This window comes from Lutra lutra, chromosome 10 (assembly GCF_902655055.1).
Source record: "Lutra lutra chromosome 10, mLutLut1.2, whole genome shotgun sequence".
In the NCBI taxonomy this organism is placed as follows: Eukaryota; Metazoa; Chordata; class Mammalia; order Carnivora; family Mustelidae; genus Lutra; species Lutra lutra.
In genome coordinates, this window is record NC_062287.1 from 104,569,132 (window position 1) to 104,696,559 (window position 127,428).

A 127,428-nucleotide genomic window follows, 5' to 3' on the forward strand; every position below is an offset into this window, starting at 1 on the left:
GACTTAGGGCTGTCAGGGTCCCCATGCTCCGGGCCCCTGAAAGCCAGCGGGCTCCTGCTGCCCTCGGCCGACTCACCACTCATTCGTGCTTTCATTCACTTAATCTACACGGGATGTCGATTCTGCACCAACTGCCAGTGGCATCCCAGCTTCTGCTTACATACCTCCCGTGGGGCAGAGCTCATTACCTCCATGCTCCTTATCCATAGTCAACAACTCCATTTGCTTGAGTAGAACTTCTCCCCCTGGCTGGGCCCCAGGGATGAACTGTGGGAATTCTGAAATTGGGTGTCTGTCTGGGTGTGTGTCTTCCCAGGAAAGTGGCAGTTAATGCTTACAAGGCTGGGCTCAGACTCCAGACAGCTTCAGCTCTACCCCCCTGCCAGCTGTGAACTTCTATAACCTTGAACCCGTCACTGAACCTCTCAGCATCCTACCAGTAAGACATGCAGAGTGGGGAGCCCTTACTCACAGGGTTGCTGAGATGAGACTTAATTCCCGTCACACACTTGCTTTTATACCTGTCAGCCATTATCACGCGCATAGGTGTCTATGCCTTACTGGCCCTGATCTGCCTCTTGGTCCCAGGGGCTGGCCTGGGTGGGAGGAGTTTTGTTCCACCTGCCCCAGGGGAGGTGAACAGCGCCCGGATGAGTGTCCTATCTCCCACGCGCCATTTGCCAGCCCTCCTAGGTCTGGAAACCAAACAAAACCATTTAGAAATACACTTTCTTTCTTTCTTACTTTTTTAAGATATTATTTATTTATTTGTCAGAAAAAGAGAGAGATTGAGAGAGAGAGCACAAGCAGGGGAAGTGGCGGGCTGAGGGAGAAGCAGGCTCCCCGCTGAGCAAGGAGCCTGATGCCGGATTCGATCCCATGACCCCAGGATCATGACCTGAGGCAGACGCTTAACCACCCAGGAGTCCCGAAATTCACTTTCCTTAGTGGATAAGGAGGATCCAGAGCCAGAATGGACTACCTGCTTTTTCATTTTTTTTATTGTAAATCATAACCAATATGTAAATAAGTTTCAAGGATAAATACGTGATTTAACACATTATCATGAAACACTTAAGTGACCCCACGCAGGCCAAGAAATGGAACACGCCAGCCCCCAGAAGTGTCTCACAGGTCTCCATCCAAGAGAACTTTCACCCCTACTATCCCAAGATGCTCAGGCCCAGCAAGACAGACAACAGTGGGCCTCAGACCCTCTGAGCAGAGGAGTGAAAGACGCCAGCTCTGCCTTCCGCTTCTCTGCACTCTAGGCAAGCTGCTGAACCTCCCTGAGCCTCAGTTTGCCAGCTATAAATCTGTAAAATGGTTCCATGTAGTCCTGGATCTATCTCCTGGGGGAGATCTCATGCCGGCATATGGGTACCTGGCCCTGCACGGGCAAGTGCTTGGCCCCTCAAGACAATTACTTTTACTAATTTGGGTGGGGACAGCCATCGGGGGGAGATTTCTAGGAGGGCTCTTCTCCCCCAAACTCCAAATCTGCAAATGAGATAGAAACCCAAGAGGTAAGGTTGAGAAGACCCTTCGTTTCATGGGTTTTTCCAAACTGTGTACCTTTGATTCCCAGGGTTTCCATAGGAATGTCTCCACTCTGATGCCCAGGCAACTCCGCTGTTCCCCATTTTCTATAATGGCATCGCACGCATGTAAGAGGTTATAAAGATAATTTGTCCCTAGACAATTAAACTACTGATGTAAAAGTACAAGTTGCAATGCAAGAAAAGAAACCTAACTAGTTTGTTGGGGTTTTTTTACGATTTTATTTATTTATTTGACAGAGAGAAAGAGTACACAAGCAAGGGAGCAGCAGAGGGAGAGGGAGAAGCAGGTTCTCCACTGAGCAGGGAGCTGGATGCAGGACCTGAACCCAGGACCCTGGGATCATGACGAAGCTAAAGGCAGACACTTAACCAACTGACCCACCCAGCTGCCCTTATTTTTTAATTAAAAGCAGGCTGCAGGGGAGCCTGGGTGGCTCAGTGGGTTAAGCCTCTGCCTTCGGCTCAGGTCATGATCTCAGGTTCCTGGGGTCGAGCCCCACATTGGGCTCTCTGCTCAGCAGGGAGCCTGCTTCCCCCTCTCTCTCTCTGCCTGCCTCTCTGCCTCCTTGTGATCTCTCTGTCAAATAAATAAAATCTTTAATAAATAAATAAAAACAGTCTGCAAAACAGTATGTTTTGGACCATCTGGCCCCATTTTTATAAAAAATAAATATATTTATTTGCAACATTAATGCTGGATAGTTCTGGGCGGGGTTGAGTCACTTTAAAGGTTTTATTTGCCTATTAAGTCATCTACAAGGGACATATATCATTTGTAGACTCGGGCCCAAAAAATGTTATTATAAATTTAATTTCAAAACCCGTGCCCATCCCTAGAGCAATTCCACAGGTCTGGGACTGGGGAGTGGAAGTGTGTAGTGGGTGTTGTGGGAAGATTGTGTGTGTGCCTGGGGCAAGGCCCTGATTGAAAGCCCCTAGGGGACCAGCCGGCCCAACGCCTATCACACCAGCTCGATAACACTTATCGTGCTTAAATGACCCATTTCAGTCTTGCCAGGATTGGGCTCCTTAGATCTCATTCCATTGTTTGACTTGATATGTTCACGGAACATTTCTGAACACCTGTACCCTTGGCAGGGCGTGCCCTGCCTTGGGGATGCCGTTCCCAGAACTCCTCAAAGCCAAGTGCCAGGCGTGGCTAATGGCAAAGTACACAATGTTGTCTAATCTTTCTTCCATGCCAGTCTGGCACGATGAGATTACCTGGCGTCCCCCCCTGGCAGCCACAGAGTGGGTCTGGCTGGCCATCAGACTTGTTCATGGAGGATATGTGTTCCTGGAGTCGGGGGTCCACTTTCCCTCCCAGGAGCTCCCGTGGGGACCGGCCAGAGTGGCTTCCCTGAGTGTCCCTGGGGTGGAGGCTGTGTCCGTCATGGAACGTCCACCTGATGCTCTAACCTATGGGCGGGAGCCAGGTGGGTGTGTTTGGGCACCAAGCCTGGCCCAGGGCAACGGTTTCCCAGGATCAGAGCCTCCCGTGACATGGGTTCTTGTCCCTAAAGTGTCACTATTCAGTTTTATGAACCTGTGTTGACCACAACGTCCTGGACTCTAGGAATCATGAAGGGAAGACAATAATTCTTAAAATTATGTATCTTGGAGCGCTGAGAAAAGCCTGGAGGGCCACGGAAACACAAGCCTTATTGTACAGATGGAGGTCCAGACGTCAGCTCCCTTCTTGTCTTATCGTTCACATTTCCTGGGCCAAAAACTGCCTTGCAGGGCTCTGGAGAGACCCCGAGTGGGCACAAGCAGAGGCGGCTACGTGTCTGGGGAGTTTTCAAGGGGGGTTCTATGGTACTAGTTTCTATGGCTGGTGACAAATTAACACAAATTTAGCAACTAGAAACAACTCACGTTCATTATCTCACGGTTTCTGTGGGTCAAGCATCCAGGCTCTGTAACTGGTCCTCTGTTTCAGTGCCTCCCACAAAGCTGTGGTCAGGGTGTCAGCCAGGGACGTGGTCTCGTCTGGGGTTCACCAGGAGGAGGGTCCGCTTCCCGGCTCCCACGGTTGTTGGCAGGATTTAGCTCCTTGTGGGTTGTCAGACTGGGGGCCTCAGTTCCTTGCTGGCCACTGGCTGGAGACCAGCCCCCATTCTTCACTGTTTGGGGCTCTCCATGGGGCACTTTGTCGCATCACAGTGAGCGAGAGAGAACATCTAGACAAAGAGCCTACTGGCAAGACAGAGGGGACGACCCCACATAACGTAATCACAGAAGTGACATCCCATGTGCTGTCATATCCTAAGTCACAGGCCCCGCACATGTTCAGGGAGGTGCGGGGAGTACAAGGGTCAAGGATACCAGAGGGCAAAGATAGTTGGGGGTCATCATAGACTTTGCCATAAGTAGAAAATTGGTACCACCAGATATTTCAGCCTCCTTCAGGGTGTTAAGATCTCTAATATGGGAAGATTTAGTTACTTTCACCAATCCAAGAGCTTCCCATTAGTGCGATCCAAAGACCTGTCCAGGCGGGAAGGAAAGAGCTCCCCCCGACACGCACCACCACGCTCTCTTGACTTGACCACAAACCCCTTGAAGTCTTGGCGTATTTCCGTTTTGCTCACGGATGTACCTCCAGCTGCTGAAATTACATGCTTACCAGCACGGAACAGGTGCACAATAAAAACGTACTGAACGAATATGTAAATGACTCGTTCATGTTTCTGCGAGAGGAGCCTTCCTTCTGCTTCCCAAACATATTTCTCCTCGGTCCGAAGTTCCCTGGTGGGTCCGACAGACAAGCTGTGCCTCCAAAGAGATCCCCGTCGTCTTCAGATTCTAAACCCTGCAACACTTTAGTATGGCCCAAGGAGCCTGGACACTATCAGTCCCTCCCAAGAGAACCTTACCCACCCCACACTCACCCCCAGGATGAGGTGAGAGAGCCCGCTGGCCAATCTGTCATTCTTTGGTTCTGCATCTCCTTTAATGGTATTACAACATCTTATCGTGAAATGAATCCTATGTGTCCCCTCCAGGGCACCCCCACAAGCAGAACCTAGCTCCCAGTTTCCCTCCGCCCCCTCCCTCCTGGGGCTGCCACTGGCTGAATGGGTCCCCGGTGTGAAGTCAAGTGCATTGTATCTACTGCTCTAGAGGGAAACGTACCTTGCCAAGTGTACGACCTAGAGAGAGAGCATTTCCATCTCCCCAAAGTCAACCTCTTCCCCTGGCCTCTCACCTGTGTTCTGTCCCCATTATTCTGCCTTTTCCAGAAGATGGTGTACGTAGAATCTTACACAGGTAGCGTCTTGAGTCTGGCCTCCTTCACTCAGCGTGATGCGTGAGACTCAGCCAACACCTCGTTTCTGTCTGCTGCTGAGCGCTCATCCGTCAGGTGGCTCCCCACCATTTCCTGATCCAGGGGATGGCGGAAGGACTTCCAAATTGTTTCCAGTTTTTGACAATTATGACAAAAAGCTGTTCTAAACATCTGTGCACAGGTCGTTGTGGGGACATATGGTTCTCATCTCTTTTCAGTAAATACCCAAGAGGGGGACGGCTAGGTCAGATGGTAAGTGCACACTTACTTTATACGACCCTGCTAAGCCTTTTTGCAGAGGGGCCGGACCTCTCGCATGCCCACCTGCCGTGGCGGTCCCGCTCCCCACCAGCACTTGGGAAGGGACCGTTGCTTCCATTTCAGTCCCTGCAAGTGCATGGCAGGTTGGGGCGCCGTCGCATGGGCGCCCGTGGCATGGGTGGTGCTGCCGTCGGTTAGGCGTCCAACTCTTGGTTTTGGTTCAGGTCATGATCACAGGGTCGTAGAATCGAGCCTAGAGTCGGGCTCCCCGCTTCGCATGGAAAATGCTTGAGATTCTCTCCCTCTCCCTCTGCTCCTCTCGCCCATGCTCTCTCTCTCTCTCTCTCTCTCTAAAATACATAAATCTTTAAAAAAAAAAAAAAGTGTGTGTGGTTTGTTAGCACTCCATGTTTAATCCTCACAACGATCCCAAGAAAGTGGTGGGACTCTTACCCCCATTTAACAGATGAGGAAACTGAGTCTCAGAGAGACCAGATCCCTAACCCCGGGTCTTACAGACATTCAGAGGCTGGGCTAGGATTCCAGCCCCAGACCCGGGATCCAGAACCCTTCGTACGATTCCTCCATGGCCTGGAGTAAGCTCCAGTCTGGGAACTGAGGCAGAAGAAGGCGTGGGGAGCCACAGAGAGAGGCCTGGGCTCAAGCTCCCTCAGGCAAGTGGCACGACTGCTCTGCACCTCGGTCTCCTCATCCGTCAAATGGGGATCATAGCGCTACTCACCATAGTGAACCCGGAGTGAGAGGCAGTGAATCTGAGCTCTCCTGTCTCCGCTACCTGCCGAGGGAGAGGAACACACGGATGATGCTGTTCCAGGTAAATTAGCAGAGTGGCTAATTCTAGAATCACGGCCCCACTCAGAGTCACAATTCCAAGCTGCTCTTAGCTCTAAGCCCAGCTTGCCTGGGATTAATCAAAACACAGTGCTGGGGGCGCCTAATGGCTCAGTGGATTAAAGCCTCTGCCTTCGGGTCAGGTCATGGTTCTGGGGTCCTGGGGTCCTGGGATCGAGCCCCTCATCGGTCTCTCTGCTCAGTGGGGAGCCTGCTTCCTCCTCTCTCTCTCTCTGCCTGCCTCTCCGCCTACTTGTGATCTCTCTCTCTCTCTCTCTGTAAAATAAATAAATTTTTAAAAATATTAAAAAAAAAAAAACCACAATGCTGAACACACCGAAGCCATTGCAGGAAACGAAAGACAAAACACGCATAATGATCTTCGTGGTTCACTCCCCCCAATCCTGAGGCTTCCCGGACTCTCCCTGCTACCACCCACCCACATTTCCCTTCATCTCCAAGTTGATAAGTAGGCACAAAAGACTCGGCCCTTCTTCTTCTTTTTTTTTTTTTTTTAATTACGATGCATAGTTTCGGATACACATAACAGATTACACAGGGTATAAAGAATGATGAGCACCCAGGTACCCACCCCCCAGGATAAGACCCCAGTTACCTTTGAAGTCCGGATGAGCAGCGCCCCACACACGCCCCGCCCCACACACGCCCCGCACCCACTCCCTCCCGCCCCGTGGCTGCTTTGAGCCAGGGTTTCGGCTGGTGCTCCCAGAACTTAGCAAAGCCTCTGTAGGACCATCAGCTCCACCATAGAAGGGCTGAGATCAGCCCACAGATCAGAGTGAGAAAGGCTAGGGGCAGGGGGAGAAAAGAGAGAGGAGAGGAAGTGGGTACCAAAACACTTGAAGGTGGAAAATACAGCACAAGGATCCATATTTGGGGTCCAAAGATGTCTTACCCGGGAAATGTGCGAAGCGAATGTGCTATGTACTCACTACCCCTGGTCCCAACCTTGAATCATACTCCCCACCCCTCCACACTCACCCTGAGGCACAGCACGAAATTTGGAGCTTTCACAGAATCTGTGTCTCCTGATCCTGGAAAAACCAGGGATGGCCCAGGGAATCGGATCTCCAAACAAGATCCACAGACAGGGCTTGCTACTACTGGCTGGTGCCCTCCCTCCTGCCTATCTCTGTCCCCCACAACTGCTGAATCAAAGCTGTCACTCTATTTTGTCCACTGATGAAGCCCCACAAGGTAGAGAATCTTACAGGTTGATAAGCACCCTCTTCCAAGAAGAGGATCCTCCTTTTTTTTTTTTTTTAAGAGGATCCTCTTCTAAGTCATTCACATGCTAGTATGAATTTGCCCAGATAGCTTTGGGCAAATCCACTGTAGCTGATGTGGCCATGTTTTAAGCATGGAGCCCCTGGGAGAGTCAGACCCTCATGGGGTCTCCAAGGTGGAGGCTTCCAGAAACCTGAGAGGGCGAGAGAAGAGCAGTAGGGAGAGAAGGGGTGCGAAACGAGAAAGGCACAGATTTCAATGACAAACGCAGCCAGGTTCAAGTTTGCTTCCTCCAGCAAAGGAAGGCAGTATTCTCCCACTCGCTCCAGCCTCTCCCCTTCCTCTGTGCCACATTCACCCCTTCCCGAGAGTCAGCTCAACTGCCCTGAGAAACCTTAGGCGAGTTTGACACCCAACAATCCCTCAGGAGGACATTGCTGTGTGAAAATGTGTCCTGAGTCCCGAACCACCGACCTAAGAATGAGCTTTGGGGTAGCAGCTACAGGAACATGGACCATCACTGTTTGGGGGGACTGTTCTCACAGGGGTATCCCCCAGGGGCAGATCAGAGTACAACAAGCCCCCTTGACATCTGTTCAGTATTAAGTGAACTTTAGACCAATTTTGTGAAAACGTGCAACTTGTCAAGTCTTAATGAATTCCATTATTTAAGGAATAAGCCGTGACTCCATAGCTTGATCCATCCCCACTGTGGGGGACGGTCACAGTGGAAATCTACTCGATTGGAAACTTCCCGAACGGAGCTGAGGGGCGGGGACAATCTTATCAGGAACTTTTCTGTTTGGGGCTAGGAAAATGGGTGACATTTGGAGGCTGATAAGGCTCAGCCCCAAGCCCTTGGGCCGTATATAAGGAGCAGCTCCTGTCTGCTGCGGTACACTTTCCAGCCTTCGACCCTTCTCTGGAGATCGGGAGCCGAGAAGAACCATGAAGTGGCTGCTGCTGATCACTTTGGTGGCACTCTCTGAGTGCACCATCATCAAGTGAGTCTGGGGGACACATAGCCCCAGGACCAGCTTCCCGGAGCTGTTTCCTTCTGCTGCCTCTCATGTTCCTTTCTGTTGCCCTCAGGTTTTTCTTCCTGCTTCCCTCATCCAACTTGTCTCTCCTCCACTTCCTCCGGCCTCCCTTCTTGTCTCCCTCTGCCCTTTTGGGGAGGCAGCACAGCCGACATAGGTCTTGAGTCCTGCCCGGGCTGGGTTCCCAGCTCCAGGACCAGGCCGGTTGACTCTGGGTACCCGCTCAACCTCTTTGCATTAGTGTGCCAAAAAGAGAAGCGTCTCCCACCTCAGCTTCTCCCTCCTTGTTCCTCTCTTGGGCCAGCTTCCTTTACCTCCCAAGGCTTCCATGGCACCCCACGAGCAGACTCCTCGCCTGACTACTCTGCCTCCTCCAACCCACCCGTTTGCTCACACTCTGCTGCAGGGTTCCCCTGGTCAAAAAGAAGTCCTTGAGAAAGACCCTGTTGGACCATGGGCTCCTAGGGGACTTCCTGAAGAACCACAGCCCCAACCCAGCCAGCAAGTACTTCCCCCCGGAGGACCCCGTGATGGCCACACAGCCCCTGGAGAACTTCATGGACGTGAGTGCCCAGGCTGGCCCCGGAGGAGAAAGGGGCTCCCAGGGGTCTTGGATGGTGGGCCAGGGCTCCCAGGCAGGATCTCAGAGGCACAGGGCATGCAGGAAAACTCACAGTCAGAGCTGCTGCTCTCCCTGGTTCTGTCATTCACTCATCCAGTGTTTATGCCCTCGTGCCACTCAGTCTAGGAGAGAGAGGTTAGCAGAGACCCTCGGAAACCCTGAACGGTGCCACCAGGCCAAGAGTGAACAGTAAATGTCTCATGCTCGGAGGGTGTGGCCGGGGCAAACATTGACGGAAGAGCCAGGCTTTCCAGGGGACAAGAGAGCTTCCCAGGGGGTGACTGCTTGTGCCAGACCCCGTGACACTGGGGAACAGAGTGCATTTGAGGAAAGGAGGCCGGTGTTCATGGAGAGCAGAGAACAAGGGAAGGAGGCACAGCGAGGCCTGAGGAGTCGGTGGGTGGAGCTTAGTCAGAGTCTCCTGTAATTGCCACAGAATTGTCTTTTTTTTTTTTTTTGAGAGAGAGATTTTATTTATTTATTTGACATACAGAGAGAGATCACAAGTAGGCAGAGAGGCAGGCAGGGAGAGAGGGGGAAGCAGGCCCCCCACTGAGCAGAGAGCCCAATGCGGGGCTTGATCCCAGGACCCCGAGATCATGACCTGAGCCGAAGGCAGAGGCTTTAACCCACTGAGCCACCCAGGCACCCGCCACAGAATTGTCTTAACCAGGAGGGTTGACATGACCAGACTGGAGCTTGAGGAAGATTACTGTGACTCCCCAGTTTGGGACCACATGGCCACACCCTGCCCTTTGGTAGATATTACGCGTCCCTACTGTGAATGTCCCTACTGTGAATGGCCTACGTGTCCCTACGGTGAATGGCCCTGGGCCAAGGGTAGGAGACCAGGCTGCCTGTCGTTCGGAGCTTTGCCTGTGAAATCTGCCAGCCCCGGCCCCGAGCTCAGCTCTCAGGCCCGTGAGCCGCCTGACCTGGGGCAAGTCATTTACGTTCTCCACCTGCTCGTCTGCAAAACGGAACCACTAAAATCTACCATCGTGGTGTCGTCGCAAGTAATGGAGGCAATAATGCTTTTCAGAGTGCTTAACACAGGGCCTGGACCTTCGTAAGGGCTCGGTAAAGTCGGCTCACCTGTTCACTTAACAAATTCGTATGGAGCACCTACTGTGTGCACGGAGCTAAGGAAGTGGTGGAGAAGAAGTGACGTTCCCGGAGCTTATAGTCTAGAGGGAAATACAAGTTAGAGACAAATAAATGTAAGATAATTTCAGAGAATGACAAGGGTCACAAATTAAAAATCGAGTAAGGGGGAGAAGAAAGACGGAGGGGGGCAAATACAGATAAAGGAGTCAGGGAGGGCCTCTTGGCAGAGGGGACATTTCACTGGAGCTCTGAATGAGTGATGAGTAGGAGCCAGCCAAGGAAAGATCCAGAGTAAACATCTTCCTCACACAAGAAATAGCTAGTGCACAGGCCCTAGGAGGGGAAGGAACTTGTCATCATCCAAGAGTCACAAGACCAGTGGGGCTGGAACAGAGTTGGCGAGGGAGAAAGGACTGCCACTGAGAATCACAATCCTGACTGTGTCCTTTTGTGCCCTTTCTTGAGCCTGCCACCCACACCTAGATTAAGGAATCTGACATCTCCAGGGGTCCCCTTCGTTAGGTGACTCGTTGATCTCCCCATCGACAATTTACTGGAGAAGCATTTCAGCGTATACTCTGATGGGTGCTGTCAGGTCCCACCCCTTTCCAAGAACGCGCATTCTCTAGGAAAATGAGACTAAGATATACAAGACACGAGCTGAAGAGGGGACAGTTGATTATCATTGGGTGTTCATGGTGCTTAGAAGAGAACAGTAAGAGGATAACAGGGGAGCAACCAAGGAAGACTTCCAGGAGGAGGGGAGACCAGGCTGGGCCTTGAAGAATGGATGCATTGGGCAGGGAGAGAAGGGCTAAGAGAACAGCGAAGGGAAAGTCTGGAAGGTGGGTGGAGGCGCCAACCCAGACACAGTCCGCAGGGACTCTGGGCCATGGGGTCCCGGCGAACAGTGTGCTCAGTGAACTGTGCCACCCCACCCCGTCCTGATAGATGGAGTACTTCGGCACCATCGGCATCGGCACCCCCCCTCAGGAGTTCACTGTGATCTTTGACACCGGCTCCTCCAACCTCTGGGTGCCCTCCGTCTACTGCTCCAGTCCTGCGTGCTGTGAGTTCATGGCCCCTCCCCACCTGGGCTTCCCGGCACCAACCCGTCGGGGAGCCCAGGACACCCAGGGCTGCAAATAGGTCCATTTTCAAGCTGGGGGGTGGGGGGGTGGGTGTCAATCAGGGATTCACGCCACAGGCATTAACTGAGCACCTATTATGTGCCAAGCACTGGGCTTAGGTGCCCAAAGATTGAGGGGTGAATCACATATGGTCTCTGCCCTCGGGGACGTCAGCCCACTGGCGAGAGAAGCGTGAAGGTGCTTAGCACCATGGGTGGCCATGAGGCTGCTCTGCTCAGGGGAGCAATCAGGAAGACTTCCAGGAGGAGGGGAGACCAGGGTGTCCTTGGGGACCTCCCATCCGGGACAGGGTCCCGACTGGCCCAACTAGACAGAAGCGGAAACTGGGATTCTTAGGCTCTAAAGTTCAGGGGAGAGGTTACTTTTCTCCTCCAAAGCCCACCCAGAAACAAGGCACCCACTCTAGGAAGACCCTCTCAGCCCATGACTCTTGTTCTGCTTTTTGAGTTTGACGTAATTACTTCTCGCTCTGGCAGCCAACCACAAGCGCTTCAACCCTCAGAAGTCCTCCACCTACGAGGGCACCAGCCAGACAGTCTCCATCGCCTACGGCACCGGCAGCATGACAGGCATCCTGGGCTACGACACCGTCCAGGTGAGCACCTGACAGCTGGCCACCCACCCAACCCTGAAGCCATCTTCCCAGGACCCTGGGGAGCACAGTGCACCACCCCCAGAGCAAGCTTATTCAAGCAATGTGGGTCTCAGTGACCACAAAAGTAACCTGAGAAGGATGCAGGAAGCGAACATGGCAAAGATGTCACTGACATTTCTAGGTGTGGTGGTGGGTTAAGGCCAGGAGCCATTAGCCAACCTCCGCACCCACAAGTTGAATGCTAGGCAGGGGACAGGAGCAGACGGCAAAAAGGCTCAGTTCTCCTTCAGCACATCCTCCCCCCTTTCCATACCCCCTTCTGCAGCCCTCCCCACCCCCCCAGGAGAACTCCACAAGCCCCTCCACCCCACCCCCCGTGGGGTGATGCTGGGGTCAGGGGCTCTGACTCGCCCGAGGTCTGCTTTGCATCCAGTCATCAGAAACACACACACACACATTGTGACCATCTGCTCAGCCCCAAATTCTCACTCTCTGTCTCCAACCGAGGCCATCTGGAGATCAGTAACAAGCATTCCTGGAGCCAGTCCTTCCCCCTTCCTTCCAGCCCACTGCCCGGGGAGCAGAGTCCTACTCGAAATGAAGCGGGGATGCTCTGGGCCCACGGCTGGCGCCCCACTGTGCTCCATCAACACGTGCTGATGGAGAGCATCTTGGTTTCCCCCAATTCAGGTTGGAGGCATCTCAGACACCAACCAGATCTTTGGTCTGAGCGAGACTGAGCCCGGCTCCTTCCTGTACTACGCTCCCTTCGACGGCATCCTGGGTCTGGCCTATCCCCAGATTTCATCTTCCGGGGCTACCCCCGTCTTCGACAACATGTGGAACCAGGGGCTGGTTTCCCAGGACCTCTTCTCCGTCTACCTAAGCAGGTAAGTTGGGCGGGGCCGGGGTGGGGGGGGTTGGTCACAGCCACGTGGCCCAGCCCGGCTGTCCAGGGCTGGGTGGGGTGGGCGGGGTCTCAGCCCGCAAGGGATTTGAAAGGTCAAGGTCCGAGTCTCAAGAGGTAAATCTTGGAGACGAAGGTGTCAAATCCCTCCCTGACCAACCTCCTTCCTTCATCTTGTTTTACCAGCGTGACTTTTGTTGCCTTGACTTACACGATCAAATGTCGTTAGCCATTTGCTCCCAGCACCAGTCCCCTCGCGGCTGGCCCCCAGGAGTGGATTAAGTGAATCCACTTAAAATGGGGGCCAAAATTCCAGAGCAAAAAATGAGAATAGGACTTAATGTTTTGAACAAGGGAATTTTAACTGACGAAAGCAAGTTTCTTCTGTTAGTCAACAAAATCCACGTTCCGGTTATGACTATGAATTAATTGGAAGAATGAGTAAAGAATAAGCCAAGGGCTGGTTTCGCTGAGCAAAGGTTTATGCAAGATTATCAGAGGGTGTCATCAGTTTCCTCGAGACACTCAGCCCTCCTCCGACACATCCTGCTCTCTCCAAGCGCTTTGCTGCGCTCGATGTTCTCCCGGAGTGGCTAACTGTTCTGCCGTCACCTCATTGGGTCGCACTGTACAGGTGGATGTTTGCCGGGAGGTGGGGCGGGGTTAGCCGAGTGGGGCCCGTTGTATCCGTGGCCAGTTCTTCCCTGGTTAATTTCCTATCTTCACCCACCTTTACTTCCCTGCCTGACCTGAAACTGCAGAGATTTAGAAAGCAAATGTCCCAGGAACCAGGACTCCTGGAATTTACAACAGGAGCAGCCATTCCTCCGTGTCTGCCCTTGGCCACTTAATATTCCAGTCGGCTCATACACAGAACCTGTCTTTATGGCTACTTCGGTATTTATCTTATTTCTCCGACCGATCGGGGCCTTCTCCATCACAATCACTCTGGACATTTGAGACCAGAGAATTCTTTACAGCTGGGGCGCTGTCCTGTGCATCATGGGATGGTTAGCAGCTTCCCTGGCCTGTCTATTAGCTTTCAGTAGCACCCCCTTACCCCTTCCGAATCACGACAATCAAAAAACATCCCAGGTGCTGGCAAATTGGAAACCACCCCTGGCTGAGAGCCAGGGAACTACATGATCCGGTCCTGACAAGCAGCCACTGTCACGTATTTGCTTCTCTTGAGGTCCCTGCAGCAAGGAGAGCGAACATGGGGTAGAAACCACACGCCTTGGAACCAGAAGGACCTAGGCACTCGGTGGCTCCGTGGCCGTGTGACCTTGGGGGAGTTGCCTCATGTCTTCGAGCCTCACCGTAAAGTGGAAATGAAAATTTCCACTGTGTCTGTCATACACTTGGCACAGCTCCTGGCGCTGGCAAGAGCCCCATCAAGAATAGCTCTTGGGATGCTCAGAGTAGATATTCGGGTAAATGAATGAATGAATGAGTTTCTGTCTCTCACCCCCACTTTCCATAGCAATGACCAGAGTGGCAGCGTGGTGATGTTTGGTGGCATTGATTCTTCTTACTTCACTGGAAACCTGAACTGGGTGCCCGTTTCTGTCGAGGGTTACTGGCAGATCTCCGTGGACAGGTGAGAGCTCTGTGGATGGCCTACACCCTGCCGTGGGCCCTGGGTCTCCTTTCCATAAGGACCTGTAGTTAACTAAGCTTTCTAGAATCCCCCTCGAACAGCCAGCACAGGGAAATGTACCCCAGGGGAGAACGTATTGGCCAAGCCAGAGAGACCCCAAGAAAGGTATCTCACTGGAACAGGAAAGCCACTTTCCTTCTGGTCAAACAGGCAGGACAATCCCCCAGCATACGCATCCACACACCCCAGCACCCGGGGCATGGAACTATCCCATGTCCCTCCCACCCTAGGGTGAAGGGGCTGACTGGTTTCAAGGCATTCCTTTCCACTCTCCCCTTGGGAACCTGCCCCTCCCCCAAGCAGCCTCGTTCCCCAGCTGTCTGTCACCCAGCTGGCCTGCTAGGGTGACCAGCCAGCCGCCCAGGTTGGCCCAGGAATGAGCTGTTTCCGGGGACACCAGACTCGAGGTACAAAAACCAGGATGGACTCGAACAAACTGGCACATACTGGTCACCTTGTGTCTGCCCCAGCCCATCACGTCTTCTGCCTCCTGCTGCTGCTCAGTATCTCCATCAGTCCCTGCCTGTGCTGTCCTCCTCCAGCTCTGCTCCTTCTTGGAAGCCTTCTCTGACACCACCACCCTGTCCCCTGGCCGTGTGTCCTGCTCCTCCTGCTCTAGCACCATCATAACCCATCTTCCCAGACCATGCACTCGCCGCAGCCTGGAACCATGCGGCTGTCCGGTTGTGCATCTCCCGTGCCTAGCACAGAGCAGGCGTTCCGTCGATATTTGTGGAGTAACTGAATGTGTGAAAGCATGAGAGTAGCTGGAATTTTATGTATCAGCCCATGGATGGAAGAGGGCCCCTCTGGGGCTACCTGATTCCTCCTGGGGGAGATACATGCCCCGGGGGCTCAGGAGATGCTTACTTGTGTCTCATCCTCAGTATCACCATGAACGGACAGGCCATCGCTTGCAGTCAGGGCTGCCAGGCCATTGTTGACACAGGCACCTCTCTGCTGACTGGCCCAAGCAATGCCATTGCCAACATCCAGAGTACCATCGGAGCCAGCCAGGACTCATATGGCCAGGTGAATCCAGCTGCCCTGTTCTAGACCCGAGCGGTGGGTGGGCCATGTAGGAGAAATCAAAGTCTTCCTAACCGTCCCTCTCTCCAGATGGTGATCAGCTGCTCAGCCATCAACAACCTGCCCGACATTGTCTTCACCATCAACGGCATCCAGTACCCTCTGCCTCCCAGTGCCTACATCCTGCAGGTAAGGGGGCTTGGGGCCAGTCACCTACGCGCGCCTGCAGCAAACGTGGCCATGCGCCCCTCACCCCCCACCACCCCAGCCTTTGCACAAGGGAAAGTGATCTTCCACAGGCTGAAGCTGACATCTGCTCTGGACAGCCTCCAGAGAAAAAGAAGATGCTTAAAATAAGTGCATGAATGAAAATGGGGGGATGCGCCTCCCCCCAAGGGGAAAAGGGAGGAAAAGGCTGGTGTCAGGAAGAGAGGATTTCCAGTCGGACACCTGAGTCCAAGCTCTGGGTCTCAGTGACCGGCTCATGATTCCGAGCCAGTTGCAACCTGTCCTGGCTCTCAGTGTCCTGGTCTAGAAGCTAAAGATGTCAGCTTTCCCCACCCCCAGGGTGTGGGTGGGGTGATCGAGTGGGATTGAACACATCGAAGATACAGAGGGCTGAGCAAATGGAAACCCTACCTTCTGTGGGGTCAGGGTTTGTGATGCTCCTACTATCTCTACCAAGTAACAAATCTTTCCTTGGTGGAGATGAGCCACAGGACTACGCCGCCCGGACTATTGGAATGCCAGGTGGAAAACCAATTCTGCCCCAAGGGTCGATGTCATTCAGCAAGAAGTATTGATGGCTAGGCTGTCCCCACCCCCAACAGGGATGCTGATTAATTAGGAGGGGGTGTGGTCTAAGCAGTGGGAGGGTGTGGCCTAAAGTTCCCCAGGCGGTTCTAATGTACAGCCAAGGTAGTGGCCCCAGTGTCCCCTAGGACTCACAGCTGATGTGCTTTGCCACCGGACGGGGTCAGAATGAGAAAAGGTTGTGTCACCAGGGCTTCCAAAATCCTTCACGGCAGCTGACTTCTCCCCAAACCTCTTAGCTCTGATGCTGATGTCAGGGTCTGTGTGTCTGCCAGAAACACTGGATCATGTCTAGTAATCCCTGGAAACCAACAGCAGAGCCAGCAGCTTATACAGGCAGACCCCTGGCCAAGAAGAGCCAGGTCCCCGGACATCAGCCAGGAAATTCCTCCCTTGCGCTTGCCATGCGGCTGCCTCCATGCCCTGTCACCGGGGAGCCTGTGCCCCGTCTCCAGCTCTCTTCTCATTTCCTCCAGAACCAGCAGGGCTGTGTCAGCGGCTTCCAAGGCATGAACCTCCCCACCGCCTCCGGAGAGCTCTGGATCCTGGGTGACGTCTTCATCCGCCAATACTTCGCGGTCTTCGACAGGGCCAACAACCAGGTCGGCCTGGCTCCCGTGGCCTGAGCCCGCGTCTCTCCTGCCGCGTCTCAGGAAGATCTAGCCTTAGTCGCCCACTCTAGATGTATATAATTCTCCTGACTGTGCTTCCTAGGCGCCTGTGGAGGTGGAATCCTGGCCCCCTTCCCTGTCATACCAATAACGTAGAATAAAAACCCATCCTCCTGAAAAACGTGCTCTGTGTTTCTTCCCACACCACCAGGATCAGAACACTGGGGCAAAGGGACAAGACGACGACGTCCACTTGGACGACACCAGACAGGGCTACACATCCCGTCTGGAGCCGGGGAGATGATGGGCCCTCAGCACGCCGGGCTGGGGCCAGGAGAGAAAGACGGGCACCAGAAATCCCAGGCCCATTGCCTCCTCGGAAATGGGGCACCTAGGTTCTCCGTGAGGGAGTCAACTTCTTATTTCTCCCAAAGGCGGTAGGAGATAGTGAGAAAAGGGAAGAGATCAGGAGGAGGAAGCCTTCCACTGATGGGGATATTCCTAAGCAGGCCAGGCAGGGGGAGGAGGGGTGACCAAGGGTGACACTCTCACATCTACCAGGCTGCTCTCTGGGATGAGTTGATTGATCCAGACGAACACTGGAAAACCCCTCCAGGCTCTGGGTGCGGGACACTGAACTGATCCAATGGTTTTCCAGTTCCCAGGGTTGGTGGGGGGAGGATGGGGTGGGGGTTGGGCAGAGTTTGGGAGAAGGCAGTGGGCAGGCCAGTCAGCAAATACACCCTCACTGGCAAACAGAAAAAATGGAGAAGCATTCCTCCCAGTGGGTTTGGTAGCAAAACGCCCAGGAAAAAACAAAGTAGCATTCTAGGCCCTGCTTGGAGGTACAGAAGGCTGGTTTCCCAAAGGCTCCCAGGAAGTCATCTGTTTGACCTTGACCCAGCTCACCTGAGGCCAGTGCCTCTCTTGCTAGCAAGCCTTTTGCAGTCCTGCCCTCCTCGGCTGGACTGTTGGGAAAACTCCCACAGCTGGAGACCCGGATTCCAGGCTGAGGGCTGGTGCTGGGCCTCCCTGCGGGAAGGGAGTGACTTTGGGGTGCCCAGACAGGGACGGCTTGGGAAACTCTCTTGTCACATCCTCCTCCAGTGTGTTGTTTGTCACTCACACAAATATAAGCTGCTGGGCTCTAGGGTGCCCCGGGTCTCCCCAATGTCACGGACCCCTTCCCCAGCCCATTTTCCAGAACTGAACAATCTATTTGAAACAGAAAACCTGATCACATCTCTTCCCTGCCTAAAACCTTTAATTCATGCCTTGCACTTGCACTTGGAATAAGACAATACATCGTCCAGCCTCTTCACGCTCTGGTCCCGGAGTACCTTCCCTGCCTCACCTTAACCCCCTCCCCCTGAGTCCCCACCACACTGACCTTCTGCCACCTCCACAAATACCCAAACTCCTTCCCTACCTCTGGGCTCTGTACACACGGTGCCCTTTGCCGGGGGCTGCTGCTCCCTTTCTCTTGACCAGCAACCACCGAGGCTCCTGCTGACCCCAGCTTACACGCACCTCCCTGCCAAGGCTTCCCTGACCACCATCTCACAGACCCCAGCCTTCCTATCTGTTGCGGCACTCGGGGTGCAGAAAAGCACTGCATTTCTGCCAGTGCTTGCTTTAGACCCATGAGGGCCGGCACAGCTGAAGCCATGGCGTCAAGAGCAGGGCCTGGCACATCGCAGGTGCTCAATCAACACTTGCAGACTGAGTGATGAATTCAAGATGACCTTGAAAGAAAACGACAAGAAAACAAGACAACAGACCTGTCGACAAGAAAACGACCTTCTTTCACCGGGGGCACGCTTCAGACAGCATATGGGTCGGCTCCCACCCCCACTCAGTCCTATCTGGTCCTGAGACAGACAGGTGGACTTCTCAGGTTTCTGGGGAGGAATTTCACACCATCTGGGCCCCTTTGCAGTGTTTGTGTTTCTGGCATTTCCCGAGTACCTCCCACGAGCCAGGCAGCGTACTAGGCTCTGGGGCTACGGGCCCGTCTTCCTGGACCCTTCCTGCTCTGCTCCTGGGACCCCGCAGCTGCACCTCAGCCCATCCCTCCTACCCCTCTTCCGTTTCCTCGCCCTGGGATTCCTGCATCCAGAGAGAATCTAAAAAGACTCCCCTTTAAACAGACCGTTTGCACTGGGAAACCCAGAGCTGACATGTCTGATCAGACTCTTTCTGCTTTGCCCCCCGTCCCCACACCCCAAGATAAGATAGATTCACATTCCTGTTCTATCTTCTCAGGCTTCCCTCCCGTCATCTTTCTCTGTTCCCTGCAGACCTCAGGGATCTAAGCACAGCTCGATCCATCCCTCCCCTTCACACTTACCCAGGAGTATATTTTCATCTCCTGGGTCTCCGCTCCACTCGTCTGTGGAACCCACACGCCCCCTCCCCCGGACGCGGGGGTCTCACGCCGAGCCGATGAGAGCAGAAACAGGTACAGCCCCTAAGGAGTGCTGTTCAGCAATATCTATCAAAATGAGAAATGTGGAGATCTTCTGGCCCAGTAACTTCCCTTTTGGGAATTTAGCTTTAAGACATACACTTGCACACGTGCAGAATGATGTAAGTACAAGGTTATTCTTGGTAGCATCTTTTGCAAAAGCAAGATTGGAAATGACCCAAATGTCCTCCCACCGGGGGAGAGGGGGCAGTTCAGCAGACTATAATGCATGCAAGGAGCTGCTGAGCTGGTGTAAAAAGGTTAGAAATGAGTGTGCTCCCCAGGTGCTGGGGAAAGCTTGAGAAATCATGAGGTGAAACACACACACACACTAACAGGTGACAACCGGGCCTAGACCATGCTATCTTTGGGTTACAGAGAAAGAAAATAAGATTTTCTTCCACTTACATACAGGAACTGAGAAAGGACACCCAGAATCAGAAACGGTAAAAGGAGGAAGAGGGGAGCTGAGTAGATGTGGGATGGTGGAGATATCACCCTGGACACAATTTTATACATTTTTATATCTGATGATGTGAACATATTACACATTCAAAATAAGGGAGGACGCCTGGGGGGCTCAGTCGGGTAAGCCTCTGACTTGGTTTTGGTTCAGGTAGTGATCTCAGGGTCGTGAGATTGAGCCCTACGTCAGGCTCTGCACTCAGTGGGAGTCGGCCTAAGGTTCTCTCTCTCTCTCCCTCTGTCCCCTCACCCACTCTCACCCTCTCTCTTAAAAAAAAAAAAAAAAAACCCACACACAAAAATACAAAACACAGGGCACTTGGGTGGTTCAGTCACTTAAGCATCTGCCCTCATCTCAGGTCATGGTCTCAGGGTCCTGGGATGGAGCTCTGCATTTGGGCTCCCTGCTCCTTAGGGAGCCTGCTTCTCCCCCTCCCTCTGCCTGCCACTCCCCGTGCTTGTCCACTCCCTCTCTGTCTCTGTCAAAGAAATAAGTCTTAAAAAACTATTTTTTTAAACTATTCTTTTTTTAAAAAAAGATTTCTTTTTTTGACAGAGAGAGACATAGCGAGAGAGGGAACAGAAGCAGGAGGAGTGGGAGAGAGGGAAGCAGACTCATTGCTGAGTGGGGGGCCCGATGAGGGGCTCGATCCCAGGACCCTGGGATCTTGACCTGAGCCGACGACAGACACTTAATGACTGAGCCACCCAGGCACCCCCAAAAAACAAATATTTTTTAAAAAGCTAAAGGAAGGTATTCTTAAACCTCCGAGTTATCTTAAATTTTTTTTAAAGATTTTATTTATTTATTTGACAGACAGATCACAAGCAGGCAGAGAGAGAGGGGGAAGCAGGCTCCCTGCTGAGCAGAGAGCCCAATACGGGGCTCAATCCCAGGACCCTGAGATCATGACCTGAGCCGAAGGCAGAGGCTTAACCCACTGAGCCACCCAGGCACCCCTGTTAAATTTTTTTTAAAGATTTTACTTATTTATTTGCTAGAGGGAGTGCACACACACAAGCAGGGAGCCCGCCATGGGGCTCAGTTGCAAGACCCTGGGATCACGACCTGAGCTGAAGGCAGACCCTTAACCGACTGAGCGACCCAGGTGCCCCTGAGTTATCCTCATTTGAAGCCTACTATGGTTTATCCTGGAATCTGTGGATCTGAAAACCTCCAATATCGGGTCTCTCGAACTGGGTCTGATCATTTGGCTCCTTGGGAATCCATAGGTCCGGTGAAACTGACACCAAGGACCAGCTTCGGGCATCCTCTCTTCCGCACCTTCTACTGCTTCTCTGAAGATTCCCCAGTGTGGAATCCAGGCAAGGGACACTGAAGGGGGGGGTTCCCCAAAACCAAACACCACCCCATGGCCACCCCACAGAGTTTTGGAGTCCAAGAATTCAGACCAGCTCCTCCCATTCATTAAAAGCAGCCCTCACCCCTCCGGGGTCTTGAAGGCAATCCTCGGGGCTGCTGGAGCCGGCCAGCCCCAGACAGGGGCCCGAGCATCCTGAGGCTTCTCTCGGGCAGAACATGCTCTTACCAAGTTAGATCCCACTAGGGCCTCCCAATGTGTCATGTCAACACTACCTGAAGGGGGACAGTTCTGAACCCCCCAGGGGTCCTGGGAAGGGACTGTGCTGACCACCGTGTGAGGCAGTGAGAATCCTGGCCAGCCCAGAGGCCCTCTGCAGGCAGGTCCCTCACCTCTCCCCCGAGAGCCTGCGTGTGGTCAGTGGGAAGGAGGCAGTCTGCATCCTTGTCCCCAGCCAGCTAGACAGGCTGGAGAACCAACAGCCCGGGAGCCAGAGAGGGACGGAAGGAGGACAATGCTGAGGTGTGTGCCAGTCTCCCAGAAGGTCTGCAGAAGGACCAGGTGCCCATAACCTACAGCTGTGACCTGCTCTGTAACGCACCGTGGTTGGTTTTCTTCCATCTGTCTCATTGCCCCCTCCCTCGCCGTGCCCCCTGGATCACTCCCTGCCACGTCAATGACTCTCCCCCAAATATTTCTCTCGAGGTCTGCTCTTGGTGGGGAGCCCAAACCGAAGTAGGATAATCACAGCCCCCTGCACAAACTGTCCCTGAAACCCCACCAGAAGAATCCAAGCAGGTGTGGTGCGAAGGGACAAAAGCCTGCGGGGAGTCAGAGAAGCAGGGCTCTCCTCCCAGCTCAGATGTCACAATCCAAGTGACCTCAGGACACGTCTCTGGGCCTCTGCAGTCCTCACTGTAAATGGGGAGAGGGAGTCCAGAGAAGCGTTTTTGTTTTGTTTCGTTTTGTTTTGTAGGCTTGGACCACCTTGGGAAAAATGTTTACAGCTATCCTCCTGCCCTTTGTTTGCTTTTTCCGAACATTCATAAACACGATTAACTTGGGCTCTACGGAGGGGGAGACCGGTATTAAAACCCAAACTGCGCACTTTATGGACTAGTGATGAGAAAACTGACACTCTCAGCCACTACCACAGTGACAGCTGGACTGTTGGAGAAGTGGTAATGTGGAGACAGCCAGCGTGCTGCACGTTCACCCTGAAATCAGATCCCGGGGGGCATCACGACGTGCGCCGGCGGCCCCGGGGTGCAAGGACAAACCACGGAGAGGTATGGAGCCATTAGCACATGCCACGGTCACCGCTCCGTGTCACATTATTCAGAGGAAGGAGTCGGACCTAAGGTCCCTGGGTGGGTCACAGCTGACCAGAGCATCCCAGACTTCACTCCGCACCCCATGCCTCAGGTCTTACTGGACAAGAAGGTCTCTCTCAAGCCTTGGGTTTCCACGCTCCAAACTAGAAATTCATTATTCCTGCCACCGCGCGGGGATTAGGACCTCACTGCCACACTAGGGTCTGGGTCGGTGCCCCAGATGGCCTTGCAGCCAGCGCCCCCACAGAAGCTCCACCCTGGGACGTGCGCTGAACAGCCGGGCAGGGAAGAGCTGCGGGGTAGGGGGATGCGATGCCCCGCAAATGTGGGTAGGGTCTGTGCCCTGGGGCTTGCAGAATAAAGGGATTTCGGTGACAGCAGAGCTCCCTGCCCTCCATCTCCATCCCACCCCCATTAATGACAGCACTGTCCTCTTTCCATCTGTCGTGTGAACTGGGTTCCACTGCCCAGACCCCCCTTCAAGACTGGATATTTATTCCCCCAGCTGCTGGGAAGGCTGTTGGCTAAGAGCTCTCGGCCATCAGCCTTCTTAGGAAGGGCCTGGGCTGAAGGGAGCCCTGCCAAGGTCACGCCCCTTGCCTGGGGCAGCCCAGTTCGTATTACTGGTCAACACCGGGCACAGAGCCCTGGCTCCTGGCGCCAACTCAGGACAACTCTGAAGGGCCACCCTAGCCTCAGAGGGGGCTGGCTGAGGCTTAGGACTTCTCCCTCGCTGCTGCCCTCCCCGCCTCCCACCTGCCTGCAGGTGCCCCTGCTGAGGGTACCCTGGGCAACCGTGCACTCCCAGTCCATCTCCGCGAGGCTCCCCCCCAGGGAACCCAACCCACGGAGCCTCCTCCTCCATCCTTTCCCTTTTCACTGGAGGAGCCCCCCAGTGTCAAAGGCAGCAGGTGCTTCCACAAGAAACCACCCCACGCCACCCCAGTTGGGTGCTGGTTTTTCTCCTGAGCTGGAGGGTTGAGGTGGGGTGCTGGTTTAGCACCCATGGGCTTGGAGTGACGTTTCCCCACCTTTCCAAAGGCGAGAAGTGAGTGAGCAGGGCAGTGTGGGGGAGACTGAGACAGGCTTTAATCAGGAAACCTCAGGGAGGGACACGGGACAGCTGGTGGCCCAGTCCCAGGGGAATCCAGGGCCTTCGCTGACTCCTCTCCTCCAAAGCGGGGAGCTCAGCAACACCAGCCGTCCTCAAAAGACAGGCCGGCAGTGCTGTCCAAGGAGAGTACCGATTGCTGTTCTCACAGGACGTTCCAAATGCTTCTTGGGGACGAGATTGCGAGGGGTCCTGGGGACTTCCCATCCCTCCAGGAGCCGGAGGTCAGAAGTGAGCGTCCGGGGTCAGTGGCCTCATTCGCCCCAGGGCCTCCCTGCCAGCTCCCAGGGCCACTGGCCCTTTTCTCTGTCCAGCGTCTCCCAGGCAGGGCCCCGACCTGGAGGCCTGCTTACCCGGTGGACTCGTCCTCCCGTGAGGTCCCTGCAGCGGGCCACTGGGGGCTGGAGCTGGCTGTGGTTGTAAGGACCGCAGAGAGTCTGGAGGCGATGGGAGAGGGTCTGCGAGGCCTGAGGAGGGTGGCGGGGGTCTCTGAGGGGCTGGGGGCCGTCGTGGAATGGGCTGAAGCTTCAGTCAGGAGAACGGCCGGTGAAGAAGACCTTCTGGCCCCTGTCTGGACCTCAGAGGTGGAGGCGGATGGTTCTGGAGTAACAGGAGGAGGCCCAGGAGCCCCGGGAGAGGCTGGAGGTAGAGTGGAGGCTCCTGGAGGGATCGAAGGCCCTGGTGAGGGCCGGGAGGCCACAGGCTCCCCTGGGAATGTACCCTCAGGCCCCAAAGGGGGTGAGGGCGAGGCCCGGGCTCCTGAGGGGCTCGTGGGTAAAGTCTGCACATTAGACAGGTTCGTTCTGAGGAGGAGCTGGAGGACATGGGGCACTGGCTTCTGAGGCAACACCGCCGGGGGGCCTGGACAGGAGCTACAGTTCACCGGGGCCTCGGCATCTCCACGGGGACTCCGAGCTGCTTTGCTGACCTCCGCAGACTTCCTCTCTGGGGCATCTAGGGAGAGGTGGAGGAAACAAGATGCCCTGGGGTTCCCCCAGACGGCCACGGCAGGGATAGAGACCTCTCATGGCTGCTGAGGACCAGTGGCCCCTGCCTCCAGAGCGAGACCAAGAGGGAACCAGGAGCAGAGGGAGGCAGTCCGCCCAACTCACTCTACCAGGCGTTGGCTGTGTGACCTTGTAGGAGGTGCATAACTCCACTGGGCTTCCATGTTCCCATCTATAGAATGGGCATCCTAACGACTTACAGGGCCACTCTGAAGACTCAATGAATGGTGCGTGGGAAATCCCAGCCCACACCCTGCAGTTAACCCGGACTTCGGCTGACTACCATGTGCCAGGGCGGGAGGCTCACTGATCGTAATAAACGTTCCATTGCATGCAAGCTGCTGAGAGTAGGAGAGGTTCTCCCACCTTTGCTCACTTGTGCGGGGAACCTTAAACTGCTCTAAAAAAACCAAGTCTGTTGAAAAATTTTTTTTTAAATCTCAGCCTGGAGCCTGGAATATCATAACAGCTTGATATGCGGGAGGAGAAAAAGCAAAGGAAGAGGATGGGCAAAGAGAACACAGTGGGGAAGAACCACAAGAAGGAGGAGTGTTGGAGAAAGGTACAATCAGGAGGAGACAGATGTGGTCGAACCCAGAAAACCGGGAATGATTATATTTTAAAAATCACCCGGAGGACGGTCCCCAACTCTGAACATGCCTGAAGGCCCTGGCTTGTACACGGAGTGTGTGAATGGAACGGTACGTGATTTATAGTCATGAAAACTGTGGCTTTTGTTAATTGCCGCAAGGAAACCATTCACATTCTACCGCCACAAAAAGTGGTTTCTCCTTATATGGAGCGCTTGTTAGGAAGAGGTGCGAGGCAAACGCAGCCAAAGCAGTGTGTTCCAGGAGAAGGGGCCCAGTGCTGCGCCTCACCTCCCTATGCCTCTGTTTCCCCATCTGGAGGCAGCAGAGCACGGGGGAAGGAATCAGGGAGACCTGGGCTTGAGCCCAGCGCCACCAATAGAGAGCAGTTTTAAGACAGAAACCTAACTTCTCTGGGTCTCCGTTTGCCCATCTGCAAAATGGAGATATAACCACAGCAGCCACATTCCTGGGAGCAAATAAAGGAGGTTACACAGGTCACATGCTCTGGACGCGGCCCAGCTTCTTTGTGAACGCTTAGCCTCCGGACAGCAGGCGGAATAACCATCAGCTTGCCGAGAAGCGTGTGGCGGTTTCAGGAAGCAAAATCTACAAATCAAGGGTTCTCAGCAACAGGGCCGGAGGGGCTCAGGAGGCTTCCAGCCCCCACCAGTCCTGAGGGCTGCGCTTCTCCAGCCACAGACCCCAAAAGTGACCCTAAATAGAGAGGATCCTCTTCAAAAGGCCAAAGGAGTTAAGCAGGTATTTTATCCAAGAGGAAATCCAGGCCACAAAAACAGTAGAAAAACTCACTGTCTTCCTGGAAACTTAAAAAACATAAAGCAGGGTGTGCCTGGGTGGCTCAGGTGGTTAAGCCGTCTGCCTTCGGCTCAGGTTATGATCCCAAGGTCCTGGGATCGAGTCCCGCATCAGGCTCCCTGCTCAGCAGGGAGTCTGCTTCTCCCTCTACCCCTCCTCCTGCCTGTGCTCTCTCTCTCTCAAATAAATAAATAAAATCTTTTTTTAAAAAGAAGCATAAAGGGGCACCTGGGTGGCTCAGTGGGTTAAGGCCTCTGCCTTCGGCTCAGGTCATGATCCCAGGTTCCTGGGATCGAGCCCTGCATTGGGCTCTCTGCTTGGCAAGGAGCCTGCCTCCCCCCACCCCTCTGCCTACCTCTCTGCCTACTTGTGATTTCTGTCTGTCAAATAAATAAACAAAATCTTTAAAAGAAAAAAAAGAAGCATAAAATAGCCACATTTAAGGTACTCTATGGACATGTTAAATCAGAAAAATTCAAGACACACAGTGCAGAGCTTGTGGGAGTATGGGGAACCAGCTACATCATGATGAGTTTCCTGTTTCTCGAGGACCCCATCAGGTGAGGACGCCTGTCTGGTGACACGCTGTCCTGCCCCAGGAGGCCCCACAGGGCTCTCAATGCCCCACCACCCAGTACTCCACCTGCTAACCACAGGGCCCAACCATGTGTCCTCGCCACATGCTGGCTGTGTGACCTCGGGCAAAACACATTCCCTCTCTGAGCCTGGGCTTTGCACATCCAGCCCTTTACAAGTTCTAGATTTCTGGGAAGAAGAGCAAAGTGCAGGAAGACAGTGGAGAAGCTTCAGGACCCAGAGGTCCGCTTACCTGGGCAGGAGGAACAGCAGTCTCCGGGGGGCCCAGAGGGTTCAGAGCAGGCCCGTGGGCAGGGGACCCTCTCACAGCTCACCTCTCCCAGCTGGGGAAGCACAAGGACACACATGAGGAAGCCCAGATCATCATCCCTCCCGGAACAGTGCCCCCACGGAAGAGTACCCTCTTCCACCCACAGAAATATCCTGGGATGGAGGTTTTAAGGAACCCAAAAGAGGGAGGGCACCATCGAATCCAAAGGTATTCTGGCTGTTATTTAAAGTTGGGAAGCGGGAGGAAGATGGGCTTCTGTGCACTAAGGGGACTCAGCGTTTTGCAAAGGGACAAAGGCAAGCAGCAGTCCCCAGGCCCAGCTTACCTGGCATGTGCACTGGGTACAGGGCTCATCGTCCAAGGTGAACACCTGGCCATTCACCACCTTCCTTCCCTCGTAGTTACAGTCTGCAGGGGCAGAGGAGACCGGGCCGTGAGAGCCGAGGCCTCCCAGGCACCTCGGGCGTGGGGCGGTGGCTCCCCCACTCACCTCTGCACACCGGGCAGCACTCCCCGTCAGGGTGGAAAGGGTAGGTACAGGCGATGGGACAGTCCACGGGGGAGCAGGCCACAGAGCCCAGCTGCGCGACACAGAAAACACACGAGGCCCTTTGTTCTGGGCCACCGCCAGGACCCTCTGGGAGGACAGCCACAGAGCCATCAAGCGCCCACTGGAGCCCCCATGGTGCGGGGACAGGTTCCTTCACTCAGAATCTGTCTTCCTGACAGAGGGCAAGCCCCACAAGGGAGCTCATCTGGCACCAGGCCCCAGCTGAACAAACCCATGAATTACCCAGGAAGGGTGAGCACCAAAAACCAAGGAGAGAGAAGGACCTAGAAGCCTGGAGCTCCACAAAGCCCATGAATGAACAGGGCCACTCGGAGGCCGAGATGTTCGCCCTGAGGTCCTCTGATCCCACGGACCCTGTCCCTTTCCACGCTGCATCTTCACCCACTGCCAGCAAAGGGGCTCCCCCTGCATCAAACGTTTCCTGCAGCACAAGCAGCAAGGCCGGCCCCCCCACCCCACCCCCAGCCGTTTTCCCAATCTGAATCTTACGAACAGTCCCACATGCTTTTTCAGACTGAGAGGCAGTCTGGCTTAGAGGCCAAGTGCGCCTCCCCGAGCAGAGATTCAGAACACCAGGATTGGACTCCTGGCACTTCCGCCGACTAGCAGGACTGGCTGTAGGCTCTTGAGGGAAGGATGACTTCATCTCTCTGTGCCTCATTTTTCTGACCCACAGATGGAGGACATGGTGGCTCCTACCTCATAGGATTCTCCCCAAGATTAACTGAGCTCATGCAGGGAAACGGCCGAGAGCCAGACCGGCCCACAGCAAGAGCACCATAATGGGAGTCTATTAAAGATGGTGGCTCAGCCCTGGGCTTGAGACCCTCCCCTGAGCCCTCAGGGAACACTCCCACATTACACTATAAGGGGCCCCCAAGATGCCCGCTGGCAGAGGACTTTCATGAGGCAAGCTTAAAAAGATTTCTCTGGCCCTTGGTAAAGATTGATCCTGGGGGGACACCTGGGTGGCTCAGTTGGTTAAGCAGCTGCCTTCAGCTCAGGTCATGATCCCAGCGTCCTGGGATTGAGTCCCACGTCGGGCCCCTTGCTCAGCGGGGAGTCTGCTTCTCCCTCTGCCTCTGCCTGCCATTCTGTCTGCCTGTGCTCGCTCTCACTCTCGCTCTCTCTCTGACAAATAAATAAATAAAATCTTAAAAAAAAAAAAAAAAAAAAAAAAGATTGACCGTGGGTAGGGCTAGAGGGAGTCAACTTTCACCGTGACCTAGAATGACCTTCCCTGTGCGGGGCTCTGGATGGGCGTCCAAGGTTCTGGAACTGGTGTGAGCCTGTGGGGAGGTTCCATAGACAGGGGTCAGGGCCGGGTGGGCCGTACCAGGCAGATGCAGCTCAGACACGGGTCCAGCACGGACGGGAAGGTCTGGTTGTTGTAGAAGATTCTGCCTGTGTAGGTACAGCCTGCCAGAGAGAGCATGGGGGTGAGTGCTCACTGGGTAGGGGGCTGGTGACCAGGCTCCTGCCAAGGGCGAAGGTCTGAGAGTCTTCTGAGTAACAAAGGTCAGGCCAATTGCCTCCCCAGGCAGTCATCCCCAGGGTTTGGGGAAGGGACAAAACACAGGTCTGGATTGGGTGTTTTTGTTTTCTTTGCACTGGGTTTAGCAGAGGAGTCAGAGTGTCTCCACCTCCAAGGAAGGGAGCATTTCTTGGGCAGGATCAGGCCAGAGGGACTGGCCCAGGCACTACAGCCATCCTCTCTGCTCTTCCCCCAGCAACCCACTCACCCAGTCCCCACCTTCCAGAACATTCCCCCACATCTCTCCCCTCAGCTTCCCCAAGCCCGCTGAGGTCTGATCTGAATGCTGCCACCTTGAGGACATTTATCACATCCTGGGAAGAATGAAAGCAGGTGATAAGACATCAGGGGAATGTTCTAGAACATCAGTATGTTATTTCTTAGATACAGGTACATGTTACAAACCTGCGGCCTACAGAAACAGAGATACTTCATTGAAAGAGATCAGAAAAACAAAACCATGAGGCTAAAAGTGATAAGGGGCCCTTTTTAGTTGTTTTTATTTTTGCTGTATGTACTTCAATAAAATGTTACTTTTGAAATCATGGAAAAGGGGAACATTGGTATAAAAAAATAAAGCAGGGGCACCTGGGTGGCTCAGTCGATTCAGTGTCTGCCTTCAGCTCAGGAAATGATCCCAGGGTCCCAGGATTGAGTCCTGCATTGGGCTCCCTGCTCTGCGGGGAGCCTGCTTCTCCCTCTCTCTCTCCGCCTGCCTCTCTGCCTACTTGTGATCTCTCTCTCTATATCTGTCTGTCAAATAAATAAATAAATAAATAAAATCTTTAAAAAAAGAAAGAAAGAAAGTGTTTTAAAAAAATAAAGTGGCATTGTTAAGTTCTCTCACTGTTCCCTAATTGTTTCACTCATATGGTTCCTTGGTCACCCCCACCCACCCAGGATGGAAGCTCGGAGAATGTCTGTATCTGCTTCCAGCACCCAGATAGGGCTGGCCTTGGGCAGACAGATTTAGGTCTCTGAAGTCCGGCTTCCTCATCTGTATGGTGGGCTTGCCCTGTGGGACATCCCCCATGGGGCTGTGGGGATGAAGCCTGTGGGGCCCAAACTTTGCATGGAGGAGCCTGGTGCAGGGTGAGGCCAGATATGTGCGGAGAAGGGGGCAGTGTCAGGGATCTCTGCCAAGGGGAGCAGGGGATGCTGTGCTGCACACACCCCGCCCCCCGCCAGCAGGAAATTACCTGCGGAACAGTCCGGGCAGCACTGTCCTGGGATCCGAATTGGGTGAGGGCAAGAGTCCACACAGTCCGTCCTCTTACAGCTCACTGAACCATCTGCCTGAAGGAGGAAGAACTTCACCCAGACCCTACCTGTAACCCCGGCCCCACCTCCCTGTCGCTCTCCAGCCTCCCAGCATGCCCACCTCCACCCCCAAGAAAGGGCCGTGTTGCACACTGGCCGAGGCTTGGCCCAAAGGGTACCATGATGCTGCTGGGGGGGTCGCAGGTCCCCCACAAAGAGGGCCGGCTACTGGGGAAAGGGGGTGTGAGCCTCCTTATGTACTGAGAGAGCAGGTCAGAGCGGGGCTCTGGTCTCCGAGGCTTCCTGTCCCTCTCTAGTGGCAGCCAGAGCTCAACACCAGCCCATCCAAGTTCTTCTCTCAGCTTTTCCCTGGACCCCTCGCTCACCCCAAACCTATGGAGTACAATAAAATCCTATTTTTATAGAAAACTATTCCACCGGAAATGTCTATGTCAGAAGACAAAAGCACCACATATGGTTTCCTTTTTTTTTTTTTTTTTTTTTGTCTCTAAGACTCTGTTGATGAAGCCTTTGTGTTGCTTTCTCATACTATGAGGGCCCTGGTCAGTCATAAAGGGGAGAGGGAGCAGATGTGCCCTCCTCCCAACTGTAATTCCGATGAAACGTTGCCAAGTTTTGCAAGGGTCTCGGGTTTTTTCACAAACCGTGCATCGGAGACCCGTGAAGCCTGTGCCTCTCACATGCCAATGGCCAGACGAGTCACCCCGGGGGATTAAAATGCAGATTCTGAGTGCAGAGGTCTGAGCAGCCTGGAGAGTCTGTGTGTCCAGCAGACACCCCCCGGGGGCACGGCCCTTGTTTTGAGAGATAAAGCTCTAAGATCCGAGGGACTAAAAGCTCTTCTAAAGCAGAAAGGAAAGCCAGCAAGTGCTTAAACAGCGAGCGGAAACCAGGCTGTTCCTTGGTAAGCAGCTGTTTGCCTCTGGGCCCATCGACTCTAAGACCCGTCTCCTGACCCGCTTCCGCCAAGCTGAGGTCGCAGCTTTAGGTCTGTGAAGGAATCTCCACAGTTTCACAGGGAAGACCTGAACCGTGGAGCCTCGGGCCACCCTACTCCTTCGGTTATCCGTCCCCAGGGAAATCCTGCTCCTGGGACCCTGACTGCTCCCGGACCAGCGGCTCACACCCCATTCTGTACAAACGGGACCTGCCGGCATAGGAGCGGGACAGCTTCAGGAGCGACAGGGAGGACCCGGTCAGGGCCAAGGGGTTCTGCTCAGGGCGAGGCAGGGACAGCCAGGGGTTGGGGGAGCAGCTGAAGGCGTGCAGGTTGCCATTCACCTGGCAGATGCATAACTCACAGGGGTCACCCGGAGACCAGATCTGTCCAATCGGAAACTCAACCCCGTTGTCATCGAGAGAGCAGCCTGGCCAGGGGACAATGAGGGAGAAAGCGCGGTGGGGCACAAGGGCTGAGGAGGGTCCCTAATGCCTGCCCAACCTACAGGGCGACCCCCACCCAAGGACAGACGCTGGGCTTGCTCATGCCACACAGATGGTCCCGCAGAGTGTCCATTCCGCCCCCTGCTGGGCCCAGGGGCTGCCTACAGCTGCCGACCCAGCAGGGGGCTGGGGGCGGGGGTGCTCCCTCCAAACACGCGCCTGTTCCGCACAGACCGGCCCATGCAAACAGATGCCAACTTCCGAACCCATAAGTGCGCACACTCACACACGGGCCCGTCACACAAACACGCACACTCCGAGACAAACACGCAGATGGCACTCCCACACACACAGGCACACTCACACATAGACACGCTTCCCAAAACACACACACACGCACACGCACACACACGATCTCCTCAGGGGCCACGCAGCCTGCCTCTTGGAGGGCATCCAGGCCCCATGTCGGGCAGAATGCCAGCAAGTAGGGCCGAGGGGCCGCACCTGTCATGGGTGTGGGCTCCCGGCAGGTAAAACAGCATTGTCCAGGGCCCAGCCACCACTCCTCTCGGGGGCAGTCCAGTTCTGGACATGGTGTGAAGGAACATTCCACTTCCCCATTCTGGAAGAGAACCAAGGGCACAGGCTGTGAGGGCAGCTCCCCAGCCCTGGGCCATCCGAAAGCTAATGAGGAGCCTAGAAGGCTGCTGTCACCCTCCTAAAAGTGACAAAGAATCTTCGTGGAGCAGGAGTAGGAGTGGAGGTGGGAGGCAGGAGGTTGCGGGGGAAGGCTGGAACCGTGTTCCGGGATGTCCCAGCTGCTGGGATGGGGGTCCCTGCTGGACCCGGCTGCACCCCAGCCCCTCATGCCCTCACTTCAGCTCTCACTCCAGTCTGCCCTCACTCCGCAGCCAGAGAAAGTTCCCGTGCACCAATGGAATCGCACAGCTCCAAACCTAGAACCCATCAGCAGCTCTGCCGAGGCCAGAGCCCTCCGCCAGGCTGACGAAGCCCCTCATGACTGAGTCTGAGGCAGAGACTATGGGGTCCCCTCCTCCCCAAGACCCCTTCCCCCAAGTACTGCCTTGGCTGACAGGGGACGGGCCCTCCAGGTACCTGGATGGTTCCTTCACCCCCCCACTCCCCTCCCTGGGAGCAGAGAGAATACAGACAAGTGCAGCTCCCTGGCCTCTGGCCACACCCTTCTTGGCCGTGCAACTCACTCCAGAGCTCCCCACGGGATCAGCCTGAGACCCTGTGGTCACCTGGCTCCTTCCCCCCCCTTCACCCCCCGGTCCCGCTTCCATGGCTGGCTCCTCCTGCAAATCTTTGGAAAATCCCTTACACAAGAATCCCGCCCCGAGCCCTGCTTCTCAGACCCCAACCCCAAGCACCCCCCATCTGCAGTCTCTTCTCCTGCCTGACTCGTTGCCCACATCCTACTCTGCCAGAAGGGACATCTTCAAGCCCTGACAACAGGCGTATACTCTTGCCCCCTGCCAGGCACCCCTGCCTTGGCTCCTCTTCTGGTAAGTCCTCACCCTGCAGATCTTGGCTTAGCTCCCCTCCCTCCAAGAAGCCTGCCCCTCTGGTCAGGAACCCTTGCCACCACCTGCCCGTGGCCCACCTAGGCTGTGGGCCCCCTGAAGAAGGGACCTGGGCTGTCCTGTGTTTAGCTGTGCCCCCAGCACTCAACATTGCCCCAGACACACAGTAGGTGCTCTATAAATAGCTCCGCTAAAGGGAGAACGGTGGGATGGTGGGAAGTCCTTGGTGAACGCAGGTCCCCATAATGTCTCTGCTTCCTCCGTGTCCCTTCTGCCACACGGCAGCTCCTATTCTCCGGGTTGAGGCATGCTCGGGAAGCCCTGCACCCGGCCGTCTCCTGCACCCACCTACCTGGCAGACACAGGTGGTACACTCGTCACCACCCCCACTGAACACAGCCCCGTCTGCGTACCACCGGCCGTGGAAATAGCATCTCACTGCGGGGGAGAAAGGGAGAGGCAGCTCAAGGTCTTTGGGCTGGGGCAGCTAAAGAGAAAGCAGAATGGTGGTGGGTCGGGGGACCCTGGGGAAGCTAAGATCCTCCCACCATATCCACAGCATGTGCCCCATTCAAGGAGCCAGCCACTCCCTCCCAAGCCCCTCCTTACGGAAATTACACTGCTGCTTGGAAACTGACGCAGGAATGAAACTAAGACCCACATGTAGACTAAGACCCTTAAACAAAAAGGGAGGGGACTCCCAGAATCACTAAAGAGTAACAGAAAAGCAGAAATGAAAAGAGACTGTCCCGGGGCACCTGGGTGGCTCAGTCGGTTAGTCTGCCTTCAACTCAGGTCATGATCCCAGGGTCCTGGGATCAAGTCCCTGCATCAGGTTCCCTGCTCCTTGGGGAGCCTGTTTCTCCCACTCCCTCTGCCTGCTGTTCCCCCCTGCTTTTGCTCTTTCTGTCAAATAAATGAAGAAAATCTTTTTAAAAAAAGAAAGAAAGACGGGGCGCCTGGGTGGCTCAGTGGGTTAAGCCGCTGCCTTCGGCTCAGGTCATGATCTCAGGGTCCTGGGATGGAGTCCCACATCGGGCTCTCTGCTCAGCGGGGAGCCTGCTTCCCTCTCTCTCTCTCTCTGCCTGCCTCTCCATCTACTTGTGATCTCTCTGTCAAATAAATAAATAAAATCTTTAAAAAAAATAAAAAAAATAAAAAAAAGAAAGAAAGAAAAGAAAAGGAAAGGAAAGGAAAAGAGGTTGCCCCAGATACCTAAGACAAGGTCCGAGGCTTTGAGAAGAAAGAAAGAAAGAAAGAAAGGAAGAAAGAAAGAAAGAAAGGAGAAGAGAAGAAAAGAAAAGAAAAAGAGACTGCCCCAGATACCTAAGACAAGGTCCGAGACTGAAGCCATCCCCTGGAGACCAGGAAGAATCACCGAAAGCTTCTTTTTTTTTTTTTTTTTTTTTAAGATTTATTTATTTATTTGACAGTGAGAGAAAGCCAGCAAGAACAGGAACATGAGCAGGGGGAGTGGGAGAGAGAAAGCAGGCTTCCCAGTGAGCAGGGATCCTGATGCGGGGCTCAATCCCAGGACACTGGGATCATGACCCGAGTCGAAGGCAGACACTTAAGGACTGAGCCACCCAGGCACCCCCGCACTGATAAAACAGCCCGCAAGCCGGCCCAGGCCCACCCCGCTCAGTCGGTCTGCCCTGGATTCAAATCCCAGCTACACAACTCACTAGGGAGGGATTTGGAGCAACATCCTTAATTTCACTAAGCCTCAGTCTTCCCATCTGTAGAATGGGGTTGATAAGAGCTGTTGACGGTTACTACTTCATAGGCAGTACATTACCTACTCAAAAATATCTTAGCTAAAAATAATATTTAAAATATAAGAAAAATATTTTTTTAATGAACACCAGCTTTGCAATCAGATAGGCTCAATTTCAAGTTCTATTCTTATATTAACTGGTTGTAGGTCTCTGGGCAGTGATGACCTTGGTGATCCTCGGTTTTGTCATCTATGAAATAGGGTTATGAATAGTACTCCCTCAAGGCTGAACCACACGGATGCGATGAGATCAAGGGCTGGCAAGCAACAGCACAGAGCCGTCAGGGAACATTCGTGATGATGATGAGGTCATCCCAGGAAAAGAGAACCACATTTTTAACAAAGGACCAACTCATTAGTGGGGAAGGGGAGACGCCTTCCCAGTCCCAAGACAAAGCCATGCCAAGGGTGGCCTCACACACCTTCCTGGCTGTCTTGAAGGCACCTCCTGGGCAGGGGCCGCCTGAGCAGGGAGCCCGATCTAGCATCCAAACTACAGCACACGTAGTAAGTGCTCAATTAAACTGGTACTTTGAAATGCTGCACTTGATTTGAGTTTTCAAAGCAAAAGCAATCTCTGTCCTCTGTTCCACTCATCCTTTCCCCAAAAACACACAAAAAAACTAACCCCCCCACCTGCACCCCAAAGATTCACTGACCTGGAACACAAGTACAGCAATCTGACTTCAGGGGGGTCTGACAGGGGCCGGGAGGACACTCGGGGGAGATGCAGGACACATTTCCGGCCTGAGCAGGGGAGAGATGGTGCTGGGTGGGGGGCAGAGGGCAGGGGGAGAACCAGGCCCTACAGCCCCTCGGTTTGTCCCGTATTTCACGCAACCCCTTGGGTCCCCTGTCCAACACCAAAGCCCCTTAAAGGAAATCATCCAGGACCTCTGAATGCCACCACAGTGAAAGCAAGGACAGTGTGCAGGGACCCAGGTCCTGGCGTTTACCGCCGCGCGCCGAGGACATCCTCCCACGGCATACAGGAGCTTTGCAAGGATGCCAGGAAGAGGCAAACGGAGGTTACGCCACCAGAATCACCTTCCCGTGCATCTCAGTTTTGAACCAGGTAAAATCTTGTCTATTCAAAGAATTGACTTTAAAACTAAATTTCAAAATTTGAAGTTAAGGCAAAATAAAACAAAACCAAAAACCTACCTCTGGAGCCAGCCAGAGCTAAGAGTTTGCTCCCCCACTAACGAGTCGTGTGACTTTGGCCAACGTCCAATAGCTCCCTGAGCCTCAGTTTCCCTAGCTGCGAGACGAGCCAGAAATGGCGCCTCCATCGGGGATTGCTGAGGACTGGTGCCATGACATGATCCACAGAGGTGCTTGGCCACTGTGTGTGCGTGGCACAGGGGGGAAGCTCGGTAAAGGGGGGCGCTGGCTGCCTCCGTGCCCTGCTCCCCACTCCCCCTCCCCAGCCTTCCACGGTGGCCGCTGCCCTCGCCACCTGGGCAGTGAAGGTCAGAGGGTGGCGGTGAGGGGTGGTGGGCAGAGCCCAAGCTGTGGACACAGACATTGGCTCAAATCCCAGCTCATGCCTTGGTCTTGTCATCGGTAGAACAGGGACGGGAGAGCTGACCCGGACAAGCCACCAGCAGCCACAGCTAAGGCAAGAGAAGAAAAGCCCCAAGCCCCAAGCCCGGTAGGTCCCGAGGGCTCCTAATAGAATCGATGGGACAGCACCTGGCGGTGTCCGGAACACAGTAGGTGCTTAATAACTATTCCTTGAGAAGCGAATTGGCCTACAGCAAAATAATGCTCTTAACAAACTGGTAATAAGCTTCCTCCCTCCCAAGTGTGGATACCTAGGGTGTCAGGATGGCCGAGGGGTCTAAGACGCCAGACTTAAGCTTCGCTTCCCAACTGTGGATACCTTTATTGGGCTGGCAAATATTTTGCCTGGAGGGAAAAACAGCCTCCCTGGTGGGAAGTTTCCGAGGGAGTTCCATCCCCTCCCCTTCCTCAACAGATGGACCCTGTTTGCCTGCTGGCTCTTCGCTGCTCAGCAGAAAGTTCCTGGACTCCACAGACCCCCACGCCTTTAAATTTGACAGGTTCCGACCAAAATCCACAACCTGGGAACTCTTTCTCCATTTGACAAGCTCACCTTCAACATCGGAGCTTTCCCTCTTCCTCTAAAACCCCCAAAGGTTAGGAAAACAGCCACAAGGCTTTGGGGCTCCTGGGATGCTCACCAGGCAGACACAGACAGTGCAGTTCTCGTCGGGAGGGGAAAACACGTCCCCTTCGGCTCGGATGACGCCACTGTGAAAACAGCCTTTTTGAAAGACAAACAGGAGTGGAGGCATCAGACCTCTTCAAAGCAGAGGAAGCTTGAGGTCTCATTACTTTTCCAGGCGTAATGTCCCTGGAACCTTCTCTCACCGGACAGGATGCCCTGGGAGCGGCAGATCTAGGTACCCAGGACTGTGCGGTCCTAGGACCCCTGGAGAAGTAAGCAGAAGACACCCACAGAAGATGGCCCAGGAGGGTTCCATCTAGGTCTATAAACCCCGAACTCTACTGAGAACGTGGCATTTTATTCCCATACGGCAGGAAAGGCATCCAGGCAGCCCCGGGTTCAAAAACCTGGTCTGTCCATTCAGTTAACCTGAGTGACCTTGGATATGTCACTTAACCTTCATGGATTCAGTTGTCTTTACTGCAAAATGGGAATACCACCACGTGCCCTGCCGGGGCTTTGGATGGACCCACAGCCTCACATGGAGGGTGCCCAGCCGTTCACATTCAGAGCTGAGTATACAGTAGGAACATGGCAAAAGGTCACGATTATCATTAAGAAGCCACTAAGTCTGTTTCTCATTCTAACCCTTCAGATGTCTTCACTGCTGCTCCCCGGGCAGCAGCCCCAGCATCTTATGGCCAGAGTTCAGGCCCCTCCCCAGATCTACGGAATGAGAAGCTGGGTTTTCACAAGATCCCGGGGATCCGCATGCAGAGTGAGTTGTGAGAAGCTCTGTGGAAGGACCTATGAAGATTTAGGGTCTGTATCTTAACAGCAAGGGGAAGTGAATGAAAAACTGTAAGCAGATTATGGAAGTAAATTGGAAAGTGGACAGAATTTGCAAAAGATTACTCCTCTGGCTGCAGGAGGGGAGTTGGGGCAGGGGAGGGGGACCACTGGGTAGAGTTGGGGAAACTCACTGAACGTATGAAAGGATGAAGCTCAGAAAGGATCCCCAGAAGATGAAAAGTTCCCCCCGAGGGATACCACAGCATAGACCAGTGGTTCTCAAAGTGTGACTCCTGGACCAGCAACACCAGCATCACCCGGGATCTTGTTAGAAATGCAGATTCCCAGGCCCGGCCCACAGCTAATGAATAAGAAGGTCTGGGGGATGAGACCCAGGAATTACCCTTCTAGTGATTCTAATGTACCCCAGAAGTTGGAGAACAGTCTTTCAGCTGCAGATGGGCTGGGGAAGGGAAGGAGTAGGACCATATGGGGAACTCACAGCCTTCCCCAGACCAGCTCCCACCTGTACACGACGGGCAGCAGCCCCCATCTTTGGAGGGAACCGGGTGGGAACAAGCAGCTTCACATGTCACCTTTTCACAGGTCACCTCCCCATTCTGGAAGCAGAAGCAGGAGTTCCAGCCATCACAAGGCCCCAGACACCAGACCTCGGCAGCCCCCAGGATCCCTCCCACCTACCTGGCACCAGCACTGGGAACACCCAGGCTCTGTCCAGCGGCTCCCTGAGTCATACGGGGCTCCCAGGTGCCAGCAGGCAGAGGACCCTGGTGCCACCTGTGTGGCTGCTGGGCCCCTGGGCAAGGACGGGGACCCCTCCTTTGGTTGTGAGGGAGGTCCAAGGGTCCCCAAGAGGGAGGCACGAGGCATGGGGGTAGCCACCAGCCGAGTTGGGACAGAGGGCAAGGATGTGGGTGGTACAGGGGTGGGAGAAGGCAGACTGGTGGTCCTGACCCCAGCTGGGGGCCCCGGGGCCCCGGAAGGAGGACTGTGTCCGGGGGAGAGAGCAGGCCGGCCGGCCTCTGGGAGCAGCAGGAGCATCTTGGGCGGCGGCTGCAGAGGCTGCAGGATGGCCGATGGGGCGAGCACAGCTTTCGGGAAGGCTGAAACGCAAGCAAAGGGGTCTCCTGAGGGAGGCAGCGAGGAGCAGGAGGTGGATGGACGGGGCGGGGGGGGGGGGGGGCTTGAAGGCAGCTCCTCCACCAACAGTCACTGGATATCTCCGGACCAGTTTCTTCATCAGCATAACTGGTGATCTAATACCACCAGTTCAACCCAAGACCACAGGGGCTGCGGTGATGATCACACAGGTGGATGGAAAAGCACCACTGGAGCAGGCCCAAGTGACAAGTTGGGACGGGGTGCCCGGGTCCCCCTCCCAGATGTGGCTTCCTGGGAGGGGATGCTGAGGCTCCGGTTGGAGGCACAGCCTGGGGAAAGCTCGCGGTGCACTAGAAATGAGCCAGTGCTCAGTATTTAGTGACCTTATACGCATGTTTATAGGCACACTGCTGAAGCATGGCAGCGTGAGCTGACGCCACCTTGTCCAAAGTGTCCTGGGAGCCCAGGTTCCGGGGACTCCTGTCTCAGGCTCCTCTAGCATTTGTCTTTCCCTGTTACCATTTGCAAGAAAACAAAAGGGTTAGGGAAACAGTAAGATGGCAAGGGAGGACGAATGGATAAAGAAGTGGGAGGGAAAAAATGAGAAACAACGTGAAGAGCTGGAAATAACAAGATGAACTGGAAAAGAATGGGTGGAAAAGGAAGAAGGGCCAAAGCCGTGAGGGTGGGGGGCGGGGCCGGGGGGTGGGGCGGGGACTGGGAGGACGGTGGGCGGGTCCTGGCGTGAGGGCGGGGCCTGGCATTGAGAGTCCTGGGTCCGGGACTGCGTGCGGGGCTGGTGGCTCACCTTCACAGGACACGCGGTCAGCTCGGAGCCTGAAGCCAGGTCGGCATGTGCACAGGAAGCTGCCCACGGTGTTATGGCAGGAGTGGTGACAGACTCGCCTCTCCAGCGGCCTCCGACACTCATTTACATCTGTAGGAGAGCCGCGCTGCGAACAGCTGCCTTGGCAGGGCGACGACCCCTTGTTCCTGCATCCCTGAGCCCAGAAGGCGGGGGCAGTCTCCTTGCCATGTTCTTATGGGCTCCATCCCCGCCTCGGGATCTGGGACGTGACTCAGACGTCTAGGAGTGGGGCTGAAATCTACTGCTAGTCTCCTTGGAAAGTTCATACATCCCCTTGGCATTTAATGGATGCACCGATGACTCATTTCCGCCCCACCCCCGCCCCCTGCCCCGCTAGGCAGCGATGGTTATGCCCTGGCTGGTGGGGATGCTGGCTGGTGGGGATGGGCCCCCCGGGGGAATCTCATCTCCAAAACTTCCAGCCTCCCACGTGTGGTAGGGGATGGTGTGGCCCCCTGACAAAAAGTCTCTAACATCACTGCCCAGCTCAAGGTAGGCTTCGGGACAAACACCAAAGTCCGCCAGAACAAGGTCTGTTTTCAGGCGGAAGGGCCCCCACCTTCAACCCATGAGCCAAGCTTAAGCCAAACATGCCAATCAATCCCTTTCTGGAAATTTCTGCTAATGGGCTAAGAAAACAGGGGTCTCCTTCTAAACCAGAGGAACCAAGACATAACATGCTTTATTTACCAAGGGGAGCAAAGGCAGCCAAGAAAATGGGTGAGCAGAGAGGAATCCTTGGGATGTATCTGGGAGAGGGGTGGAAGAGAAACGCAACGGGATGAAAGTGGCACGTGGCCAGGAAAAGTCCAAGACCGGGTCTTCCATGAGGAGCCACGCCAAACCCAGGGAAGGGCAGGCTCTGACCCCAAGGCTCAAGGGTTTCCAGGCTCCAGGCGGCCAGGAGGTCCGGACCACTGGCCTTTCCCAGTCCCTGGGCTCGCTCTGCCCATCCTCCTGATGGGCAGCCTAAGTATGAAGATAACAGGCCCCCCCACCTTACCTACACAGGAGTGCCGGTTGCCGTGGAGATGGAAGCCAGGTCTGCAGGAACACCTGTAGCTGCCTATGCTGTTTTTGCATCTCTGCTGACAGGGGGTCCCGAGGCATTCGTCAGTGTCTGCAAGGGACCAGGGCAAGGCTGCCGCTCATTACCCCATGGAGTGTCAGAACTGGGTGCTCCCCTCTTCCTCTCCCCTTACCATCCCCTCCCCCATTCAGGGCCGTGGGAGACCCTCCTCACCCCTCTTTCTCACTACCCACATTCAGCCTATCAACAAAATCCTCCCTGGGCCAGCCCTCTTCTCTCCATCCTCACTGTCTTACCCCAGCCTGGGCCACCTTTGTCTCTAGTTTGAGAAGAGCGACAGCCTGGTGCATCTCCCTGTGCTCCTCCCAAGCCTTCTGCTACAAAGCATCCAGGATATTCTGACCAAACACCCGGGCCACTCTCTGCTCCCATGGGCACTGATGGCACATCATAGCTCACAAGCCCTGGGTGGTCTTTCCCACTTCCTTCCCTGTCCCTCACCTTTGTTCTGCCACCTTCCAAAACGCACCATGTTCTTGTGGGCCTCCCTCTTTGCCCACGTTCTTTTGTTTGCCTGGGATCCCTGTCCATCTTGTCTGGGGGGAAACTCCTACGCATACCTCAAAATCAGTTTCTCTAGTGCCTCCTCTGTCAAAGCTTCCCCATGCCACTGTTTGAAATTGTGAAACACTGGAAATAACGTATGCGTCCATCAATAAGAGAAGAGTTAGTCCACTGTGGGAGAGTTGCAAGGCAGAGCCCCAGGCAACAGTTAAAAAGAGCAACGCAGGCCCATTCACACTGATCTGGAGAGAATTTCAAGACCGATTGCTGAGAAAAACCACCACCAGAGGCGCAAATCCCAGGTCTAACATGGTCTTGGGCAAGTTACTTAATTTCTTTAAGCCTCTAGTGTTCCTATCAGGAAAATGGAAATAAACAGTACCAGCCTCACAGCATCAGTCTGAGAAAGAAATGAGAAAATGCACGTAAGGTGTTTAGCATGAGGCCAGAATCCAGCTCTGCACCTGTCAGCCACTCAGCCTACCTCTGTGACTGTGTATGGGCGTGTGGGTGTGTGTGGGTATGTGTACATGTTGTGGGGACAAGCAGGGAGGGGATGCATCAGATCAATAGCAAGGTGCTAGGGGGAGCTGTGTTCCCCCAGAAGCACATGTTCAAGTTCTAACCCCTGGTGTGATGGGATTTGGAGGCGGGGGTCTTTGGGCAGTGATTGGGTTTAGCTGAGGTCTTGAAGGGGCTCCTTCATGATGGGAGCAGTGCCCTTATCAGCTCTCTGTCCCCGAGAACACAGCATGGAGACCGTCTGCAAGCCAGGAAGGTCCCTCACCAGAAAGCGAACAGGCTGACTCCTTGACCTCGGGCTTCCCGGCCTCCAGAACCATGAGAATAAATTCTGCTGTGTAAATGGCCCAGTCCGTGGGGTTTTGTTACAGCAGCCTGAGCAGACTAAGACATCAGGGTTTTTCCCCAGGGAGAGCAGGGCCCAGGAGTGGTGAAGAGGGTCTGGAAGTAGCAACTTTTAAAAACTTGTTTTACAGTTTATGACTATTGCAAATGATAGAAAATAACACCACACTTTCACGGGGACCTTTTGCTTTATCTGCCTGGTTTAAGAGAAAAGGCTTCCTTCCACAAGTAAGAAGCATCTTCAAGGAAGGGATGATTATGTTAGAAGATCTCCCTCATCCTGCCCTCACCCCTACCTCCTCCTGGCCCTCCCCACCAGATGGGGCAGCTGGGACACCACTGGGGCAGAGAGAGCTAATGAGGACAGTGGGTTAAGGACTGCAGCAGGCGTGTCTCTCACACAGCCCTCCCTCACCTCGGGGGCCTCCTTGGTCCTGCCCCGGGCCCTCCCCTCGGCCTCTCCAGCCCTGTGCCTCTGCCCTGCAGAGCCAGCTCAGAGCTGGACATGCCAGGATCCAAGCCGAGTCCAGCGCTTCCTGCCAGGATGGCCTTGGGTGAGCCTCAGTTTCCCCATCACTAAAGCAGGGATGACTAACAGGATCTCCCTCGGGGGACCAGGAAATGTGGTAAGGCGTGGAGCACCCATGCTGGGCTGGGCAGGGCCACCACGCCTTTGACTCAGAGCCCCGCCACAGGGGCAACGGCATCATCATTACCTGTCCCCAGGCCGCTCACCTTGGCAGCTGTGGCGGTCGGCAGCCAGCTGCATGCCCGGCCCGCACTCACACACAAACCCGCCTTCCGTGTTCACGCACTGGCCCTCGCAAGAGGCGCTTAGGCATTCATCAATGTCTGGGAAGAGAGAAGACATCCTTGCATGGACCACTCTGCATGGCAGTCAGGTGCGAGGGTAAAATGGACCCCACGAGGATGCTATACCCTCAGATAGCCTACTCTCAGCAGGTGGAAAGCACCACCACCCCCTTTCTTCCTCCCCGAGGAAGAAAGACCAGGCACCCCCGGGAAAGTCATCAGGCAAGAGGGAACCACCAGAGAGCAGAGGCTGAGGGCCAGGATCCTTCTCTGTGACCCACTCGGACCAGAGGATGGAGGATGACTGAGACAGAGTCATTTCCAATGGCCCCACTGCAGAGCAACGCTCAGAGGGCAGAGGGGAGTGAGGAGGAAGGCTGATTCAGTTCCATTAAATCCTTATTGAGCACCACCTGTATGCAGCAGATCCAGAGGGAGGCCACTGAGGACACAAATGTGGCCGAGACATGGCACAGACTCTCCAGCTGCTTAGGGTCTGATAACATCAAGAGCCACATGCCCATGAGGTCGGCACCCGGCTGAGTGATACACGCCCCACCGGGGAACGCCTGGAGGACAGGTGGGCAGAGGACCAGGAGGAATCAGGAGGAGGGGGGCCATGAGCGGAGAGAGCCTGCAGTTGCGCTGGCACTGGCAGGAGCTCAGGTTCCTGCAGGGGCAGCGGGAGGCCAGACCAATGGGTGGAGGCAGGGCTGCCGAGAGCCCAGAAGGTCCTGAGGCTGCTGCCCAGAGTGGGGTGACTGGATCCAAGCAGTCCTTTTCGTAAGTTCAGGCCTATGGGGTGAGGGGCACCAGGGGACAGAACTCCCCACCCTGGCTTCATGTCCTCCCTTCTCTAAGAACCATGATAACCTCTCAAGGACCACAAGATCTGTGCCACCCACTGCAGTCTGCCTCCGGGTCTCCCAACCCTTGGCCCCAAGCCTGCTGGACACCTCCTTTCTCCCTACATGCTCTCCCCAGAGCTGGCCCCTCGGGACCACACCCACCGCCTCTAGGAAGCCCACCCTGACTAGCCCCATCCCACTGGGACCCCTGGTGGCGGTGGCCAGATCCCCCCTCCCCGGGGCCTAGCTTTGACATTAGAACATCGGCTTTTCCAAGTTCCGTTTGCTTTAGCAACAAGAAGTGTGTGCAGAAAGAGCTCCCCAGGAAACATTCGGCGGGGGTGCTGGGAGGGAAATTGCTTCAGCCTTCCTCAAGAGGATGTTGCAATGAGTCCCGAGCACCAAAATCCTCAGCAAGACCCTTGACCCAGTGGCTCTCCTTCTGGGAACAATAAAGAGAAGCCTCTTTACTGTGGCATTGCTGGGAGTAGTAGTGAAGCTACCGACGATGTCTGTGAGGGACCGCGAGCTACAGCAGAGTCACAGACGTGGCCCCTAAAACCTCTGTTGTGAGGACTATTCCCCAACCCCAATAAAAAGTGAGAAAAAGGGGCCCCTGGATGGCTCAGTCAAGTGTCTGCCTTCGACTCAGGTCATGATCCCAGGGTCCTGGGATCGAGCCCCATATCAGGCTCCCTGCTCGGTGGGAGGACTGCTTCTCCTTCTCACTCCCCCTGCTTGTGTTCCCTTTCTCGCTGTGTCTCTCTCTGCCAAATGAATAAATAAAATATTTAAAAAAAATAAAAATGGGGTACCTGGGTGGCTCAGTAGGTTAAAGCCTCTGCCTTTGGCTTGGGTCATGATTCTGGGGTCCTGGGATCAGGCCCCGCATCGGGCTCTCTGCTCAGCCGGGAGCCTGCTTCCCCCTCTCTCTATGCCTGCCTGTCTGCCTGCTTGTGATCTCTGTCTATCTCTGTTAAATAAATAAATAAATAATCTTCCAAAAAAAAATTTAAAAAGAAAAATAAAAAGTGAGAAAAAGAATGAAAACTCTGCATAAGGTATGAGCCCCATTTACAGAACACACAGATATACACAACTAACATACACACACACACAGGTACACACACTTACAAACACATACACCTCCAAGGAACAGGGCAGAAGAAACAACTTCATTTTAGTAACAAATATCCCCGGGTAGGGACTCTGGGGACATGCTTGTTTGTACCTTCTACCCTTCTTTCACTTTCCAAATGTTCCAAAATAGGTTATTTTTTACTTTCATATTTAGGAAAGAAACATTATTTTTACAAAGTCAAAACTCCAAAAAAAAAAAAAAAAAAAAAAGGCAGGGGAGTGGCTTGTTTTCAGCTCTCTGGAAAGATCCGCAAGAAATGGGTCCCAGTGGCCGCCTCTGAGGAAGGTGACGGACTTTGCCTGTTAGAACATTTTAGACTCACAAACAAATAGCACTTTTACAGAGTAGTTATTGAGGCTGCCTTTCCTCATCTTTCAAACATCACGAGCCCAAGGGAACCTTCCAGGGTCAACACACCTCCCGTGCTGGTTATCTGCCCCTCTGTGGACCCAGCTCTGGGCACTTGGCCGGTTATGGCCCCATTACATGGGACCATGGTTATCCTGACTTGCCTCCCCTCCTCCTATTCAGAAGCAGGGACCAACAGCAGCCAGGAACGAGCCACCATGTGTCACCACAGGCCCTAGCCCCTAGGCCCGTAAGAGGTGCTCATAGCAGAAGGGACCCTTTTCTTGGTTTTGCCTGCCTCCCTGCCCATACCCCCAGCCAGAGCTTGGCCTCACTCAGCCTCGCCTGCATCTCTCTGGAGACTGCCCTGGCAGGACAGACGGATGGACGGAAGAGACAGAATTCCCACCCACCCAGCCCCCATGTCTCTCACCCGTACACCTGATGCCGACAGCCGTCTCCGTCATGGAGAAGCCCACGGGGCATACTCGGGCCACCTCCTGACAGCCTCCGTGGTTACAGGACAGGTCACAGCCGTACTCTCCACAAGGTCCGTGTGCTTCTAGAACAGGCACCACCCCCGTGAGCACATAGCACGCCTCACTGCCAGCAGCCCCCGTCTCACTAGGGTTCCTCCTAAACTCTGCTGGGAAGGTGGCTCTGGAGGCCAAGAGGCCAGAGCTTAAATCCAGCTCTACCACTCACTAGCCAGGTAACTCTGGGCGAGCCACTAACTTCTGTGCCTCGGTTTCCCCATCTGTAAAATGGGGATGAGAAGGCCTCCCCTAAGGGGGTTGCTGGAAGACGATATTCTCAGTAAGACAAAAGCCCTGAGCCGGGCACACAGTCTCAGCACCAGAAGAATTCTTCCCAACAGCCGTGGCCCATCCCCAGTTACCTGGGCAGGTGGCTCCTTGCTCTCCATCCTGGCAGGAGCAGACGTTGGGAGCAACGCAGATGCCACTCCCGCAGCCAAAGGAGCAGAGCGCTGAGAGGAGAAACGTAGGTGAGGGAGTGGGACCTACTTAGGCCAGCCCAGGGAGCGAGCGCCCTGCTGGGGAGGGTATCTGGGGCATGGGGACAGGCACTTACGCAGGGTGCAGTGCCCACTGCCCATGGAGGGGGCCCAGCCAGGGCAGCAGCCACTCCCGAAGCCTGAGAGGCAGACGTGGGGGCCCAGCCGGCGTCTAGGAGAGAGAAAAGAGCATTTTCCACATTTCTGCTCTGGGCCAGGGATTGGTCTGCCATGCAGTGAAATCCTCCCAGCCAGTCAGCAAGTCAGTCAACAAACAGTTCTTGAGACCTGGCACATGAACACAGAGCAGAGTGGCTGGGGGAGTGGAAGGGGGAGGCCTCAGAGGGGCCTTAGCACTGAGGGGGATAGATGGAAATGGAGGAAGGGCCCTAGGTATGGCTGCCACAGGGCCTTTGCACTTGCAGTTCCCTCATTCAGGAAGCTTCTTCCTCAGAAGTGTACCCAGGTCACTCCCTCCTTTACCCAGTCTCTCTCTGCTCCTGCACCTTCAAAGAGATCCATCTCATCCACCCTTAATTGCTTTATTCTTCTTAACACTTGCTTCCTGGGACATTAAATTACTTATCAATTGTTGATTTGTTCATTGTCTGTCTCCCCTCTCATTCTCTGAGGACCCGGGTCCATCTTTTGTGTTCCCCTCAGTGTCCAGAGCAATGCCTAGCATGTGGTAGGTGCTCGCTAAACGGCTGTTGAGGGAAAGGTTGAGAAAGGAAGCCAGCAGAAGGGACGAAGGAAGAGGGCTGCCCCAGGAGAGCCAGAAATGTCATTCCCCAGGTAAAATCTCATGGTGGGGCCTGGGGTGCCAGTAAAAGGGAGACAGTGTGCCCAGCGCTGGATGAGGCATGGCAGTACGGTCAGGAACAGGCCACTTTTCCCACCTTCAAGGGACGCTGGGCAAAGACCCAGGTGATAACAAAATAGTGTGACCAGTGCCACATAGGGACAGGCTTTGGAGTTCTGAGAAGGGGAGATTTCCTGGAAGGCCAGGATCTAGGTGGAGTAGAGCCAGAGGAGTAGCCGTAAGGTGTGAGAGTGGAGGCAGGGAGAGGGCACTCCAGGCAGAGGGAGCAGCAGGTGCACAGCCCCAGAGGAGGTCAGGGAGGGTGACTGGAACTGATCCTGTGATGGGCTGGGCAGAGTGATGGAGTCCCGCCCGGTTTTAACTGGGAATCCTTGCACCACAGGAGAGGGACAAGAAAACCCTCCCAGACTGTGCTCTCCCCTTGCTCAGAATGTTCTGCCGGTCAGGTGGTCTACAGGGTACCCCCCAGGTCCAGGTGCGGCAGCAGGCACGGGGATGACAAGGACGGCAAAGGCAGACTCACTCAACGCAGGGAGAGCAGCTGTCACATGTGACAAGCACTCTGGGAAGGAGAACTGCGGGCACAGGGCAGCACGGAGACATCTGCACAAACTGTGCCTGAAGCCTCAAAGAGACGTCTCCTTCTCTGAAGTCATCACAGAAGAAGCAAAGAAGCGGGGCCCTGGCGGGTGGGAGGTGCTGGCCAAGCTGGCACTGGCCACCCGGGCCAGAGCGATCAGGGCAGCAGCCTGGGAAAGAGGAGCGGGCAGCTCCTGCTCCTCGGACGGGGTCCTGAAAGGGACTGGGGCGCCCTCGAAGCGGCAGACGGAAGGATGCCCCGGAGGCCGGTGTTGTCGCCCCCCCTCAGCTGGCAGGGGGCCGAACGCCCCAAGGAGCCTCCTCGGACGGGCGGTGATGGGGAGACAGGTGGCTGGAAGGCTCTGAAGCGCCGCGGAGCCGGGCCCATCGGGGCAGGAACTGGCGGTGGCGACGGAACACACGTGCGAGCCGCGAGCCTGGCGGGGCCGCCCCCCTGCGCGCCCCCTGAGGCGGTGGCCGCGGGCCAGGCCGCCCGCTGACACCGTGTTCCCTCGCTAGGAGCATCACGCACACACGCGCGCTCGGCCCGCGGCGGCCCTACCTCCGCCGGGAGGAGACTGGAGGGGAGGGTGGCATCAATCGGGAGAGAGCAAAGGGGCAAACACGCCACCCCCACCCGCGCGCTCACACAGGCGGAAACCGAAACGTAACCCAGGGAGAGCCCGGCGGTTCCAAGGTCCACCGCGTGCGTGCAGCCTGGACGCGGGGGAAGCCCCCAGCCCCAGCGACGGCCAGCCGCTCCTGAGACCCCGTGGCACGTCCCGGGCTGCCCTCGCCAGGGGTCCGCGCCCCAGGGCACACTCAGGGGCTCACGCAGCGCCTGGCTCTCCATCCCCCCCCCCCCCCACTGGTCCTGGCAGGACAGCCCCCGCCAGGGGCGCAGGACTGGCTCCCGCCCAGAGCACAGGCTGCTGTCTCTTTGTCCGGACCCCCTGGGCTGCGCCCGCGCGCGCGGACAGCGCCCTGGAGGGGAGCTCAGACCCGCGGCTGCAGGCGGCTCCCCGGAGCCCCTCTGCTCCACGCGGGGAGCGCCCCTGCGGCGGGACAGGGGAGGGGCAAGAGGAGCTTACCTCTCGGCGGCGAAATGCCCGGGCGGCTTCCTCCCGGTGTAGCTGCGAGCCGGGGCCCCCAGCAGGAGAAGCGCGACGCAGGCGGCCCGGAGGAGCAGTCCGGCCCACATGACCGGCGGCGGCGGGTCCCCCCGGCTCCGCTGGGCTCCGGCGCCGCGCGCGGGGGAGGGGGCTGCCGGCCCTCGCCCCTCCTCCTGGAGCCGCAGGGAGCGAACCAGCGAGCCTCGAGCTGGCACGCGAAGCCGAGCAGGGGGGCTGGGGACTCCGAGAGGAGGGCCCGGGGGCCGCGAGGGGACGCGCCCGACGGCTGGGGGGCGGGGGGTGGTCTCTGGCACTTCGGAGCGAAACACACAAAAGGCAGAGCCGCCCGCCGGCTGGTGGCCTCCTGGGGAGGCGCGGAGCCCAGCGCGAGGGCAAAGATCAGGGACCCCTGGAGGCGGGGTTTTAGCCTCGGCCCACACCCCCTGCCCCGGTTTGGGAGTCGGCTTCCTGCGAAGGGCTGTGGGCGTCAGACTGAGGCCCGGGGAGGAAAGAGACACCCGGACGAAGGCTGGCGCTGCAGGCTGTGCGCCCGGATCATTGCTGGTCTTGGTGGAGCTGGAGTTGCCAGTGTTGTCCCGAGAAGTTGGGACGCGGGGTCATTTCGCTGCTGGCCAGTTCTAGCTGACTCCCCGCCTGCCAGCAGTCTGCACACTAGCCCTGGGTGTGCGGGTCAGTGGATCCACCTGCTCCCTGGCCAGGGGGCACTAGCTAGTCGGGAACCCAGAGGCTCCTCTTCGCCCCCTTCTGCAGCTGCCCCAGATCACAATCAGAGCCCGGTAGGCGGGGAAATGGTGAGCAGGTGATGGAGGAAAAATCGGGATCATCCAGTGGGAGGAAGCGGGTAGGATGACCCCTCTGCCTGGTGTAGAAACCTCCCTAGGCACCCAGATCCAGTGAGTAAAGCTTTTGTTTAAACACTTCCAGGGATAAGAAACTCACTACTTGGCAAAAGGCAGCCCAAGCCAGTTTTGAGTATCTACATTTGTTAGGAAGTGCTTTTACTTCTCAGCTAAATCATCCCAGCTCCTGTGGTTCTGCCTCTGCAGCTGTCCTCCCACTGGCTACCTTTGGTTAACATCGGTGACCACAAATGACCACGGGGGGCCAACAATGGTCTGGACTCTATAATCTCCTTCCTTCCAGATACCATGCTTTTATTAACACAGCCCAATAGGACTTGGCTTTTCTGGCAAATGCATGATGCTGGTGGTTCATATCACAGTTTCCACTACCGGTGTTTCTGGCTGTCATGCTTGTTACTGTTGTTTCCTAAACACAAGCTGCTAACCCCTACCTGAACCTGAGTGCTTGTGTTTTCCCCAGGTGCTCAGATTTAGGTCCATTATCTCACCCTGTTGGTGTTGGGGCCTCTTCTAATTGAAGCAACACATTCTCAGCAAGTAGGTCACCAAAATACTTTGTATCATGAGTGCAACTTTCATATGTACGTCCATCCTGAGTCCTGAGGACGCTTGGGATCCTACAGTATCTTTCTTTCAGGCCTTAAACAGCCACAGGGTTCACTTGTCCCTGCGCCGCTCAGGCTGCATTTCTGTTACTTAAAAAGTGTTTCGATGTCCAGGCGCCTGGGTGGCTTAGTCGGTTAAGCATCTGCCTTCAGCTCCGGTCATCTTCCCAGGGTCCTGGGATGGAGCCCTACATCGAGCTCCCAGCTTAGTGGGGGAAACTCTCTCTCAAATGAAAAAATCTTTACCCCCTGCCAAAGTATTTCAGTGTCCACATCGTCGGGAATCTAGCCCTGATTTATTCAATAGGGATGAACACGAAGCCCTTCCTTCCCTTGAGCCCACAAAATCTTCCGCACCACTGTCTTATCTTTGTTACCTGGGTCACTACTCAATGTCGAACAGGTGCTCCTTCCTGATCCTAGAAGCCACCCAAAGTGCTCAACACACTACACTGGACAAATATTCCTTTTACACACCTGTCCCACCTCGTGCCGTCCTCTCCCACTCCAGCACACCCCGGCTACCTCCTCCCTGAACTCCACTACTCTCTGCCGCCCACCCACCCTCCCCCCCCCCGCCCCATCCCAACACCTCAGCTCACCTGGACTGTCTGCAGGGTTTGCTCCATACTCAGTGAGCAGGGGGCATAGCTGAGATGCAACTTCGTGCTTGAAGAAAATCCTCATTTTCCCTCAAGAGCAGCTCAGGATATTTAAGACTTGGTAAATTCCTACTGGTGAATTTCAGAAGAAACACTTTTCCTTCCCCTGGTTTCTTTCGACCTTATGGCTTTCACCTTCCTCCTCTTCCCATCAGTTTGCTTCTTTTGCTCAGTGTTTGCTCCTTTCTTGTTCTGTCTTTTGGTTAGACCCTGAGGCTTCTCAAAGTTTGAGTTCTGAGGGACTCTAACTTCATACAGTTCGTCTTCAAGGACTGCTCTGGGCATATCCTCTGGCCGCAGCTTCTCCGTGTTTCCTTCCCACTTCTGTGGCCTGTGGCTTCTCCGGAACAAAAGGGACCCTCCACTGAGAGCGGAGGATCCAAGTTATTGTTGGCTCCAAAAAGGCAGACTCTGGCTTGTGACTCTTCCAAATGGTCATGTGATGAGTCAGTGTTTCTATTATTCTCCCCAAGGTCCATTCGTGCAGAGGCCTGAAGTGAGTAACTCATCAGCGCCTACACGGGAAGGACCATTCCAGCTGGCTGCAGCAAAGCTCCAAGGGCAACCCTTCACCCCTGGAGAGGTGATTAATGGTTTTTAAGAGGGGATGTGGGAGTGTGGCAAGACAATGTCAGTTTCCAAAAGATTGCTGGAATTCAATCCTCAGTGAATATACCCAAGATTATAGGAAACAAAAAACTGCAAGGACTCCAGAGCTTCTGAAGTCAAGACTGAAGCCACTGGTAAGTAATGACGTGTAGCAGGTCTCCGTGGTGCAGGTCAGACAACGAAAAAGCACCAGAATCACCATCCCACTGCCTTCTCTTTCCGATCTTAGCACCTTATAGGCAATCCTCCATCTCGGGTTAACGTTTTAAAATAATCTGGAGACCGTTGCTTGTCTGCCCCACCAAAGCTAGTCTCTGGCATGGGGGCAGGCCTTTTCAACTCAAACCATGACTTGAAGAATTCAAATCACAGTGTTGAGTTTCATGTTCAAACTGTGGTTTTTGAGATGCTGATTTTTTCCCCTTGAAGACCCTTATCCCCCACCCTCAGAAATCCCAGAAGAGGATGGGGAAAAGAACAGTAATGAAACACAAGGAATGCCTCCAAGGAAGGAAGCTTACTCCAGAAGACCCCCAAAGCAGAGATGCTTCCTGGCCCTTTCTCTTTTAAGCTAGAATCTCTCAAAACCACAGTTTGAACTTGAAACCACAATTTTCCTGACACCGTATCAAAGGCTGGTCTTAAAGGAGCCTGCCAATATGCCTAGGACCAAGCCTACTCCCCACTGTTGGGACAGAGCAGCCTTTATTCCCACTGGATCACTGGTGGAAATGTGGGCCCAGGCACTCTGACCCACTGAGCTGAAAGAAGACAGGCTCTGTTTGCTGGATAGAAGGGTGAACCCCTAATGTGTCCTACTCCTCTATTTTCAAACCAAAGGCGCCATAGGTTTACTTGATTAAACCAGAGGAAATAAAATCTGCCTCCAAAGAGCCCGTGGCAATGGGAAGCTGGGAGGGACACGAGGAGCCACTTGCCCTGGCCAAGCAGTGGCGCCTGGGGGCGAGCTGGCCAGGCGCTGTGCACACATCTCAAATGCCATCCGGAAAGGGAGCCCAAGCAACTCCCAGGCTTGGCAGGTCATTGACAGAGGCAACTGGGAACCGCATGGTGACTACAGAGTCAAGGGCAACCGCTGCATTTTGAAAACCCAACACCCATTATCCTTGGGATCCCACCAAAAAAGATCACACAGCAAAGGAGACACACAGAGGTCACTTCACTACCTGAAAGCAGCTGTGGCAGCAGCCACTGCCCTAAAGGAGGGAGACAAGTGTGCCTGGACTGGGCACTGTGTGACTGGGAAGCTGGGCGGCAGGAAGTGGAGGCAAAGAGAGCTTTCTTCTTAGATTCTACTTTATTTGGTAAAACTCAGAAACTAACAACCAATTCACGGCCCCCCACCTCCTTTCCTCTGAGGAAGGCAGTTCCCCAGAGACAAAAAGGCTACGGCGGCTTGGAAATCACCCACCATCTCCAGCTTTCAGACTCGGGCAGCTCACGGCCTGATGGTCAGGCCTCCAGACCCAAAGCTCTCAGGCAACAGAGAAAGCAAAAGGAAGCTCTCACTTCAGAGACAATGAACCCGTCCCGCCCCTCCTCCCCCCCTACCCATAGCCTCCCCACACCCCAACCTAAATAAAAAGATAGCAGAGGACAATGCATGAGTGTGAGATACATACACACACGCACGCACGCACGCACGCACAGCACACACACAGAGCTTCCTTTCAGCCCAAGAGCTGCAAAATCCCTCCCTGGAAGTAGGACAGCGGGCAACGCCAATCAAGGCTTGGTGTCCAAAGTGATGGTTGGAATCCTCTGGGACTGGTAAAAATCCACGAGAAAATATTCCACCTTCACCCCATTCCCAGGTCTCCAGTGAACCGGTTTTAGTTCAAAGAAATCCCCATTTTCACACAGATAGACTGTGGCTTCTGGGATAGCTGGCTTAGGGAAAGGCTTCCCACGGCTGAGAAGACAATGGTGGGGGAGGGGAGCAGGGCAGGAGAGCAAAGCCTTCGGGGAGGGCCTGGGAAAGGGGCTCCCAGCCCTGGGCTAATGGATCCGCGTCAGCTCCTCCACAACCTTGATCAGGTCATCTGCGGTGGCCTCTCGCTTCATCCCGCTGCCATCATCATACTGCAAGGAGGAAAGGGGAGGGCTGTGAGGACCATGAGTGCACTCTCCCTCCCCAGGGGAAGGGACAGTCACAGCAAGAGGCACCCGGCCCCACTACTGCCGTGACAAGGAGGAAGGTCTCATCAGAAACCCACACCCTCTCCTGAAAGGTACAAGTCAGCAAGGTCTACGGATGACAAAGCTGGATGGGAGGCCACCACCTGGCATACGTTTCTCCCCCTTCCAGGATGTCCCCCCGAGGCACCAACTCCAGTGAGCAATACCTTAAAACCCCACACTGGGGAACTTCTCTTCCCGGCAGGATGCTAACCCGATCCCCGTGCCTCCTGTCTGCGGGCTGCCAGACACCCCGCACGTGCCCAACACGCCCTCACTTCCACAGCACAGGTCACACGGGGAAAGGTCCTAGTGCGGTGCCATGACCCTCTCTCCACCTTCCCTCGGGGGAAGGAAATTACTCAGGAAGGAGGCCGCCTGCGCTGGGGAATCGAGGCGGACGGCACCCGGTGCTCCGATGCTCTCCAGCACGGCCGGCCCCACCATGGACTTGGGTCACAGGCGCAGGGCCAAACGCCACACAGCTAGCTCACCTGTAGGTTCGCCACCACCTCCTGCATCTTGGGCCGGCTGATGTCCAGGAAACTCTCAATCAAGTCTCCATCGATGAAGCCCGTGGCTGGTTCTGTCTTTCGCTCAGTATGAAAAGATCTCCAGGTGGACAGGGGAGTTAAGGAATGGGCGGTACCCGCCAACAGCCTTACTCTCGGTCACCCCCACCTCTGCATAGACCATAGTCTAAAGCAAGCATCAGGACGGGAACAGGAAATAACATTTTCAACTAAAAATCACATTGCTTTTCAGACAGTCTGGAACTGGAAGACATTAGGTAAAATTATTACCCATTCTAATGATTCTCAACTAAGGTGATGTTCAAGACAATGTTTTTAACACAGATCAGACCCTCCTTGGCATAGAGCCTAGACGTACGTGGGCATTTTCTACAAGTGCTCCAGGCAGTCAGATGTGCCCGCCTGGGAAGAGCCCCGCTCCGGAGCCTAGCCTGATCTTCACAGGTGAACAAACGGAGGCTTGCCCAGAGCCCTGCTGGTTGGCAGAAGCCAACACGTCAGCCCATCACCTCCCTCCCAGATGAGAGCAGGAGCCCTCCCACCTCCAGCCTGGGGAGGACCCTTTCCATCTCCCGGAACGAGCGAATGTCCAGCAACACTTGGATCCTGGATGTGCCGGCAGGGCTGATCCCCCGGCTTCTGGAGTTTCCAGCTTCCTCACTTTCCTCCTCTTCTTCCACTAGCCTCGCTCACGAGGTTTCTCAGACACTGCTGTCCCCAACAGATCTCCAAAAGTATGTTCCTAACGTGGTCATCTGAACTTCATGTTTGACATGTAAGGCCAGAGAAACCAGAGGCGGATATATTTCAAGAACAGCAGTCTACATTTCCGAGGTGAACCAGGTAAGCTGGGTGACAGTACACGAGGATTCCCGATACAATTCTACTAGTGGGTTTCAATTTTTCCCCAAGAAAAAGTATATTTAAAAAACAGCACAAGAGGGGCACCTGGGTGGCTCAGTGGGTTAAGCCTCTGCTTTCGGCTCAGGTCATGATCTCAGGGTCCTGGGATCAAGCCCCACATCGGGCTCTCTGCTCAGCAGGGAACCTGCTTCCCCCTCTCTCTGCCTACTTGTGATCTCTCTCTGTCAAATAAATAAATAAAATCTTTAAAAACAAAAAACAAAACAAAAAACAGCACAAGAGCCTGTTCCCCACAGGAAGCTAGTCAAGACATTTCCTAAAGGAACTGCAGTTTCCAGAAGCAGCTAAGGGTAAGGCAGCGCTGTGGCTATGCTAGGACACGCCGCCGGGAAGGATATAAGGAGTGCTCAATCTTGCCCACACTCTTGATGACTTTATTGAGTCGATTCTGCATGTCCAACAGGAGGTTGTACCAGCTCTCTGACAGCGAGGTCACCAGTCCTAAGCAGCAAAGGGAGCCGAGAGCTGTGGACAGCCGCAGGGCGCGGAGCCCGCAACAGGCATCTTCTACCAAGGGCAGCCCGGGAAAGGAGCGTGAAGAGGGACGAGCTGGGGCAGCCTCTGCTAGGGAGCTCCAAGGTGGTGTCGAACCGCTCTCCCATCCCCCGGAAGGCTGGTCTGAGGACAGCGGCCTGCAGGGGAGGGCGCCCTGTAGGGGCCAGCCTTACCAATCATGCCGTTGACTGTGCCAAAGAGCACCGAGCCCTGCGTGGGGGTGGAAGTCTCGCCCAGGTTCTGCATGACCAGAGAGCCGTGACAAAAGACATTGACGAACTCGCCCAGGTGGAAGAGACCGACCTCCTGGAGGTGTTGCCGCTCCTCATCGGTGGTGGCAGCACTGAAAGGCGTGTGAGACACTCACTCCCCGCACCTCCCGGCCCCACCAGGAGGCCCCCACAAGGACCACTCCCTGGGGAGCCCACAGCGGCAGAGCCGGTCTGAGGGGCTGACTGTTGTGGCTCGGATTCGCTGGTGAAAGAACTCTACCCTGGTGAAGAGGAGCACCTACGCCCGAGAGAGGACCTCATCACCGGACCCAGGGCCCCACCCCCGCCCCACCAGTCCCAAAGCCCGCACTCACCTATCCTTCTGACACACAAACAAGTTAAAGGCATTTTCGGCCCCCAGGAAATTATCATCATCCAAGATCTCCACAGCACTCATCCAGTTAGGATTAAAGTCTCGAGCGATCTTAAAACAGATAAGGTACAACAAGAAAATATAATCAGCAGTCGCCCGGAAGCCAAGATCCTGCCCCGCAGAAGAAACTGCCCCAGTTTCACAACTGCCGCTCTACATGGATTCTACCCCCAACCTCCAGCCGGCACGTCCCATTTGGTTGCAGCTGCCCAGAAACGGCGCCCTACTCAGATTCATGCTGTGGGGAGGGGACCTCTGAAAATACCTCATCAACGCATATCGTTCACTCCAGGGAAAAACCTTCCGTCCCCACTGGGCTTGATTACCCCTCACCACCAAAGAAACACTTGCAGGGGCCACATCTGCCCCCATCCCCCCAACTACCTCCTCAAAGTTCCCCTCCATGGGCTTGTAGGCGAGCAGCAGCACTGAGCGCATCAGGTCGCCCACCAGGATGAAGTCGCCCTTGGTCTTCAGGTAGAGGGCCATGATGTTGTTGTAGTGATTGCACTCCGTGCGAAGCTCCTTTTCTGTTGTCCACTCATAAAGCCGCACCTGCGAAGGACATCTCATTTCTCTCAATCCAAGGGCTCAAGTGCTCTCGCACTGACCAATGTCCCCCTCCACCACCCTCCATCTATAGCACCACTTCCAAAAGCGCAGCATGGGGTGTGACATCGTTTGCTGTGGTAATGGTGTGGGTATTTATTATTTTGGTATTACATATTTACGAAATATGAAAATAGAGCAAGAACATCAAACTGGTACCAAAGTTTCCCTTTACATAAAAAAACGAGTCAGTGTAAAAATACTAAATAAACAGTGATGCATGTAATACTAAGGACAGGACGAAAGATGGTCTTCTCATGACTGAAGGGTGATAACTGACCTACAGAAATATTTCTAAAAAAAGAAGATCCACCTCCAGTTTCCCGATCAGAAAGGAACAAAATCACCTTCCAATGAACCGTCTTTTCTGAGCCCTTCTCAAAGCATGCACTCCCAGAACATTCTGACGTGAGCCCAATGGGTAGAGAAAATGAAATGGAAATTCCAACACAAACACTGTCAAATAACTAAAGGACTCTTCAAGCACTGGAGTCTGTGGCCACCAGACTCCACCAAAGGGTCCCCCCTCCCCATGCCTTTCTGTCTTGTCCCCTGCAATGTTCCTTCAGTTACGACCACACCTCCAAACGAAGGAAGATGCTTTACATCAGCAGACAGCTATCCAGTCAGAGGAAGACAGACTCAACTCCCTGGGAAGCCTGCCCTGGCAGACCCTTCAGGATCCCAGTGGTCCCACCCATGGCTTCTGCACACACAGAACTCCTGGGCAGAATATATCAAGACATGATTTTCTCAGGGTTCTGTAAAGAAAGAACCCGAACTCCAAAGGGGCATCCTCCAAGACTTATGCATGACAATTACATTGGCTTCTACACCTCCATTGGCCGGGTCAAGGGTGCCCAGAGGCCCCCATCTTTGTTAAGCCCAGCCTAACAGAGAAGTGAAAATGGAGCCAAATGTTCCATGTGCTACTGGCTACACCCACTACCCCTCCACTCCAGACTCTCAGCCTCCACATCTGCTGTGGAGACAGTCAAGGCCAAGGTAGGACACTACCAAAAACCCAAGATGCCCACTCTTAGCCCAACAGGCTCTATGCCTCTTTGCCTAATAGGGCAGCGACTAGCCACACATGGCTACAAAACACCTAAAAGGTGGGGTGCCTGGGTGGCTCAGTCGGTTTAGCATCCAACTCTCGATTTCTACTCAGATCATGATCTCAGGTCACGGGATGGGGTCATGTCGGGCTCTGCACTCAGCGGGAAGTCTGCCTGAGACTCTCCCCCATCTGTCTCCCTCTGCCTCTCCCCCAGTTCACAAGCATGCTCTCTCTCAAATGAATAAATCTTAAAAATAAACAAAAAGGGGGCACCTGGGTGGCTCAGTGGGTTAAGCCTCCGCCTTCGGCTCAGGTCATGATCTCAGGGTCCTGGGATCCAGCCCCGCATCAGGCTCTGTGCTCAGTGGGGAACCTGCTTCCCCCTCTTTCTGCCTGCCTCTCTGCCTACTTGTGATCTCTCTCCCAAATAAATAAAATCTTTAAAAACAAAAAAAATTTAAAAATAAACAAAAGTGGGGTCGTCTGGCTAGCACAGTCAGCTGAGCATCCAGCTCTCGGTTTCGGCTCAGGTGATAATCTCAGGGTTGAGGGACTGAGCCCCATGTCGGGCTCTGCACTTGGCACAGACAATGCTTGGGATTCTCTTTCCCTCTTCCCTTTCCTGCTCTGGTGCACGGATGGGCACACACTCTATCTCTCTTAAAAAAAAAAAAAAAAAAAAAAAGCAAGCAAAAAACACACCTGAAATGTGGCTAGCCCAAATTGAGACATGCTGGGCGTGCAAAACATGAATCAGATTCTGAAGTCTGCATGAAACATACCTACACATCATCTCCTAATAACTTCTGTATCGATCATATGTTAAAATAATAGTTTAGCTCTATTGGGTTAAAATAAAATACATTCCGAGGGTGCCTGGGTGGCTCAGTTGTTAAGCGTCTGCCTTCGGCTCAGGTCATGATCCCGGGGTCCTGGGATTGACCCCCACATCGGGCTCCCTGTTCAGTGGGAACCCTGCTTCTCCCTCTCCCACTCCCCCTGCTTGTGTTCCCTCTCTCGCTATCTCTCTGTGTCAAAAAATAAATCAAATATTTAAAAATATTTTTTAAATAAATAAATAAATTCCTAAAATCAATCTCATGTGCTTCTTTCTTTTATTCACATGGCAACAAGAAAGTCTAGAATCACACCTCCGGCTCCTACGGTGTTTCCAATAGACAGCAATGGCCTAGACAGCTCCTACCCAACCTCGCACCCAGCCTTTCCAACTCCTGCACACAGGCTCTGCTCCCGCCGCTGTCACCACCCCCAGCCCAGTACAGTCTCTGGGCCACCCCCATTCTCTAACTCAAGCGTGGCTCTTTCACAAGGACCACAGGCCCTCTCAGCTTCTCCCTGCCACTGTCCCCGTACAGCTGGGACTAGAGTGAAGGCAGCCTTCCACGGACTCCTGGTGGCCCTTTCTCACTTCCGCCCTGCCTCCTCCCTCGTGGCAGTCCCGAAGCTCACCCCACAGACTGCCAGCACCGCCAGCCCCGAGCGGCCATGCACACCCTCACCCCACCACTCTCCTCCACACAACCTTCCTGTCATTCTTGGTGACTTCTACTTTCACACAGAAGACCCAATACCAACCTCTCTTCTTCCTTGACCCCCACCTTGTCCCTGTGATATCTTGTCCACCCAGTGGTCACCCCTCAGAGCCTGTCATTAAAAATAACTCCAGAATCTGGTGTCCTCAGTTTCACCATTTCTCAGATGCCGCGGGTCCCTCACCATAAACCTCACAGGTTCTCAACCCCATTGCCCTGTCTTGATCCTGCTCACCGGACGTAATCAGACTCTGGCATGAGTCTCGTCTTCAACAACAGCTGCGGAAAAACAATGGAGCGCTTGAACTCCATGACCACTCCTGACAGTGACCTCCTTAGACTTCCCAATAACTGGATACTTTTTCTGGTCCGTTACGCTCCAGGTCCTGAAACAAGGAGCCAAACCTCCTCGAACCTCTACTACCTCTGCTTCCACCCTTCCTCTCAGCTCCTTCAGAGTATGGACACAACCAAGAGACCTCCAGTGCTTCCACCGTCTGAGGCCCACATGCAGTACTGGGTCCCACCTCCCACTGGTCTGATTCAACAACACGCCTCCAGCACCTCCTAATGGACCACTCTCATCGGCACAGAAACACGCAGCCGTATTTCCATGCTTCAGAAGCTAACAACTCTCTTGACCTGTCCAGTCACTCCCTCTCTTCTCCGACATCGCGGAACTCAAGAGCATTTTCTTTCTAATGCTAGCGGCCTCTCCTCCCAGTCCTGATCAAACCCTCTTGTATCAGCGGTGCACTGCACCATTCAAGCAAACGAGCTCTGGCCACAGGCAGCATCACCTTCTCCGTTGCGAAAACCAGCACCCGACCCTTAATTCTCACATCACCTGACTTCGGGCAGCACTTGCCACTTCCCAATCCCCCAGCTGAAATGCTTCCTTTCCATAGCTTTCCCAAGTTTTCTCTCGGTTCCTCTCCTACTTCACTCGTCACCCTTCTGTTTGGCGCCATCTTCCTCATCACTCATCGTGACTTTTAAAAGCTCGAGGGTCCCACGGCTCAGCCTTCCCATCCCTCCTCTGCCCGCTCTCAGCGCATGGGTGAGCTTAAGGCCACCCATCCAGACTGTTGGCATTAAACGCCCGGTTTTAACTGCTACCCTGCCAATCCCCAGCCCAGCCCTTACTTGGATTCCAGCCCTCTCATCCAGCGTCCACCCTGACATCTTCACTCATCCTCACTACCGAAACAACTGACCCATGTCCGAAGTCAGACCTCTGGTTTCCCCACTGGGGAATGATCATTTGGTCTCTGACTCTGGTCCCTAACACAGAGTTCCTAAACCCTTGTAACTTCCTAAGTGTGAGCAGCATTTTACACTGAGCTCCTCAACCCCCTGGGATTTCCTGGGTGGCAGGAGTCCTTTGTTCTGATGAGTTGGCTCTTGGGGGTGCCTGGATAGTTCAGGATGTGGACTGTTCACCACAATTATCAGCCTGGACCCGGGGTGCCTGGGTAGCTCAGTCGTTAAGCGTCTGTTTTCAGCTCAGATCATGATCCCAAGGTCCTGGGATTGAGCCCCGCATTGGGCTCCCTGCTCTGCAGAAAGCCTGCTTCTCCCTCTCCCACTCCCCCTGCTTCTGTTCCCTCTTTCTGTCTCTGTCAAATAAATAAATAAAATCTTTTTTTAAAAAAAAGTCTGGACCTGTCGGCGCTCCTCCCCATCCCCTGGGGAAGGCACAGGCCAGAGATGAGGTTAACGATCTATCAGGCCTCTGTGATGGATCCTCCATAAAAATCCCTCAAGTCCGGGTTCAGAGTGCACTCAGGTTGGTGAAGACACCCACACGCTGAGAGGATGGCGGACACCCGCTCCACGAGGAAAGACGCTCCTGCACTCAGGACCCCTGTGGCCCTCACACAATGTTCGTCTGGCTCTCCGCCAGTATCTGTTATGATAAGCCAGTAAATGTAAGTAAACGTTTCCTGGAGTTCTGTTGAGTTGTGCCAGGAAGGTATCAAACCTGAGAGGGGGCTGTGGGAAGCCAACTTTGTAGCCATGCAGGACAGAGGCTTGGGTACCCCTGGACCCCCACTGCTCGGGATGGTGCCTGAGGCGAGGACAATCCTATGGGACTAAGCGCTTAACCTGCTCAGAGCTCCAGGCAGCTGGGGTCAGAACGGAATTAAACTAGAGCATACTTAGTTGGTGTCAAGATTGGAAAACAGGTTGGTGTGGGGATAAAACCCCACACATACGGTGTCACAAGTGTTTTAAGTAAAGAAACGTTTCCCTTTCCCTTCCAAACCTGCTCTACTCCGTCTTACCCCATCAGCAAATGGTCACGCTGCCCTTCCTGTTGCTCAAACCAAACTCCTGTCCCGTTATTTCCCTCCTCACACCTCACCTCCGTGGCTCCCTGCTCCCAGCGACTGCGGTCGGCGTGACCACCAGAGCCCCACAGATGTCACCACCTCTTTCCTTGGGCCCCTCCAGCCTTTTCCAAGGTGTAAAGTGATCTTTCCAAGACCGAAGTCCAATCACATCCAAACATTTACTCAAACCCTCCAGAAGTTTCCATCATCCTCAGAGTAAAAACCAAAGTCCTTAAATGCCCGGGGTCTTCAGTCGCCTGGCTGCTCGACTGACCTCCCTGCACCCTCCAGCTCGCCCCCACGAAGACAGCAGGTCCACTCCCACCTCGGGCTCCTTGCCCTTAGTCTCTCCCAGACACAGGCATGGCTTCTGCCTCCCCTCCCTCAGGAACCTGCCCAGAAGTCATTATATCAGCAAGAATCCTGACCCTATGACAAAACAGCCATCCCCACCCTGTGCTCCTTCTGACGCTCCTCCAGTCCCTGCCCCATTTTTATTTCTCACCATCTTGAGAACACATATATACTATTTGCTAGTAGTAAGCTTGGAGCAAACAGTCTGTTTTCTTTGTCCATATTTGTCCTCTGCTATACCAACATCTTTTTTTTTTTTTTAAGTTTATTTATTTGACAGACAGAGATCACAAGTAGGCAGAGAGGCAGAGGGAGAGATGGGGAAGCAAGCACCCCGATGAGCAGAGAGCCCAATGCGGAGCTCGATCCCAGGACCCTGGGATCATGACCTGAGCCGAAGGCAGAGGCTTTAACCCACTGAGCCACCCAGGCGCCCCCTATACCAACATCTTAACAGCACCGGGCACACAAGCGTTCAACGAATAGGTCGTGAATAAATACAACTACCGGAAAACCTCGATTTTAAGTACTTAATTGATGTTTTTTCACTCCCTGACTTCTTGGCACCTTGAATATCCCATGATGCACCGGGGAGCTCCAAGAGGGATTGTAAGACACTGTACTTCACAGACGTATCTATCTAACTTTTAAAAACTTTTTCCAAGGGAGGTGGAGTCACAGCAGAGAAGCAGACTCTATGGAACCAGTATTTCAGGGACATAAGTGGGATAGCAAGGTTTGGCTCACCTCATTTCACACGGATCAGTCGCCCACCACCACATATTCGGAAGTAAAGGGGCCGTCCGTGGCCCTCACCCTCTCCTCAGTGCCCACAGCACTTAGGGTCTGATTCTCAGGGGAGGTTCCCGTAACCAAGGCTAACATCTGGGTCAACCTGAGCTCCCCGGACTCCCAGCTCCACCCTCCATTCCCACCGCTCTGCCACTCTTAAAATCTGACATGCAGGTGGCCTCAGGAAACATAAAGGAGACATGCTCTTTAGACAATGTTGTGCAACCTGGGCTGTTATACCGAGTGCCGTGGGCCTCACCGTGCTGTTGATGCTGGCTAACAGCTTCCCATTAAATTCCACCATGGAGTACACGGCTCCCTTCACTTCCTTCTCGGCCACAGTCTGTAGTTTTCCTGAGGAGAGAAAGATAGACTCGGAGTCTCCTTTATGAGCCCACACTTCAACTCATCAAAAGAATCCTGATTTTCCCTCTGGCTCTAATTCCTGCTCCCAAACCACGCATCTGAATGCAGGAAGTAGAGAGCGTCCACTGCGGTTAACCCCCACCACAACTATGAGCCCTGACAGAACGCGCCACACTGCAGACTGTGTCCAAGGTCTGCCTCCCCCGAAACACTGCAGATCCAACTCTCAAGATGGAGACCAAATTCCATCTTGGCCATCTGAGCTGAGATCTGGGGGCTGACATCGAGTCTTTGGAACCATCTCGCACAAGGAAACGAGAAGAGACAGGAACACGAAGTGCTAAAGCTGGAAAGAGGAGCTACGTGGCAGAGCAACCAAGTGGAAAGCCAATCTAAGATTCCTGTGATCCTGGCCACTAGATTCTCTTACCCACCGTTCACCTCTCCCATCGTCTTCCTTTCAAAGCATAGAAAAGGAAGAAACACAAGCCAGATTTTACTCGTGTGTCTACTCACTCCCCTCCTCCCGAACTCACTGAGCCCGTCCACAGCTTGAGTGGAAGGAACAGGAAGTCTCGCGTCACAGCAGTTACACCCAGGCTCTTCTGCTGCTTAACTAAAGTTCTGAAGCCAAAACGGTCTGTTACTTTCCCAGAATTCCAGTTCTCTCAAAGCCGGGACGGTGCCCACGTACCATCGGAATACTGAAAGACCACGATGCGACCCTGCTTGGGCTCCGCCTCTTCGGGATACACCATGGCCGTGCCCACGATGAAGTATGTGTTGGGGTCTTTGCCCAGCTTGCAGGAGACCAGGCTGAGGGCATACTCATTCTGCAGGAACTGGTGGGCATGAAGCACTGGAAGGAGAGCCAGAGGCATGACCGGCTGTTAAGCTGCATGCACACGTAACCCTGAATTCCGGGGGTGCCTCTAGCCCGGGCCCAAGCACGGGATGGGTGGTGCTGGGGCCCCAGCTCCTGCTGTTCCTGCCTCCCCAGCCTGTTAGGCCCTCACCAGCCCACACCACAGGAGAGGACTCCACACCCTGGACTCCCGGCCAACCCAGGGGTCCCGCCCTCCTTTCGACTCTGCCTAGGATGGTCTGTCACAAGGTCTATCCAACTGTGGAATCTATCAGAGCCCAGAACAGGCACTTCAGGAAGGACGAAGGAGCTCGTCTGCACCTTCGAAGGTGTGCTGGTCAATGATGAGGAGGTTGTGCACCTCCACCTCCTCTCCGAAGGAGGTCTCGTGCGGCGCCGTGCTGCTGGAGAACAGCTTGCTGGAACTGACGCTGCTGGACAGGGCCTGAGCAGAGAACACACACAGCCCCGCTCAGAGGCACACCAGGTGCGGGGAGCATCTGGGTGAAGGGGCCACCAGGAATGCGGGACAGAAGCTGAGTCCGAATGAGGAAAACTCAAGGCTGGCGGCTCAAGGAAAGCCTAGAGAACAGAGAGCTTTGGAGGACAGGGCCCGGGGACTAAGGACCAGGAGCCAACTTTTGCATGAACTTGACATAGCAGCCCAAAACAGAAGCATCTAAGGGCTACTAATGGCCGCTAAAACAGGGATGCCAAGTCAGTCAAACAAAGCGAATGAGGAACTAAGGCAACCTGATAAGGGGAGAGACTCCACCTCTCTCAATGGGAAGAGCAGGGAGCACGTGAATTAAAAAGGAAAGTGTAAAGACTATGCATTCTCGGTTAAGGAAAGAAGTCCCATCACAGATGTTTGGGAGCAAGAAAAGCAAAGAACACGTGAGGTAAGATGATCGGCTACTATCTCCATCGAGTCTACTCCATGGGGCTGCAGACTGCCCTACCACCCTCCATATCCCACAGATGAGGAACGTGAAGTGTAGACTTGCCCAAGGTCACAGAGCTAGCAATCAACCTTGAAGCCAGTCCTGTCAGACTCTAAATCCCACCTCTTACCTATAACGTTATGCTGACCCATTACGCATACCCTACAAAGCATCCAAATTGATGATGAAAGAGAATTTTTCATCCTGTGAGGCTACGGAGTAGCAGACTCACTGACTGCCACACTTATCCCAGACTCTTCCCAACCCTCCAACGAGGGGACCCAACTCCAGCTCCTGTGTTTACAGATAAAGTGTGACTGGAACCCAACTATCCTACCTGTTGTCTGCAGCCACTTTTGTGATGGCCAATCGGAGTAGCTGTTCCCATACAGTGGACAAAGCCATACCTATCACATGAACCTTTCCAGAGTGTTTGCCAGCCCTGCTCTAACGTCATCTTTCTTCGTCTGTGCCCTCACCTGGGTGCTGGCACTGGGCCTCAGGGCTGTTGTGCCGCCACTTGTGTCCTGGACTTCGATACGGCTGGAGAGGACCCCGAAGCACTGGGACACTTCCTGATAGCAGATCTTCCTGGAGAACAAGTGTGGACAATGCCACTCAGAACTGGTCTGAGAGGGGAACCACCCCCACACACACCCAGATCGCTGCACTCTGCAGCCCTCCTCCCCTGGCCCTCACCTGGGAGACTCATAGAGGGGAACCGTGCGGATATGCAGCTTCTGGATCTCGTCAATGGTGCCGATGGTGAGGGTGCTATTGTTGGCCAGTGCCAGGCTGGAAAGAAGGGTCTGGGTTTAGACTGAGTAGACCCAAGGAAGGAAAGGATTCTACAAGGCAACTCCATAAGGGGAAGAAAAACAAGGCAGAATTACACTAGCTTCCTCCAGGCAATGGCTCTCAACTTCCGACTCCTTGCTAAAAAGGGCCCTAATGCCTGGTCCCACTGCCACCTCCCATCTTATTTAACAGGTCTGGGTGAGCCTTAAGTGAGATTTTTAACTGCTTTCCGTTTAATGCTTATCGTAGCATTAGAATCTAGAACAGTGAGTCTCAAGTCACCACCTGCATCACAATGAGGAGTGCGCATTTAGGGGGACTGCTCCCCCAACAGAGGTTCTGATTCCACACCCTCCCCTCCCTCACCCAAGACCTGAAAGTTTTCATTTATAATGAGTTCCCAGCTAGGTGCTAGCGGGGGACCATACTTTGAGAATCCCTGCTCCAGGGGAATACAGAATGATCTCTAAATCAGGGGTTCCGAAACCTGACTAACCAACCATCTGAGTCACTGGGGAGGTTTTCCTGAAAATACAGATTCTACAGCCCAAACGCCAGATCTACTGAATCAGAGGAGGATTCAAAAAAATCCGTATTTTTTTTTTTTTAAAGATTTTATTTGACAGAGATCACAAGTAGGTGGAACGGCAGGCAGAGAGAGAGAGGGGGAAGCAGGCTCCCCGCTGAGCAGAGAGCCCAATGCGGGACTCGATCCCAGGACCCTGGGATCACGACCTAAGCCAAAGGCAGAGGCTTTAACCCACTGAGCCACCCAAGCGCCCCTAAAAAAATCCATACTTTTTAAAAAGCGTCCCAAGGGTTTCTAATGGTAGCCCAGATGGGAGAACTCGTGCTCTCCACTCTCCATCTCAGCTCTTTACACTGACTCAACTTTGGGAAAAGGTGAGAGGGGAAGGCTGCGAGGGAAACATCATGCTGCCCCAATCAATGGTTCTTGCTAAAGAAAGAGAAGCTCACCTGTCAGGATAGCCATCAGAATTGAGGGGACACATGTAGTTGACTTCCTTGAGGTTGACATTGGAGAAGACCAATTTGTGGTTGCTGCTGTAGATGACAGTGGGGCGGTCAGAGCAAGCAAAGACGTTGGTGGTAGAAAGAGAACGGAAAGTCCTCAATACCGTGGGCTGGGTGCCCAGGGTCACCTTCTTACGGTCGCTCAACAGGCCTACAGAAAGAATGGCATCAGAAGAAAGTAGGAAGGAAGGAAACAGGACAAACAGCTGGGTTGTGAAGGTTCCAAAGCTCAAAAATTCAAAATGCTCATTTAATGCGGTACCCCGAGGCTAAAGCAACTCCACACCCCTTGTTTCTCCGAGAGCCCTCTACTCAAAGTGTGGTTCTCACCTGTCTCAATGTTGAGCCCGAAGTAGAAAAGCGCCCCATCTCCCAAGGCACAAAGGAGGTAGTGGCTACTCTCAAAAGTGGTCATCAGGATGGAACGAGGAATGATCTCTGTGGGAGAGGGGCACGTTAAGATCTTGTTCCACACTCCGACTCTGACCCCAACCCTTAAAAGGTCCTTACAAGCCACCTACCTCCACCCAGCATCTCTTTGTGCAGTAGCTCAAAAGAGGGCAGCTTCAAGATACGCGCCGAGATGTCTGTCCAGAGGCCAATGGCACAAAGAGGGGACAGCCCATTGCTGTCCCCCAGTGGGGTGATGTCCAAGCAGGCCACTTCATGTTCCATCTCTGTATGGCTGAACAAAGAGGAATATGGCAGAGGAAGGACTCCAAGGATGAAAGGCAGCCCGGAGAACAGGGAAGGGGGAGAAGGAGCAGGCAGGCAGGCACACACCTGATCTGCCGGAGCTCCTGAGGATGGATCTGCAGGTAGTAGAGGGCCCTTCCCACCGCTACGACCACCTGGCTGCTGTTGCAGGAGGCCACACTGATGTTCTTGCCCTGAGGCTCTTTCCACTCACTGACCAGAGCTTTGGGTTCCTGAGAGACCAACCTTACAGACGCTGAAGTGATCTAGAAAAAGAAGAGAAAGGTCTCCAGGCACCTGCTGGGATCCATATGCCAGTGGGAGGGTGGTAAACGTTGCCCTAGTGAAGCCCTAAAAATTAACTACAGAAGTCCTCTCTGCTCTACGTATTTTCTTCCCCAAACTCCTGCAAAAAATAAAATTCTTTTTTTTTCAAGATTTTATTTATTTGACTGAGAGACTGACTGAGAACAAGCAGGGGGAGTGGCAGGCAGAGGGAGAAGGCGAAGCAGACTCCCCACGGAGCAGAGAGCCTGACAACATGGGGCTCGATCCCCAGCACCTTGGGATCCTGACCCGAGCCAAAGGCAAACACTCAAGCAAATGAGCCACCCAGGCACCCCAAAAATAAAATTCTTTAGTAAAGGCTATGAAATTATCTTGAAACATGCTTAATCAACCTATTTCATCACTGAAATAAAACAAAAAGCAGGTTGATGACACTAATGTTCGCATCAATTCACCTTAACCTATCAAAGCTGAGCTCCTATTTAAAGAGGAAAACCCTTTAATAACAGATACATGAGCTGGTCTTCAGTCTTCAGGCCACTAGTTAGAAAAAACTCACAATGCAATGAATCAGTATCTGGGTACCTCCCACACTTGGTCCACAAACCAAAAGAACTTTCCCTCTGGCCTTCACCAAATCCACTACTGCCTACTGGCCACAAGGAAATCCCAAGTGGATAAAAAGAGGGAGAGGACTCACTAATCCTCAGGCACACAAGTGCTATACCCGACACTGGTGAACACGGACTCTGGCCACAGTTCGGGAAAGTTCCAAAGGCTGAAGAGGATGTGCAAAAAGTGAAGACGCCAGGGGTCACTCTGAACTAAAAACTACCAGGGGGTGGGCAGGTGCTCAGAAATCGGACTCAGGCTAACACGGGCCAAAGGGATATCTGACCCCACAACACACATAGATTTAAAACAAAATCACGGGGCGCCTGGGTGGCTCAGTTGGTTAAGCGACTGCCTTGGGCTCAGGTCATGATCCTGGAGTCCCAGGATCGAGTCCCGCATTGGGCTCCCTGCTCAGCAGGGAGTCTGCGTCTCCCACTGACATCTCTCCTCTCATTTTCTCTCTCTCCCTCTCAAATAAATAAAATCTTTAAAAAAATAAAATAAAATAAAACAAGATCAGAACAGAGTAAGAGGTCTGGTTCTAACAATTACTGTGGAAAGTACTGCCAATAGCCATATAGGGAGGGGAGCACTAGGACTGAATAGGCATGTTATTAGTACAACAAGGGAAAACACATGTCTCAGAAAATGGGGGCACAACTGAGTGCAAAAATGATACCCCCAAACATAAAAAAATTATGAGCCTAGTCTGTAAAAGAGAATGCAAATAAATACTGCATATACTTCCAGAAGAAACATAAAGCTAAAAGGAGTAACTCCAAAGTTAGGAGCTGTTTTCTCTGAATGGTGGGTTATTGGGTAATTTTACTTTTTTTCTATGATGTTACTTCTAGAACCATAAAAATGGACTTCTGTAAAATCCTGCAGGGCTCTACACTCCACTCTAGAGCAAATTCAAGTCAATGAGGCTTGCCCCTCTCTGAGTTATTACCTGGATGAGTTGCTGGTGAGCCACGCCCCTCTCTGAGTTATTACCTGGATGAGTTGCTGGTGAGCCACGTTGCCACAGAAGAAAGTCTGCTGATCATCCACGAAACCCATCAGTTCAGTTTCTTCCACCTCTTCTCCGTTTAACATGAGAACTCTGCAGGGGAAGGGAAGGCCTGGGTCAGCCAGCCCAGCTCCCCCACCCTATAACCATCATAGAAGCACCTGGCTCAGTCGCCAGATTCATCCTCACCTTGTCTGGCCCACAAAAGAGAGCACCAGAGTGTCATCAGTCTCCCGGTTAGGATCAGACCGCAACGGCCACAGACCTGGAACAAAGATCAAGGATAAAGATGCAGAGCACAGCCCGACACTCAGCTCCCCATGTCTGAGGAAAGGGAGCCTGGCCTCAAGGAGGGGCAGGAACTTTGTGGAGTCCCTCCTGAAGCTGGAACAGCCACTCTGTTCTTTCCTGGCTTTAAGACCCTGAAGAAGTTGGGGTTTTTTTGTTTTTGTTTTTGTTTTTTAAAGATTTTATTTATTTGTCAGAGAGAGAGGGAGAGAGAGCAAGCACAGGCAGACAGAATGGCAGGCAGAGGCAGAGGGAGAAGCAGGCTCCTGCTGAGCAAGGAGCCCGATGCGGGACTCAATCCCAGGACGCTGGAATCATGACCTGAGCCGAAGGCAGCTGCTTAACCAACTGAGCCATCCAGGCGTCCCAAGAAGTTGTTTTTAAAAACCTTTTTGAACCTAATATTTTAAAGTTCTTCCTTCGGTTTTGGACAGGATGACACATTTCTATGACTCAAAATTAAAAAAAAATTTTTTTTAAAGATTTTATTTATTTATTTGATAGAGATCACAAGTAGGCAGAGAGGCAGGCAGAGAGAGAGGAGGAAGCAGGCTTCCCGCTGAGCAGAGAGCCCGATGCGGAGCTCGATCCCAGAACCCTGGGATCATGACCAGAGTCAAAGGCAGAGCCTTAACCCACTGAGCCACCCAGGCGCCCCTTAAAATCAAAATTTATCTTTAAAATGTGTACACAGAAGTTTCACTCCTATACCTCTCCCTGAAACCCATCCCCCCAAATAAATCAATAGTCTTCTGTTCATTCTTGAAAAAAAATTTTTTTTTAATTTTAGGAATTTGGTAGTCACTGTTTTATAAGGAGGTACAAATATAGGGGTGCCTGGCTGGCTAAGTTGGTGGAGTGTGCGACTCTTGATCTCAGGGTCGTGGATTTGAGCCCTGCACTGGATATACAGATCATTTAAAAATAAAATTTAAGGGCGCCTGGGTGGCTCAGTGGTTAAAGCCTCTGCCTTCGGCTCGGGTCATGATCTCAGGGTCCTGGGATCGAGTCCCGCATCGGGCTCTCTGCTCAGCGGGGAGCCTGCCTCCTCCTCCTCTCTCTGCCTGCCTCTCTGCCTACTTGTAATCTGTCTGTCAAATAAATTTAAAAAAAATCTTTGAAAAAAAAAATAAATAAAATAAAATAAAATTTAAGGGGGCACCTGGGTGGCTCAGTGGGTTACAGCCTCAGCAGGGAGCCTGCTTCCCCCTCTCCCTGCCTGCCTCTCTGCTTACTTGTGATTTCTGTCAAATAAATAAATAAAGGGGCGCCTGGGTGGCTCAGTGGGTTAAGCCGCTGCCTTCAGCTCAGGTCGTGATCCCAGGTCCTGGGTTCGAGCCCCGCATCGGGCTTTCTGCTCAGCAGGGAGCCTGCTTCCTCCTCTCTCTCTGCCTGCCTCTCTGCTTACTTGTGATTTCTCTCTGTCAAATAAATAAATAAAATCTTAAAAAAAAAAAATTTAAAAAAAAATAAATAAATAAATAAAATCTTTAATAAATAAATAAAATAAAATTTAGGGGCACCTGGGTGGCTCAGTCGTTAGCACCTGTATTCAACTTGGGTCATGATCCCAGGGTCCTGGGATCAAGCCCCACATCATCGGGCTCCCTGCTCTGCGGGAAGCCTGCTTTTCCCTCTCCCACTCCCCCTGCCCTGCTTGTATTCTCTCTCTCGCTGTCTCTCTCAAATAAAATCTTAAAAAAAAAAAATAGTAAAAATAGGGACAACTGAGTGGCTCAGTTGGTTAAGCCACTGCCTTCGGCTCAGGTCATGATCCCAGGGTCCTGGGACTGAGTCCCACATAGGGCTCCTTGCTTGGCAGGGGGCCTGCTTGTCTCTCTGTCTCTGCCTGCTTGCGTGTGTGTACGCGTGTGTGCGCTCTCTCTCTCTCTCTCTCTGACAAATAAATAAATATTTTTTAAAATAAAAATAAAAATAAAATTTAAAAAAAGTTACACACACTCACATATATACATATATAAAACAGCCCATCATATACCGTTCTGTGCTACATTTTTCCATTTTATACTGAAGCCCTTATCACAACGGAACAGTACCTTGTTTTCGAGCTACACAGCGTTTAATGACAGATGTACCAGTTTTATGTCTCCACTGATGGCCATTCCTTCACTATTTTGCATACAACGCCACAAAAAATGACCTTATCTTTACATCACGCTGTCTTTATGAAGGTCTAGGTGGGACACACTTACAATCCGGACTGTCCAGAACTCATTAAATTAAATGCAGACGCAGTTCTGGCGGATGCTACCAACGAGCCCGCTTATTTTCTCCAGGCCTCACCAACACACTGCTGTCAAGCTTTTGGACTCTGGCCACCTGGTAAAGAATGGTATCACTCTTCAGTTTGGATCTGCATCTCCCTTAGTACAAGTGAGGCCTGTTACCCTTCCACACATGCCCTTTGCCAATCTGGGGGCAAGAATTTTGGTGACCTTCTTTGTCAAAGTACTTCAATCAATTAGGGAGATGAAGCCTTTGTCTGTAAGATGAACTACAAACGTTTTTATCTGGACTGCATTTCTTAGGACAGCTTACAGTGTTTTGTTTTTGGACTGCATTTCTTAGGACAGCTTACAGTGTTTTGTTTTTGCCATGGAGAAGCGTTTCCGGTCACTGAATGAACCAATCTTTCGCTTCGCTTCTACACTTTGAGTCACAGTTTAAAAGGCCTTCTCCACTCTAAGATCATAAAGGAATTCGACAACCTTTTCTTTCAACTTTTGTATGACTTCCTTTTTACATCTGGGTTCTAGCGAGGTACACAAAGTACAGTACGGATCCAAACGTATCTTCCCAGTTGATAACTGGGAACAACATTTATTAAAAACCATTTATTTTGGGACACCTGGGTGGCTCAGTTCATTAAGGGGCTGCCTTCGGCTCAGGTCGTGATCCCAGGGTCCTGGGATCGAGTCCCACATCCAGCTCCTGGCTCAGCAGAGAGCTCGCTTCTCCCTCCCACTCTGCCTGCTGCTCTCCCTGCTTGTACTCTCCCTCTCTGTTAAATGAATAAATAAAACATTAAAAAAATTTTTTTTTAAAACATTTATTTTTTAAAAATTATCTTTATCTCACTGAGCTGAAACACCACCACCACTGTACACTAAATTCCCACATGTAACTGTGTCTACTTCTGGACTTTTTTTAAATTTCTGGATTTTTTAGTCTGCTCAAGGAACTCTGCCTATTAGTGAACCAAAACCACACTTTTATCTACTAAGGCTTAATGGTATGTTTTAATATCTGATAGGGCTAGTCCTGTCTTGCTGCTCCTTTTTAAGTCTTTCTGGCTTTTCTTGCTTCTTCCTTTTTCCATTTGGACTCTTGCTTATCTAGATCAAGAAAAAAAGCCTCTTGATATTTTTATCGATACACATTAAGTGCAAAAATAAACAGGTCAAGGGGCGCCTGGGTGGCTCAGTTGGTTAAGCTTTGCCTCTGGCTTGGGTCATGATCCTGGGGTCCTGGGATCAAGACTCACATGAGGCTTACTAAGCAGGGAGTCTGCTTCTCCCTCTGACCCTCCATCAACTTGTGTTTTCTCTCATTCTCTCTGAAATAAATAAAATCTATAAAAAAAAAATTGGTCAAAGAGAGACCGCTTTATAATTTAATTTACGTGACCCTTGGTATGTTTTTCATTTGATCAATCTATCCTTTGAATCCTTAAGTACTTCAAAGTTTTCCCTGTATAGGTTTTATACATTTCTTGTTAAATTTACTCCTCGGTTGGGATGCCTGGGTGGCTCAGCTGGTTAAGTGTCTGTCTCCGGCTCAGGTCACGCTCCTGGGATAAAGCCCCACACCAGGCTCCCCTGCTTCTCCCTCTGCCTCCGCTCCCTGGCTTTTGTGGCATGTGCGCACTCTCTCTCTCTGACAAATAAATAAAAATCTTTTAAAACAGTTTATTCTTTGGTATTTTGCCTTTTCATTACTATCATAAATAGCTCCTTCCCTCCACTATACCTTCAAATGGACTGCGTTTGCACATGAATGCTACTGATTTCAGTAAATTAATTTTATATCCTGCTGCCTTAATGAACTCTCATTGTCTAGTTTTCAGCCAACTTTCCTGGATTTTGTACTTTTAGCTCTTCCTTTCTAATTCATAAACCTCTACTTATCTATTCCAATCTTCTCATCTCCTGATAGTCTAAATATCTTTTTCTGATTGTCTTGTTTCCTGTCTTGTTTTCTGATTGTTTTGCTTTATGATCCAATCTGATCACAGGCGAGTGCAGCGCATTCACATTTACTGATACAACATGTCAGAATATCAGACACTCGTGCAGATGCCACATCATCCTGAGTCACGTCTACTACTTACGTATCACAAAAGTCTTCCACTATGTAGTCTATCTAAGATCTTTTTTTTTCTTTGATCTTTTTGATTATTATAGTTCTCCTGGAATTTAGCTTTGTATTTCTGTTCTAGAAGTTACTACCTTTACACTTACACCTTTATAGGATATTCTCAGTTTCCTCTTTTCTCAGGAATTCTATCAGTTCCTTTAAAACAACATTAAATTTAACTTTAAAATTTTAAATTTTTAAATTTAAAATTTTTTAAATTTAAACTTTCCCTTTCCATTTCTTTAATCCATTATCCAAGACTGGTCAATAATACATATTTTCAAGTTGACTTTGGTACTTTTAAATATGTTTAAGTTTCTACCCCTTATTTGTCATTATGACTTTTACTCTTCATGTGACCTTTCCTCTAGCTCCCACCCACATGCCTTCACAACACATAATGAGGCCAAAGACCAAAGTTACTCAAATAAGATTTGCATCCTATGTCTACCAAAAGGTTACCTTTGATGCCTGGTAAGTCAATGCTGGCATGCTCATGGATTCCAATTCCATTCCGGATGATTCGCAAGGAACCTTCCTTGAAAGCCCCGGAGCAAGTAACCAGCTGCAAGCAGAGAGAAGGTTTCTCAGTACCTCCCTCCAGAGCCCGGGGCCATCATACCGATGCCCAGGAAATAATTAAGCTATACCTAATCCCAAGGACCCTTTCAGTGGAGCTAGGTTTGAGGAAACAGACTTAACAGAGACTGATTTCCATGTCCCCAAGTTTACGAAGCAGCAGGATGTTCTAGTTCAAGAAGTGAAAAGCAACTACCACTGCTCCTAGCAAGCTGGCTTCCATCCTTAGAACCTAGTTTACTAGAAAGAGCCCAGGATCTAGAGCCAGGCACACCTGTGATTTGGAGGTTATGTAAATTTGGACAAGGTACTTGATCTTTCCCAGTCCCCAGCCTCCTCACTTTTGAAATGGTCAAGAATTCCTATCTAATTAGGGTGCTCATGTGACCACAGATGAGATAGATCTGTACCACAGACCAAGAGATACACTCGATAAATAGAAGTTATCCTTGCATCACTGGGATTAGTGAGTGAGGCTCTTGAAAGTTGTCTTCACTGGGCACTCCCCACTCCAAACAGGCAAATCTAGAAGGACACGTTTTGAGTGGGCAGGTGTATCAACTATTCATTTCTGGGATGAACTCCTTACCTGCCCCTGCCCCTGCCTCTCCAGGTCCACCACGCACATGTCCACAATGGGTCCTAAATTGGTGAAGGTTTCCATGGCCACTACATAGGAGCCTTGTTCATTGCTGTCAACATTCAGCTAAGAGGAAAAACACAGTTAGTCCTGGAATGCTCCCAAGAGATCCACTCTAAAGAGATGGTTATCATCCAAAGGAAACTCTCAGTCCTATTAGATCTGCCCTTCTCGTGCTCCACTGCATGCTTCTGGAGGGGAACTGCTGAGTAAGGAACATAGCTGGCCTACAGGAGACCTACTAATCAGTCAGGAATTTCTAATCTGTGAGTCCTGTGAATGGATTTCAAAGCAGCAGTTTGGAAATTAATGCAAAATGTTCACATGCATTTTTCTGCAGGGAAGGTAGGAAGTTTTTGTTTTCTAGAGGGGTCCGGCACACTAGACTATGACCTTTTTGAAGGTAGCAGCTGGGTCTTGTTCATAATTGTATCTGCTGCACCCAGCATTCTGCCTGGCACATCTGTTGAATGAACCTTTAAGACAAAGAGCTAGTCAGGGAGGACGTGAAATCAGCCAAGGAGAAAGCTGAGTAGTACGGACATTGAGGAATTAAAGATTCCGCGATGCTCCCAACACAGGAGAAGCCTAATGAAGCAGCAGTGAAGGCGGTAAAGTACACAGGAAGAAGAAAGCGTCTTCTCACCTTCACAAGCTGGGAGTCCCCAAGGCGAGACCCAACGAACACAACACCGTTATCGAGGTATGTCAAGCACTCAGCAATAGAGGTCTAGAAGAGAGTCAAGGGCACGAGAGACCTCAGAACAAACACCCTATGGGAGCCCAACATGTCGAACCCCGTCCTCGACATCTGCTAGGCAAATGAACACTGCAGCCATGAGTGCTGAAACAACTATTTCAAATCTCCAGGTCACACTGAGCAAACGTTCCGAAGCGTCTGAGGCTTGTGACTCCATCTATCACATCCTTACAGTCAGAAAAAGCTACACTTTATCTCGCAGGTGCCTGCTCCAAATGATCATTTTAGCCCCAATGGCTCCAGTCTCCTCCGAGAAATTAGCAACCTCTAAAATTCACTGCCTAGGGGCACCTGGGTGGCTCAGTGGGTTGGGCCACTGCCTTCGGCTCAGGTCATGATCTCAGGGTCCTGGGATCGAGTCCCACATCCGGCTCTCTCCTCAGCAGGGAGCCTGCTTCTCTCTCTCTCTCTCTCTCTCTGCCTGCCTCTCCATCTACTTGTGATCTCTCTCTGTCAAATAAATAAATAAAATCTTTAAAAAAAAATAAAATAAATAAAATAAAATAAAATTCACTGCCTAATTCTTCAACTTTTGGGGGAACCTCTTCCTGGAACTGAATATCAGCATTAAATTAATCTTTAATTCCGAATGGCATCCTTTAGCTCTTCCTTTTGATGCCTGAAGTAGTGCCCACCTGCCTGTGAGATTCTCCCACATGTCACTTATTCAGAAACCTCCCTCCGCAGCAGGACTGACCGTCTGTTGCTGGGGGCTAAATACTACCAAGCTCATGGCGCTCACACTGTGAGTCACGTTCCCACATCTGCCACCCCTAGGAGAATGTGGCAGAGCAGGGACAAGCCCTACCTCTCCGAGGAGCTCCACACGGAGATCTTTGAGGGTGACAGTGCCATCCATCTGTTCCTCCTTCTCCAAAAGCAGCATGAAGAGCCGTCCTTCCATGTCTCCCAGCAGATAGCGGGAACCGTTGGGGTCCACACGATTGTGACACACAATTGTGCTTTGCTACCAAGAGGGAAGACATGGTTAGTAGAGATTAAGTGTCTCTCATAATCAAAGTGCAAACCCTTGTGAACCACTCCCTTCACCAAACCCAGCCATTTCAGGAGCAAGGAATTCACTTAGGACTACATGTGTGACTGAAAATGAGGACATTTTCTTCTGAAGATAACCTTCTGAGGAACTCAATGTACCTTAAATGGTTATACACGTATTATTCCACTGGAACACAGAAATCCACAGAAAGCAGGAAGCACTCTTAGTAGTCACTGGACTGTGGATGCCCCCACAGATTTTGTTATTTCCTCACTACTACTAATTACCTCCCCCTGCTAATGCTACCACATTGCTATGTACCGTTTAACTGAATTTTGTATTGATTCTTACAACATGAAACATTAAGGTCTGAAACTTTTAGGACTAGTTTTTTAAGTCTATACAACTGATCGCTATGCTATCTTTCACATGACCTGAGCTCTGAAAACATTCAATAAAATTTGCAAAATTCTTCCCTACTTAAAATTGTCCCAGCTGGTGGAAAGGGGAAACCTACTTGGGTTAGGACTTCTTTCTCTTAGTTAGCAAGCAAGCTCTCAGGAAGCAAAACCAGGCCAGTCTCTCCTTGTATTCCCAACGACCACCACAGTCTCTCACACACACAGCAAACGGTATGACAGACATCTGTAGACGTTACTGTCCCTTTGACAAACGGGGGGAGAGAGAGGAGCAGGGGAAGAACAAGAGCGAAAAATAGGAAGGTGGAAGACCGCTGCTCACCTTGATGATAGGAGGGGCAATCGCCAGGTATTTGTCTCCATTGTGGTAGGTGATGGACTCCTGTCCAATGATGATGGCCCCTCCGAAGGGCTCTGGGACTGCAGGAGGGAGGGCAGCGTTAGAATGCTCGGCACTTTGGACCTGCCAAGCCCTGCAGCAGCAAGGGCACCGATCCAGCCAACTCTGAGGCAAACCTTAAGATAATCATTCTTTTTAAAAAAGACATCAAAATCCAGGGAACATGATAGCCTTTAACTGAGATTGCCTTTGGAGAAATTTCAGGCTGGCATTTTCTAACCTGGGTGATGTTTTTAGTGTCACTCTTTTGGTATTTCTCAGTTTCTAGGGGTGGGGAGATCTCTCTGTGTTCTTCTGCCTGCATTCCTCCCCTTTTCTCTCCTAAACTTTGGTCCTTTCTAACTCAAAGCTTCCCCCATGCCTTGTTCCTTAGTTTAATTTCCCCATGATTGGGGCCACCATTTAGAAAAGCCAATTCTCGGGACGCCTGGGTGGCTCAGTTGGTTGGACGACTGCCTTCGGCTCAGGTCATGATCCTGGGAGTCCCGGGATCGAGTCCCGCATCGGGCTCCCAGCTCCATGGGGAGTCTGCTTCTCTCTCTGACCTTCTCCTCGCTCATGCTCTCTCTCACGGTCTCTCTCTCAAATAAATAAATTTAAAAAAAAAAAAAAATCTTAAAAAAAAAAAAAGAAAAGCCAATTCTCACTTGAGAGTTTTAGATTTCTCTCCTAGATGAGACACACAACATAATGTCATGGGGGAGGATACAGGAGAGGGAGCAAAGAGGCCTGGAGTCAGGCCAAGGCTTTGTCAGTGCGGCACAGGCATGGGCAAGCCCCTGGGGCCAGGTTTCCTCATCTGTGAAACAGATTAGGTAAGCTCTAAAGATCCCTCACAGTTTTTAAATGTTATTGCCCCCCCCACCAATAAATAAATAAATGTTATGCCCAACAATGAAATGAGAGTAATTTCTGCATGTCACTTTGCAAATCAATCTCAGTTCATAAATAACCCCTCTACCTTAAGATAAAAGAAAGCTAAACCTTTTCAAAGGAGCAAAGAAAAAGAGACAATCCCAAAGACAGAAATGGGAAAGCAAAGGAAGGCACATTCAGAAACAGAGGAGACCCCAGGCTGCCGGGTAATGAGTGGGTATAACAGCACCTGAGCACTGAAATGAAGGAGCAAAGGCGAGGTAGGAACGAGAGTAAGGAACAGGCCCCAACCTGGGGTTGGGGGATATATCCAAAACCCCAACCAACCTGCGATCACCATGGAAGCTTCAGCTTCTACGTTTTCCTGTTTCCAAGGGCCCTTATTGAACTCCTTCTCACGGAGAGACACCTCATAGGTTTTCACGTGCCGCCCCTGAGGGTCCTAGGTGGGGAAAGGTAGAGAGGTTAGCCCTCAGGATGGATGAAGCCTGACTAGAAAGGAGACCTAAAAGGGACAGGCCACTACCACCCACTATCTGACCATCCTATCCCACTGGCCTTACTATCCTGACCCATCAGTAGGTTGACAGCCACCAACTCAGCCTGTGACTGGGTAGACGGAGGCTCAGACCTACCGTTTCTAACAATTCGACCAATCAAGATAGGCTTAAGAATTAGAAAAATCAATCTGGCGCACTATACCAATCACCATAAGACAGACAACGTACACAGGTTTATTTGTGGGTACTTGTAAGATATATGCATGTTCTATGGCCTCAAGGAACTTATGAAATAGTTTTTAAAAAAAAAACCCATACATTGGGAAGCTAAATATACATCTAAGAAATTTGTCTGAGGGGCGCCTGGCTGGCTCAGTCTGTGGAGCAAGCAACTCTTGATCTTGGGGTTGTTAGTTGAGCCCTATGTTGGGTCTCGATATTACTTTAAAAAAAAAAAAATTGTGGGGCGCCTGGGTGGCTCAGGCGTTAAGCGTCTGTCTTCGGCTCAGGTCATGATCCCGGGATCCTGGGATCGAGCCCCGCACTGGGCTCCCTCCTTGGCAGGAAGCCTGCTCTCCCTCTCCCGCTCCCCTGCTTGTGTTCCCTCTCTCTCTGTGTCTCTCTCTGTCAAATAAATAAAAATCAATCTCAAAAAAAAAAAAAAAAAAAAAAAAAAAAAATTTTTGTTTGGGGCGCCTGGGTGGCTCAGTCGCCTAAGCATCTGCTATGTTCCCCTCCTTTTCGGAATCATGACTCAAATCAGTCCCAAGGCTATCAAAGCCACCTCTGAAAGATGGAAAGACCAGGGATGGGGAGGGGACCATCGGCCAGTGGGAGACAGCTCCACAAAGGCCAGATGAAAGCCTAAGTTATGGAAAGAATTCAACACTGTATTTCAGGGCAGGATAGCTCCTTAGAATGACTACCTTTCACACAGTAAGTCCCTAAATATTTACACCAATATTTGAAATTTGGGCACAAAACAGAAGACAATCATTTTTAGTTGATGAAAGATCTTCCCATCAATGACCAGCAGTAAGACTTAACTTCACAAGTACAAGCTGGGGGTTTGATTTGGGCCCCTGAGAGACAGAGATATACACACACACACACACACACACAGGAAAGCAGATAGGTCACAAAACTGGCAGCCCTAAGGCTAGGAACAGAGTCAGCCTTGAATAACCAACATCAATGTTTTAATGACCTTGTATCTACAAAACTGAAGAAAGGAAAGAAATTCTTAAGTTTTTATCTCAGCTCTGATCCTTAAAGCACAGTGAGCAAGATCAAACAAAATCCCCTGAAGTAGTTTCAAGCTTATTCAAATGAACTTCATTCCAACCAGCCTCTGAACTCTAGCACTTATGGTGACACTAAGAAATAGACAAAAATACATCAGTGTTTCCAATACTTAACACGGCTATCAAATGTGCCCACACACAGCATTTGGACTACGTTTCCTTCCACCATTTATTCGACCATATGCGAGCGAAATGACCTCATGCTGTATGGCTCTTTGTTAAAAGGCTGAGATTTTACCGCGATCCAGCAAGCTGGTGTGGTGCTCTGCCACCCCACCCCCACTTAACGGCTCAGAAAACAGCTGCCCAGGATCAGCTCTGCTGAAGTTTTAGGCACAGACTAAAATAGAAGTCAGCAGCTAACGAGTCCCCAGAAAGTGAGTGCTGGACAAAATGCAAACCCCTTCTTAGAAGACATAAGAAAGTAAACATCACTGAGACGTTTTTTCTTTGCTTATAAGAGCAATTTCTAGATCATTTCTCTACAGCTAAGTTTTAATAATCCCCTGGCATGCTGTTAAGAGACTCAGACAAAGTACAAACTGGGTCACCCTATAAAATCTCCAAGGGCCACAAGAATGTAATCTTGGGATTAAAACCTGCTACCAGCGCCAGAGCGCTTCCTGCCTCATTAAGTACAACCACACTGGAGACGCGACGGAAATCTGACCCATATTAATTATGCTGTTCAAATCATTTCAGGACAAATACATTAAACTCTCTGCCTGCCCTACTACCAAATCCAGACAGTCCAATTAGTGAAAATCAACTCCCACAATGGGAAGCCACATAGCTTTTCCCTCTCCCCTCCAGCTCCAGTACCTGGTAGACAAAGCAGATGGTAGGTGCTTGGCAACCATATAGGAACTTGACGTCGATGACATGCAGCTCCTCGAGGCGGATGTTAAAGGCCTTGAGCTCTTTATTGTCCCGGTCTAGTGGAATAACCTTGAAAAGGCCATCATAGAGTCGCAGGCCAATCATCCGGCACTCGGGGTCGATGATGCCAATAATGCCGGTCTCTGAGGGGCGGCCAATACGGTCCTGAGAAGTAAAACTGGGGTTAGGGAAGAACCTCAACACTCAGAGTAACAGAGGACACCGGGCACCTCTTCCCCAAAATAATTTTAGGGGTGGTAATAAAACTAGTGGCCTCCAACTGACATGCCAGGGAGCCCAAATGTCAGTGCACACCTTCTCGCAAAACGCTAATTCTCAATGAATTAGTACCCTGTCCCTTGGACGACTCCTTTCTTCATAAAAGCTTAAACCCTTAGTGTTTTCTCCCTATTTCTCTGATCACAGGGAGAGCTGCCCCCAGCCATTCAATTTTCTTTTATCAAGTCATGACAGCTCTATCCAAAAAACTCTCATCAGCCTGAAGCAACCACCTCACCTGGACATTGCCATGGGCTCGTGTTATGATATCAATGCTCTCGCCACTCTGCTTATATTCCAGGATGCAGGCATTGTATTTAGCTGTCAGGATAAACAGTAGGTCCTTGCTCTCCCCCTGGAAACCAACATAATACCATCAAAAGAAGTTCTTTTTGAAACAAGAATACCTATCCAGCCCCCAAGCATCTTTCTCTGAGCATGCTAAATTCTTTAAGAACTTTCTTTTCTCCCTGAAGAGAAAAATCCACAGCGAGCAGGTAACACATATCAGATGCACACACCCTTAGGGTGTGTGCAAAAGGCCAGAACTGAAGCTGGTAAACACCTAGTCTACCCTTTGATGATTGCGCATCTCTTTGCCCTACCTACAACAATGTCTTGTCTATTTCCATCTCAAGCTAATCTCACTCATTCCATTCAAATTCTGAAAGATGAATGTGATGTCTCCTTCTAATCCTCTCCAACTATTTGAAGAAAGAAAAAAACATGAATACCAATGGAAGCTAGAATGGATCTACGCAGTCTTACCTACTTATTAACAGAGACCCCAAAAGAGGGAATATTTTATTCAAAGGGTTACAATTAAAATTTTAAATCCACTGCTTTCTTGGCAGATGCAATTAGAATATAATGAAACAATATGGATGAAAACACCTCAATTGCAGTAAAGATGATAATACTATGATGACTGTTAACATAACAACAAATGTTTGCTATGTAATAGCTCCTGTGTTATTAAGAACATTTCATCTTCATAATAACCCAGAGATTTTACACTGTTATCCCCATTTTGCAGACAGGCAAATAAGGCTCTGAAAAGTTAGGCGATACCCAAAGTTAAAATTAATGAGGAATAAACCCAGGACTGCCCTAATCTAGAGCCTACTCTCTCAATCAGTAGTGACCCACATTTCAAACTGCTTTAATTTTGTCTTCTAAAGAAGTCAACTTGATCAGTTTTTCCTACTGACTCTCTTCTACCCCGAAGAAGCTTATTTAAGAATATAAATTGAGGGAAGCCTCAGTGGTTTAGTCAGTTAAGCATCTGCCTTCGGCTCAGGTCATGACCCCGGGACCCTGGGATGGATTCCCACATTGGGCTCCTTGCTCATCAGAGAGCCTGCTTCTCCCTGCTTGTGCGCTCTGCCCCTCGCTGGCAAATAAATAAAATCTTTAAAAATATATATATGTATAAGTTGAAACCCCCCATTCAAAAGAGATGATTTTCTCTCTTAAACCTTATTCCACCCACCCCAAGCAAAAGTGTGAAACAATGTAAAACTATCTAAGTTCTTGTTGCTGGGCCCAACCCAGAGCACTTACCTTGGGCCTGAAAAGCTCCATGACTGCAATCTTCCCATACATGCCCACCTCTTTGACGGGGCGAAGACCCTCAGCAGTGACCACATAGATCTCTAACCTCGTGTTTTTGGCAATCAACAGGTTCAAGTCTTCAGCTGAAGTAAAGTGTCCTGAAAGGAACAGATCCTCTAACTTTTGAAGCCAGCGTAGTATCTAAATAATCCTATCACTTCTACTTAAATACCACCAGAATTCTCATTTATTTCACATATTTCTCTAGCTCCCTCCATTCACACTTCCTTCTCGCCAAATCCAGCACCTCAAAGAGTCTCACTTCATACATTCAAGCTACTTCCCTAATCAAACTAAGAAAAGTGGACTGGGCCTAAGAGTAGCATGTCCTTCAACTGACAATGACTGTGAAAACCTTTCAGATGGCTCTGTGCCCTCAAATTTGACTTTTCCTACAGCAGTGGCAGACAGCTAACTACGGAACACTGGAAAAAGTGTACATCACCATTCTGTCCGTATCTAAATGTTCACAAAATCTTTACCAGAGCAGAACGAATGCAAATTCCCAGAGCTTTTTATGAAAACACCGCTTTGTCCACATCCCTTGTCTTCCCTGCAGTGTACCGATACCCCCGCGTCCACACTCCCTCAGAGCTTCCCACTCTACAAACAACAGAGTTTTGTTTTGGAATCATGATTAGAATTTACATAAACATACAAATTTGAGGTCTTCGTGTTCTGGGGGAACGTGGATCAAGATGATTATTCCCAGGTTCAGGACATCTGTGTCCTTTGTAATCCTTGCACAGTCAACAAGGCAAACCCAGCACTGGGCTGGGCCATCCAAACCCTCCTCTCCAACAGCTCCCTGGAGTAAACAACAGCCCCCGGCAAAGAGAACTCCCATCCTTTGGGGGAGTGCGGACATTCCTCACATCCCTCCACCTCCTGCACCTCCCTGGCTCTCCCACAAGAAAATTCTGACCCTCCAAGTCGCCATCACCACGGCCCCTTCCCCTAACCACACGAGGCCAATCTCGGGGCCCACCCCAAGCACAAGCACCACCGCACAATCAACTCGCTACTTCGCTCTCCGTCCCAGTGGACCCGTCCTGTCCCCGTGGACCCGTCCTGTCCCCGAGGCCAAGTGACCTCCCAGGACGAAAGAGGACCCTCGAGGGCAGCTTTTGCTCCCCAAAAGGCGCGAGCTGAAGAAAGCTTCTTTAAAGTCGCGGCCTGGGAGGAGCTCCGTCGGCCGCCAGCACCTTCCATTCCCGGGACTCGGTCCCGCCCGGCCGCCCCAGGGGCCGCGGGCCTCCCTAGGCCTCGGTTCCCCCCAGCTCCCTCCCTCGCGGGGTCTCCTGCCCTGGCAGCCTCACCGGTCACGCAGCCGTTCACGGCGGTGGGCTTCTGCGCCGTTACCACGTAGTTGTACGACATGTCGAGGTCTGGGACGGCCCGTCGGTACTCGAGCGCAACGATAGAGAAATGGACACAGGCGAAGATACGGGGCCCCCACCCGCGCGCGGCGAACTCCACTGCCGCTGCCTCCGCCCCAGAGACACGTTGCAGGCCAGAGCGGCCGGGGCGCGGGGCATCACGGGACGGCCTCACCTGGCCTCTTGGAGGACTCACGGCGCCCCGGGCGGCCAACCAAGGGAGGCCCCGCCCTCCAGAGGCCCCGCCCCGTCTCTTACCGCCAGAGCGCGGAGTACCCGGATGAGGGCGCGCCGTCGGGGGTCATTGTGAAGCGGCAGCTGCTACGGAGGTGGCTGGTGCGGGCGTGAGCGGGTGGGGGAGGTACGCGGACACCCCCTCCGCTGTCGGAGCCGACCTTCGCCCCAGTCTACGCCCTTCCCCCACCCACAGACCCTGTCCTCGCCCCCTTCCATTTCTCTGGGAGCTCTCGGGGCTGTTCCCCCTTTTGGAACCGGAAGTACTGCAGAGGTCTAGATGGGGAGGGGGTAACAGCAATTTGTGCCCCTCCCAGACTAGAATCCAGGTCCCGACCTCCCTCTCCTTAGCACACCCCCCCCCCCCGTTCATCCAAACTGAGTCGGTACCCTCACCTGACCCTACAATGATTGATCACCCCGCCTCACTTCGAAGGACACCAGGAGGCTCACCTGTCCCGTTTAAACTAAGTTTTATTTTTCAGACTTTGAAGGGCCCAGTGGGCCACTTGCCCAGCATTATTCGTGCCCCTGTTGCTGTACAAATTCTGACTTCAAACACAAAACCAGGATTTCCTGGGTGGGACCGTTAATGGCTTAATGGCCCAGGAAAGCAACCCCCAATTTCCAGGCCACTCCTCCCCCCAGAGAGGCTTTGCAAGGCTTGGAGTAGCTTCAGAATGCCACAGAGAAGGCAGCCCCCTGTTTTACAGATGAGGAAGCTGAGGTTCAAGGGAACTGGTTTACCTAAGATCCTGCAGTAAGTTGAAGGCAGAGCCAGGTGGCAACCCCATATGGATACTCCCTCTTGCAGACACATAGCATAAGAGCCTGGATGACCTCCGAACTGGGGGGAGCTAAAACGTCATTGTAGTTTACCTGTGTAGTTTCCCACACCAAGGGCTCTGCCTGACTTGGGAGGCCCAGACTTACCAGGAGAAGGAACACAGGCTTTGTCGAAAGACTAGGTGTGGGTTTGAGTTCTGGCTCTTACTGTTATAACCTTGGACAAGACACTAGAGCTCTCTGAGTCTGGTTCCCAGAAGTAAAATGGGGTCACAGACTCAGCTGCCTCCTTGCTGGTGTGGTGCCAAAACCAAGTGTGTGAAGATCTTCGTAAACTAACTCACTGCACATGATGCCCACGTGAGAGATGAAGTTACTCTGTGGGTAATTGCCCCTTGGTGAGGAGGTGGGATGCATAAAGGCAGCCCTGTGCCCAACATAGATTGATCTGTCTTCTAGCAGCCAAGTGCAAGTGTGAACCTTGGTCAGTCCCATGCTCTTCTCCATCCCCAGTGCACGTACTAGAGTTTGGACTTGGATCAAAGTCTGGGGCAGCTCCCTCATTACTAGGGCCATGGAAGCGTGATTGTGCCACAGGGCTGCTGGTGCCTCCAGCAGCCCAGACTGTTCGCCTCTTCTGCAGGTGCCGCTGCTGTTGTCACTGTGCTTGGACCCTGCTAGCATCCACAGGATTGCCTGTCCTCCACCGGCTCAGTGCAAAGGTGTGAACTCCGCGTGCTTCAGAGTCTCCCCACCATGGTGAGTCCCATGAGGGCCGGGGCAGAGGAGGGACACTGTGGTCTTGGAGCAATGGGGGTGCCAGCCCTAGGCGTGCTGGAATTCCTTACACCCTGACGAAGAGACACTGCTGCCTCCTGAGGTTCAGAGAGGTTAAGAGAGAGTCATCCTTCTTCTCAGGGCCTGATCCCTGCTTCCCTCCATTTCCCAGCTGGTCCCAGCCGGACCCAGGGCTGCAGCCCCTGAGTCCCTGCAGGACCCATCTGGCCGTGGTCTCAGTCATACATTTAGATCAGAAAATTATTGGTTAGGTATTCTTTAATAGACATTTACCAGGAGCCCTGAGGGATCTGATGTCTGCTCCTGAGCCTGGGACAAGTGTGGGCTGGTCCCAGAGGTGGGATCTGCACTGTGGGAAGCTTGGCATGGCCTGGGGGGCATCGCTCCAGGCCCACTCTAGAACTAGATCTGAACCAAAGCAGGTCTTAGACAGACTTGGGTTCAGATGTCAGCCTGTCACCAACCAGAGACCTTCTTACAAGAGACTTGATTTCTCTGAGCTTTTTTTTTTTTCCTTCTTATCTGCAATGTGAGGCAGATTAAGGCCCAAACTACAAGTGGCTGCGAGGTGTTAATCAGACCAGAATCCTGGGGGCCTCACTCAGTGCCTGATCAACTTCCTTTCCTTTTCCATCCTCTCAAGCTGCTGGGAACCAGGGTTGGCACTGGTGTCCGAGCCCTCCTTTGGCTCTGGGTCAGAAATGGTTGCAAATCCCAGGCAAGGCTGACTGTCAGAGATGGTGGTTGGGGCTGGGGGGCGGGGGGAAGTGTACATTCTTGGAGGGTGGTGGCACTGGAGGCTGGGCTTGAAGTTGAGACGAACTCACAATTTCTTTGCATATTCCAGTCCCCAGAGGGCTCTGAGAGCCGCAAGCACATGCCCTTACTAGGGCAAGACCTCTGCCAGTCTCAGCCTCCCTTCAGCCCCTGGGGAGAGCAGCATGATAAGGCTAAAATGGAACCGTCTTTGGAGTCAGGCCGACCTGGACACTTGCTGGCTGTGTGACCTTGGGCAAAGTCATTAAACTATGCCTCGGTTTCTTCTTCAGGCTAATCTTTCCTCCATAGGGTTATTGGGAATATTGAGTAAAACATGCTCAAAAAGCACCTGGACCCTGGGCCTGGCTCTCAGTCACTATTTGGGAACAGAACCCATAACAGCGTTCTCATTCTGCTTGCTTCCTGCTGACCTGGGCTGCTCTCCTTAGCCCAGAGAAGATGGCTTGGCTTGGGCGCTTGCCCAGGCCCAGGAAAGGCCAGAATTTGCTCAGGGGAACCAGGTGCCTGCAGGTTTGGGGTAGGAGCCTCCTGGAAATGAGCCTTGATGGGACCTGGCTTGGCAGCAGCTGCCCAGGGCCACCAGGCGGCGCTGGGAGCCTGCCGTCTGGTTCCTCACTGGGCTCCAGTCTTTCCCCTCTTTGTGACGGAGGCAGAAGCTGGCACCAGCTTTTCAGAGCCCGCTTGAGAAAGGGAGTAACTGCTTTGTGTTCAGGTCTTAAATCTACAACAGGTGTATACTCTAGTTTATTAAGCCTCTGATTTGCTGAGGAAGACAAAGGTCAGAACCACAAGGTGTCTTCCCTGAGTTCTCACAGCTGGTGAGAGGCAGACGGGATTTAAGCCCAAGAGCTCATGACCGTGACCGCAGAACCCAAAGCCTTTGACACGCTAGCCCGAGTTCACATCTCCAGACCCTGGTGTGTACTCTCCCTCGGCCTGGAATATTCTCGTCCTTTTTCCCTTCTCCCCATGCCCCTCACGCTCTTTACTTCCCTAACTCCTCCTCCTCCTTCACAAAGACTCCCAGGAGCCACTGAGGAGGCAAGCATATTCCCTTGTGTAGCACCTCCCACAGCATGTGGAGATGATCTTTCTGTTTCCGTCAAGGGTAGGAGGAGCATTCTGTCTGGATGAGCACTGGGCACACCGAGAGGCTCAGGAAATGTTTGTCTGGCACCAGAGCAAAGGAGTGTAGGGCCTCTCTGATGCCTTCTGGCACAGGAGCCTCAGCCTGGGGCTTTTCCCCCTTTGACAGAAGAAGGCTGTTGGGCCCTAATTTTATTCAATTCTTCTAGACTCAGGACTCCGGTTCCCTTCTTTGGTCTACATTGAAGCCCTTTTTGTAGAAAAATTTAAGCCGTAGTCCAAAATAGTTCATAAATTTTGCCCTTTATCAATAGTCCCAAATTAAGTGAACTCACAGAAATACCCACCTGAGAAAGTCATGCCCAATTCAAGATACTGCCGTGTCCCTGGAGTCCTTATGGCTAAGTCCTTATGCCACCCGTAGCATAGCGGTGTGGCTGGGCGGGGAGTGTCCCTGCCAACCGCACCTGGAGCTTCCTCCCAGCTCCTCTCTTGCAGACGTCCAAGAAGCTGGTGAACACGGTGGCAGGCTGTGCTGACGATGCCCTGGCTGGCCTGGTGGCCTGCAACCCCAGCCTGCAGCTCCTGCACGGCCACCGCGTGGCCCTCCGTTCCGACCTGGACAGCCTCAAGGGCCGGGTGGCACTGCTGTCGGGTGGGGGGTCTGGCCATGAGCCTGCCCATGCCGGTGAGTAGTCTGGGACAGAGGTGTGAGGGGCAGGTGCTGGGCAGAGTGGACGGGGGCTCCAGGAGATCCTCAGTGCTGCTAGGGGGTGTAGGACAGAGCCCAGGTCAGGGGCTGTCTCAGTCCCTCAGGCTGTGACCTAGGGCTAGTCATGGCCTTTCTCTGGGCCTCAGTCTCTACGTCTTATGGGCCAAATGATCTCTTGGGTCCTTCCAGCTCTTAGAGTCAGTGATTTTGTGAATTCTGGCTCTCCAGGCCTCCCTGAGCCCTCCCCCTCCTCCATGAAGCCTTCCTGACTTTTCTAGGCTAGAGTAGTATCCTTCTTCTAAGTTTCCACCCCACATTTTCACATACATCGCGGATAGCCCTGGAATGTTTCCCGCTCAGTGCCAGGCATGTGAGCTCTCAAGAACTCCTTGGGGGGCCACAGACCCGGCTTTGTATCCTCTGTTCCTTTCCTGTCTCCCTTGGCAAATCCATCCATCCACTAAGCACCCTTCATGGGCACCTTTCATCACCTGGCACTGTTTGGGGCATGAGAAATATAACCTTGAGCCAGAAAAACAAGGTGCTTGCCCTCACAGAACTCCTTTTCTCGTTTGGGGAGACGTAACCAGGTAAATGTATAAGTGAGGGAGAACCTTCCAGAGCAGGTTAAGTGAAGTAGCAAAGACAAAAGAGTGGGAACACAGAACAGGGAGTCACTGGGTGCGGGGTGACGACTGCCTCCGTTGGGAAGTCAGGGAAGGCCTCTCCAAGGAGACCGCTCCCAAGGAGGGCGACCCCGGTGCTCTTCCAGCACCAGGCACACAGAAGGGCTCACCAAACCATGACACCCAGCAGCGTGGGAAGGCCCGGGGACCGCAGGCACAGGTCCCCAGCCAGCATCTGCTCTGTCTCCAGGTTTCATAGGGAAGGGGATGCTGACGGGGGTCATCGCAGGAGCCGTGTTCACCTCCCCAGCAGTGGGCAGCATCCTGGCAGCTATCAGGGCAGTGGCTCAGGTGGGCACAGGTAAGCCTGGCAGGCGGGAGGGGCTGCCGTGGTGAGGGCAGGCGCTGACAGGGCTCTGCTGGCTGCTTCTGCAGTGGGGACCCTCCTCATCGTGAAGAACTACACTGGGGATCGACTCAACTTCGGCCTGGCCCGGGAACAGGCCCGGGCTGAGGGCATCCCCGTGGAGATGGTGGTCATTGGGGATGACAGCGCTTTCACCGTCCTGAAGAAGGCGGGCAGGCGGGGACTCTGCGGCACAGTGCTCATTCACAAGGTGAGATTTCCCACCCGGGACACTGGCTGGCTGGCCGGCTCCCCGCAACCCCCAGCCTTCTCTTTCCACGCAGCACCAGGGACCTGGACCTTTCCAGCCAGCCCACCCGCCCTGCCCCAGGAAGCCACTCTTTCTCCAGTGTTCCCTGATGCCCTCAACTCCCTAAGCCCAGAATCTAAGTGTTTTCCTAGACCGTTCCCTCTTCGTCCCCCACACTCAGCTAGTCGCCCTGTCCTCGTCATCCGACTCCTGAATTGCCCCCACGATGCACGTGCCTCTCAGAGCCCTGCCCCTCCTGTCCCGACCTTGAGTCAGTGCCCGTGTGCTCCTGCCCAGCCGGCTGCAGCTGCTGCTCACGGGGCCCCCGCCTGCCTCCTGCCTGCCCCTCCAGCACGTTCCCCACACTGCCCCAGAGGTGCCTTTTGAAAATGCGTATCTGACCAGGTCGTCCACCTGCTGAAAGCCCTGTGGGGCTCCAAGAGTCAGTCTAGGCTCCGTTGTCAGGTGGCCACCGCGCTGTCACCTCTCCTCCCTGACTTTCTAAGTTCATCTGCCGTCATGCATCTCAGGCTCCATTAACGCCAGTTCACCGCATGCCTGGGCTGCGGGTCCCTTCTGGGGCTTTGCTGAAGCTTCGTCTAAGGCTGTGAAAATCCTTTCTCTGCCCAACCTCTTCTGGACCTAACTAACTCCTGCGATTCTGTACGGCCACCTCCGATGTCCCTCCTGGGTGGAGGCTCCCCTCCTCGGTGCTCCCGTGGCATCCCGCTGTGACAGTCCGCCTCACGTTCACTGTTCAGTATGCAGGCGTCTGTTTCCCCAGATTCCGATCCCTCCGAGGCAGGGTCTGTCACTCGGTCAGCTTTTTTTCTTCTTAGCACACACTGAGTGCTTGGCAAAAACACAGTGGGTGGGTGTGTGCGTGAGTAGGGAGAGACAGCCACAGCGTATGTGCCATGGAGAACCAGCTCTAGGCTAGTCACCAGGAAACTGGCTACCAACAGCTGTGTGACATTGGACCAGTCACATCCCTTCTTTGGGCTCATTTCTCCATTTGCGAAGTCCTTTCTGGCTCCCACAGACTGGGCTTCTTGAAGATTCCAGGCAAGTGCCCTGCCCTAAATATGGCGGGCCACGCTGATGTGGTAGTACCAAGATGCCTTCTTCCAACTAGAAACTCAGTCCCAGCCTGTCTCCTCCCCGCAAGCCATACACTGACTGCTTCCTCTTATCTGTGTGGGCGCAGGTGGCAGGTGCCCTGGCTGAGGCGGGTGTGGGGCTAGAGGAAATCACAAAGCGTGTGAGCGCAGTTGCCCAGGCCATGGGTGAGTGCTGGCCCAGGGATTTGGAAGGGGAAGGTGGGAGGTCCAGGCTGACCTTGGGACTGACTAGGTGCAAGTTCCCTGTGACTTTCCAGGTGATTCCCCAGGGGCGGAGGGAAGGTCTCCCTGGGGCAGTTCTGGGGACTGGTAGCCTTGGGTCCGCAGGCTGGGTTTCTCCTTCCCCACTGAGGTGACCAGTGTGGCAGCCAGGCTCAGTGAAGAGGCTGCGATGGGCTGGGCCCCCCGAGGTGTGGCTGACACCAAGAACAAAACACTTACCTTTTCCACACCTCACTTCTGGCAGGGACCCTGGGAGTGAGCTTATCCTCCTGCAGCGTCCCTGGCTCCAGACCCACCTTTGAGCTCGCACCAGATGAGGTGGAGCTGGGCTTGGGTAAGTTTGGGGCCACCCCCTCCCTGGCCCTGCCTGTGCCCTGGGGTTTGCCCACATCTTATGCCTTGGGAGCTGGTGCCAAAGACGTCTTAGTATTTTTTTAGGCTTTTTTTTTTTAAGTTGATGTATTTAAGTAATCTGTACACCCAATGTGGGACTCATACTGACACCCCTGAGATCAAGAGTCATATGTTGTTCTGACTGAGCCAGCCAGGCGCCCCAATATTAGTATTTCTAATACTAATTAGAAATACTTAGTATTTCTAAGTGGGCGCTTAGATCTCTTCTGGCCCAGCCTGTCTGGTCTCTTCATCTGCTTTGCCGTCCATACCTGGACTCTGGCCACAGGGGCTCTGTGTCCCACCTACCTCCTTGCCTTTGCTCATGCCCCTTCTGGGTCCCTGGGCCCGTGCCAGAATGCAGCCCTCCTTTCATCGGCGGTTCAGAGGTCACCCAGCTCCCTTCTTCCTCCCCCGCCCGACCCTGTGTTTCCAAAGTGATGGAGAGAGGCCTCATGTGGCCTCGCTGTGATTGCCTCCAGTTAAAGCTACTTAGCTAGTTAAGAGTTAAGTAAGGCTGCCTCCATCACCCAGCCGTAAGCTCCCAGAGAGTGGAGACTGTGTAGTTCTCATTATTCTGTGTATCACTCCTCGACACTCCTCACATCCACAGTGCCTAGCTAGTGCTGAGCACTTCGTAAATGCTCGAGGAAAACATGATCAGTGAGTCCCCAGGCCCTGAGTGGGTCAGCAGTGACCGAGTCTGTCCACAGGGATCCACGGGGAAGCTGGTGTGCGTCGGATAAAGGTAAGCGGACTCCCGGGCCCAGGCTGATCTCAGACCGAGGCCTTCCAGCAAAGCTCACTGCTGGCTCTCATTCTGATAGATGGCAAGCGCCGACGAGATTGTGACACTCATGCTGGACCACATGACGGCCTCCTCCAACGTGTCCCGTGTGCCTGTGCAGGCCGGTGAGGGGCTATCACGCTGTCTCCCAGCCTTTCCTCCTCCTCTGGGCAGGCGGCCTGGAGAGTCTCACGTGGGGGTCGCATCTGCCCACAGGCTCCTCAGTGGTGCTGATGGTCAACAACCTCGGTGGCCTGTCGTTCCTGGAACTGGGCGTCATAGCCGATGCTGCTGTCCGCGCTCTAGGTGAGCCCCACGCTGGAAGGGGACTTCCCCAACCCCTGGAACTCCTTTCCCTGCAGCCCTTTGAAGCTGGACAGAAGAAAAGCAGCCATGGTGGGGTCTTGTGATGGCCCAGAGCAGGGCCTGTGCGGGCAGACGAACCTAAATCAGACCATCACTGCCAGCTGACTGCTGGATGCCGTGAGCCTCTGCCCTTGTCTGTGAAGAGGGAGCAATGATAATTCCTGTGTTTCTGGGTTGTCGTGAGGATTACGTGAGATTAAACATACGTATCACACCTAGCACAGGGCCTGGCACCCAGCAGGAACTCAGGAAAGGAGACTTATAATTACCCATCTTCCCCATAGAGGGGGCACTGCCAGGGAATTGGGTAATTTGGGATATCCTTGAGGGATTCTGGCCATTTCCCTACTAACCTCCTGGCTCCCAAAATCCTTGTCTTCCTTGTTCTTTCTCTGATGCTCTGGGGACAAGTGCCCATCCTCCACTTCTTGCCTCATGGGCTTCCTGCTCTGTATTGCAGAGGGCCGCAGGGTGAAGATCGCCCGTGCCCTGGTGGGCACCTTCATGTCAGCCCTGGAGATGCCCGGCATCTCTCTCACCCTTCTGCTGGTGGATGAGCCTCTCCTGAAACTGATCGGTGAGACCCAGAAACTGGGGTCATCCAAGCCAGGTGTCCTTGTGGCCCGAAGGAGCCACGGGGGAGTTAGAGACGACACCCCTTCAGGGCTGACCATGACTGCTGTAGAGACACCCTCTGTAGAGATACTCCAGCCTTCAGCTGTCGCTTGAGGAGTTGGGATTACGATCCTCCCCAGGGACCCTCCACACTTCCCTGTATACAGCAGGTACTCGGTACTTGTTGTTGATACGGTGAGAGCCAGACACCAGGTGGGGAATCCAGGTCCCACTGGATCCCTGTCTGGCTGACCCATGTCTTTGAGTTGTCATGCTGTCCCTAGATGCTGAAACCACTGCATCAGCCTGGCCTAACGTGGCCAAGGTCCCCGTGACTGGGCGGAAGCGGAGCCGGGCAGCCCCTGCTGAACCTCTGGAGGCCCCTGTTTCCACCACAGCAGGAGGTACCAAGCCCTGCCGGTGGGGAGGGGGGTCCGGGGCTTCCATCTGTGGATGTGGGATGGGTGGGGACTCTTGAACCCACATCTCCCACACCCGTCGGGGTGGGTTGTGAAAGGGCCGGGTGGGCCTCTGCGCCACTGTCCTCCGTCTCCAGGTTTGACCTCGAAGCGGGTGGTGCTGGTGCTGGAGCGGGTGTGCGCCACCCTCCTGGGCCTGGAGGACCACCTGAACGCCCTGGACCGCGCTGCGGGCGACGGGGACTGTGGCACCACCCATAGCCGCGCTGCCAGAGGTGGGCGCGGGGTCCCACTGGGGTCAGGAGCGGGGGCTGCTGTGGGATGTGGGTCTGAGAGGCTCCTGGATGGCTCAGTCACTTAAGTGTCTGCCTTTGGCTCAGGTCATGATCCCAGGGTCCTGGGATGGAGCCCCACGTCGGGTACCCTGCTCGGCAGGAGGCCTGCTTCTCCCTCTCTGCCTGCCGCTCCCCCTGCTTATGCTCTGTCAAATGAATAAAATATTTTTTTAAAAATTAAAAAAAAAAAAAAAAAAAACATGGGTTCTGAGATTTGGGCACTTTATGAACCGGAACACCTTCAAAAGCATGGCGAGTGTTCATAATGGAATGGCCAACATTTATTTTGCCAAGAGAGATAATTCACAGAACCTGGCATCCTTTCCCCTTTTTCCTAAGAAAGGATTCTTCTAACACTATAAACGTAGAAGGGTTTTTATTGCAAAATAAAATGTAACCTTTGAAATATTTTTTACATTTATTTTGAGAGAAAGTGAGTCAGGGAAGGGGCAGAGGGAGAGAGAGGCCCAAGCGGACTCCACACTGAGTGTTGGAGCCAGACACAGAGCCCCAGACCCTGACGCTGAGATCGTGACCTGATCTGAAACCAAGAGTCGGGTGCTCATCTGCCCAGCCCCCCCGAATGTAATCTCTTTTTAAAAATTTATGTATGTACGTAGGTGTGTGTGTGTGTGTGTGTGTGTGTACATACCCCAAAATCAAGAGTCGCTTCTTCTACTGACTGAGCCAGCCCAGCGTCCCCAAATGTGATGTTTTACAGTGAATAATAACTTTAGGTTCAAGAGAAACTCCCAGAATTGTCCTTATTTTTCTCAGCTTGAGGGAGGCTAATGAAAAGCTCTTAATTATCCAGCATAGTTCAGGCAAAATATCAGGGCTCCCTCGGGGCTTGACACAGCTCTAGCTGCTCTGAATACAGCAGTGAGCAAAGCAAATAAAACTGCCTGCCTTCGAGGCTCGTGTACCTGTTGGGCTAGAGGAGGCACACAGTCAGCGGGAACCATCAGCAAAACATAGAGGATGGAGGTGCACCGGACTGAGGGGGAGAAATGAAGCTGGGAAGCGAGGCTTGGAAGGTCAGGATGGGGGTGTCCAGGGCAGGCCTCACTTTCTGGGTGATGGCGAAGGTTCTTGTCAGTCCCCGTTTCCCAGCCCTCCCCAGACTGCACCCAGGATGGAGAAAGGGAGCTTTGGGAATCTCCTAGGTTGGTCCCCTCGGCCTCTGTCAGGGGCTGGGCCTTCCGCCTAGCAGTGAGGCCTGGATTGCTTGATTGGGGCGCAAGCAGATGGGAGGGAGGGTCTCTGAATTCTTCATTTTTCTCTTTCTGCAGCCATCCAAGGGTGGCTGAAGGAGGGTCCACCCCCTGCCAGCCCTACCCAGCTCCTCTCCAAATTGTCCCTCCTGCTCTTGGAGAAGATGGGAGGCTCATCTGGGGCGGTGAGTGCCAGCAGCCCCTGGGACCAAAGGACTGACCCAGAGGGACCCCAGATTGGCTGAGGCCCATGCCAGCCCCATGTGCTCAGCATTCTGGTCCTCCCCAGCTTTATGGCCTGTTCCTGACTGCAGCGGCTCAGCCACTCAAGGCCAAGACAGACCTGCCAGCCTGGTCTGCTGCCATGGATGCCGGCCTGGAGGCCATGCAGAAGTGAGCCAGAGCCCCATGCCTTCCACCAAGGGTGGGCTGGGGGCAGAGGATGGTGTCACCTGCTCCCAGCCTGCCCCGTCTCCATCTCACAGTGAGTCCCTGCAGGGAGTCTTAACTCATCCTGCCTTCTTGCCAGGTACGGGAAGGCTGCTCCAGGGGACAGGACAATGGTGTGTATTCGGCCCTGCCCCTCCCTCTTTGTGGTGGAACAGAAGCCTTGAAGGCTACCCTCAGTGGCAGGGCCTGTCCTTACTCCCCTCTCCCTCACCTTGCCCAGCTGGATTCCCTGTGGGCAGCAGGACAGGAGCTCCAAGCCTGGAAGAGCCCAGGAGCCAATCTGTTCCAAGTTTTGACCAAAGCAGTCCAGGTGAGCAAGCAAGTTAATACCTTTTCTGGACCTGTTTCTTCCTCCAGACATGGAAAGCATTGTCTGTGTCAGAGAGTTGCTCTGAGGCTGGAGATAGGAGGAGCCCCAGGGCTCCTAAGACACAGCAAGGGCGTCTAGGACACAGCAAGCCCTCAGTAGATGGTGGCCTCTGGCCCTGCTAGAGGTAGGAGAGGTGACCTCTCCACCCCGGTGACAGTACTCAGGGTGCTGGAAGGGCTGGGACAGGAGGGTGTAGGGTCCATGGGGGAAGGAGGCCTGCTGGCTTGTCCTTGAACCTGCTCCCACGCTCCCACCCAGAGTGCAGAAGCTGCAGCCGAGGCCACCAAGAACATGGAAGCTGGAGCGGGAAGAGCCAGTTACATCAGCTCGGCGCAGCTGGATCAGCCGGACCCTGGGGCAGTGGCAGCTGCGGCTGTCCTCCGCGCCATCCTGGAGGCCTTGCAGAGCCCGGGTGTGTGAGGACATCGTGGGCCTTGGTGCCTCTCACTGCTGGGCAGAGGTGGCCACCGTCGCTTCCTTCTGTCTTCCAGCTGTAACCCTCCTCACCCTTTGCCTCCAGGGCCTGTCCTGGGTTTCAGCAGGCAACCTCTACCAGCCATGAAATTTCTTACGGGGACTGCAGGGCAAGTGGGTTGGGTAGGACTTTGGCCCTGCCTTTTTCCCTTTTCGAGGAGATAGAATTCTGTCCGTGCCCCAAGCCACCTCAGGGCCTCCGCCATAGGCACTTTCCTTGGGTGGTTCCATGGCCTTTAACTGGCCATGCTAACTCGATTGTAAGGCTCCTTGGGAAAGGCCTTCTGACCTTGAGAGAGTATAGAAAAGCAAGTGAATTAAAAACCACAATGAGGGGCGCCTGGGTGGCTCAGTGGGTTAAAGCCTCTGCCTTTGGCTCAGGTCATGATCTCAGGGTCCTGGGATCAAGCCCCACATCAGGCTCTCTGCATAGCAGGGAACCTTCCCCAACCCCCCCCCGCCCCTCCCTCTCTGCCTGCTTGTGATCTCTGTCAAATAAATAAATATTTAAAACAACAACAACAAAAAAAAAAACCATATTGAAACAAGAGCTCCTGCTTCTGCTGAGGGAACTTTTTCCAGGTGTGAACCCGTGGCCCCACTGATGCCCCAGGCACTAAGGCTTCAGCCCGATCAAAACGATCCCCCCCCTCCCCTCCCACCTGAGACCAAGGGCAGGGTCTGTGCCGTTGGGCTCTTTCACCTTCCTGTTTTCCAGTACACACGCACACACGCACACCCGAAAGCCGGCTTTCTCAGCAATTAAGTTAAACAGAATTCACACATTCTTAGGGATCCAGATGGGCAAATGGGACACCCAAAGAAATCACACTCTAAAGCTCAGCGGTTGAACGGAAACTGCACCCAAGCCAAGCAGGTCTCCTGAGAGCACTCGCTGACGGCACGCGGGCACGCAGGAAGGGGCCGCGGAGTCCGGTGCGCGGTGGGGACAGGACGGCCCTTGCCAGGCCCATCCTCGGTGCAGGCGCACAGTTAAAGGCACTGGCATGGACTCAAGGCTAAATCCTGATTCTCCTCCAAACCAGCTACGAAAACTCAGGTCTACTGCATAGCCTCTTGGAAGCTGTAACATCAGAACAGTATCCCACGGGGATGGGGGTGAGCACGGAAGTGAACTGAGGAAGGTGAAACCCCCAGCACAGGCCAGTGCTTACTGTCTGAGAGTCACTATCACCACCAGTGTCCGCCCCCAGCTCCTCCTGGGTCATCTGCTCCACCGCCAGGAGGTGTCGGCCACAGGAAGGGGGTTCTCCATCACTTACTTTGCCCAAACTTAACTGCAGCAGCCCTCAGTCCCTGGGCCCAGGGCCCCTTCTTCCCTATGGGTGTGCACCCCAGGTCCTAGATCGCTGGGTATGGTTATCAGTGTGCACAGAATGCACATACCCAGCAGCTGGGAAGGAGACTGGCACAAACATCCGGTCTGTGGATCCCGATTTTACCATTTCCTACCTGAGGGACCTCAGTCACCAGTGACCAAGTCACTTATCCTTTCTGAGTTCCAGATTATAAAACAGGAAGCATTTCCTTCCTTGTGAGATAACCCAGTACTCAGAAGCTTTTCATTATTAAGGACACCCACACAGACCACGAGTCACATATGGTTCCAGGACAGTCGGGATTTTCGGTGTCTTTGGGTTTGTTCCTCCTCAGGCTGAGGGTCAGAACTGTCCAGAGGCTTTCAATAAGTTTCTCAGAGCACATTTAGCCACCGTGTCACGTCAGCACAGTAGAGAAGGCTTTGATTCTTAAAAACATGATAAATGGAAATCAAGCTTCAGGTTACAGGCCCCCCCACGGAAAGAGGGGGCGCTGGTCATGTTGACTGAGGTGTGTGGCAGTCATCCCAATGGCTTCAAAGGCTTCATCCCCTCAGGAAGTCCAGTCAGTCCTGCCATCAGGCCACGTGGGGTTGGGGTGGAGAGTCGGCCTCATCTCCACCCGCCAGGGGAAGTTCTCCCCAGCCCTCAGGCGCCTGCTGCTTGTCATTAAGGACGGCAGTATGGAGCCTGGGACCTGGCAGGGCTCGTTGGGATAGGGCGGGGAAGCCACAGCACCCCAAGCCCAGCTTCTCGAGATGCGAGCAGTTGCTCACCCCCTGGCATAACAGGAGACCAGGTCTGGCCTCGGCATGAGGCAGCCCGATACTCAGCAGGGAGCACCTTGGAAAGTGGCTGTGGCCCCAGGGATCTGCTGGGCATGGTGCATCACAGCTCTGGCTTGTTTCATGGTAAGCTGGAGAGTGAAAATCAGCTGGGCTGGGGCTCTGCCAGCATGTCCGGGGACAGGCAGGGGAGCCCTGGTCCAGCGAGGGGTAGCAAAGGAAGTGTGAGGCCCCCCCTGGGGCTCAGTGCTCCAGGACATCTGGGGACAGCCTGTTGTTGGGAGAGCAGGCTACCAGGGTTCGTCGGGCTGCCTGGCCGTGACCGGTGCGTGCAGGGGTCATAGGCGAAGGCCAGAATCTAGGCCAGGGCTGTAGCAGCAAAGGGGAGCCACCCAGTCAGCCCAGGCAGACAGGGAATGTGGCGACATGAGACAGAACGGCAAAGGGCAGTCAGCTCCCCGACTTCTCTAGGAACCCGCTCGACTGCCATTCTCCCCACTCTCCTTCCGTCACCTCGAGATGTCTGTGCCCAGCCTCACGCCTGGCTGGGCGGCTGGAGGTAACGGCGGCTGATGCCCAGCCCACGGTGGGGGCGGCCCAAATGGAAGGCAGGACTTTAAGGGGAAGCTGCTGGACCTCGCTGCCTCCCTCACTTTGCACATGCCGATTGAGTCCTGGCTCCGCTGAGCTGTCGAGATCTCCTACCACATCCTAGGGGTCTAAAGGGGAAATGAGCTTGACTTCACACGGAGAGCAGGGACGGCAGGAGCAGCTATGGGCTGGGGAGGGGAGACGTATGTAAATAAAGAACCGAGAAGTTGAGGCCAGGAAGGAGGACAGAAGCCCATGCTGCCAAGCGAAGCCAGCGGGTGGCACGGTGGCGGAGGGAGCAGGCCCCACGTGGAGGCACGAAGAGGTCTGGGCCCGGAGCCCAAGGTGATCTGTTGCTGAAGCCAGACGGGAGCCCCAGGCAGAGCAGAGCTGCTGAGGGACAGGACAGCACCTCCACCTGCTCCTGGCTGCCCCTTCCCGCGTCACTCCCCATCACGCAACAGGGGCTGGAAAGACAGGCAGAGGCACGGGGTTAACGGCATCCCCTCAGAACGGCCCTAACGTGCAGGAGTCCCACGGGCCTGAGTGGCTCAGATAGACCCCCAACCTGCAGAACATTCTCTGCCCAAGCCATGTCTTTTAGGGAAGCTCCAGAGCCCCTTGGCCTGATAGACAAGCCCCCTCACTACACCACTACGCCATGAGCAGGCAACACCTAGTCCAAGTGCTCACCCCTTCGGCCTGCTAGATAAATCCTGCCTCACAAGACTAGCCCCAAGGCTGGAAAAGTAGAAATTATGACACCCACTCATCATGCCCAAGCCCTTCCTTGGGGGAGAGAAGGCCACACTTTCCCCTCGTGAAACCACAGGAATCTGGGGAGGGGCAGAAAGACCTGTCCTCTCCCAAGAAACAGGTTCCGGGAGCCCCCAAGCCCGAGCAGCTGCTGGGGTGTGCTGCGCTGACACCCGTGGGCCCCATCAGCCAACCTAACCCCACCTTCAAGCCACTGGCTTTCCCACCACACTACTGAGTGGTCTTCCCGGCAAGGCCCAGGCCTTTTCTGGGGGACCCTTCTCGAGACCTGGCCCTACCCCAACCTGGAATGGGAGACTAGGACCCCGTACCTGTCCTTCAGTCAGGGTCCCTGGCTCTGGGCGTTTCCAAGACGAAACCAGGAGGATATAGAGCACCAGGAGCCCGAAGACCACCACCAGCATCCCCAGGCTGTTCGCAAAGATGGCTTCACTGGGCAGATGGGAGTACGGCTTGGTGGCGTTGTTCCTGAGGATGACAAAACAATGGGGGCCCTCGACAGACTTTCTGCCTGTTTTTGCCCAACACCATTAGCAGATGGTGAGGAAAGCTTCCAAGGACCATCTGTGACCTGGAACGTTAACATACTAAGCCCTTCGCGCCACAGCAAATCTCTGCAGACTGCTTTTTCCCGCTGAGGGAACTAAAGCTCAAAGAGGTGGGATGAGCTTGTCCAGTCACAGAACTAGAAAATGGCACAGCCAAGACGTAAAGCCCAGTCGGACCTCATATCTATTTGCTTTCACTACCTACGCTCCCGCCTAGAAAGAATGGGGGATGGTAGTGGTTAGGCATGCAGGCTGTAATCTTGACTCAAAGCCAGGCTCTGCCACTTACTGGCTGTGTGCCCTTAGGTAAGTTACTTAACCTCTCTGTGCCTCAGTTCCTTTATTTGTAAATGGCAATGACAAGAGTACCTATGTTGTGAAATGATTAAAGGATTCAATTTAAGGCACTTAAAAGAGTTTCTTAGTACTTAGTAGGCTCTAAGTACTTGATACGCACAGTAGGTACTGAGTCAATTTGATGGTAGATAAATGTTTGCTGAGCAATTTACCATCTCTATCTAAAGACTCCATGACCTTCCAGACCAGGAACAAGCCCAGCCCCAAAGGGTCCCCTCCCTTGGCTAGGTCCTATGCCCACAGGGTACATCTTTCGAAGACCCCATGTCTTCCCCCTCCATGTTACAGTTGGGGGCCCCACTACACTCACAAACTGAAGAAAAGCTTCTCATTAATGCCAGAAATGACCGAAGCGATGGACAGAGAGAGGATGATGACTCCAAAGAAGACGTGGACGGGTTTAAGGAGGCTGCGCAGCCACTCGGACGCCCAGGGCAGCAGGAAGACGACAAAGCCCAGGAACCACTGTGGACACAGGGAGAAAGGACCTGACTGCCCCGTGCTGGGCACCTCACTGGGACCTCCTACCCTGCAGTAGTCCCCCGCCCTTCTTTCCCAGCTCAAACCTCCCATCAGGGGCCACCCCTCGCTTCTGCACTGTGGTTGCTTTCTTAGCCAAACCAGAATGTTCCACAAAATGCTTAGTTATAAGCCCAACTCCCGAAAGCCCAGCCATCCTTGTATGTCTCTGTTTCCTTCCAGTCCTGGCCCATAAGACTCCTCGCTTGTAGAGGGCTGATGTCAGAATGTGGAAGCCACTTCCAGAATTGCTTCTGGTTCAAAGAACAATGGGAATGGGGAAGGTGGAAAGATGATCTAGAGTTGGCGTGGCGTGTGCTGTGACTGGGTGAACTCAGCGACGACAGAGGGGCAGCGCACCGGGTAAGAGCAGAACAGATGAGCATGGGAACCGGTAGTCTCCTACGGCATTTAAGCTGCCTGCGCTCTGGGATGCGCCCTGAGGAGCCGTCTCCAGGCGCAGAGCAGAGGGAACGTGTGGTGCGGGTGCACGGGAAGCCCTGAGCAGAGCCCACAGCCGCCAGCTGGGAGCGGGAACCCAAAGGAGAGAACGCACCTGACAGGCGAAAAGGAAAACGGTGACGATGCCCAGCCAGCTGTGCAGGGAGTAGAGGTTGGGGATCTTGGAGCAGCGGTGGAACTGAAAGACGGCGACCAGCCCCAGCACCGTCAGGATGAAGGCCAGCAGGTGCAGGGCCGCGTGGCCCATCTTCCATGGCAGCTTGGGCCCCACCCAGGACTGCGGCAGCCGGTACACCAGTGAGGCTGCGGAAGAGAACGTCCCAGGGCCCGGCCTCTCCCTTTCGTGCTACCCCCCCACGTTAGGAGCATGAACGCGGCCTCCCAACCAGAGGAGGACGGGAGGGTAGCACACAGCACCCCACACACACCCCCCCAGCGTCTCCTATCCCTGCTCATTGCTGGGATAGTAGCCAGCCATAATGAGGTGTGTGTTGTGGGGTGGGGAGCACAGTGATAAGAAGGGAGGAGTGGGCTTCTGGGACCTGCCAGTCTTTGACTGCATCCCACACGCACTCGTGTGCACTTCTGCAGCTGCAAAAGCAATGTCACGTTCAATATTTCTTCTAAGTGAATTCTTACAACGGACGTTAGTGGTCACAAAGGCAGGCTTTTAGCAAGGTTAGACGACCTATGTCCATCTCCTGGCTCTGCCTCTCGGTTATCTGGCATCTTGTTTCCAAACCTCAGTGTCCTCAAAAATGGGGATAACAGTGAGGCCCATCTCACAGGCTTCTTGGAAGGACAAAACGGGATGAGGTTTCAGAAGTACACAGAATGAGCTGCTGTGATTGATGCCATCATTCCCATTTTACAGGTGGGGAAATGAGGCTCCCCCCGGGGCCCCAAGGCCCAGCTCTGAATTCATGGGCAAAGATGGGAGTGGTGGGAGGAAGCCGCTTCCTTGTGTAAGGACCTGACTAGGGCACGAGAGGCTTTGAACTCCTGCTCCCTAAAGCAAACTACAGCTTACGGGCCACATCCAGCCTGCCGCACATTTTTGTAAGTAAAGTTTTATGGGAACACGGCCACGAATATGTTTTGGGGTTAACCATGGCTACTCACACTACAAGAACAGAGATGAGTGGCTGCAACACGGGTCCTGTGCTTTGCCAAGCCTTTGCCATCTGCCCCTGTACAGGAAAAGTCTGCCACCCCTAGCCCTAGAGTAAAGCTACCCTCCCCAGATGCCCCCATTCTCACTACTCCTTCCTGCGAATGACACTTGGGCCCGGAGACAGCCTGCCCCACCCCACTCCCAGAGCCGCAAAGCCAACATGACCAAGGCCAGCCCCGGGGAAGTCTGGGTACTCACCAGCGCTGTAGAGCACCACTAAGCCAACAACCATGAGCACTGGGTGGTAGTTGAACATGTGAATGGTGCCATCCCAGGCAAAGCCCCCGTGCCACAGCTGCATCCAGTAGATGGTGAGGATGACGCACATCAAGCCCAGGAGCCACAGGGCGTAGAAGGACAAGTAGAACCACCTCACGGCCATTCTGAGCAGGCACTCCTGGGAGAAGCGGAAGTCACACGTCCCCTGCTGGCTCGAGTGCACCCCACGCACCAGCTACTGCAGGGAACACCGAACTCACTCTTAACTGGAAACAGTGGGCGCTTTTCACTTTAGCTCTCCTGCCACCAGCCTGGGCAGCACCCCATGAGACCTGGAGTGCTGGGTCGGCCTGACCTCAGGTTATGGACAGTAAGGATGGCCCCACCCAGGACCTGGCAGCACATAGTGCGGCCAGCGTGGGCCTGGGCCCCACTCTGGAGAGGGGCTGGACGTCAAGGCTCTCGGCCCAAAGCCCTGGGATTAGTCTCCTTTCACAGGACTGAAAGGTAAAGAATCCACACCACTGTCCCCCACCAAACAATAAGGGACAGGAGTCCAAACCCAGGCTAGATCGCACAAATGCCTAGGCCCTCAGTTCTGACAGGAGGAGGCGAAAATATCATGTGCAAGGAGCCAACACACAGCGATCAGGCCAGCTGAGAGGAAGTCCTGGGATCGCCCACTTCTACGGAAAAGTTCTTCGCCAGATGGCGAACTCTGTGGGGCTAACCCTCTCTTTGCGGAAGTAAGATCAGGCCTCGGCTCTGAAGTCCCCACACTCCACACCTTGAATTGGACAGCAGCCCTCAGATGTCCCTAGACCCGAGACTTCTGCTTTCTCTTCCTCTGAGGAAAGTTCAGAATAAAAAAGAGGAAGCAAGAACTCATGGTCTAGAAAGCAAGAGTTTGTTTTGAGATTTCTCTGTGTCCTTGGTACACTCAGACACCAACTCTGGTTTCAGACAAATGTCTAGGGCCCTGAGCAGCTGCTCTTACAAACCAGGCAACTGGGCCTGAGGGCCGGCTGGCAGGCAAACGCACAAAGCCACAGGGCCGGCTCTGCTCTCGCCTGACGTGGAGGCAGCACGGGCCCAGCTCTCATGGCAGTCCCCATGTCCCATGGGCTCACACCAAGGAGGGGATAGTGCAGCCTCCTGCTGCTGAGATCCCTCAGTCTGAACCAGCTAGCGGAGAGGAAAGTCCCTAAAACAGCCAAGAACGCCCATGGAGATAAAACACTCGGTTCCTGGGGTGCCTGGGTGGCTCAGTGGGTTAAAGGCTCTGCTTTCAGCTCGGGTCATGATCCCAGGGTCCTGGGATCGAGCCCCATATCGGGCTCTCTGCTCAGCGGGGAGCCTGCTTTCTCCTCTCTCTCTCTCTGCCTGCCTCTCTGCCTACTTGTGATCTCTGTCTGTCAAATAAATAAAATCTTTAAAAAAAAAAAAACAACACTAGGTTCCTCACCTTTAGACGTAGCGGTAGGCTCACCGAGCGGTGGCCGAGACTCCAGTTCTTATGAAGTAGGGCGCCTTGAGCAAATCACTTGGCATTTGTAGGACCCAGTTGTCTCATCTGAAAGGCATGCAAGCTAGTAAGAACATACTGAAGAGCGGCTATGAGCAGACGCCCCACTGGAACCCATGAACACATGAACCCCTTAGCTCCTGTGAGCAGTTACCATCCCCATTTTACAGATGAGGAAACTGAGGCTCAGGAAGATTAAACACCAGCCTTAGGACCCAGTCTGAAACCCTTGAAACCCTTGTCTGCTGGGTTTCAAGGCTCCTGTTTTTTCCTTGACCATAGGTTGTTGGAAGGCTAAGTGAGGAAATGTCCGTAAGGACGTTGTGAGAGCAAAGTATTCTTCTCTTCTTGGTGTTGTCACAGGAGTTCATCCTAGCTACAAACTACAGCCTGAAGCTCGTGCCCCCCACACCAGCCCAGGCCCCTCGGTGACCCTGATACTGTGCCAACTCTCTCCACAGCAGGTGTCCCCCTACAAATGACACAGAAACAGGCCCTGAACTCTCACAATGTGACCCAAATTGGCAGTAATCACTGAGAAAGGAAGATCCAAGGGGCTGGGGATAAAATAAGCTTCCCCAAGGCCAAGGGAAAATAATGCCACCATCTTCCTAGAAGTTTCATGACTCAACTACTGAGCTCAGAGATTTGCTACCTGGCCTCAGAGGTGACCCCTTATTCCCCGTAAGAGCAGAGAAAGTTTCAGGTCACCAGATGTTTCAGTCACCTGCCCAGGAAAGTCAGCATGAAGCACTCGGTCAGCAGGCTCCCTCCATCAGACAATTATTTTTCATGATTTCCTTTTCCTTTGGGGAAGAAAAACCAAAGTAAATATAATCCAAAAGGGCTGTGTCCACCCTTCTAGAAGAGGTCCTGGATTACTGCCCTGGGACAGCCTTAGAGTTCACAATGGGGACGCTTTTCTGACAGAAGGCTGCAAAGTTATTCTGTTCACAATACAAAGATGACCCCTTCCTCTGTGCAAGAGGGCAAAAGAAGAAAAGAATGCAGGAAGCCTGGGTGGCTCAGTCGGTTAAGCCGCGGCCTTTGGCTCAGGTCACGATCCCAGGGTCCTGGGATCGAGTTCTGCATCGGACTCCTTGCTTGGCAGGGAGCCTGCTTCTCTCCCGCCTCTGCCTGCCACTCTGCTGCTGGTGCATGTGCACTCTCTCTCTCTCTCTCTCTGACAAATAAATAAATAAATAAATAAATAAATAAATAAAATCTTAAAAAAAAAAAAAAAGAAAGAAAAGAATGCAGTGAAAATTGCAACCCTAACACTGAGAATACTCTCATTGATTCCAAGAAAGAAAATTGTACTGTGATTTCCGGATATGCTCACCATTGTTTGGTTTCTCATTCTGCCCTCACTTTGTAGAGCCCCAGGCTGTGGGAGAAGTCAGCTTGCCCTTCTGTAAGGGCCGGAATGGTAAATATTTCAGGCTTTTCAAGCCATAGTCTCCCTCCCAACTGTGTCATCAACTCTTCTGATGTAGTGCAAAATCAGTCATCATAGACAGCACCTTCACAAATGAACACAGCCATGTTCCCAAAAAACTTTATTTATGGGCACTGAAATTTCAGGTTCATGTCATTTTTACATATCAGAAAATATTATCCTTTTGGCCGCCTGGGTGGCTCAGTGGGTTAAAGCCTCTGCCTTCGGCTCAGGTCATGATCCCAGGATCCTGGGATCAAGCCTCACATCAGGCTCTCTGCTCAGCAGGGAGCCTGCTTCCTCCTCTCTCTCTATGCCTGCCTCTCTGCCTACTTGTAATCTGTCTGTCAAATGAATAAGTAAAATCTTTAAAAAACAAAAAAAGAAAATATTTTCCTTTTCAATTGTTATTTTTTTTTAAAGATTTTATTTATTTGTTTGACAGACTGAGATCAAAAGCAGGCAGAGAGGCAGGCAGAGAGAGAGGAGGAAGCAGGCTCCCTGCTGAGCAGAGAGCCCAGGCTTGATCCCAGGACCCTGAGATCACAACCTGAGCCCAAGGCAGAGGCTTAACCCACTGAGCCACCAGGCGCCCCTAATTCTGTTACTCTTTTAAAAATGTAAAAACCAAGCAGGCAGTGTGTCATAGTTTGTCAACCATGATCTAAGAAATGTACTCTCCAACCTAATACTCCCCTCAGTTCCTTGACAAAAAGGCTTCTCCCTGGCTTCAGTAAAAAGAGATCAGGCCCAGAGTGCCTGGGGGGCTCAGCTGTTAAGTGTCTGCCTTCGGATCAGGTTATGATCCCAGGGTCCTGGGATCTGGCTCTCTGCTCAGCGGAAGCCTGTTTCTCTCTCTCTCTCCCACTCCCCCTGCTTGTGTTCCCTCTTTTGCTGTGTCTCTCCCTGACAAATAAATAAAATTAAAAAAAAAAAAAAAAAATCAGGCCCCAGTGTAAGAAATGGGTACTTTCCATTCAGCCCTTGATTTTAGGAAAAGGCTCTATTCCAAACTCTTACAGTACTACTTTTATTATTTAGAACTACATAGATGGAGGAAGAGAAAGTTGATTTGTTGCCCCCGCTTCCAGGATGAATGGTGGGGATTTTGGAAATCCTAAGAATCAGACTTCGGGTTCAAGTCCTAAACTCTTCTCTTACAGATCAAGATCACTGGGACTCAAAGAAGGAAAGTGACTCGGCGACGTTGAGTGGCAGAGCTAGTACAGGTTCCCAGTTTGCTTCCCTCAGCTCCAAGGACTCCTCACGTCCAAACGTGGCTTCTGTAAAGTCGGGGCTCAGGAGCGAGGACCCCTAAATTACAGTCAGGAGGTAGCTAGGCAAGGCGCTCCTCCGCGCCACAGAGATTACAGACCCGACCTTCCAGGCTGCCCCGGTGTGGCTCAGCTGTCCAGAGAACCCTTCCAGGAACCCCGAGCCCGATCCCCGACTCTTGTGCGGGGACGAAGGGCTGTTGGTCCTAGCTAACCTTCGATGACAATTAGGGCGAGGGGCTCCGCCTGCTGACTGCGACTTCCGAAGCGCTTTTGTGCCTATACAACCACACCACACCTGCAGAAGGAAGTGCGCGGACAACGGGGTCCATGTCCTACAAGAGAAAGCTGAGCTCGAGTGAGGAGTAGCGACAGCACGAAGAGAGGCAGTAGCAGAGCCAGCACTCGAACCCAGATCCCCGGACTCCCCATCCGAGCTCTTTCTCACCCCCGAACCACAGTGCGTCGCAGGGCTCTCGGAGACCCGCCTCTCGCCCCTCGGCGCCGCAGCTACCAGGACTCCAGGCGTATGGAATCACGAACCCTCTGCATCACACACGAGGACCAGGTCCTCACCACAGCCCCAGTGCCCACGAACACCGCCGCCTCCCCCTCTTATAGGCACCCAGCACTTCCGGTCGCGCGCGCGGCCGCCTGGGAAATGAAGTCCGAGGTTGCCGGCTTCCATCTCCAGTTCCAACGCGGGCGTTTCTTTCCTGGGGAGCGCCGCCACCGCTCGGCCGGATCCCTCACCGCCATCTCGTTCGGGCGGACTCGAAGCCTCCCGCCGGGGGCTGGCCCGCAGCAAGGCCGCGCGCGGCGTGGGCGGAAGGCCGCGGGCAGCGGCTGGGGAGGTCCGGTGCCGGGTGCGGCGACGCTGGGAGGGCAGGAGAGGTGCGGGCCCAGGACGGCGGAGGCCAAACATGGCGGCCGGGCCGGCCGCAGAGTTTGGAGGGGAAACAGAGGACCGGCGGCTAACCCGGCACAAACGGAGCCCGCGTCCGCCATCTACTTCCGGGAGTTAAACCGGTGTCCGGAAGCCAGGACGGCGTCCCCATGACAACCGACGTTGGGTCTCGGAGGCGAGAGTGCTTGGGTGAGGTGACCAGAGTCGGAATTTTTGTTGTCACTGTTTTGGGTGTTTTGTTTGTTTGCCCAGGCAGCCGCGTTTTGAGGTGGCTTGGGAAGGATTGGGAGGAAAACTGCTCTGGGGACAAAGGCACGCGGCAGGGAGCGGCGGACAGACCGAAGACGGCTTCGTTACCACGCGAATCCCTGCTGCCCTAAAGCGGAGGGGAGGGGCTTCCTTTCCGCGGAGTTGGCGGCGGCGGTTCTCTGTCACCGAACCTCACGACAGCCCGCGGTGGGGGCCCGTGAAGTGGTTCTTTGATGTCACCCCGCGCTGGGAAGCCTGGCTCTGCTCCCCCGCGACCTGGAGGCACTTGAACGCTGTCCTTGTGCTCTTGCCTGTGAAACGGGGGGGGCTCATTCTTTCCCACTTCGCAGAGCAGTGGCGAGGATTAAAGGCAATTGTCCAGGTCGCCGGGAGTGTCATGGTGCTGGTAGTAGGTGATAGCTGTCGGTGTTGTTACGAATGCGGAATCTCCGCTCAGAGGAAGTGCCATCACGCGGCCACGAAGGTGGGACTTTCCACCAGGTGAGGGGGATGCGGTTCCTTAACCTCTCAGAGCCCCTGCCTATACGGCCAATATATTCCTACTAATGGCTGCTTCTCAAGACGGATGCAGGGTAAAGGAATCTGGTGAATATAAAAAAAGTTTGTAAATTGTAGAACATTTTGCAGACGTTCATTTAATTTCATCGTGTTAGGCTTCAGAGCGTTTTGAAATTTGTTTATCGATTTGACCCAGCTGAAGAGGTCATAGGACACCTGCAGAGCAACTTCTGGGCCTTGGGATTTATGAAAGTAAAGGCCCAGCTCCCCTTACCTGCGTGCCACTGTGTTGCCACCACCTTAAACATAGACTTTTGCAGGAGAGCACTATTTCCTCTGCACTGCCTGCACCGTTTCCCGTTCTGCGCCAACATCTTTCTCGCCTAGTTACATGTCAGCCCGTCTGTTACAGGAGAGGCTGCTTTGGGCAGTGGTTAAAAGCACAGACTCTGGACCCAGGCTACCTGAATCCCAGCGCCTGCTCTGCCACTGCTACTAGCAAGCAGTGTGACCCGGAGCAAATTATTTTACTTCTCTGGGCCTCCGTTGTCCTACCTGTGTAATGCGTAGAGTAATAATTGTGTGTCTTCTACTTCATGGGGTTATTGTGGGAGTTAAAGAATGCTAGTGTTTAGAATAGTCCCTGGCCAGGGTGCCTGGCTGGCTTAGTTGGTGGAGCATGTGACTTGATATCGGGGATCAGGGTCATGTGTTTGAGCCCCAGGTTGGTTGTAGAGATTACAAAAAAAGCGGGGGGAGGAGTACGAATAGGGTGGCTGGGTTATGGACATCGGGGAGGATATGTGCTATGGTGAGTGCTATGAAATGTGTCCAAACCTGTACCCTTGGGTCAAATAATACATTTTATGTTAATAAAAATAACTTAAAAAAAAGAATAGTCCCTGGCGTATTGTGAGTGATGTATAAAGGTTTGCTGCAGTTAGTATTAGAATTAGTATTAATTGCACGACCAGACAGTCACTCTTTGTTGTGCTCCTAGATTCCTTTGAACTCAGAAGTAGTTAGAAAGAGCTCTGCGTTGGGGTGCATGGCTGGCTCAGTTGGGAGGAGCATGTGATTCTTGGCCTCAAGGTCATGAGTTTGAGCCCCACGCTGGGTGAGATTAGTTAAAATGAATAAATTAAAACTTAAAGAAAAAAGAAAGAGCTCTGCAGTTAGAAGTTTCCAGGCATGGAGAAAGTTTGAGGGTAAAGGCCCCTAGGAGTGACTAGTTGGGTTTTTTGGGAGGTGGTAGTGGTTTCGGTCATTGATGTATCCCAAGCACCTGGAATGGCACCTGGCATGTAGTGGGTCCTCAGTTAATATTTACTGTATTAATGAATTTCTAACCACCTGTCTCCTCTCTCTTTTTTTTTCTTTTTGCCTCAACAGGCCCTTGTCTTAGAGCAAGGAAAACAGCTCCCATTTGAGGAACTAGTGCTTCTTCCTCAGTGCTGGGGAGAAATCCTGGAGCTGTCTCCTGGGGAACTGTGGAATGTGCTCCTGGGGGCCCAGTAAAGCAGAGGGAAGATGCTCCAGACCAGTAACTATAGCCTGGTGCTCTCCCTGCAGTTCCTCCTGCTGTCCTATGACCTCTTTGTCAATTCCTTCTCGGAGCTGCTCCGGATGGCTCCTGTCATCCAGCTGGTGCTCTTCATGTGAGTTCAGGGGGTGGGACCGGACAGCTGAGCCCCAAGCCGTTTGAAGGCCCTGACAATTGTGATTTCAAATTTGAAAGAAATCTCAGGGAAAATAAAATTTCGCGTTATCTTGGGTACTCCACAGACATGTCACAGGTCCTGTATTTATATGCTTCTAACGAGGGTCTGGGATCCAGGGAGCAGTCAGAGGGTCATTTTCTCCATCTGTGAGTAGAAGTATTGTCTCACAGTGCCATGAAAGAGGATTATAGAACAGCAGGCTAAAAGGGCAGTCATATCCGTTATATATATGGGATGGAAGCTGTTGGCATTTTTCTTCCACAATGATTTATAGACTCCACGAGGCAAGTGACCAACAGAAAACCAGTCTTCGACACTGTCTCCCTTCACTCAGCAAGTGTTCATTGGCCTGCCAGCCAGTGTTCTAGGTACAGTAGTAAAGCTGACAATTTCTTGCTCTCACAGGATTTCCACTCAAGTAGAAAGAGACAAAGAATACATTTTTTCTTAAAAGATTTTATTTATTTATTTGACAGATCACAAGCAGGCAGAGAGGCAGGCAGAGAGAGGGGGGGAAGCAGGCTCCCTGCGAAGCAAAGAGCCCAATGCGGGGCTCCATCCCAGGACCCTGGGACCATGACCCGAGCCGAAAGCAGAGGCTTTCACCCACTGAGCCACCCAGGCGCCCCCATTTTTTTTTTTAAAGATAATTTTGAATAGTAATAAATGCCATACAGTGGGCAGAAAGCAGGTGGGGCGGAGAGGGGAGGGCTCCTTGAGGCAGTGGGGTTATAGGAGGATTTTGGAAGAGGAGACATTGGAACTGAGACTTGAATGGCACTAAGACACCGGCCGTGCAGAGATCAAGGGAAAGGCGTTGCTATCTCTCTAGATGGAAATGTCTGGTAGGCCCAGGTTATGTGACAGGCAGGGCTGGCTTTTTCTGGACATGGGGAAGAAAGCAGCTTCTCCTCCCAAGTGTCTAGAAGGTTAAGAGCATCAGAGCTGGAAGGCCTTATCTGTGGGCTGCAACTCACTGATGGGGCCAGCAGGTGGTTCCGGCTTTATGTCACTTGGGACCCAAGGTCCATGCCACCTGGGGGAGGGTGTGGTTTCAGAGGCCTAGAGCACAGGGAAGGCCAGATTTCATGGTGTCCCTTAGGACCTAGGGCCAGCCCTTGGGTGACCACACAGACCCCCATTTGACTGTGTTGTGTTTGATGTCCACAGCATCCAGGATATCGCAATCCTCTTCAACATCATCATCATTTTCCTCATGTTCTTCAACACCTTCGTCTTCCAGGCTGGCTTGGTCAACCTCCTGTTCCACAAGTTCAAAGGGACCATCATCCTCACAGCTGTTTACTTCGCCCTCAGCATCTCCCTTCATGTCTGGGTCATGGTAAGAGCGGAGCTCTGAGTTCCTGAATCATTAAGGGGCTAGGAGTGTCTTTTCTCTAGGAATCCGGCATCATTTTTTTTCATATCTCACAGAATCCCTGACAGGAAACATGTGTTTGTGATGAAGCCTGGGCTTGGGCATCTGCAAGTTGCCTGAAGCACTTCTGCCCAACCATTTGTGTTAAAGAGCTGCCTCATCCAGGAGTCAGGGGACACTTCTGGAATATTCTGTTCACCTTTGCCCCAAAGCAGCCCTGGTAACACAGGAAAGTGACTGTGTTTCATCAGTAGCTGTTGGGCATGTGGGTGTTGGGACAAGGTATTCTTAGACATCGGTGTCCCGCGGGAAACGGCCAGGCCGAGAGTGCCTCTTGCCCTTTAGTGCCTCATGCCCTCTGCTTTGTCCCCATCATACGAGGACTCATCTCCAAGGTGCCCACACGGCCTCACAGCAGATCCCAGTTTTTGTGGTTCCAGATTTCTCCTGCTTCGAGAATCATTCCATCTCTTTGGGTATCACCTGTTTCTCAAGTACTCATCTTGATGGGACACATTAAAACCTCAGGGTTCTTTAGTCACTTCTCTACTAACACCGTCTTCTAAGACTGAACCTTCTATTATGTCGCCCTTGTTATTCTACAGAGAGAAGTAGAGCTCACAGGAAAGAAATAGCAGTCCCAGAGTCTCGGTGCTTCCTGAAGAGGATTGTCTCTGCTCTGGTTCTTGGGGCCAAAATAGGTCCTGGCCTTGTACTTTGTACTCTAAAGCTGTTAATCTGATTAAACCCTGAGTGCAGTAAGCCTTTATCTGACAGGAACTGAGCCTGAGATCTTCAAAGGAAGACAGTGACCGCACTGAACTCCTGAGATAATGTGTATCACTTCACCTTGGAAAAGGCTATCCTTCAGGATTAAAAGGATATTTCCTTTGCACTGGAAAAGGGAATTTAGAAGCTTCTTTGAGAAACACTCCTTGGGGTTATGGGAAGAAAGAAGGAGGGTGAGATTAGCCTGATTTAAGACCAGGCTGCATTTCTGCAGCTAACCAAGTTGGAGATGCTAGGGCCTCGTCTGGTCACTAACGTTTCCTTGTCTACTCATGTCTCCTTCAGAACTTACGCTGGAAAAACTCCAACCGTTTTGTCTGGACAGACGGACTTCAAACGCTATTTGTATTCCAGAGACTAGGTAAGGACCAGAGCAACCGCAGGCCTCACTTTGGTCCCACCTATGGCTCAGGCAACTAAGGGCCGTGATCCTGGCTTTCCCAGTCCATCACTGCCAGCGTGGGATGAGTGGAACAGCCATGACAAGAACAGGAGAGATGATGGCCCGCTGCCCTTGCTGGGAGTCACTGGGACATCATGAGGCTGGGCCCCTCTGCCTTGTTAGGTTGTGTTCTTAGCCTGGAAAGAATATTCGGGAGCATCCCTGGAGCTTCTTTCCTACTTATTGTCCACAGCGGCCGTGTTCTACTGTTACTTCTACAAACGCACAGCTGTGAGACTGGGTGATCCGCGCTTCTACCAGGACTCTTTATGGCTGCGCAAGGAGTTCACGCAAGTCCAAAGGTGACCGCTGCTTGTCACATTGATGGATGCCTTTCCCTCCTGACAGAGGCTGCATTTGTGCCTCTGTGAGGTGGGGGTTGGCTCTTCACAGGAAGCACCTTGACTTTCCTACGACAGGCCACTTAACGTTCAACAGTCAAGAAGGAAGATCTTCCCTCTTGCAAATTAAAGTGTTTCCCAATACAGGCTTCAGTACAAAACCCTCCCTGGCCTTCTACCTCAGTTCTGCCCCTTTTCCTTTCCTACTCTCTACCCCTCTTCTCACACAAGGCTGTGAGGCTTGATCCTTGGGAAGCTGTCACTTAGCCTAGTACAGGAGGGGCTCCTAGCACCTGCTTTCTTTGCACCAAACATAATTCATGGATGCAAAGAGTGACATTTCTGAGCTCCTGACTGATCATACCGTAGACATTTAGATTTTATTACCAAGGCATTTTTTTTTACATTTTATAAATAGGAAATAAATTGAATTCTTTTTCCATAAATGGTGGAGTCTGTTTGTGTAGCTAGATCTCTTTGCAGATAAGAGGCATGTCAGGTCCTGGCCTTAGCATTTACTTGACCCGGTGGGCAGCTTGAGCCACAGAACAAATAAAGATATTTATTGAATGCCGTAATGAGTACAAGCTATTTTTATAGAAATTCGAGATGCGGTCTGATGCCCCATCCCAACCCTTGGAGTTCCAGACTTCTGTTGTTTGTTTGTTTGTTTGTTTTAAAGATTTAAATAATTATTTTAGCAAGAGAGAAAACGCGTGTGCACGTGTGCACATGTGCCTGGGTGTGGGGGGAGAGCAGCAGAGGGAGGACAAACTGTGTGCTGAGCAGAGAGCCCAATATGGGGCTCAGTCTCCTGACCCTGAGATCATAACCTGAGCCAAAGCCAAGAGTCCAATGCTTAACCAATTGAGCCACCCAGACACCCCTGGACTTCTGTACTTTATTCAGGCTCTCCCCATCTTCAGAGTCCTAAACTGCCCTTAGAAGAATAAAAATGTTCCTTAGCCTGTTTTAGCACAATAGATTTTTTTTTTAAATTTTATTTATTTATTTGACAAAGAAAGAGAGAGCAAGAGAAGGAGCACAGCTGGGGGAGTGGGAGAGGGACAAGCAGGCCTCCCGCCGGGCAGGGAGCCTGAAGCAGGGCTTGATCCCAGGACCCTGGGACCACGACTGGAGCCAAAGGCAGACACTTAACGACTGAGCCACTCAGGCACCCCAGCAAAATAAATTTTTAAAAATTCATGTGCTGGGGTGCCTGGGTGGCTCATTCAGTTGGGTGTCCGCCTTTGGCTCAGGTCATGATCCCAGAGTCCCACGAGTGAGCCCTGTGTCAGGCTCCCTGCTCAGTGGGGAGTCTGCTTCTCCCTCTCCCTCTGCAAATCCCCCATTCCTTCTCTCGCTGTCTCTCAAATCAATAAATAAAATCTTTTAAAAGTTTCACATGCCCGTGGTATCAGCTTTCTTTTGGCAGAATCACATGAAACAGACCATCCCCAGACTTCAGCGTCAGGTACCAATGAATAGTTACATGGCTTTTGAGCCTTGGTATTCAGCTGATTGGGCCGGTTCAGGTGATTTCTGCTGGGCTTGCTCACGTGTCTGTGGTCATCTGTGGGTCAGCCAGGTCAGCGGTGATGATCTTGGGATTTGGGGCTTTTGGCTAACCTAGGCTGGTTTCAGCTGGAATGACTGGGCAGTTCTGGTTTGTGAGTCATCCTCGGAGGACTAGCCTGGGTCTATTCACATGACAGCAGCAGAGGAACAAAAAAATGAGCCTCATTGTGCAATCTCACTTTCAGCCCCCGGCTTGTGTTGTATTTCTTGGACTCCCATTGGTCAAAGGGAGTCATGTGACCAAGCCCAGAGCCTGGGTGGGAGCGCACGACAAAGTGTCCTGGTAAAAGGCACAGAGACAGGGAGGGCCATTCATTCAGTCTAACCTCTTCAGAAAGTCGCTGTGAAACTCTTCACTCAGAAGCATTGTAGCACAGGGGTTGGCAAACTTCTGTGAAGCTCCAGATATTAAGTATTTTAGATTTTGAGGGCCATATAGTCTTTGTTGCACACCTTGCCTTGCACTTCACAGAAACTGTTTCTTAGAAATAGGTTTGTGGCACCCTCCTGTTAAGTGAATCTGTCAGTGCCATTGTTTTTCAACAGCATTTGCTCATTTCATGTCTCTGTCATATTTGGGTAATTTTTGCACCATTTCAAACTTTTCATTGTGATTATAGTTGTTAAAATGGGGCTCCGTGATCAGTGTTCTTTGATGTTGCTGTTGTAACTCTGGGGGACACAATGAACACGCCCATATTAGAGAGCAGATTTAGGCCATAGATGTTCAGCATGTTCTGACTGCTCCACTGACTGGCTGTCCCCCGTCTCTCCCCTTCTCCTCTGGCCTCCCTGTTCCCTGAGACACAACAGTATTGAACTTAGGCCAGTGAATAACCCTACGATGGTCTCTGAATGTTCAAGTGAAAGAAAGAGTTGCGTGTCTCTCACTTAAAATCAAAGCTAGAATGACTTCGCCTACTGAGGAAGACGTGTCAAAAGCCAAGATGGGCCGAAAGGTGGACCTCCTGGACCAAACAGCCAAGCTGTGAATGTAAAGGAAATTTCTCGAAGGAAATTAGAAGCGCTGCTCTAGCGTTCACACAAACAAAGCAAAGCAGCCTTGTTGCTGATACGGAGAAAGTTTGAGTGGTTTGGGTAGAAGTTCAAACCAGTGTCACCATTCCTAGCAACCCACAGCCAGGCCCAAACTCCAATTCTATGAAGGCTGAGAGAGGTGGGCAAGCTGCCCAAGAAAAGTGCAAAACTAGTGGAGGCTGGGTCATGAGGTTTAAGGAAAGCAGCAGTTGCCGTAATATACAAGTTCACGGGAAGCAGCTGCAGCGACACTGAGGCAGGACCCTCGTCAGCAAAAAGTTTATGACTCGGGACTCCTGGGGGGCTCGGTTAAGCGTCTGCCTTTGGCTCAGGTCATGATCCCAGAGTCCTGGAATCAAGTCCTGAATCAGGCTACCTGCTCAGCGGGGAGTCGGCTTCTCCCTCTGCCGGCTGCCCCCCTCCAATAGTGCTCGCTCACTCTCTCTGTCAAATAAATAAATATCTTAAAAAAATGATTACAACTCACTGAAAGCTCAGATATGGTTAGCATTTTTTAGCAATTTTTAAGTGAGACTTTATTTGACAGAGAAAGAGACAGCAAGAGAGGGAACACAAGCAGGGGGAGTAGGAGAGGGAGAGGCAGTTTCCCACTGAGCAGAGAGCCCAAGGTGGGGTTTGATCCTAAGACCCAGGATCATGACCTGAGTCAGAGGCAGACGCTTAACAACTGAGCTACCAAGGCTGCCCTAGCAATTATTTTTTATTGTTTTTTTTTTAATTAACGTATAATGTATTATTTGCTTCAGGGGTACAGGTCTGTGAATCATCAGTCTTACATAATTCACAGCACTCACCATAGCATATACCCTCCCCCAATGTCCATTATTTTTTATTGTTTTTAATTTAAATTTTTTTAAGGATTTATTTTTTTTAGTGAGAAAGTGGTGGGGAGAGAGAGAGGGAGAGAGAAAACCGCGGGCTGACTCCCCATGGTGCATGGAGCCCAATGCAGCCCAGGACTGGATCCCACCACCCTGAGATCAGCAGGACCTGAGCCAAAATCAGGAGTCAGACGCTCAACCAACCGAGCCACCCAGGCGCCCCAGCAATTATATTTAATTAGGTATATATGTAGGGGTTTTTTTTAGGACCTAAAGCTAGTGAACCTTTAGTGGACTATAGTACGGTGTAAACACAACTTTTATGTACACTAGGAAATGAAAAAATTCATTTGACTTGCTTTATTGCGTTATTTCTCTGCTGTGGTGGTCTGGAACCAGACCTGCCCGTCTGGGGCCTGCCCGTGCTCCGCTTCTGCGCCAGAATGTGAAAGCAGCCGGGATGATACATCAATGAATGAATGTAGCTGCGTTCTAATGAAACTATTTAAGGACACAAATTTGAATTTCATATCCTATTCATGTGTCACACAATATTTTTCTTTAAACTCTTTTTAGCCATGTAAAAATGTAAAGCCATTCTTAGCTCAAGGGCTGTGTGAAAATAGGCTAGATCTACCCCATACAGGCCACAGTATACTGAGCCCTGGTTTAAAGGACTGGAATAAAGTTCTGGGGAAAGAGAGACTGTATAGGTAATCAGCTGTGCTTTCAAGATTTTAACAGTTACTTGAAAAGGTACAGGGTTAAATCGTGTAAGGCCCCATATCCTATAATTGGAACAAGTGATCTTAAAAAAACTAACAAAGCAACCATCATCTATGCTTACTACACCCACATCCATGAAAAAATAGCCCAACTTTGAACTTTTAACAGAAGCTTGTATAGGAATGTTATATTCCCCTTTGCTCACAACAATTTCGGGAAGATGAAATTTTCTGTGCCCCAGAATGAATCTGGCCTAGATTGTTCTCTGTAGTCTTTGCAGCTAGTGAGAACAACCAAATGCCTGTTTCTTCAAAATATTTGTGGCACTTTGGGGTCCTGTGAATTCTGGGGTGTGTGTGTGTGTGTGTGTGTGTGTGTATTTACTTTCCTTAATATATTCATGTGATACAAAATTTAAGCTTTAAAAAGGTTTATGTGATTAATCTTCCCACTGCTGTATCTCAGCCACTAAGTTCCCTCTCCGTCCCCTCCCTGACAATCTACATTTACCTGTATACTTCTTACAGATAATACAACATTTCAGAAATATTTTTACCAAAAACAGACAAACGCAGTTTGCCACAGTCCTGTCCCAGTCATTTATTTCACTTATTTCAAATCTTTGACAATATGTGTATATATTTTATATGCAGCTATGATTATGGGGAAAGTGCCATAAAACCGTTTGCCTCCTCACCCCCCACTTAGCAGTAGGAATGTGTATTTAAGATGGAATGTTAAATTAACTCCCTGGGGACAGTCGGCGATCAGAGGAAAGAAAAGCATTTTACAAATGCTTAGAGACTTAGTAGGACAGAGTTGCTTCTGGCTGACCAGTGCTCCAGTTAGTAACTAGAAAAAAAAACAGATAAAATATAAAAATCATCTTTTTAAAGGGCCTCAGAGGATTACTGAAGGAAGGAGGGTGGAGGGACCCAAAATTCTAAAGTAGGGAGATTCATACCAAATTCTAAAGTAGGGAGCTGACAGTTTGCAGCAGATTTTTCCCTGGGGCATTTGCTGATTCTGGGTTTGAGCAAGAAACCAAGAATCCAGGCTTTGCTCAGATGGAGGGTTACAGCCAGGAAACAGAAGCCTGCCGAGCCAGGTTGTCTTACAACACTGGAGAAACAAAACTGAGGACCGGAGGAGGCTTACACAGAGAACAATTACCTCCTCAAGATATTTACAAAATCTTAGGGCCAGAGGTTATCAAAAGCTAAGCTGCAAAGCTCCGAAGAGCAGAACAGAATTTTTGGCAGATTTACGGTGCTGATAATTAGAATTCAGGACCCGCCGGCAGGAGGGAACTGCTGAACAGATAAAAAGCTCAGGGTTCCTCGCTAGGAACAAGATGAAACAGGTAGACTGACGCTTATCAAAGTGGCGGTGCCGCTTCCACCGTCTATAGAGTTCGTGAGTAAGTTAAGGTAATCAGTCCCCTTCTATCCGCCTTTCAGAGAAAAGAGTGGGGAAAAAAAAAAATCTAGAAACACTGTTTTTTATACACAATCTCTGGATCTAGCAATAAGTACGGGCAAGGCAAGAGATAGGCCCTATTATTTAAAACCAGAGTAAAGGGGCGCCTGGGTGGCTCAGTGGGTTAAGCCGCTGCCTTCGGCTCAGGTCATGATCTCAGGGTCCTGGGATGGAGTCCCGCATCGGGCTCTCTGCTCGGCAGGGAGCCTGCTTCCCTCTCTCTCTCTCTCTGCCTGCCTCTCTGTTTACTTGTGATCTCTCTCTGTCAAATAAATAAAAAAATAAAATCTTTAAAAAAAAAATAAAACCAGAGTAAAAGTAAAAAAATAGAAACAGGGGATCCAGATATTGGAGAAAGTAGACAAGGGGTTTAAACTATGATTAATACATTCATGAAATAGAGGAAAACGGAGGAAATAGATAAAATACTTAAATATACCTAGGAACTTACGGGAATGACACCTCCACAGACAACTGTAAAGTCTGGACATGATATGAAAAAACAGCTGCTTGAAGATAACAGAATGAAGGGAGAGTTTGATGGGCAGTCCACACTCTAAAGAGGAGATTCACACAGAGAAACTTCCCGATTTCTGCTGCTTGTAACTTGGCAGTAGGCAAAGTGGCATGTACAGATGTGGGTAAAAAATCCCAGGACCAGAGTACCCAGCCGGGGCAACTGAAGGCATGGGAGAGAAAGATGAGAATCTCAGAAGGGAAGTAGCCAGAGAGGCGGGAATCCCTGGATTCTGTCTGCCCACGTCTCTGCCCAAGCCCCCCCACCACGCATGTGTGATGCAGACTCACCGCAACTCAGCTAAAGACAGAAGATCTAGACTGAGATTGGAGCCACCACCCAGTAAGTGTGGCCTCCGGTGTATATCCAGCCAGGACAATTAGCAGAGGCTACCAAAGGAACATTAGTCTTTGCAGACAAGGAACAGAAACCAGAGCCTCCACACTTTAACATTCAAAACTGACATGGAGGGCGCCTGGGTGGCCCAGCCGGTAGAATGTCTGGTCTGCCTCGGACACAGGTCATGATCCCAGGGTCCAGGGATCGAGCCTCCCCACCTCCTGGTCAGGCTCCCTGCTCAGCAGGGAGATTGCTTCTCCCTTTCCCTCTGCCTGCCCCTTCTCCTGCTGTGCTTTCTCTTTCTCAAATAAATAAAATCTTAAAAACTGACATGGACATCGAGATGAGCCAGATACTGGAATTAACAGACAAGGATATTTTTTTTTTAAAAGATTTTATTTATTTATTTGACAGAGAGATCACAAGCAGGCAGAGAGGCAGGCAGAGAGAGAGGAGGAAGCAGGCTCCCCGCTGAGCAGAGAGCCCGATGCGGGGCTCGATGCGGGGCTCGATCCCAGGACCCTGAGATCATGACCTGAGCCGAAGGCAGCGGCTTAACCCACTGAGCCACCCAGGCGCCCCAACAGACAAGGATATTAAGGCAGCAATGAAAATACATTCCCAGCAAAATGATAGGTGACCTCAGCACCGAAACAAATAATTTTTGAAAAATAGAAATTCTGGAAATAAAAATGACAGTAACTGGGAAGTTTTAAATTAAATGGATGGATTTAACACCAAAAGCAGAGATAACAATGAACTTCAGCGAACTAGAAGACAGACTAGCAGAAATCACCCAAGCTGAAAAACAGAGGGAAAAAGAGATTAAAAAAAATTCCACAGGCTAGTTATATCACATCAGACAGTCTGACATATCTGTAATTGGAGTCCCAGAAGGCAAAGAGAAGAAACAGGGCAGAAAAATATTTAAGGAAGCAATGACCAAAAATTACCCTAATTTGATGAAAGATTTATAGATTCAAGATACTGCACGAGCCCACCTTGAGAAACACAGAAAGGCCACCGCTAGGGCATCCTAGTCAAATCATTGAAAGCTAAAGGTGAAAAGCAAATCTTGAAAACATCAAGAGAAGACACACCACGCAGAAAGGAATAACAACTGACAGCTGGCTTCTTACTAAAAATTGGAAGTCAGGAGAGAACAGAACATCTCTAAGATGTTTAAAAAAAGAAAAGATCATCAGAATTCAGCATTCACCAAAAATATACTTCTAAGAATGAAGTTGAAATAAAGACATTTTCAGATAAAAGAAAACTCACGGAATGAGCCGCCAGCAATTCTGCGCAAGAAATGCTTCAGGAATTCTTTGGCCTGAAGGAAACGGGAATGGACAGATGGCAGCTCAGATTCTCAGAAAGGAATGGAGCACATCAGAAATAGTGCCCAGTTAAAAGGAAAGTCTTTTTGTCTTTTTTCCTAGTAATTTCTTTAAAACATATAGGAGTGTAGAATGCAATTTTTTCCCCAAGTACACAGAATATTGGCCAGTATGTACCATAAAACAATTCTCAATAAATTTAAAAATGCAAATAGTACATTCTTTGACAATAATGGGATCGAGCTAGAAATCAGTAACAAGATAATGAGGTGCTTCAGTCTAGGTCCAATCAGGAGACAGAAACCATACAGTAGTTTAAACGTGGCACGTTTACTATAAATTAATAAATTAACTATAAAGTTATGACAAAAGACTAACTATAAAGACGTAAAGAGAATTCTAAAAAAAAGAGAAACCTGGGGGCGCCTGGGTGGCTCAGTGGGTTAGGCCGCTGCCTTAGGCTCAGGTCATGATCTCAGGGTCCTGGGATCGAGTCCCGCATCGGGCTCTCTGCTCGGCAGGGAGCCTGCTTCCTCCTCTCTCTCTCTGCTTGCCTCTCTGTCTACTTGTGATCTCTCTCTGTCAAATAAATAAATAAAATCTTAAAAAAAAAAAAAAGAGAGAGAAACCTAAAAAGGTGCCCGAGGGCTGAGGGAGAGTACCCAAGAAAGGACAAACTTGGCAGGGTCCCCCATCCCCCAGACTGGGGTTCAGACCTCACTGTAGCCCACTGGGTGGGAGACAAGTTCACGGGTTTGCTCAGGCCAGAGCTGCTTCACAGCTGCCAGGCAAGACGCAGCCCTCCAGGACACAGGTGAGCCGAGGCCGGTGAGCAGGTGCACGGGCAGCGTAAGGACACCACCTGTAGGCCCCAGGCCCAGAGCCCACAGTGTCCACTTTGGGAAACAACCTTCCAGGCTACAGGGGAGCCAAGACCGTTGGGAAGGTGACCAAAGGAATTAAGCGTGTCCTGTGTGCCCGAGGCCTGGAATGCATGACCTCCATGCAAGGCGTGGAGGGCCACGCGAATCAACCCTCCCAGGAGAAGGGCCGAGGTTGGTGAGCAGACGTGCAGAGGGAGTCGGGGCACTGCTGTGAGTACTCTGTGTCCATGCCTGGGGGGCTCTGGGACAATGGTCCGGGGCATAGGTGAAAAAGGCCCAGGGTGCATATGCAGGGAGTTAGGGAGTTGCCACAGGTACAAGGCCTGGAGCATGCAGCCTTCCTCCCAGGAGGGCCACCGCAAAGTAGTCGCTGGGGCTGGACCCGGTCTGCAAGGTTGCGGAGGGAGTGCTCACTGCTGGTGCTGAGCTGGCGCCGAGCTCCCCACACCCGTTTCTGTGCTCAGGCAGGGCTGAGCAAAGACCATGGCACCAGAGCAAGGAAAAGCAAACCAGAGCTCCCCGCAGCCCAGAAGACAAGTCCTTTCCTCCCTCCAGTGTCCCTCCAGTGCCCTCTACTGACAAAGCTAAAATCCGGCTCACTGCAAGGAAGAAATGCTGAGTCCCGTCCATTATCAAAGAACAGGTACTAAATAGGGTGAATCTGGAACTAAGAGGCAAAAAAATAGATACCAGAATTCATCATCTTGGCTACTCAGGATCCATATGTGTCCTTCTAGACATATTTGAACTTCCCTATCAGTTATAGTCCTACCAATAAAATATATCTATCCTTAAAAGTGATGTTCTCACCCCTCTCCCAAATGAGAAGACACAGTCCTAACTATCACTGTTTCCAGAGCTGGCTATAGTAATTACTCCACAATTTTAGTCATGGTTCCACGAAATATTCTATTACCTAAAGATTAAATTATAAAGTTAAACTGCTGCAATTTGTACATAAAATAAAAAGGGAAGTAAAAAAGGAGAAAATGGTCAGTACATACAAAGATATATATAAGAATCAAAGAAACACATGCAAAGCTACTACAGTCCTCGTTTTTGTAACTGGTCACTTTTGTAACAGATCACAAGGTCACAGTTGATATCCATGGCTTCCTTCTTCAGCTAATCATTCCGTATTTCCCTTGTCCTCAGCTGAGATTCTGGTGCTTTGGGCTCTTTACCTGGTACAGTCACCCAAGCCCTCATTCTAAAAGATCTTAGTCCTTAATTGCCCTGCTTTTGGGGAAGCATGGATGTACTGAGAGGTGCCCGCAGAGAACCCTCTAGGTTCCAGAGATAGTCTTGCTCGCTTCCACTGTGTAGCAACAGTGGAATTTTCCCTTGAGAATCAGCATCAATTCAATTACTCGAGCCAGTAGCTTGGGCCCCCTCCCTTTTTTTTTTTTTTTTTTTTTTTTTTTTTGCCCCATGGTTTAGTGGCATAGGGAGCCCAAAATGGCCAGGTAGCAGTCCCTTCTTCCAATTCAGTGGTACCATTTTTGTGTCCCTTTGTGGACCATTCCTCACTTGCGAACCAAGATCTCCAAATCAGTAGGCTCCAATTTTTCAGGATAAGAGGCAAAAACTCTATGAGTGGGTAAGGTCTAATGGGACAAGTCATTCCTACTCCCACCCCCTTGGTTCCTGGACCCATGGATATTGGCCAGGGGGATGACAGCGCCATCTAATGGACTCTCATTCAAAGAAGTCCTTCATTCTGTATATCAAGCCTCATCCTTTCATGATGTTGTCTCCCACCCCGTGCTATAACCCAGTCTTCAGTAAGCTGTTCCACTTTTCAAGCAAGCCCCCTGGTTCCGGGTGACGAAGTATGTGTGGGAAGTCCTGTTAATTCTGTGGGCACAAGGCCATTGCCGCGCTTCCTCTGCTGTGAAATGAGGGTCTTGATCAGAGGCGATGTTGTACGGAGTACACGGTGTCCATGGCGTCTCTGGTGGGAGGGCCCCAGGGTGTGGGTGTGGTGAGCCAAGGCCGGTAGGAGGCGATGCAGAGGAGTCAGGGCGCTACTGCAGGGTAAGATCTGGAGCCTCTGGGGTCCATATCAGGAAAGCTCTGGGAAACACCCCCTGGGCTGCAGCAGGCTGGGGCCGGTGGGCAGGCTCCAGAGGGATCCAATGCGCTGCCCGAGTGAGGCTGTGGCAAGGCGATCACCAAACCTGGGCTGAAGCAGACTGCTGCAGGTCCCTCCACTCTGGGCACACAGCTGGGACAGAGCACGCTGGATGTCCCCCCACATGCACATCTCTGACAGCCTGCAGCAAGAGCAGACGCACCCCGGAACCCGGAAAGTCCCTTCCTTCCTGCAGTGTCCTTCTAGCATCCTTTTATCATCGTGCTCACTGTAAGGGAGAAATGCCCCATGGCCAGCCTGCTGGCACAGAAGAAGTGCCGAGAGGTGAATCGAGCTGAGGAGCAGTAAGTATACTGAGCAATTAAATAATACACTTGTAAAGAACGCATGGCTCAAAGAAGAAATAGTAAGGAAATTAGATAGTACTTTGAATGGAATAATAATGAAAATAAAACATATTAAAATGCCTACAATGCAGCTTTTTTTAGAAGAAATATTTATTTTTTTTAAAGATTTTATTTATTTATTTGACAGACAGAGATCACAAGTAGGCAGAGAGGCAGGCAGAGAGAGAGGAAGGGAAGCAGGCTCCCTGCCAAGCAGAGAGCCCAATGCGGGGCTCGATTCCAGGACCCTGGGATCATGACCTGAGCCAAAGGCAGAGGCTTTAACCCACTGAGCCACCCAGGCACTGCTAGAAGAAATATTTAAAACCAATGGTCTTGGAAAACTGGGTGGCTCAGTCAGTTAAGCATAGGCCTTGGGCTCAGGTCATGATCCAGAGTCCTGGGATCAAGACCCGCATTGGGCTCCCCGCTTCTCCCTCTGTCTACCGCTCCCCCTGCTTGGGTTCCCTCTCTCTCTAATAAACAAATGCAATCTTTGACAAAAATATTTTATTTTTTAAAAAAATATTTAAAAAAAAAAGAGGGACACCTGGGTGGCTCGGTTGGGCGACTGCCTTTGGCTCCGGTCATGATCCTGGAGTCCCGGGATGGAGTCCCGCATCGGGCTCCCTGCTCAGCGGGGAGTCTGCTTCTCCCTCTGACCCTCCCACTTCTCAAGCTCTCTCTCTCTCTCTCAAATAAAGAAAATCTTTTAAAAAATCTTTTAAAAAAGATTTTATTTATTTGACAGAGAGAAAGATCACAAGTAGGCAGAGAGGCAGGCAGACAGAGAGGGGGAAGCAGGCTCCCCGATGAACGGAGAGCCCGATGCGGGGATCAATCCCAGGACTCTGAGATCATGACCTGAGCTGAAGGCAGAGGCTCAAGCCACTGAGCCACCCAGGCACTCGGTGACTTCTTTTTTCTCACTGATTTTGATGTGCATTCCCGTGATGATGAGTGATGTTGAGCACCTTTTCATGTGTCTGTTGGCCATCTGGATGTCTTCTTCAGAAAAATGTCTGTTCATGGCATCTGCCCATTTCTTAAGCAGACTGTTGTTTTGTTTTGTTATTGAGTGTATAAGTTCTCTATTTATTTTATTTTATTTTAAAGATTTTATTTATTTGACACAGAGAGAGATCACAAGTAGGCAGAGAGGCAGGCAGAGAGAGGGGGGAAGCAGACTGCTCTCCGAAGCAGAGAGCCCAATGCGGGGCTGGGACCCTGGGATCATGACCTGAGCTGAAGGCAGAGGCCCAACCCACTGAGCCACCCAGGTGCCCCAGTTCT

At 52.3% G+C, this 127,428-nt stretch overlaps 6 protein-coding genes across 20 annotated transcripts; 3 read left to right on the forward strand and 3 right to left on the reverse strand.

Annotated features, from left to right (window-relative positions):
- Positions 1–8,116: 8,116 nt before the first annotated feature.
- LOC125078929 (pepsin A) lies at positions 8,117–16,918 on the forward strand. The gene is made up of 9 exons (XM_047692202.1): positions 8,117–8,219; positions 8,662–8,818; positions 10,936–11,053; positions 11,612–11,730; positions 12,421–12,620; positions 14,121–14,237; positions 15,185–15,329; positions 15,417–15,515; positions 16,616–16,918. Exons 1-9 carry the CDS (start codon positions 8,164–8,166, stop codon positions 16,763–16,765), a joined length of 1,161 nt encoding a protein of 386 aa, XP_047548158.1. The 5' UTR covers positions 8,117–8,163; the 3' UTR covers positions 16,766–16,918.
- A 6,487-nt stretch (positions 16,919–23,405) lies between these two features.
- VWCE (von Willebrand factor C and EGF domains) lies at positions 23,406–51,413 on the reverse strand. 6 transcript variants are annotated; one of them, XM_047693096.1, is made up of 21 exons: positions 51,034–51,413; positions 46,506–46,600; positions 46,312–46,401; positions 45,847–45,975; positions 42,999–43,115; positions 40,806–40,922; positions 39,743–39,871; positions 38,515–38,936; positions 38,339–38,432; positions 37,034–37,116; positions 35,486–35,573; positions 33,402–33,487; positions 32,007–32,124; positions 31,401–31,486; positions 30,764–30,913; positions 30,038–30,134; positions 28,641–28,723; positions 27,224–27,314; positions 27,059–27,141; positions 26,695–26,785; positions 23,406–24,403 (listed from the first exon to the last, which is right to left on the reverse strand). In XM_047693096.1, exons 2-21 carry the CDS (start codon positions 46,528–46,530, stop codon positions 23,799–23,801), a joined length of 2,784 nt encoding a protein of 927 aa, XP_047549052.1. In that variant the 5' UTR covers positions 46,531–46,600; positions 51,034–51,413; the 3' UTR covers positions 23,406–23,798. The 6 variants fall into 6 exon arrangements, with proteins under 6 accessions (XP_047549052.1, XP_047549049.1, XP_047549051.1 ...); XM_047693093.1 differs by lacking the exon at positions 51,034–51,413 and adding an exon at positions 48,922–49,800; XM_047693095.1 differs by lacking the exons at positions 30,764–30,913; positions 51,034–51,413 and adding an exon at positions 48,922–49,795 and having other exon boundaries at positions 30,038–30,130; positions 31,421–31,486.
- A 1,588-nt stretch (positions 51,414–53,001) lies between these two features.
- On the reverse strand, positions 53,002–85,278 carry DDB1 (damage specific DNA binding protein 1). The gene is made up of 27 exons (XM_047693848.1): positions 85,053–85,278; positions 83,683–83,831; positions 82,358–82,474; positions 81,784–82,005; positions 79,485–79,599; positions 78,204–78,301; positions 77,274–77,432; positions 76,352–76,435; positions 75,655–75,771; positions 74,949–75,051; positions 70,011–70,086; positions 69,806–69,914; positions 67,994–68,172; positions 67,732–67,895; positions 67,541–67,648; positions 67,154–67,361; positions 66,077–66,172; positions 65,857–65,968; positions 64,755–64,878; positions 64,263–64,427; positions 63,462–63,556; positions 56,883–57,053; positions 56,440–56,549; positions 56,027–56,196; positions 55,697–55,799; positions 54,396–54,519; positions 53,002–53,805 (listed from the first exon to the last, which is right to left on the reverse strand). Exons 1-27 carry the CDS (start codon positions 85,111–85,113, stop codon positions 53,722–53,724), a joined length of 3,423 nt encoding a protein of 1,140 aa, XP_047549804.1. The 5' UTR covers positions 85,114–85,278; the 3' UTR covers positions 53,002–53,721.
- An 87-nt stretch (positions 85,279–85,365) lies between these two features.
- TKFC (triokinase and FMN cyclase) lies at positions 85,366–97,881 on the forward strand. 3 transcript variants are annotated; one of them, XM_047693849.1, is made up of 18 exons: positions 85,366–85,441; positions 86,776–86,891; positions 89,295–89,484; positions 90,385–90,495; positions 90,570–90,751; positions 91,998–92,076; positions 92,378–92,467; positions 93,240–93,274; positions 93,354–93,438; positions 93,530–93,619; positions 94,140–94,256; positions 94,579–94,698; positions 94,851–94,988; positions 96,341–96,447; positions 96,552–96,655; positions 96,792–96,825; positions 96,933–97,022; positions 97,341–97,881. In XM_047693849.1, the coding sequence occupies exons 2-18, from the start codon at positions 86,889–86,891 to the stop codon at positions 97,500–97,502; spliced, it is 1,737 nt and encodes a 578-aa protein (XP_047549805.1). In that variant the 5' UTR covers positions 85,366–85,441; positions 86,776–86,888; the 3' UTR covers positions 97,503–97,881. The 3 variants fall into 3 exon arrangements, with proteins under 3 accessions (XP_047549805.1, XP_047549807.1, XP_047549806.1); XM_047693851.1 differs by lacking the exon at positions 85,366–85,441 and adding an exon at positions 85,477–85,609; XM_047693850.1 differs by lacking the exon at positions 85,366–85,441 and adding an exon at positions 85,488–85,620.
- Positions 97,882–99,195: 1,314 nt separating this feature from the next.
- LOC125080048 (lysosomal membrane ascorbate-dependent ferrireductase CYB561A3) lies at positions 99,196–109,153 on the reverse strand. Of its 6 annotated transcripts, none has more exons than XM_047693853.1 (8): positions 109,014–109,152; positions 106,581–106,659; positions 105,794–105,901; positions 104,308–104,506; positions 103,030–103,238; positions 102,265–102,419; positions 101,361–101,517; positions 99,196–100,739 (listed from the first exon to the last, which is right to left on the reverse strand). In XM_047693853.1, exons 4-8 carry the CDS (start codon positions 104,489–104,491, stop codon positions 100,716–100,718), a joined length of 729 nt encoding a protein of 242 aa, XP_047549809.1. In that variant the 5' UTR covers positions 104,492–104,506; positions 105,794–105,901; positions 106,581–106,659; positions 109,014–109,152; the 3' UTR covers positions 99,196–100,715. The 6 variants fall into 6 exon arrangements, with proteins under 6 accessions (XP_047549809.1, XP_047549810.1, XP_047549813.1 ...); XM_047693854.1 differs by having other exon boundaries at positions 106,565–106,659; XM_047693857.1 differs by having other exon boundaries at positions 104,308–104,566; positions 106,565–106,659.
- Positions 109,154–109,278: 125 nt separating this feature from the next.
- Positions 109,279–115,489, forward strand: TMEM138 (transmembrane protein 138). Of its 3 annotated transcripts, none has more exons than XM_047693859.1 (5): positions 109,279–109,661; positions 111,633–111,898; positions 113,132–113,303; positions 114,414–114,489; positions 114,764–115,489. In XM_047693859.1, exons 2-5 carry the CDS (start codon positions 111,771–111,773, stop codon positions 114,874–114,876), a joined length of 489 nt encoding a protein of 162 aa, XP_047549815.1. In that variant the 5' UTR covers positions 109,279–109,661; positions 111,633–111,770; the 3' UTR covers positions 114,877–115,489. The 3 variants fall into 3 exon arrangements, with proteins under 3 accessions (XP_047549815.1, XP_047549816.1, XP_047549817.1); XM_047693860.1 differs by lacking the exon at positions 109,279–109,661 and adding an exon at positions 109,668–110,222; XM_047693861.1 differs by lacking the exon at positions 109,279–109,661 and adding an exon at positions 109,668–110,205.
- Positions 115,490–127,428: the final 11,939 nt, after the last annotated feature.

Excerpts from the sequence above, each read along its gene's own strand:
- LOC125080048 (XM_047693856.1), bottom strand. The coding sequence starts at position 104,491 with ATGGCCGTGAGGTGGTTCTACTTGTCCTTCTACGCCCTGTGGCTCCTG. Across the intron at positions 103,239-104,307 it reads AGTGGTGCTCTACAGCGCTG|CCTCACTGGTGTACCGGCTG; the intron begins GTGAGTACCCAG and ends TCTCTTCCGCAG. Across the intron at positions 100,740-101,360 it reads GGACCCTGACTGAAGGACAG|CCCCTGTTGCGTGATGGGGA; the intron begins GTACGGGGTCCT and ends CTGTCTTTCCAG.
- LOC125078929 (XM_047692202.1), top strand. The coding sequence starts at position 8,164 with ATGAAGTGGCTGCTGCTGATCACTTTGGTGGCACTCTCTGAGTGCACC. Across the intron at positions 11,731-12,420 it reads TGGGCTACGACACCGTCCAG|GTTGGAGGCATCTCAGACAC; the intron begins GTGAGCACCTGA and ends CCCCCAATTCAG. Across the intron at positions 15,516-16,615 it reads CCAGTGCCTACATCCTGCAG|AACCAGCAGGGCTGTGTCAG; the intron begins GTAAGGGGGCTT and ends CATTTCCTCCAG.
- TMEM138 (XM_047693859.1), top strand. The coding sequence starts at position 111,771 with ATGCTCCAGACCAGTAACTATAGCCTGGTGCTCTCCCTGCAGTTCCTC. Across the intron at positions 111,899-113,131 it reads ATCCAGCTGGTGCTCTTCAT|CATCCAGGATATCGCAATCC; the intron begins GTGAGTTCAGGG and ends TGATGTCCACAG. Across the intron at positions 114,490-114,763 it reads ATTTGTATTCCAGAGACTAG|CGGCCGTGTTCTACTGTTAC; the intron begins GTAAGGACCAGA and ends TATTGTCCACAG.
- VWCE (XM_047693093.1), bottom strand. The coding sequence starts at position 49,031 with ATGTGGGCCGGACTGCTCCTCCGGGCCGCCTGCGTCGCGCTTCTCCTG. Across the intron at positions 37,117-38,338 it reads CTGCTGCCCGTCGTGTACAG|GCTGTTTTCACAGTGGCGTC; the intron begins GTGGGAGCTGGT and ends TCTTTCAAAAAG. Across the intron at positions 24,404-26,694 it reads CTGCTGTTCCTCCTGCCCAG|ATGCCCCAGAGAGGAAGTCT; the intron begins GTAAGCGGACCT and ends ACCTCTCCCTAG.
- DDB1 (XM_047693848.1), bottom strand. The coding sequence starts at position 85,113 with ATGTCGTACAACTACGTGGTAACGGCGCAGAAGCCCACCGCCGTGAAC. Across the intron at positions 83,832-85,052 it reads CGTGAACGGCTGCGTGACCG|GACACTTTACTTCAGCTGAA; the intron begins GTGAGGCTGCCA and ends TGTTCCTTTCAG. Across the intron at positions 67,362-67,540 it reads CGGGCTCAACATTGAGACAG|GCCTGTTGAGCGACCGTAAG; the intron begins GTGAGAACCACA and ends TTCTTTCTGTAG.
- TKFC (XM_047693849.1), top strand. Across the intron at positions 94,257-94,578 it reads GCCTCTCCTGAAACTGATCG|ATGCTGAAACCACTGCATCA; the intron begins GTGAGACCCAGA and ends TGCTGTCCCTAG. Across the intron at positions 97,023-97,340 it reads TTTTGACCAAAGCAGTCCAG|AGTGCAGAAGCTGCAGCCGA; the intron begins GTGAGCAAGCAA and ends GCTCCCACCCAG.